Source organism: Ochlerotatus camptorhynchus, unplaced genomic scaffold (genome assembly GCF_037179485.1).
Source record: "Ochlerotatus camptorhynchus isolate MF236.1 unplaced genomic scaffold, CSIRO-AGI_Acam_v1.1 ptg000432l, whole genome shotgun sequence".
Lineage (NCBI taxonomy): Eukaryota > Metazoa > Arthropoda > Insecta > Diptera > Culicidae > Ochlerotatus > Ochlerotatus camptorhynchus.
The window spans coordinates 3809595-3953773 of NW_027040918.1; the positions used below are offsets into that span (position 1 = coordinate 3809595).

Consider the following 144179-nt stretch of genomic DNA (forward strand, 5'->3'; position numbering starts at 1 on the left):
AATTCTCTCCTCCGCTGCTACTGGAAGTCGGCAAAAGGGGTTCCTCCTAGAACGGATCTCCATTAATGCCAATATTCGTCTGATTAAACACGCCAGCGAAGACAAAAACACACCCACTCCGGTATGCACGCCAAAGAAGTCTCACTTTTCTTAACAAATCCCTTCTGCTAAATAAGGAAAACAGGGAGAAAAATGCAGAAATTAGACGACAGAAAAACAATAATTTTACATTAAGGATTTTTTAATTCCACTCACACCTCTCGGAGTCTTGTTTACCGTTCTTTTCCTATTTACGTCAACCGATGGAGGGTGGCAAAGTGATGTCTATTGTGAATCGAAACCGGTTCAATAGGCAACGAGGCAACCCTTCCGAATCAGTCCAGCACCCGCCGGAGATCATCGCCATTTAGTAAAATATAGTTTCTAATGTATGCAAATTTAGTCTGTTTAATTACTGGGGCTGTTTCGACGGTGCTCTCGGTATCTCCGCCAAGCGTGTGCGTGTGTACGGTCGTAAATTACCCGAACCCTTTCGGTGTTACATTTTTCAACAACCGAACTGTGTTCGGTTTTTATCGGAGTTTGTACAGGATACGCGGGAGTGCGGCCCATGGATTTTTATGGCCAGAGCAAATGCTCGTGCTGCTGCGTCCTACTGACTTTTGTCAGTAAGGGGCTGGGTATCGGGCCTATCAGTGGTCCATTGTGGCTTTGACGATCGGTGAGTTTTTCTTACTTGTAAGGAAAATGGCTCTAATGTTGGCCTATGGATCTAAGATTGGGCTCATCGCTAAAAATCTGCTATTTCCGGAGTGATTTGAAATTTGGGCGTAATTGCTTTTGTAAACAAACGCGGCAATCACCGATATCTCACGAATAAAAGCTCAATCTCGTAAACATACTGTACCAAATGACAGAGCAATCAATCCTCTACTTGATAGTGTTATTAGTTTTCAATATTGAGTCATTAGGACAGTACTAATGGATACTTTTGGTCGCTATTGAAAATTTAGTCTATTGTGGGGGAGAGGTAGCTCATCGATTCTTCCGGTTCGCCTCCTAGCATCGTGCTATAAGGTACCAGGCGATAACCAGGGTAGTTGATCGATAGCTCGATGACGTCATTTCTTTGACGTATGCAATGGGAAATTCTCATAGCAGGCGTTGACGATGGGACGTTGTCGAGTTGTTGAATAGCAACTATCGTGGTAACTCACCGATTACCTGTCGATCTGCCAAATTTGGAAAGACGTCTGCATTGAATTGAATAATAATATTCCGCCCACTATATCACAAGAAATCGCGAGTAGCTGAGTGGAATGGAGATAAGTTAAGCATTGGGTACAGGACCAAGTCTCCCCTGGGTGGTGCCAAAAGATGAGCGCAATAGAATCATCAAGTTGCCATAAGGCACGGAATGAGACTATTGCATGGCTGGGTAGTCAAAGTCTTCCATTCGTTAGTCATTTCAGGTGGATTAGAACAGGTTTAGGTGGGCGTTGGCCAGATTTGGATTTTTCAGATGTAATCCTGGATAGGACCCTGTCATTGAACGTCGCGTGAAAGTGGAATTTAATGAAGGCCTAAGTACTTTTTCGTAGTTTTTAGTTTTCGGATTTGAAAGATCGTCGGTTACAGTGGCCTGCTTACTGAGCAAAAAAACGCGGTCCCAGGTCCTTACATATCAAAGAGATTTATGGTAAAATCGCTTGTGTATCGTGTGTTTCGCAAACTCGTTGTTGTCGTTGGTTCCGGGTTTGAATGGATACACCAATTTGAGCAACGGTATTATATGATATGAGCAACCGTTTTTGCTTACTGAGCAGAACATCATGAGTCTAATCTCAAGCCCATCCACATTCAAGATCCGTCAATCGTTTTATTTGTTAACATGACTACATGGTAATAACAGTAACTCGATGATTAAAAAGGAGCTCGGCTGCCTAGTGGCAAACGTTTTTGCTAACTGAGCAGCAGACCGTGGGTTCAATCCCAAACTCCTTCGCGTTATATGATTGTTAGGACATCAATTCAGCTTATCGTTTACCAAATCGAACCCTGCTGCAAACCCAACCCTCTTATCCAACATCCCAGCGATTCCTCGTGGAAATGCAGAGGTGTTCTCGGCTTCCATCAAAGTGAGTGTCACGTCAACATATTCCTACCCATTCCTTTCTCGACCTGTGTTCGGGCGCGGCCGGCGCTGGTATTGCCTAATTTAAGATCACCAGTTTTTACACATTGAGGATGATTGCTAGTCCCAAGCATCGTCTATTGGTTCTCTGTGTAATTACAGCTGATCTGGCAGTAACAGAGTAGCAACCGTGGGCGGTCAATCAAGCTCAAGCTATTGCAAATTTATTCTATTGCTCAATTTATGTATGGGCCCAAATTAGGGGCATTTAGGCCGACATTACATCCATTTCCCCTAACTAATTTCGTTGAAGTGTAATCAAAAAGTGATATCCAGAGATGCCAGATTAAAGACATGTCTGTGAATTTGCAGACTTTTATTTTTTTTCACAGACCTTTTTTTCGTTACAGATATTTACAGACTTTATACTTTTTTCACAGATATTTACAGACTTTTGTAATAAAGGAGATTTTAAAATTTATTTGGTTACACTGTTTAACATCTTTAATCAAATTACACGTGTGATGCATTTTGAAACACGCATTAGAAATTCACGCGTTTTAAAATCCACCACACGAACGACCTGTCACTGTTATAGACGGTCATAGTTATAGAGTTATGTACGAGATCCTGAACCATGAAGTATTCCCACCCATAGAACATTTGTCAAGCAAATTTTGTTTATACTTCAAAGCACGGCCATCTGACCAGCTCATCGATTCTTCATAGTAGTTCCCATCACCGGCAAACGACATTGCAGCGACGATTGTAACCCGGCACCTGGAACGGGACGATGAGACCGGACACATTGCGACGCTAACGATGGTTCCCAGCTGACCTCAGCAATCTAGATTAGGAAGCTAGGTTTAGAGACGGTCTTAGCTAGGAGCTTCAGTCAGTTAGTTAGTGAGTCTCCAAGAGTAAATACTCGGATGACCTCCGTTTCATAAGCTTAGACCTGTCAATGTGCTTCCATGTTGTATCCAAAACGAACATTTTCCATACGATTTGACGGTTTGTTTGGATACGTCAACTCACGTTGGCCGGTCTATAACTTAACTATAACTGTCTATAGTCACTGTCTCTGAAAAACTCAAATCTTACGTCACTTTTTAAAAGGTCCTAAGTAACAAATGTAAACAAATCGAGTTAAGCGATACAAACTTTTTGCTTTTTGCTGATAGAATTGTATGTGATACAAAAACATCCATCCAAATTTACTTTCATTCAGTTAAGATAATCATAGGTCAAAAATTGTCCAACGTACAGTTTGAAATGATGAAATGATAGGTACATGATTGTTACTTCGGTCATTTGGACTGCCTAACATGATTGGTGCTCATTTTCTAAAGGCAGGGCCAATCGAAAGTTAGGTACTCTACTCTGAAATCTGTGAAAGGGAATCTAGTATCATGTAGAACAAAACGTCCAACTAATTGATTACTTCAGTTCGATTCTCTGCTTGAACGTCAAGCAGTACAGTTCGGTCTTTGCTCGCTCTGTCGAGTTGTTCGATTAACCTATAGTTTGTTACAAACGTTCGCAGAACTACTGCACGTCGCGTCGTCAGTAGTGTCGGTCGCATAGCGTGATGGGAAGACAGCACTCTCGGAGCAGACTTCGTGACCAAGCGGAGAAGAAGAACAGTGGTGAGGGTAGCTCGGTACCTACCTCAAATAGGTACGCTACTCTGCCCACCGATGTTGGAAATACCAACCCAGTCCCGGTGAAGCGGACGAAAAAGAGGAAGAAGAATCAAGGACAGTCCGATGGTACGAGCGGACGCGACGATGTTACCGCGACGAACGCCAGCGACATCGGTGATTTCGGCGACGCCGTCGAAACCAAGAATTCTGCCGGCCCGAGTGCGGTGAAAATCAAGCTTCCTCCACTGGTGGTGAAGCAAATACCACTCAACACGCTGATTGGCGATCTCTCATCGCTGGGCGTTGCAGCTGAGTTTAAGCTCGGCAGGATCGGCACCAAGGTGATGCTGCGAACAAAAGCGGAATACGAAGTGGCCGTGAAATATCTGAAGGATTCCAAGGCGGAATTCTTCACGCACGACATCCCCGGTGAGAAGCCCTTCAAGGTAGTTATCAGGGGTCTACCAAATTTCGACCCCAAGATGGTCAAAGCTGAAATCAACCGGTACAAGCTAGCCCCAATCGCTGTATTCCGAATGACAAGGAGAGACGAAAACGTGAAGACGTACCCGGATTGCCTCTTCCTGGTGCACTTCCAGAAAGGGACGGTGACTCTCAATGCGCTGCAAGCCATCCGATCGATCTACTCCATCATCGTACGATGGGAGCCATACCGTGGCGGCCATCGTGACGTAACGCAGTGCCAGCGGTGCCTTAATTTTGGTCACGGTACCCACAACTGCAACATCAAGCCACGCTGCAGCAACTGCGCTCAAGAACACGCCACTTCCAACTGCCCTGCGGATGGAGCCGTGGCGTTAAAATGCGCCAACTGTGGTGGTGCACATCAAGGTTCCGACAGACAGTGCTCCAAACGCGAGGACTTCAAACGCATCCGAAAACAGGTGGCAACTAACAACCAACCAGGACGCAAGAAGGACAAAGTCCCGGCATTTCGGACGGAGGATTTCCCGCCTCTTCGTGCTCCTCAGCAAAGGCAAGCGAATTCGCGGGTGCATCCCGCTCAAGCAACTTCCGGTGATTCTGCTGGCCAAAGCTCTCCATCCCCCCTGGATTCTGGAGACAACCAACAGCGCAAAACAACAACCCCGATCTGTTCTCAGCGGATGAACTGATGGAAATTTTCGTCAACATGTCCGGTGCTCTTCGTAAGTGCCGCAATAAGCCCGAACAGATCCAAGTGCTCGGTAATTTCATCATCCAGTATGGCGTCTAAACCGTTAACTATCTGCACCTGGCATGCTTGCTCTGTAAGAGCAAAAGAGATTGAGCTTGCCGACTTCATCCGCAAGCACAGCATCGACGTGGGCCTTCTAACAGAGACCCATCTAAAGTCCGGCGACAGCTTCTGGTTGCCTGACCCCAACATTATTCGGCTTGATTGGTGCGGGGTGGTGTTGCGGTCGTCGTCAAGAAAGGAATAAAATACCACACTCTGTCCCATATCCGCACCTCTATCATCGAGGCCCTTGGTGTGGAGGTGGAGTCGTCGACTGGATACGTCCAGTTCATCGCCGTCTACTGCCCTAGACAGTGTGCCGCCAGCAGTGGACTAGCGCCTAAATTCAAGAAGGACCTGTCCACCATCACCCGTACCGGTTCCCGCATCGTAGTTGGAGGAGATCTAAATGCTCGCCATGAAGCCTGGTGGAACTACAGGCAGAACCAGAACGGTCGTCTGCTGTTCAACCACTCGCAGCATGGATGTACTCCGTTTGGTTTTCAAATGAGTTAACATTCATCTCACCGGCGGGCAACCCATCGACGCTCGACCTGTTCCTGACAAATACCGGCTTGTTCAAGCCGGTAGCCTTGAACGAACTCAGCTCCGACCACCAATCGGTGGTGGTTGAACTGCGCTACAACGAGGCCCCTGCTCCAAGTCTGCACAAGGACTACCACTGCGTAAACTGGGCCCAGTTTGGACACGTGGTAGACAGGCACATCATCGACAACCCGCCGCTTGACACCGTGTAGGACATCGACCGAGCGTTGGAGGGACTCCACCAAGCCATAACTATGGCTGGCGAGACGTACGTCCGACGAGTTCCTGTGAGCGGTAAGTTTATTGCCATCGATTCCCACACCCAACTATTGATTCGCCTTGAGAAATGTTCGTAGACGTCAGTTTCAGAGGACTGGAGTTCTGGGCAAAAAACGTGAAATGGCGTGAACAGGCAGATTGCTTCCAGAATGGACTCACTCCGAAATGAAAGTTTCGGGCGTGTTGTCCAGAATCTGGAAGACCACTCCAGACCATTCTGGAAGGTAGCCAAGATCCTGAAAACTCATTCCAAACCCGTTCCACCTCTCAGAGTCGGAGGAGAAAGCAAATGCGATCGGCGAGCATGTCGCTTCATCGCATTTGCTTGGCTCGAATATCCAAAGTCCGCTCGAAGATCAGGTTGCACAATGCGTTCAAAACCTAGATGTCTCCTCTTGTGTCGTGCCTCCGGTGGATATGATTACAGTACGACAGATTTGCTCAGCGCTGAAATGCACCAAGAACATGAAGGCTCCCGGGTTTGACGGTATATTCAACTTGATCTTGAGAAGACTCAGCATGAAAGTGCAGTCTCTTTTAACCGCTGAAAGGGGCCAGTGTGATCATTGGGTCTGAATATGTCCACTATTGATCTTAAAGTAAAATTCTAATGTGATTTGAGGTGTCGCATGATGAGTTATTGATATGTCAATTTTTTGAGAATTCCCCAGTGGAATCTGGAACTCACATTTTTGGTCATATCTTCGGAACCATTATTCCGATCGAGAAAAAATCAATAACAATCTATGGGGATCTGAAACACATTTTCTGTAACTTGTTCCACTCAAATTGGTCCAGCCATCTCTGCTCAAAGTGAGTTAGTTACACACATACAGAAATATTTTCCTATCCCGTTGAGATGAGTCTATTGGTCGTCTCTCCGGATCTTGGAACAAAATAGTGTTTTTCAAGTGATATCATAGCCTTTTGGTACACCTTGGTGTACGAGAAAGGCAAAAAGGTTGGTATCAGCAAATTATGTTATATTTAGCCAAGTTTTTCTTCCCCAAGTGTGGAATTATTTTGCAAAAAGTAATGACTATGTCGCTTGATATATTTTATTTTAAAACTGTATTTGTAAAATCGTTACAACAGTGTTAGTGTTTAGCGTAAATTCATCGTATAGTACAGTACTGTACATTTCTCGATGATCTTTATTTCGATATTCCTTTCTATCTGAATCGTTGCAGCAACCCTGATCCTGATTCATCGACACTTTTTTAGAACGAAGTGTTTAGAATCGTATAAATAAGCTTATAAATTGCCCTTTTGATTGTCGATTTCTCGACATTTGGGTGGTGAAAAGATTAATCTCTCACTAAGAACTGCTCGTTCCCCCGCTGTTGGCGTGCAAAAGGACCACTACTAAGTAACTAACGGATTCCCACACTACATGGCATATAAGATCGACTCAAATTTAAGTTTAAATTACTCAAACTCTAGAAAACGTAGTTTACTTTTAGACTGAGTAAAATTTTCCAAGCCTCATAAATCTTTTCGAATAAGAGAAAAATCGACGAAAAATGTATTCATTCTAGAAGTATACACTCAAGGAATAAATCGCATATCCAATGGAAAATATTCATTAGCATTTCACATAACTTTCATGTGATATCATGATTGGTAATTGCACCACAAAATCACATGAACCTTATGTATCAAATGAAATTTAAATGATTTATCATATAGAACTCATGTGATCACATAATTGTTATGCGCAATTCAGATAGGTGTCATTGGTTCTGTTAATGGAAAAATATTATGTGCATTCCCAATGGAAACTACATGAAAACGTGTTTCCGTGTACTAATTTCATACAGTCACCCCAGTATTATGGGTCACCCACAATTATGGGCCACTTCCATTTGATTAACACGCAAAACTGACTGACCCATAATATTGACTAGCCCATGGCTACATGGCCCATAATACTGGAGTGACTGTATGTACTGCAAGATGTTGCTCATATTAGAAGATAAATTCCTGTAAAAGTACGGAAAGTTTTACTCAGTCTATGAGTTAACTACGTTTTCAAGAATATGAGTGAACTAATCGCAGCTTTGAGTCGATCTCATTTGTCGTGTAATCGTAATTTATCTTTTTAGTAATTGCTTTTAACGTATACGGATGCTTTCCCAACTCCACTTGGGTTCTATTCGCAAAAAGCTGGTCTTTTTTGCTCGAACATAACTTTTACTTACATTTCAAATTTCACATCTATTTCATGACAACCAATACCCCCCCCCCCCCCCCTCCGTAACACGCAGAACTTCTGCTAATTGTATGCAGCTCAACTACAGACACTTTTCCCAGACTTCAGAAAGAACCCAAGTATCATTGCAAGCTTTATGGAGGTTGTATAGCATTCTACAAGCCTAAATCTTGACGTACAGAGCCCTCATAAAACCAAAATTGTTAGTAGGGAAGAATATGGCATCTCTGGTGATATCTAGAAAAGTTGTAGCTGATCAAATTTTACATATGAGCTGAGCGCAAACTTTGCCGGTAGACACCGAATCGGTGAATCGTGAGAGCCAAAGGGAGAGAAGTAGGTAGTCATAATGAGTCGATATCCCTTTTATTTCATTGCACTCGGTCTCAGGTCAGCTGCGTGCTATTTAGATGGAGAAGTGCGCAACTCAGCTACTTATGCATGCTGCTGAAAAGAGAATAGCGCGTCTCTCATGTCGTAAGGACCGGTGTTATGAACGGACAAGGAGGAGTACGGCCTAGTGAAAGCCACCCAACGTCTCTTATAACTCAATACACTGGAACCTCCATTTACGAACCAAAACAGGGGTTCGTAAATCGAATTAGTGCGTAAAAAAAACCTCGTTATTTGGGATTTACTTCGTAAAAAGAGGTTTTTGAAAATATTGTCAAATACCCCACAATATGGGTATTTTTGGAATCGGATTGACGTGTAGGGACCAAAAATCGATGTGTGATGTCATTTTGTAATCCAAGATGGCGGCTTCCGGTTACAGGAAAACATGGAAATTCTGTCAAATACCACCCCACAATATGGGTATTTTTTGAATCGGAGTTTCGTGTAGGGACTGGAAATCGATGTGTGACGCCATTTTGAAATCCAAGATGGCGGCTTCCAGTTGCATAAAAACAGAAAAATAATGTTAAATATCCCACAATATGGGTATCTTAAGAATCGGTGTGACGTGTAGGAACCGGAAATCGACGTCTGATGCCATTTTGAAATCCAAGATGGCGGCTTCCGGTTACAGGAAAACAGAAAAATACCGTTAAATACACAACAATATGGATATTTTTGGAATCGGGGCTACCTGTGAGAATCGGGAATCCATGTCTGACGCCATTTCTAAATCCAAGATGGTGAGATCCGGTTACAGAAACACTGGATAATACTGTCAAATACCCCACAATTATGGGTTTTTTGGAATCGAGTGACTTATTAGGACTGAAAACCCATGTCTGACGCCATTTTGAAATTCAATATGGTGACTTTTGGTTACATAAAAACATAAAAATAATGTTAAATAATAAAAAAATTAAATTGGGTTGTTAGCGGAATGCTTAAATAAAACAGCAAAAAAGGTTATTATAACCTTTTTTGCTGTTTTAATGTTAAATAACCTACAATATGGGTATCTTAAGAATCGGGGTGACGTGGTGGTATTTGCAATTTTTTTTCTGTAACCGGAAGCCACCATCTTGGATTTCAAAATGGCGTCAGACATAAAATTTCGGTTCTTACACGTCACTCCAATTCCAAAAATACCCATATTGTGGGGTATACACACTAATCGAGTCAGTACGGTTTTACTGAGTTTTTGAATTGCGGAACTGTTCGGTAAAAGTTTAATAATCTGTGGAAAATTTATTAATTAGAAAATCTGTTCTGAACTTGTTTATACTTATTTATATTAACCCCATTTAATGATAGAAAATAAAATTGGTCGATTTCATTGATTCCTTACGGATAACGGTCATTTGAATTTTTACCGACTTTTTCAGCAATTCAAAAACCCAGTAAAAAAAAACTGACTCCTGTAAAAAAATCTTAGTGTGTATGACAGAATTTCAAAGCTTTTCTGTTACCGGAAACCGCCATCTTGGATTTCAAAATGGTGTCCGACATCGATTTCCGGTTCCTAAACGTCACTCCGATTTTAAAAATACTCATATTGTGGGGTATTTGGCAGAATTCCAAGTTTTTATGTAGCCGCCATCTTGGATTTCAAAATGACGTCAGACATTGATTTCCGGTCCCTACACGTCACTCTGATTCCAAAAATACCCATATTGTGGGGTATTTGACAGACTGTCCAAATTTTTCTGTTACCGGAAGCCGCCATCTTGGATTTCAAAATGGCGAAAGACATCGATTTCCGGTCCCTAAACGTCACTCCGTTTCCAAAAATACCCATATTGTGGGGGTTTTTGGCAGAATTGCCAAGTTTTTCTGTTACCAGAAGCCGCCATTTTAGATTTCAAAATGGCGTCACACATCCATTTCCAGTCCCTACACGTCACTCCGATTCCAACAAGACCCATATTGTGGGGTATTTCACAGTATATCCCAGTTTCCCAAAATCACAAAAAAAAACTCGTTATTTGGAATTTACTTCGTGAAAAGAAAACTCGTTATTTGGGATTTACTTCGTAAAAAGAGGGACATTGAATACTGCGTAAAAAGACTTCATAAACGGAGGTTTCAATGTAATACATTATTTTATCCTTTATGTATACTTAAAAAGACGATCCTAGAAATTTAGGATATAAATACAAACTTTAGCAAAGTCCTGCAAATTTCAAAGAACTTCGTGAGCTTCGAAAAAAATTTAATAACAGAGAAATTTACAATACAACACTAAATTTCTTAAAATTTTTTGGAAGTTCTGCTTATATGCGATTTTTCCTACAATTTGACAAGCTTTTCAAAGGTTTGCATCTCCGAAAATCATTTAGTATTTCTGATGTATGCTGAGTTAAAAAAAAAGTTTCAAAACACATGTGAAATGCACAGAATTTAGGTGAATTGTTTTGAACTTTTCTTAAGCTTACAAGAATGTTTTGAAGTCCACAGATGTAATTATTCCAAAGACCTTCAATTCATCAAATTCATAGCATAATGCTCTCTGGGTATTTTAGCACTATTCTGATTGATAAGTAATTATTCTGTTCAATAGCTCAAATCATGCCCCTGAGATATTTTCATAAAATAGCAGGATGATCAGGCATTATTTCAAAGACCTTAATGTGATTCCTTGTAGAGTCTACAAATGGCCCTCACGTAGGCTATACATGCACTTCCACTTCGAATTTTCAATTACGCAAATCTCGGAAATTAATTGCCAATAAACATATTTATAATGAAGAGCTTTCATAACATCTCTGATCACGCCTTCCTTCGGATGGGAAGTAAAGCCGTTGATCTCCGGTTCATGAGTTGATGGGTCGATAGGTAGGGTCCAGGTGTGGGAGCTGCCTTCCTGGCACGTCGGTAGCATTGGTGCTCAGCACGGAAAACAAGATCGACGGAAAAAACAAACCAAAAGAAAAAAAAAAAAAGTCAACACTCTCAAAAAGCTCTTCATAAAGAGATTCCGTTTAGAGGTTTGACAAAATTAAAAGATTCGTATTTATAATATACTTTAAAAAAAAAACCTATCAATGCTACCCCGTTATACGGTACTTAAAAGCTCAAATATTAAGAGGAATGTTTCAGGAAATTAATTTAATTGAAATGATCGGTCCCCTGTAGGAAATCAGAGACAAACAAAAGATTTGAATAAACCCTGTTTGGTGTATACTATTCATATGAACTAGAAAGCCAAGCTATAATTATGCATTATCCAATTTAACACCATGGCGGTTTTTTGCATACTCCACCTTCGGTCGATTCTTATCGACTACCCGGCAACAACCCCTCCGGATTGCGATAAATCATCCGCTTTCCCTTGACTGGCTTGTAGCTCGTCATTTTCGCACCAACAAACATTATTTCTAATTTACGATCACCTTAACCAGCCCCGCGTGGAAATTAATTACCACCGCAGCAGCAGCAGCAACAACATCAACAACCACACTAAGCATTTCCACGGGACCAACAACGGGATATGCTAACTTTCGGCCGTAAATTCCCAACCGATTGAGTGTGTTGGGGGAGTCCATTGTTGATTTTAGACTCTTGTAAATGGAGTCGATTTTCATCTAGATGGCGAAACCCATCAAAGCATTTCAAATTTATATCGACAGTAAGCACCTGAAAAACGGAAACCCCGTTTGCAGTGGACCCAGCCAGCAGAAACAAGTAATTTGTCAATAATTACTAATTTATATTCGTGCGGCACCCAGGGATGTTATGTTTGCTCTTAAAGAAGAGTCTATCAAAACCATTTCATCGCCGAGTGGCGAAAAAAGAACAGCAAACTAGCGATCGAGAAATGGCGATAAGATTGTATGCTCCGCGCCAATTTTGCACATCGACTTGAAGTTGATGATGTTAAGCGCATGGTTGGTTCCACACTGCCCTGACTGACTAACTAACTGACAATATTGTTAGCAGGTCTCCGCTGGAGCATAATGTTGAAGTGGCTTCCTCCAGCCCGTAACCTCCGAGGGCACGGCAGAAATGGCTGTTATCGTCGCCATTGATTGTCATCGTGTATAGTCGTCTGCCATCGTCCCATCAATCCGTTCATCCATCCATTCAGTCGATGTGCGCGCATTCATCGGTAATTGCTACTGCCAGGTGTCTCGGTGTTTTTTTTTTTTCATTTACGTGGAAGAAGGGGGCGTAGGAAGTCACTCACATAATTTTTCTCTATAGGTACACACGCTCAAAAGATGAGTATGCAATGCATGTGAGTAGCGAATCATAATGAACCAGGAGGAAAAACAACGATGACAGAAGACGACGCTTCCTGAGGACAAAAGTTAATGTTTCTTCTTATTCTTCGTTGCGACACACAAGACTCGCTTATGGGCCCCCTATATAGTCTCGCTGATGGGGAGAAGAAAAATTGATGTTGAATTTTCCACTTCAAAAAGCTGGCTGGCAAAGACAACATTACGTTAACGATGATAGCGACTCATTCTCAGCCCCAATGGATCCGTGTGTAGGCACATGGACGCCACACATGCATGTAAAAAGTTGGATGCGCACTCAATGAGACGCATTTCCCGATGGGCCTTTGTTCGCGGATCATGCTTAAACACGTCGTAATTTATAATTGCAGTCTTTGCTGATAGATCTGAATCCGTTGGTTTAGTGTATTTTCCGTTTACCGGCTTGTGGGGGGAAGGTGGATACGGTAAAGAATGAGCCCGCGTGAAAAAAAATGCATCTGAAGTTCGAACGAGGCTCAAATAAAAATAAAATAAACATTGGAAAACGATGAAATAAACGAACGAACTAAGTACACGGCGAATGACAAAGTTCAGGAGCTCAGCGATGAGTATATATTCCTAATTTTTTCCCAGGTTTTTTTCAGGTTTTCCCAGAATATGAGAAAATTAAAAATTTGATTCACTCAGTCTTTTGGCACTACTCCTAGACTATGCAAAAATTTTCGTCAATTTTCCTAATTTTCCGGAAGATTTTTGAGGTTTTCCACAGGAATCCATGAGGCAAATTTACTCATCGCATAGCTCCTGCACTTTTGGCGATTATGAGTGAACTAAACTCAAATTTGGGTCTATCTCATACACCGTGTAGGCCTCTTTGATCTCTTTTGCTATATACTGAATGAAAACACCCGCAATACTTCGAATGATTATTGCATTGCTCGAGCCCTTCAACAATATGCTTTCGAATTTCGGATGATTGCCTTATGGTTGAATTCTTCATCAACTGATGAGCATCTGAATGACTGTTGTAGAGGATGATATTTATTTGAAAATTGGCTGTAAAATATACAGCGCTCACCGATAACAATTTAGGAATTAGATGCTTTAAATTAGATTTACAGTGTAGCACAAGTTTAAAAGATACGTCTCTGATAATTTACAATTATCAATTATTGGCTCAGTATTGTGCATATTTGGTTGAGTTTACAAAACGTTAGAGCAATTTAAGGAAACGCGTTTTTCTTGAAAAACCTATTTTCTTGAAATGAAATGAACATAACTTCTTGAAATTTTGTTCATATTTAGTCGTAATAAAGATCATTCATCTGTCACTAATTTTACTATAATTGGTACACTAGGTAAAAAGTTGAAAATCGAGCGTTTTACTAAAATAAATCTAACTTCATACAGGCTCCACCAATAAATGCCAAAACTATAGCAATAAATCAATAAACATCTGTTCAATCACCAGCCATGATTTTTAAAAAAAATACGTCTATTCACCACGTTTAAAAAAATCTTCTAGGGTGTACGATCAACTTTGAGATACACTGTATAATTCGATTGTTTACATTTTCACATTGAATACACTAGTGAAAATTAATATGAAGACACTTTAAAAACCATGGCTCACAATATGAGCTTAAAAAAGAACCAAGTGCAGCTACGTAAGAGAAATAAATGGAAAAGTGATTTTCTCCATCGAAAATAAATATAAGAACGCCATACAAAAATGTACGGGAAATTGGTCATTTTCGCAACATTATTAAGCATGTCAACACCTGACGGCTAAAAGTCAACAATTATTGTGGCACAAAAATAACCAAAGAATCAGTTTAAATAATCATTAAACTTCATTTCTGAAAAGTTATCAGCAGATCCAATCGCTAGAAGTTCTCGAACATCTGCTTATTACTTTTCAGAAATGAAGTTAAATAATTATTTGAACTAACTCTTTGATTATTTTGGTGCCACAATAATTGTTGACATGCTAAATAAAGCTTCGAAAATGACCAATTTTCCAATGTTGTTCGAGTATCGGAGACACTCTGGAGTCCCTTTGAATCTCGAAGGGGGTTACGGCAAGGTGATGAACTTTCGTATCTGCTATTCAACATCGCTTTAGAAGGTGTGATCAGAAGAGCAAGGATAGACACGAGTGGCACGATCTTCAGAAAGTCCATCCAGCATCGTGGCTTCGCCGATGATATCGACATCATGGCATGTAACTTTGAGACGATGGCGGAAACGTTCATCAGACTGAAGGCTGAGGCTAGGCGGATTGGAATTGCCATCAACGCAACGAAGACAAAATACATGAAAGGTTCTAGGGAAGACAATGTTAGCCTCCCACCCAGAGTTCAGATTGACGGTTACGAAATCGAGGTGACCGTCGAAAATGATACCAGCAGAGAAATTCAAAAACGCATTATGGCAGGGAATCGTGCCTACTTTGGACTCCAGAGGACACTCATTTCGAATAAAATTCGCCGCCGCACGAAGTTGACTGTCTACAAGACGCTGATTAGACCGGTGGTCCTCTACGACCACGAGACCTAGACTATGCTCGTGCAGGACCAACGTGCCCTTGGTGTTTTCGAACGGAAGGTGTTGCGTACCATCTACGCAAATGGATGACGGAACGTGGAGGAGACGTATGAACCACGAATTGCACCAGCTTCTGGAAGAACCATCCATCGTCCACATTGCGAAATTTGAGCGACTACGGTGGGCTCGGCACGTCGTAAGAATGCCGCACGACTACCCAGTGAAAATGATTCTCGAAAGGGACCCAACAGGAACAAGAAGAAGAGGCGCTCAGCGGGCAAGGTGGATCGACCAAGTAGAAGGCGACCTGCGGACTACGGACAGCAGAGGACAACAAGGCCTTAGCCTGATTGGTAAGGTAAGGTAAGCTAACAACTCATTTTCATTATTTTACTTTTTTTCGGTTTGGCGCTTAGTAGTCGTCGACTACCCGCGACTATCCGCAACCGTAAATTTCAAGCTACTCGAAAATATCGAACCACTAGTTCCCATCGACACTGGTCATCCCGTCCTTTCAGAGTAGGTTGAAGGGCCAAGTCCACCAGTTTCTGAACAGTTTCCAAACGAGTCAGAGCTGAATTACAATATTGAACGAAGTTTTTCATCACACGGATTGGACGTTTTTAGAATTGACAGCGAAAAATGACGAAGCAGTTAGCCATTTCTCACGTATTGCTAACACTGCTTTAGCGGAACATGTTCCTATACGTAATTCTACTCCAAAGCCATCTTGGGAAAATGCTCAAGATGCACGACATTGCCAACACCATCAAGAACAAATCCGACCAGCTTCAAGCTATGATTACCTCCATGCTCAATTATGGATCGGGAGCTCATCAAAATCGCAAACTGGAACGCTTGCTTGCTCAAGAACAACATTATCGAGTTCGTTGACTTCCTCATCGACATTGCCTCACTGAAATCCACCTGAAACCGGATGTAAACGTCTACTTTCTTAACTTCCGGCTTCTAAGACTTCATCGAACCAGCTCCGGGGGCGGAGTGGCCATTGTTGTAAGGAGAAACATCTGCTGTCGGCTTCTGCCGAGCTTCCAGCTGAAAACCATCGAAGCTTTAGGGGTAGAAGTCTCTACTCCTGTTGGCCTTATTACCATCATTGCCACCTACTGCCCCAAGCAAGTCACCATCAGGGACGAGTCAGTGGCACACCTGCGGAGGGACATCATCAGACTAATTCGACGGCGCGAAAAGTACATCATCGCGGACGACCTGAACGCCAAACACCAGGCTTGGGGCAACAGTCGACGCAACCAAAACGGCACAATCCTGAACGACGACTTGCAAGAGGCTCACTACACTATATTAGCACCGGACTCTCCCATTGAGCTGGTGTGGCGTACACTCCACCATCCACATATTAATCAGCAACATGGGAGACAACATCTCGCTACCTGTGGCCCAGCAGGAGCTGAGTTCGGACCACTATCAGGTGGTGGCCGATGTGGGCTCATCCGTCAACCGATTCCAAGCTTTCCGACGCAACTACCATCGCGTCAGCTAAGATCAGTTCCAACACTGTGTCGACTCGACTGTCGGCTTCGGTGTCCTTATGGAGACGCCAGAAGACGTTGATCGGTGTCTGCGTTCCATCGAGGAGCCCGGGCCAGAGAACAACACGTGACAGTATCCAGACAGGTGAGCAATACTCTGAACCTTTGTAGAATTACCAAAAATCTCATCAGACTCCGTAACTATCCGAAGGCAATTCTTCTGGTTTGCGTGTCTTGAAGACCCATTGCAATCGTCTTACAAAAACCATCCAATGGTGGACCTTAGAAATCAGAATTTTGCTAACAAGATCCGCTCTCTTCCAGGTTGTGCAAAGCCCTTCAGGAAACTAACGAAAATCCTTAAAAATAAGTCAAGACCCATTCCACCACTGACCCCACTGGATCGTCCCGAGGACCCAGTGGTTCATCTGATAACTCCTGAAGAGAAGGCTGCCGCGATAGGTCAACACTGAGGTCTTCATCAGATTCCCAACATTTTTCGCGAGGAATCCGAGATTACGGTTGACGAACTGTTGGCCTATATCAAATCATCTAAAAACATGAAGGCCCCAGGTTTCGACAACATTCTGAATTTGGAACTCAAACACGTGAGTTCCACATTCTACAACAATCTGGTAATGATTTTTAATCAGTGCCTCAGACTTGGAAGTCAGCTAAAGTCATACCCATCCAGAAACCGGGGAAGGATCCGTTCTCTCCTTCAAGTTATTGACCAATCAGCCTTCTCTCAGGGTTATCAAAGCTGTTTTATTGGCTCCTAAGATCTGCCGTAGAAAACAACTCGTTACTCGAGGAACAGTTTGGTTTTCGGAGAGGTCGTTCGACCGTCCACCAGCTGACTCGAGTGACAAACATTCTCAGACGGAACAAGTCTGTTTCAAAAACATCTGCCATGGCGTTGTTGGACTTTGAAAAAGCGTTCAAAAATGTCTGGCATTATGTCCTGGTGTTCAAATTGCATCACTACGGTCTTCCAATTTTTCCAGTGAAGATAATAAACATATCTATCGGACAGGACGTTCCAAGTATCTCTGAATAGCATCACATCGGATGCTTTCAACATTGGTGCCGGGGTTCCACAAGGAAGCATCCTTGGCCCCATTCTATTCAATCCTCCGATAAGCCGGCTCTCCCTGATGGTGGATCGTTGTCTCTGTTCGCAGATGACACATCCATCGTCTACAAGGTAAGAGTCATCGGAGCTCTGACTGCCAAACTTCAGAGAGGCCTGGACGTCCTGTCTGAATATTTCAACAGCTGGAAGATCTGTATCAACGCGGCAAAGACCCAGGTCATCATCTTTCCACACTCTAAATCTCCCAGACTTGTTCCGTCGGAGATTAAGAAGATCTGCCTGAACGGCACAGTGGTGGAATGGTCGAAAGAGGTAGCTTACCTAGGCCTAACATTAGACAGCAAGCTGATTATCAGGGAGCACAAAACCACAACGAAGTGCAACATCTTGTTGAGATCATTGTATCCACTCATCAACAGGAGGGCTACCGTGTCCTTGGAAAATAAGCTTGCTGTCTACAAATAAAACAAAAAAAATCATACTTCCCGTAATAGAATACGGGATGCCAATCTGGGAGAGTTGCACAAAAAGCCAGCATCTCAAATTACAAAGGATCCAGAACAAGATCCTGAGAATCCTGAGGTCCACCGCCTGGCTGGTCTTCAGACACTGGAGTTACGGAGAGCTGACTCCATCGCAAGGTTCTGAGATTGCTGTAAGCGGGGATCATCAGGGATCTGGCACGTTAGGTTAGGTTAAGCCAATTTAGGTTAAGTAGGTAGAATAACAAATTAAAACATATCAAACATTCTTCACCGTGGGTTGCTGTGGCAGCCTATTAACATGGAGCATCTCAACGACTTCGATTTGGCTGATGATGTTGCGTTATTAGCACAACGGTGCTCTGACAGGCAGAGTTAGCTCGACGACCTTGTGGAACGCTCCTCTGAAGCAGGTCTAACCATCTACGTCAACATGCCCAAATCGTTGGATGTCAACACGGAAAACCGTTCCAATTTCACGGTAGCTGGGCAGGCAGTGTAGAAAGTCGAAAGCTTCCAATATCTTGACAGCCAGATAGCGTCGGACGGCGGCATCAAGAGCGACATAGGTGCACGGATTAAGAAGGCGAGGGCTGCTTTTGCCAGTTTGCGAAATGTATGTAGAGCGAATCAGATAAGTCGACGCAACCAAAATCCGAATTATTAACTCGAACGTGAAGTCTGTGCTGTTATACGCCAGTGAAACATGGTGTGTATCAGCGGAGAACACTCAGAGGCTGCAGGTGTTTATCAACCGATGCCTGCGGTACATAATTCGTGCCTGATGACCCCACAATTGGATCTCAAATTCCGAGCTTCATCGAAGATAAAGACAGAAGAAGATAAAGACAGAAATTCATGAACGGAAGTGCAGCAGGACATCGCAGCACAGGCAGACCCAGAGACTCGTGGCGGCGGAGCCTATACAGTGAAATTAAGAACGTTGACCGAAATATGACTTGAGCACAGGTCAAGGCCAAAGCTAGTAATCGCCCAGGATGGAAATCTTTCACAAAGGCCCTTAGCACCCCTGGAGGTGCGCAGGATCGTTAAGTAAGTAAGTAACAACAGTTATACACGACATGTACAAACACAAAATCAAAAAATTTCACCTAGATGGCTAACCTCTTGCCCTGTATTAGCAAATGTAAACCACGTAGCAAATCACAAATAAAGAAGAATTTTTCTATGACCCAGCTTTAAATTTGCTAATAATTTCGTGATCCTCACTGTCTTTGCTCACTGTAAATATTAGATATCAGAATCCAATGCAATCGTGTGGTGTCTATATCGGACCTTGTAGATAAGTAGATTTGAATCAATTCAAAAGAAATTTGTGATATAAGCTCTTTGTAGTCTTGCATTAGAAGATCCTGTGAATTTAACGCCGTATAAACATCGATGCAGGCTCCTTGGGCTTGATTCATTAGAACGGAGAAGGTTTATTGCGCAGACTGTGTTTGTTGCGAAAATTCTGTTCGGTGAACCTGATGCAGTAGAATTACTGGCACAACTGAACGTCAACGCACGTTTTACGACAGTGAGATTTCTTGTCACTTGAAGCACGTTATGCAGGGTATGGCCAACACGATCCGATCCTGTTTACGATGGCAAGATTTACACAAGCTCACCCGCTCCAGCATTTCAATGGACAGATGTTACATATGACTGACGACCAGGTGAGTTTCTGTCCAAAATCTAGTTCAACGAAGAATTTTGCTCCATTTCTTATCTTCTTTTTCTGGACTTAGACCTCTTGTGCCACCTTTAAATTTTAACAGAAAAAGCTCACTTTTTATATATTTCCTAGTTAGTCCAATTGATCATTTTCCACCATAGACTTACACTGATGAACACCTAGCTTCATCTCTGTTACGATGTCCTACTGGATTCGAAACCAGTGCTTTCCCCTTGTAGTCACAGAAAAGAATCAATCGATTTTTTTATAATATCTTCGGATATTCCACTGAAATAAGAAGTTATCACTGATTGCATTAGAATCAATAACTTTTTGGCCAATTTCAGATATCGCTCACACCACCACCTAAGAGTAAAAATACCTATATGAAGCAGAAAGAAACAGTGGACTGAAATAAACATACCGTGTGCTCATGATGAGTTGAACAATATGCCAGCAATTAGGAAGGAACAATAATTATTATGTAACTCCTCGCTGCACTAGACTAGGCACTTGAGCAAACTCATGAGGATGTGAAAATATGGAACCATTGACGTCGTTGCACTGATTGTCACCTTGGGACCTCACCGTCGTCGTCGTCGTCGTCGTCGTCGCTTGTGGTAGCTTGATGAGTGATGAGTTCAGGAGGAGATTTTTCAATAGGAAGCTAGAGAAAAATAAAAAAAAAAACTGCCTTTTGAAAATAGTTTCCATTCAATCACGGTCTTTTGCTTCCGTGGATGCAACGGTTGACAGAGTTTTTCGTGCACCCAAGAGCGCTGGATGGCCGGTGCATGTGCAGTGATGGATATGCACATTTGCATGACGAGCCGGTGAGCGAGTTTGGAATTATTGTAATTCCTTTCCTCCTTCGGTGACAGTTGAGGTGTTTCCTCCCGAGCGCACAGGTGTACAGTAAATATACATGAGGAGCAAATTGTGCGATTCTCCCATGATGATTATTAACCGCGCGGTAATCATTGACAAAGCGAATGGGCAGCCAAGCGAGGAAGCGGTAGGTCTTCGACGGTGGCGATTGTTGAAGAAGCGTTCGTGCGATGAATGATTCCCTTCCCGGTGCGTCGTCGTTGTGTGCGACATGGAACATTGACAAAGAACGTTTCCTGACGTGGGTGTGAGTCGCAAGTTCGACAAACTCATGACCAATGAGTCCCCACCGTGTTTAATTTAAACGTTGCCTTCCTACAATGGTGTTGCCAATGACGTGTTGCCTTGAAAACATCATTAATCGATCAATCTCTGCCAAACCAGGTGTCTACAAACAGTGCTAATCCTCTCCAACCACAGCTCCAATCAAGGCTAATTGTCACCCTCATCGTTTCTTCCGGCTAGACAAACCACATCAAAAATTGACTTTAACCAACTTCCAATTTGCACTGTGGAGTACCATCCCAACTATCGCCACCGCCATCGTATCACCATCATCATCGCAGTTCCAGTTTTCTTCGAACCAAGACAACGCGCCAAAACTACTCCACCAGGATAACGATCACCATCTAATCAAATTACGGAAATTTTCCCAATCTATATGCAAAAAGCTTCCATTAAATGACATCGACATCGTGTTCTGGCTGCTTCCAGTCCTGTGGATATCGGTTCCTCCTCCTGCCCATGCTCGTTCCGTCCTTTGTTCGTGCTGGGGGGTGACGAAAAATCCACTATCAACATTCCCAGTCTCAGCAACTACAAGCATCCACTTGTGCACCTCAGGGTCGAACGGTATCAAATTTTGATCTAGTTTACAGAAACTTACCACAACCTTGGTTTTGGTTCGTTTGCTCGGTTCCTGTGTACACCGTCCGCCTTATTCGTCGCTCAGTTCCGGTATGACGATGGAGATGTATTTTCGAGCTCAAACCAAACTCGTCGAACCTTTTTCGTCGTCGTCTTCTCCGTCGTTGATGGCAAAACAATCAAGGTGTTCAATTTGTTTAGAATTACTTCCCCCGTCCCTATCGGCAGTGGCACTGACTCCAACCCAAACCAGCGCCAACAGGTGGTTCATTTATCGGTTTCGTCTTATTAAATTATGAAACATTGATGATAAAAGCTTTTGATAAGTGGTTTTCTTCGTGCACCTTCTTAGTTTCTTGGAAGGTATGAGTGTGTGTGTGCAGGCGTGTGGAAATCCTAGCATCGATTCCACACCCCCAAAGAGAAGTGAAAGTTTCTCCTAGCACGATTTGAGAACGTTGAACAACCGCGTAAAGGAAAACTTTTCCCCGTGAATGGAATGCTTGTATCCATGTGCTTCCGGAAGGAACGCAATTGTGAAAGATTTCTTCGATAGCATCATCGCATTGCGTCGTCGTCGTCGTCGTCGTTGCCGATACTGTTGTTGCTACTTTTCAGAGTAAAATTATTGCACTTTCATTGTTTACTTCCTCAGGCGTTAATTGAATTTTGTCGATGTGCGTTCGGGATTTAACTGATGTGGAAGTATTTCAATTTTATTCAATTTGATACCGGGTGAATGCTGGCTTCATTGTACCATTACCTATTGTCGTCAGGTGGGTAAATTATTCCCTGAAACATGAAGCATCCTCATGAAAGAAATGAGCGCCCATCGACTACAATTACCCACTGCCGATGATAGGTAAAGGTATTTCATACTAAACTAAAATGTTTGTTTATTTAGATATTGTTTTGTGGTTTACAATTATTGTACATTTCAATTGATTTAGCTCTGCATTCTTGGTGATTATGTCTGTAACAAAGTTACTTTACTTTTAATGTTTTACTCTACCTACTTAACTTAGTTGCCTAACCTAACGTGCCAGAACCTTAATGATCTGTTGATCGGATTGCATGCAGCAATCTCTGAACCTTTCGATGGTAGCAGTTCTCCGTAACGCCAAGGTCTGAAGACCAACCAGGCGGTGGACCTAAGAATCATCCTCAACGTCTTGTTCTGGATCCTTTGTAGTTTGAGGTGATGAGAATTTGCGCAACTCTCCCAGATTGGCAACCCGTACTCTATGACGGGAAGGATTATTTGCTTATAGACAGCAAGCTTGTTTTTCAGGGTTGGGGTGGATCTCCTATTAATAAGCGGGTACAGCGACCCTATCAAGATGTTGCATTTTGTTTTTGTTTTGTCAACATGCTCCCTGAAAATCAGCTTACTGTCGGGTGTTAGTCCGAGGTAGACTACCTTTTTGGACCACTCCACTACTGTGTCGTTTAGGCAGATTTTGTTTATTCTCAGATGGAACAAGTCTGGGAGATTTTGAGGGTGGAAAAACTATGACCTGGGTCTTCGCCACATTGATACGGATCTTCCAGCTGGTGAAATACTCAGCCAGGACATCCAAGCTTCTCTGGAATCAGAGCTTCGATGACCCTACCCTTGTAGACGATGGATGTGTCATCTGCGAACAGAGACAACGATCCACCATCAGGGAGAGCCGGAATATCGGAGGTGAATAGATTGAACAGGATGGACCCAAGTATACTTCCTTATGGTACACCTGCACCGATGTTAAAGGCATTCGATGTGATGCTATTCAGAGAGACCTGGAACGCCCTATCCGATAGATAATTTTGTATGATCTTCACGAGGAAGATCGGAAGACCGTATCGATGCAACTTGTACACCAGGCCATCATGCCAGACATTGTGGAACGCTTTTTCAACGTCTAACAATGCGCTAGAAGATGTTTTAGAAACAGCCTTGTTCCGTCTAAGAATGCTTATTACTCTGGTCAGTTGGTGGACGGTCGATCGACCTTTTTGAAAACCAAAACATTTCTTCGGCAGATGTTAGAAGCCGGCTGTAAACTGCCCTTTCGAACAGCTTGGATAACCCTGAGGGAAGACTGATGGGTCGGTAACTTCAAGGAGAGGAAGAATCCTTCCCAGGTTTCCGAATGGGAATGACTTTAGCTAACTTCCAGCACGAGGAGAAGTAGCCAAGTTGGAGGCACTGATTGAAAATTTGAATTTGGAACTCAAGTGCTTGAGCTCCAGATTCAGGATGTTGTCGCAACCTGGAGCCTTTATGTTTTTGGAAGTTTTGATATAAGCCAACTGTTGTGCCCTGAACCTTCTCACCTTCGATATGTAGTGGATAAAATTCGATCAGAGCTCCAACACTGAGAAACGCAGCGGCAGGAACGGTAGCACCATCATCCAACCAGCCTCGAATTGTATTGCCAGGGATATTCATGCAGCAAGTGTATCAGGAGGATATTAATCCGTTTTTGCGTCACAATAAAACTCTTCGTTTGATGGAAACACTTAGTCAAAACACTACATTTATTTGCCTTATCAATTTAACAACACGATTATACAAAAAGAACACGAATCTTCTGCGGTTACCGCAAACGTATGACAATGACCGGTGGTCTGTCCGATGACCTGATCGTAACTGAAACTTTCCCTTTCTATACAGAGCAGCGCAATAGATCCAGAGAAGCTGATCTATTGCGAGAGAGGTGACGTCACGGATATTGCCGGTCGATGGTCTGGCAAGCCAGGTCGACACACTGATCGGACGTTATCATCCTCTCTTATACTCTCATTAGATCACTTTCGCTGCTACATATGAGGTACCTACTGACCTAAGCTACCAGAGAAGAGATGAATTTTGATATACCTAAACCTCGATTCCTTATCCCCATCATTGGATGGTATATATTGTACGGTCTAGACTGTAGACAATAGCCCAAACGTAAACAAATCCGCCCGGCGGTTGCACGGACAGGCTATTGTACTGCTCAGCTGCAATAGATAGATGCCAGGGTTGTAGTTGACAGGATGGGATCAGGATTGGGGAGTGTTCGTCGGTTGAGCATCATGATTGATCGGCTGATGAGTGCCTTCTGTGTTGTCCAGGCTAGGAAGCAGACAGATCCTTTCTACTGGTCGCTTGAGGAACCCATCCTTCGTTTTTAACGTTACAACTCTTACGACTCCGTCTTCACCCGGATGGGTCTCCGTAATTCGCCCCATTTTCCACCGTGTTGGGGGTAGGTTCTTGTCGCAAACTACCACCAACCTGCCAACCTCGATTGATTTCGCAGGACCTAAGCGTTTAGTGCGTCCTTGGAGTTGGCACAAATACTCCTTGCGCCATCTGTTCCAAAATCCTTGGAACTTCTGCTGCAGTTGTTGATAGTGGTTAAGTCGGTTTGTAGGAAAATTCAACCAATCAGGTTCAGATAGATCGTGGAGTGATGAACTCTCGACCCTCTAGGTCGTTCGGGTCATCGGAGATGGTCGTAATCGGTCGGGAATTAAGGCAAGCTTCGACTTGCACGAGCAGAGTTTGAAAATCTTCTGGCGAAATCGGTTCTTCTCCAACGACTCTAAGCAGATGATGTTTGGCTGATCTAACGGCCGCCTCCCACAGACCGCCGAAATGAGGAGCATTCGGGGGATTGAAGTGCCATTGGATGTCTTCGTTTGTGCAGTATTTGGTTACCGCTTCCTGGTGCTTACTGTCTCGCAACATCGTGAACAGTTCCTGGAGTCGATTTCGTTCTCCGACGAAGTTTGTCCCGTTATCGCTATAAATATCGGTACATCTGCCTCTCCGTCCCACGAAACGGCGAAGTGCTTGTAGGAATCGATCGGTGGATAAATCCGAGACGAGCTCCAGATGGACTGCTTTCGATGCCATGCAGATGAATACAGAAACGTAGGCCTTAACGGCGACACGACGTGGACCGGAACGAACAAAGACAGGTCCGAAGTAGTCCACACCAGTTTTAGCGAACGGTCGAGACACAGTGACTCTGGACGATGGCAGCTCACCCATGAACTGCTGTGTTGGCGGCGGATTTGCTCTGAAGCATTTCAAACAACGATGGACAACATGTCGAGCTACATTCCTTCCTCCTAATGGCCAAAACTTCAATCTGATAGTGCTTAATAGAAGCTGCGGTCCTGCATGTAACAGGAGGTGATGATAATGCTCCATAATCATCCTGGTTAACCGATGATAAGCTGGTAAGACTAGCGGGTGTTTGGTGCTTTCAGATTCGGTAGAATGACGCAGCCTTCCTCCTACACGTATAAGCTAATCTTCTTGAAGGTATGGGTTAAACCACCTAAGTGGTGATTTTCTGGAGACCATCCTTCCTTGAGATAATGCCCTTTGCTCGTCGGAGAAGGTTTCCCGTTGTATCAAACGAACTATGGTGAATTCCGCTTGTCGTAATTCCGAAATGGTGAGAAAACCTATCGGATGATCTTTCGATCGATTTTGCAAGCGTCTTATCAGCCGTTGCCATACCGCTGTACATCTTATAAGGCTGGTGTAGTTTGGGAACTTGTTGATGTACCAATCATTGAAGTCTGCAAATACGGATGACATCCCTGCTACAACGGTTCGTCGTGTCTCGATCTGATGATCGTCTTCTGTTGGAATTTCTGCCGTAACGGGCCATCCACTCTCCTCACCTACCAACCAGATCGGACCGTGCCACCAGGAATCATTCTGGGCTAGGTCCTCTGGCGAAAGTCCCCTAGATATCATGTCAGCAGGGTTGTCAAGACCTGGTACATGTCGCCACTGAAATTCTTCGGTAATGGTTTGTATTTTTGCTACCCTATTGTCCACGAAGGTGTTCCAGTTGGATGGAGACGCTGCCAACCATCGAAGTACGCACGTTGAATCCGTCCAGAAATAGGCTGGAGCATCGATCTTGAGTGATTGTAGTACCCTTTCGAATAGCTGCGCCGATAACAATGCTCCGCAGAGCTCCAATCGAGGAATCGTCTGACATTTTAGCGGCGCTATCTTGGACTTGGAGGTTAGAAGATTAACGACGACCCTTCCTTCCGCATCTTCACTCCGCAAGTAGATGCATCCGCCATATGCACGCTCGGAGGCATCCGAAAAGCAATGTATCTGAACGCTGACTGGCCTGGGAATGATTACACAACGGCTAATACGGATTTGATTGAGTACCGGCAATTGTTCGTGGAATTTCTGCCAACGCTCACCCACCGTTGAAGGTACAGGCTGATCCCAGTCCAGTCCGATACCATCTTCGTTTCGCCATGCCCACAGTTTTTGAAGAAAAATCTTGGCAGTGACGATTGTGGGTCCAAGGAAACCTGTTGGATCGAATAGGCCTGCTATCGTTGACAGGATCTTGCGCTTGGTAAGTGATTCGCTGGGATCGAGTGGTGGAATGTTGAATTGGTACCTAAACTCATCTGTAGAGGGTACCCAAGTAAGTCCCAACGTCTTGACTGAAGGATCTGGATCCATGTTGATCCCCTCCGTAGGTCTAATCGCAAGTTCCTCTTCAGGAAGTCCTTGCAATGTCGCTGCTTGATTGGAGGCCCACTTGCGAAGTCGAAATCCTCCGCCTATCAGCATGTCCACGAGCTGTTTTCGTAGATCAGTTGCCTCCTCGATAGTATCAGCACCTGTGATCACGTCATCCATATACGTGTCTTCTCGGATTGCCTTCGCTGCTAGCGAAAACCGCTCTTCTTCTTCCATCGCAAGCTGATGTAGCGTTCTCGTAGCCAGGAACGGTGCTGATTTGGTTCCGTACGTTACTGTGCCAAGCTCGTACGTCGTGACCTCTTCGGTAGGTCGAGGCCGCCAGAGAACACATGTCAATGGTGCGGTCCTGCGTCAGTCGTGATCTTGGATTCCTCGGGAAAGATGTTAAGAACCTGGTGGAGATTAGTTATATTTTCCTTCGTGAGGGCTGGTGATGTTTTGTCCGAAATTGTGGGAGCTGACGAAATGTTGACCTATAGCGGCAGCCTTCTCTTCAGGTGTTATCATGTGAGGTGAGGACTTTTTTTAGTTTCCAAAACGGTTTTGCACAATCTGGGAGGGAACGGATGTTATTGGCAAAACTATCATTTCTGAGTTCCACCATTTTGGCTTTGATAAGTTTGGTTAGACGGTTGGAATAAGTCTTCAAGTTACGAAGTCCTGTTCTCTGGTACTGCCTACGAATGGCGTTACGGAGTCTGATTAGGCTTTTAGTATTCTGATCAAGGTTCAGAGAAGCTGGCACATGTTGTTCGGAGGCTCGGGATACCGCCTACTCGACGGCGCACAGAGATCTATCAATGTCTTCAGTTGTCTCCAGGAGGGCGCCGAAATCGATGGCTTCGTCGACGACTTGTTGGAACCGATACCAGCTTACCCAATGGTAATTCCGACGAGAAGCATGAATTCGATTAACGGAGGACCCAACCTCGGCCACCACTGGAAAGTGGTCCGAGCTTAACTCTTGGTGGGCTACCGGTTGGGAGATGTTCTCCATGTTGCTGACGAAGATGTCGTTGATGGAGTGCATGCCGAACCGGTTCAACCATGTGGGAGCGTCCGGTGCCAGGATGGTGTACTGGGCCTCTTGCAGGTCGTCGTTTAGGATGTTGCCGTTCTGATTCCGCCTTTGGTTGCCCCAAGCTTGATGTTTGGCGTTCAGATCGCCAGCGATGACGAACTTTCCACGGCGTCATGTTATCTTGATAATATCCCTCCGCAGGTCTGCCGCGGATCTATCCCTGACGTTGGCTTGTTTCGGGCAATAGGCCGCAATTATGGTGACGGGGCCGACGGGTGTGGAGACTTCCACTCCCAATGCTTCCATCATTTTCATCTGAAAACTGGGTAGCAGCCGGCAGCAGATGTTGTTCCTGGTAGCGATGGCCACTCCACCACCCCCAGAGCTTGTCCGATTCAACCTCACGAGCCGGAATCCAAGAAGAAAAACGTTAAATGTTAATCTAAATGCACCATGCATGTTTTGTAGTGTGTCAGCTATTCTATACTGTAATCTGTGAAAGGGAAATCACAAATCGAGTGTCATAAAAATACATGGCATGTTGAGCCCAATCTCTCTCTCGAGAGAGAATTTTCTTTCTCATATGTGATTTTTCTCTGGGGACTGGTTGTAAAGTGGTTAAATGTAAGGAAAAAAAAACCCTTTAATACTAGCTTGTTTAAAAATAATTCACCCGAAAAAATTGAACGGCAAAGTCTATGAATTGTTTGTTTAGGTTGTTGTCAACTTAATTTGACCTGAATTTTTTATATTTATTATTTCCACTTTAAAAAATTTCTATATGGGGATTTTTATTACCTGCTACCAATGGGACAGCGCCCTCTGTGGGAAAAATAGCCTTGACTAAATGGTTCATTTAATATTTACTATACTTTTGCTGTGATATCAAAGCTACCTTTTGAAATCCTACGTCAAATCTACGGTCGTGTCTTGGATACTTACTCTTACTTTTTTATGGTTCTTGTGGTTTTCCTTGAAAATTTAGGCTTTTTAAAACATTATAATACAAAATTCGCGATGTGTTTTTTTTTTCGTGTTTGGGTGATATTTTTTTGAAGCTTGATATTTGGGTTTTCACTCAATACTCCAAATAGACTAGCATGCGTCGTGACCATGTTATAGTCGCCATAAATCGATGGAGGTGCATGGCAGTCTAGTCGCATAGGAGTATTGAGCGAAAACCCAAACCCTGAAAATTAAAAAAAAAAAATAGAACTCCTAAACGGACAAAAAAAAAACACGGCTGATTTTGTGATATAATTTACACAGCCGCAATTTTCAAGGAAAATATAAAAATATATTGGGGTTTCTGTGTCCAAACCATAAAAACCATAAAAATTAAAATAATCAATGCTTTTCAATACGAAATTTAAATTTTGATCCCTGCAATCGGCCCAGTGGTTCAAAAGTTATGAACGTTTGAAAATAGTCAATTTTGAAAAATAGATTTTTTGGACCACCATGGTCCATATTGGTTCTAATATTTTGCGATAAGGAACAAAACCACCATTTTTTACGAAATTCTTGCCACTACATCCAGGCCTATATTGTTTTGCTATCGAATGACTGTATAATAACAATTAAGGCTGGTATGTTACTGTAGTAGCAGGAGTACCTAGGTTAAAGGGTGTCCACGATGAAATTGCCACACTATGAAATTGCTCTAACTTTTTAACCGTTGGGTAGAATTTAATGAAAATTTGGGTGGATTTAGTTCATAGTGCATTATTTACATCCTGCAAGTTTTAAAGTCCTGTGATCAAAACTCGCGGAAATGGAGTCGAAAGAACAGCTCGTGCGTGATAAAATCTTGCGCATTCATCACGAGAACAAGGATCTCTCGCATCGTTCCATCGCTAAAACGTTGGGAATCGCGAATTCCACGGTGTCGCGAGTGATTAAGCGGTTCGAGGAACGGTTGACCACCGATCGGAAGCCCAGAAGTGAAGGAAAAAGTATTCCGTACAACACCAAAAATCACAACCGCGTAGTTGGGGCCTTCAACCGAAATCCGAACGCCTCCGTTAGGGATGTGGCTAAGAAGCTGCACCTAAGTCGAAGTTTTGTCCAGAAGGCCAAAACTAAGGCTGGGCTTCGAACGTTCAAGGTACAAAAGGCCCCTAATCGTGACGAGAAGCAGAACAAGTCCGCCAAAACCCGTGCCAGGAAGTTGTACCTCAACATGCTGACGAAAGTTGAATGCTGCATCATGGACGACGAAACATATGTGAAGGCCGACTTCAAACAGATCCCCGGCAACCTATTTTTCACGGCCAAGGATAAGTTCAGCGTTCCGGAGCATGTCCGCACTCAGAAGATGTCCAAATTTGCGAAGAAATTCCTGGTTTGGCAAGCCATCTGCATGTGCGGGAAGCGGAGTGCACCTTTCGTGACCCAGGACACGATGAACGGACAGGTGTACATGAAAGAGTGCCTCCAGAAGCGGCTGCTTCCTCTCCTGAAGGCCCACAACGTCCCAACAATCTTCTGGCCAGATTTGGCCTCATGCCACTACTCCAAGGACGTGCTGAAGTGGTATGCGGACAATAAGGTCAATTTCGTGCCGAAAATGTTCAACCCTCCCAACACTCCGGAGCTCCGCCCCATCGAGAAGTACTGGGCGATTATGAAGCAGCACCTTCTTAAACGACCTAAGGTAGTGAAGACAGTCGAGGAACTGAAGAAAGTATGGGTTTACATGCAAAAAACGGTTAATTCACAGGTTGTGCAGAATCTTATGGCCGGGGTTAAGGTCAAGGTGCGGGCATTTGCGTATGGACTGTAAATAAAATACGAGTAAAATGGTAAAATGAAGTTTAATAGTTATTTCTCAATCCCTGAAAATTTGATGGCAATCGGATGAAAACTCGAATTTTGCGAATCAATTTTGTGTGTGGCAATTTCATCGTGGACACCCTTTAAAATCGAATAAAATTTAATTTGAATTAAGAATTACGCAATCCACTGTTCATACGTGGTCATGTCTCCGGTTCTTCCAAGGAAGGGGTTGGAATGTGAGTCAAACTTCGTCACGCGATAAAACAAATCAAGTTCGAGTTAAACCCAAGATCACCAATGGGAGACATTGACTACCTTCACAATCTGTGGAATTTACCCAGGAAAGCAAACAATTAAAGCCCCTCGAAGAGTCGTTTCGCGGGGGTAAATTAAATGAAGTTTAGGAACCAGTAACATGAGCTTAAATGCGTTTCCATAAATATCAAAATCCAGTTACCATTTCCCCATCGCTAATGGCCCTACAATCCTATACGCCATTCTGTACCATACCAAGCACCCGAATCAATTTCATTTAAACTGCCTGTCAGTCCATCATGCTGCATCCACTCGCCCGCTACGTTCTTTTCCATTTGTGGCTGCTGCCAGCCCTGTCCAAATTACAAATAGATACGATGACGAACAAGGTGTGCAACTCACCCTTCAGTGATCAAGAATCCTTTCTTAGGAAGCACTATTTCAGCGCTGTGAAGGATTTCCTGCACATGACCCACGCTGCCAAACTGCTCCCAAGGCAGCTGGAAGTTCTCGAACCGCAGTTAATCTCCGAAGACTCCTTCGTAAATGATCTGTTTATCGAAGTTGAAGTGCAAGTTTACCGCATCTGCCAGCAGCGATCGCATCTTCGAGGAGAGTTCTTCATGCTTCCATCCTTGAAAAATCTCCCCAAAAGGATGGATCACGTCTGCGGACGAAGCGTTGAGGAGTATCTGGTGGTTTTGAATAAAGCGATCGGTACGTTGCTGTTGATGCAGGTAGATGGATCAGACCAGCTGGAGAACGTCCAACGGTGCCTGGAGGGATTCGTGATCGGGATGGTGGAATTCGTTCCAGCTAGAATTGATATGCTCAGCGATGTAGCTAATAGTTCGGATATCGTCGGATTGCAATTAAATACGAGAGAGATGGTCTATCCGGTAGGCACGGAAAGTTCAGCTAGCGACTCTGGAGGGTCTAGCTTTGAATTAAGTGTTCCGATTGTTGTTCTTTTGAGTTGTTTTTCAGGTGCTTATGGTAGGTTTGAGAATTATCTGTATTTCGAATAACGGTGTGGAAAACATGAAAGTTTTATTCCAGCCACAATTATAACCGACGTTTTATTAAAGTAATATAAACAATACTAATAAATAACTATAACTTATATAACAATACTAATACATTGGAATGCCTGTAACACTTAGAAAACAGTTTTATAATTAGTTTATCCAGTACGATATTGTACACACAATTAACAAAACATATTTTATTCACATCCACATGCGACAAACCTGTTAATTCGACAATCATCAATTCAAATAAAGTTAGAACCGCTTTCAGCATATTTCAACGAATTCACTGTATCATGCTGATGCGGGCAAGTGCAACTACGATGAGCGTCCGAAATATGAAATCCCTGCTGTGCGCTTTGTTTTTCGCTGGTGCAACGTGTGTGTAATGATTGATAATACTGTTACAATTCAAACAGGTACATAAGGCAAAGCAGGATTTTCCACCTAAGGCAGGTTCAATGCCGAATCCGTTCAGACAACTTTGCTCTCCGTCCATCAAATCCGGTTGAGAATTTCTCAAAGCACCCGAAACTTCCTTTAACACAACGTAGAAACCTTCTATCCGGGAGCGGGATACGTGCCTCAATGTGTTCGTAAAGTTAGCAAACCAGTTGTAGTAAGTATTCGCTGTAGATTTTGGAGTCATATTTACAATTTCGAAACACTTTGACGTCGTCTTGAATAACGAAGGGGCTGTCAAAGATGGCTCCAGGGTCAAGTTGTGGTTTCAAATGGACAATGTCGTAATGGTCCAGTGTCGCTTTGAATATGTTGGTGGGGAGGACAGAATATGGCAAGGATGCTTTTGAATAGATTTCTTCGAAAAAATACGTTTCATGTTCGGTCCTCAAATTTTGGCAAACAACAGATATTAATACAGTTTTATTTTGGCAGGCGATCGACTGCAAAGGTAGCAAGAAGCACTAACAACAGGTCTGTCGATTTAGATGCCATAATTGACTGCACAAACATTTCTGACCATCATGGAAAAAACAAAATGTGAGGTTAATACCTAGAGCAGATTGCATAAGGTGTAGTAACGAGGCAAAAAGGAGTTACGAAACTTAAATGCATTGAAAGGTTGAGTTAATCTCATTCAAGCAAGTGTGTATGGAGTATTAGACTGATGCAAAATTTAAAATTTTTGCTCCAAATTGGGTTCTGCTTAGCCTCCCAAAATTTGATCTACTTTTGTAAGAAACTGACTTGGCACAAACCATTTCGAGTTTATATGAGAATTACTATGGGAAAACTTATGTTTTTGTTGATATCTATCTAACAATTCACCACATCACTATGCTTTTAAAAATGATAGCAGTGATTGTAGCAAATTTTCTCAGCTACAACTTTGTTGAAAACTACTTTTCAATCAAATGTAAAAACAAAAGTTATTAATGATTCAAGTCACTGATGTCTTATGATTATGCTCATTCAACTGTTCAGCAGGCGTTGGTGTTTCTGGTGCGAAGAATAGAGCACAAATATCATGGCTACTATGTCACACTGCAGAATACAGTCTTGCCTACAGAACAGCTGCTTGATCAAGCCATAAGATTATCAATTTCTTAAACAATTAATAACAATTTAATTTGACATTTGGCTGAAAAACGATAATGGGCAAAGTTGTAGCTTAGAAAATTTCCCGTAATAATAGTTATATAAATTTTCGAAAAAGCAATATGGAAAATTGGTAGAAGACAATAAACAAAAAGTTTGGTTTTCCCATTATAATTTCCATATAAACTTTGAATAGTTTGTGCCAAGTCAGTTTCTAAACAAATGAGTTTAAATTTTGTGAGGCTAATCAAGACCTGATTTGAAACCGTTTGAGCACTGTGGAGCGAAAATTTCAAATTTTGCATCAGTCTAATGGAGTATGCAATCAGACAAATAACCACCTAGGCAAAAACCATAAGGGACAGCCCTATGGGGCAATGGTGACGTAGGACTACGTGGTCTTATATAATAAATCTTATTTGTTAACTGCAGCAAGAGCTTGTGTTTTGTGTAGCAATAGGAGTTCTCTCTGTTTGTACTCTTTAGTATGACGCACTTGACATATATGGCCCACAGCGACTCACGAAGAGCTACTGATTCCGATCAATAGCGGTACGGCTTCTTCCTTCTTCTATTGATGCTCATGTGGGCTGCAGCTTGCTGGTTGCAGGCAGCCTTTCGTTGTGTACTGGAGAACACCACCACTTACCACGCGGTTATTGAATAAACACCGTTTGGTGAAAACGGATTGAATTTAACTTTGAAATCTGTGTTAGGGAAATCGCTTTTTGCAGGTGATCGTTGTGTTCCAACGTCGAAGTAGGTACAATAAGTCACGGTTCTTTTAACAGTTTGTAGTATTTTATCGAACAATGCTTTAAAACTACCGAAACAGTAATTATTAGCAAACATATTGTAGAGAGTTAAGGCCGGCGCACAATAGATACGTTTTCATGTTTTTTGACAGTTAGCCCATGCATTATCTGTCAAAAAACCCGAAAACGTATCTATTGTGCGCCGGCCTTTATAATTTCCTTACAATACCGGTGACCTTTATAATTCAAATCTACTTCTAGTCGAATACGCTCGATTCACTTGGTTAAACTGCTATAGCTTTGATGGATGACATCGCATTAGGATTATGATAGTTTATAATTTATTTAGAATGAGTTTACTTACTATTTTAGCTAGTTTAAACTAGTATGATTCTATTTGCTGAATATAATATATACATATAATATGTGTAGTAGATCATAACCTATAAGTTTCATAATAGTTCATAAATTTTAGCATAGGAATTCATAATAGATTAAGCAATAAGGCAACTTACTCCAACTTTATCATCACTACTATTGATTTGTTTATTAGTATACTAGCTTTAATCATATATTACTCAATAATATTTATAATTAGTGAAAATCGGTTGGATTAACACCACGCATCTATAGCATTCGCCGTCTGCTTTGTTTTTTATTTTTCATTTCAATTTGACAACTAATCTCTCTCCATCATCTGTGTGGACGGACTTCTGACAAGTTAACCTAGTTGGTACGGGGTGACTTTATGTCCCTGTGCGATCTTGAGGCGTGCGTAGTGACGCTCGTTAGGTTTCGCTCATCATTCCCCGACCCGTAAAGCTGCTCCAATTCTTCAGCTTTACTCTTACCAAGAATGTCCATCACTGCTAGCTTTGCAACAGGTCTGCGAAGGATTCCTGAAGTCGTCTTGACCTTCGCTTGTCTTATCCGACCATCCTTTCCCGGGATCACTGCAATCATTCGTTCTCGTATCCACCAATTTCTAACTCCCTCATCAACCAAGAACACTACATCACCAACTTCAATGGGTTTCGTGTCTTCGAACCATTTTGTTCTTCGGGTAATCGTCGGTAGATACTCTCGAATCCACCTGCGCCAAAACTGATCGAGCATGTATTGGCATAGCTTTTATCCACTGCGAAGTGTTTCCCCTTCATCCGTAGGAGCTTTCTCTGTTTGCTTTACTCCATCCGAACTAACCAAAATGAAGTGGTTTGGCATAAGCGCTTCCTGGTCTGACGTCTCTAGCGGCATATACGTTAATGGTCTTGAGTTGACTATGGACTCTGCGTCACGCTTTGGAATACTTCCTCTGATGGTGTTCGTGGATGATTGATGGAGTTCATAGCCGTTTTCAGCGCCCTAAACATCCTCTCCCACGCACCACCCATGTGCGGGGAGGCAGGCGGGATGAAGTTACACCTGGTGTTAGCGTTTGTAAAGCTTTCCGACAGCTCCTGGTTTATTTTCTGAATCTGTTTCGCTAGCTCTCGCTCTACTCCAACGAAATTTGTACCATTATCGGTGAATATTGGAACTGGAGCTCCACGACGAGCGATGAAGCGCCTTAATGCTAACTTGCACGATTCCGACGAGAGAGATGCTGCGACCTCCAGATATACAGCTCTAATGGTTAGGCATGTGTAGAGCACGGCCCATCGCTTTACCAGACTTCGACCAATATTGATCAGATAGGGTCCGAAATAATCTATGCCGACCATCGTAAACGGGCGGACAAATGGAGTCACACGTTCCTCCGGGAGTAGAGCCATGCGAGGAACCTCTGGTTGAGCCTTGTATACGCGGCACCATTGACATCACCTTGCAGCTTTCCTAATTTCTGTGCGCAGTTTCGAGATTTGATACTCCTGCCTGATCTCATTGACAACGGTCTCTCCGTTTCGATGACCGTACATCCTGTGGTACCAATCGATCAGTAGCTCGGTGATAGGATGATTCTTTGGCAAGATCGCTGGATACTTCGCGTTGTACGTAGCATATGGTGAGGCACCTATGCGAGTATACTACAATCGTCGATAAACGGAGAAAGCTTTCTTATCGGACTAGTTTTCTCAATACTTGCCCACTCCTGTCCGAATTTCTCCTCAAAGTAGTTATCTCAGCTGCGTATGCTTCCGCTTACGCCATTCGCCATAACGCTTGCTCTGGTTTCCTGGTCCGAATTCGCATCCGATACTCCCACTTTACCTGCGAATCCACGACATCTTCCCAAAAACGGTAGACGTGCGCCGTAGTGCGTAACAGACGTTCCCATATCGAGAATTGACTGCAATCGATGAAGCTTGTGCCAAAGATTTCCCTATGGACGTGAACTGCCCACAGTTCTTTAGCAACTTCGATGAAATTTACCTTTTGCTGCGGCCACTGGTCTTCAGGTTTGTATAGCAAATCTGGACCTGCAAACCACCGATTGGATGGACGCAAATCAGGAACTCCCTTCCACTTCGTGCCGTCACCTTTCTAACTCAACTCTACGTCTAGTCGTTACGCTACGCTTCGCTCAACACGTTGATAATTTTAATCATCAAAGCAACAGTTGCACATTCGTGCAATTTTCAATAGTGACATTTTGAAAAATGATTAAGTCTTAAACTTAACAGAATTGTAGAAATATATCTGATCGATTGGTGATAAAATTAAAAAAATTGGTCCAGGGGCAGCTGAGTTATTGACGTTCAAAATCTTTCATAATTATGCTACATGTTCCATTTCCGGTTTTAACAAAGTGTTCCCCCATATCGAAATCACAGACGTAGTCCTACGTCAAAATAATAACATTATCAATATTTTGACCTACACAGAAAAAAAAAATCTTAAGTTTAACCATCGTATAAAATCTCCCTTCGTTTAATTTTGAGCTATACTTGGCATAAACAGTGAAATTGTTTACAAGCTTGCATGCAATATTGCTAATTTATGCGTATAAATTTACACGAAATATCGCGTTAATTTATGCCAAATCTAGCGCACATGTATGTGCGTTATTTCTCGCAGAAATTTACATGCATTTTTCGAACGGTGAAGCTAGCCTTCGTGACTTCAAACTAGGGTAACAGGATTATTTTTCAGTAATCATAGAACACGTCCTAGGAGTCGCATTCTATCGAGGATGATCTTGAAATATGAATAGTTATCTAGTTCTATATTGGTTAAGGGTATTCCTTGAAGCATCCAACAATGGCCGTCATGATGGCTGATATGCCCTATCACTTCAAGTTTTCCTGGACCTGGACAGGTAATATGTCGAGATCGGAATATGAATCAAAGGCACAGTCAATATCCGGTGTTGGTGAAAGAAAGCAGGCGAAGCTGGAAGGATATACCGTGTCGAGTCTGGGCCTCACAGGTCAGAGTTTGCGTTATGAAGAACTCGTGCAGTTGAGATCGGCAGAGGATAAAAGAGCTCGGTCAATTCTACAGCAAATCGGAGACATATATTAAAGCGGCCTTTTATGGAGGTTCGATGATATCGAATTTCCTAATAGCTATCATATGGCACTGGAAAGGCTCAAGTGCCTCGAGAGAAGGATGGATCGCGATGCAAGTCTAAAGGAGAACATTCACCGGCAGCTGGTTGAGTAAAAAGAGAAAGGCTATGCGAAACCGGCCACTCGGGAAGAGCTCAATAGTGCTGACCCAAAAGGGGTATGGTATTTTCCACTTGGAGTAGTGGTTAATCCCAAAATACCAGGCAAAGTTCGGCATATACGGGATGCGGCTGCTACCAACGATGGAATTTCGCTCAAATCGTTGCTCTTGAAAGGATTTCGCCTGTTTCCAGTGGGAGTTTCAGCAGATGCCAAAGAGATGTTCCATCAGTTTTTGATGCGAAAATTTGACCGAAATTCCATACGATTCTTGTTTTGTTTTGACTGGTCGAAATAGCCTACCGTGTTTCTCATGAACGTAGCTATATTTGGGTCGTCCTGCTCTCCGGCATCGGCACAGTTCGCGAAGAACATGATCGCAGAGGAATACGGCGGTCGCCATCCACAAGCAACTCAAGCAATCATACATAATCATTATGTGGACGATTATCTGGATAGCTTTGAAGACATCGATGAAGCATTGCGGGTGTCACAAGAGGTGAGGATGATCCACAGCAAAGGAGGATTTCACTCGAGAAACTGGCAGTCGGATGAGCAACAACTTCTAGATGGTCTGCGAGAGAACAATACGAATGAACCTAGAAAGTTTCATTCTGAACAAGGCGTCCTACTGTGAGCGGGTGCTAGGTATGCTATGGAGAACAGATAAAGATGATCTCTGCTTCGCAACACAGCTGAAAGAAGATGTTCAGCTATTGTTATACAACCATGTGTGACCTACTAAACAGCAAATGTTGCAGTGCTTGATGAGTTTCTTCGACCCACTACCCAAGAAACACACTTCCTTCATAATAAGTTGCTGCAACTTGATTGTGACTGAAATAATCTACATACAAGTTACCACAACTACTCAGTGATAAGTGTGCTGCTAGGGTAGGTATACTCAGTGTCGTTCTGGTGCACGGAAGAATCCTTCTTCAGAACGTTTGGCGTACTGGTATCCAGTGGGATGAGACTGTGAGCGACAACATATGGGAACGCTGTAGCAAGTGAGTGGGAGCCCTGAAAATGGTGGATCAAGTTCAAATGCCTCGCTGCTACTTCAAGCAAGCGGTATACAGCTCCATATATTCGTGGACGCGAGTGCACATGTCTACTCGGCGGTGGCCTACTTTCGCATCATCAACACTGACGGAAAAGCGGTCTGCGCTCTTGTTGCGGCTAAAGCAAAGGTTGCACCACTGAAACCACTATCAGTACCAAGACTTGCATTAGAGGCAGCAGTGTTAGGAGCGAGGTTAATGCGATTCGTCGTCGACAGCGCCATACCGTAGTCGTTGCCAAGTGGTTCCTGTGGAGCGACTCTTCAACCGTTCTATCGGTACAAGCAATACGTAGCCTGCAGGATCGGCGAGCATAAAACATATTTTAATATAATAATGAATAACTACTGCTCACAACTAGGCTCACTATTCATTACTAAGTAATAATAGGAATATTTAATCAATGTCACCAAGCTCTCAATTTGTGTTCATAATTACACAGTCAAATAAAATTCAACCCGTAGACAACCCTTTCTCTTAACATATAAATTATTGTAAAATAACAGAGCAGTGATTATTCTTGCTTTGGCCACCGAACCTGAGGATGCACTGCTCATGCATTAGTCAGTTTTGTACTCTCTGGAACTCCATATGACAACCGCAAACATGGCAAAATAATTTAAGTTTAATTATCATTAACATTTTATTCTCTCAGTGAGTTCACATTACAACGAGAAATTGCAAGATGAATATGTGTTTATTTTCGGATTACTTTTAAAAATGTTCATAATTTAAGCAGAACAATTTTCACCTGCAAACTCTCGGCTTCTTTTTGAGCATCTTGAGCTCTCGAAATCGAGAGCTTCTTTCATACGACGATCCTTGTCTATATGGAAAGCGAATGCGATTTTTCGAACTCGCTGAATAAGTTCATTAAAAATTTGCAAGTTTTCCAACCCGCCTGCATGAGTAACACCATCATAGATCTGACGTCGCGCTACGACTGAAGGCCCACACGCAATGTGGACCGAAGCGGAACGGAAACAGCAAGTTTGACAATTGTCACAAATGACATCAAGATGCCTAACCACAGTCGATTTGATTCTAACTAGTTTTCAATCCGACAAATAGGCTTACTCAGATATTCTGCTTTTACCGAAAAACCTCTCTCTGCATTGGCGTTGCCATGCGATAAGCAGCAAATAACTTTCACAAGCAACAATAGTTCTGAATACGCCGACCAATAACCTGTGCCAAAAATGTCCAGTCGTTCCTTTTTGCGATCATATTGTGTACTGCGAACACTATCCTTGAATGTATTATGTAAAATAAACAGCCCACAGCTTCCCAGATCTATCAGCTTCTCGCCACCTTTTTGTACCTCTAGCTTCAATTCACATTGGGCCCATCCATGGATACTTGCAGCAACTTGTTTGAAGAGATACCGGCAAGGGCGTCCATAAACGCAGTGAGTAGATCTGATGCCCGGGATCTTCCCAAAAACCTTGACATCATGCACTGATAAAATTTCAAAGATTGTTTTTATGTGTCCCACACATGATTTTAAGCAATGTGATCAACATTTTTTCCCTTGTCCAACACTAAAATTCCCTGACATTTACTGACTTTCCAGATTATAAATAGAATTCCCTGACATTCCCTGACTTTCCAGGTTTTTCCATGTAGTCGACACCTTGAGCAACTTATTTCGATGGAAGTGTGCTGCTTGGGTATCCGAAGAATGGAAAAGGGTGCCTACGAAGCTGAATCCTGCTGAAGCTGCAACGAAGTGGGGAACATGTCCTAGTGTTGAAGCTGATGATGTTTGGTTTAAAGGGCCTCAGTTCCTACGGAAACATGAAGAATAATAGCCGCAGCAGAAAAAAATAAGAGGTTGTATCCAAAACACAACCGTATATTTGACGTAAAATTACGTGCTCGATATCAACATTCGGCGACTGTGTTAGGGAAACCACTTTCTCCCATCATGAAAACGCCTCGTTTTCTGATGATAAAATTGGGCATTTTCGTGCACAAAACGTACGGAATTTTGACGTAGTATTACGTCTTTTGGCAACATATTGGGGGTGCAACTTTAAAAAAATCCAAATTGACCGCGTTACAAAAAGTGGTCAGATTTTGAGCACTTATAACTCTGTCAATATCGTATGAATTTTAACTCTAAACAAGTCAATCGATTGGAAATTTTTGTACGAATCTGCTAAAATGAACGCTTTATCAATTTTCAATAGGTCACTATTGATAATTCCACAAATGTCCAACTGTTGCAATGCTGATCAAAATTATCACCGATTGCCTGCAAAAAGCACTTTCCCTTAAACAGAATTCAACCCGGTCTCGCCGAACGGTGCTTATTCAATCACCGTGTGTGGTGGTGTCCGGTCGGTCAGAAATGCGTAATTTTGTCATCATAAAACGAGGCGTTTCCGTGATGGAAAAAGTGGTGTCCCTAACACAGTCGCCGAATACTGATACCAAGCACGTATTCCTACGTCAAATCTACGGTCGTGTCTTGGATACAACCTCTTACTTTTTAGATTATTCAATAGATAATAAAAATCAAAACATTATTCAAGGAATTTCTTGCTAAAAATTTCCGATCGCGAGCTACTCGCGATCAATCATATAATTTCGAGATTTTTTTGGCGTCATGGAGAAAACCCCACCTCAATTCGAAGTGTTTCAGGTTAATTGACATGGTCATTAGACTGATGCAAAATTCGACTTTTTCGCTCCACAGTTCTTAAATGGTTTCAAATCGGGTCCTGAGTAGCCTCTCAAAGTTAAATCTCATTTGGTTAGAAACAGACTTCGCACAAGCCATTTGAAGTTTACGTGTAAATTACTATGGGAAATCTCAACTTTTTGTTCATTGCCTTTTAGTTTTTTCCCATATTGAGCTGCGAAACAGTTTGACAGCCATTCTTATAGAAAATTTTCTCAGCTACAACTTTGCTCAAGATCGTTTCTATGTAAAACGAGACAGGAAAAAGTTATTAATTATTTAAGAGATTGGTAAACTTATGACATGATCAAGGAGCTGCTCTGTAGGAAACACTGTATTTTGCAGTGTGACATAGTAGCCATGATTTTTGTGTCCTATTCAATGCCCCAGAAACACCAATGTTGCCTGCTGAGCAGTTGATTGAGCATGATCATAAGACATCAGCGCATTGAACCATTGATAACTTTCGATCCTTGCAATTAATCAAAAAATGGTCTTCAGCAATGTTGTAGCTGAGAAAATTTCCTACAAGCTTTTGAAACAGACCGATATGGTGAATTATTAGATAGACATTAACAAAAATCTTGGTTTTACCATAGTAATTTCCATACAAACTTCAAATGGTTTGTGCCATCTCAGTTTCTCAACAAATGGATTCAAATTTTGAGAGGTTAGTCAGGATCCAATTTGGAATCGTTTAAGTATTGTGGAGCGAAAATTTCAAATTTTGCATCACTCTAATGGTCATGTGGTATTCGATCATTGCAAGAATTTGTATGTACCACTTCAATACTGTTACGCATTTGACTACCAACATTTGGATGCTGGGTACATTATCAAAGAGCTTTGGGGTTGATGTGGCTGGCAGCAAGGCAAGCGAACGTTCAATGCAAATTAACTCTCAAACACCAATAATTTATGGTGGTCCTGAAAAGAACCGTTTTGTCGTGATGGTTGAGTAATGCTGAGCTATTAAGGTGTCCAACACGGATGAGGCTGGCGAGCTGTATGTCATTTGCAACGAGGGTGACGCGCTTGGCATTGATGACTGTGGCTCACGATGAGCAAGCATTGTTGGCGAGACCGGATGGAATTCGGCTTTGAAATCCGTGTTCGGGAAAGCACTTTTAGCAGGCAATCGGTGATAATTTTGATCACCATTGCAACAGTTGGACATTTGTGTAATTTTCAATAGTGAACAATTGGAAACTGATACAGGGTTCAGTTAAACAGTTTTGTAGAAAAATTTCCTGTTGAGTTGCTTGTTTAGAATTAAAATCCATACACTATTGACAGAGTTATAAGTGGTCAAAGCCTGACCAGTTTTCGTAACGCGGCCGATTTTTTTTTTATGTTTTTTATTTCAATCCCAGTATGTTGCCGAAAGACGTTATTATTATTATTATTCCTGGATCGCACCGACTTACATTGCTGACGAGTTTCATCGTAGATTCCGTCACGCCAATTTCGAGACGGCTGTTAATAAAATTCGCCAGAGCAACCATGTGTCACGTCTGCGAACAGTTACTAAAAAGGTGGTTAACGACTGTCAACGGTCTAAAATAGACAAACTAGACGTAGTTATGTGAAGGGATGGATTGCCTTGTTCATCTGCCTCTCGATTCGTGCGGTTCATGTGAGCAGTATGACCACTTAATCTTGCATCGAAAGCATCCGTCGTTTTGTCTGTAGACGCGGTATTCCGATTGAAATATACACAGATAACGGAACTACCTTCAGGGATGCCACCCGGCTATTGAAGGAGCAGGTACGTTTACTAGTACTACTACCAAATGGCTATTCATAAATGGCTATTCATTCCACCTGCATGGCACCATGTTCTCTGCGTAAGTTGACTGACGAAAGTCTACAAACCCTGGTGATCGAAGCTGAAGCTATAGTGGGATGGTACTAATAGATATTTTTGGTCGCTATTGAAAATTTAGTCGATTGCTGAATTTATGTATGGGCCCAAATTAGGGGCCGACATTACATCCATTTACCCTATTTTGCTACAGAAAACAACGAATGGATTTGTAAAACGAAATTTCGTTGCATAAATGAAATTTTATTTTCAGTGTGCAAATAAGGCTCCTGCTCAAGTTGGTCGGACAAGTGTATCCGTGGCATTAATATAATATAGGGATGAAGTTCTCTGAACATTTACGAGAAACATCTATACATCCAACGAAATTTGTTTCATTCTCGCTCAGAAATAAAAAAGAATAGTCGAGCAATTGTAAATCTTGTGCTTGAATAATGAAACTGCAACTCTGCATTGCTGGTGGTGCGTTTCTGTTCTAGTTTCAAATTGAAACAGTGCATATTAAATACAACAGCATTAAGAATGGCCTTATAATCGCAAACCACGGTCCACAATTTTTAATGGCCTAATAGCAAATTTTTTATCTATAACTTTGTTTTTGACGTTATTAAAGTTTCATGCAAATCGGTTAAGTTTTTCCGATTCGTCTTTAGGCGGGGATCTGCTAATTCCCCTTCAAGATGGATAGATCACTGTTCTTCTTTCGATTTACTTTGTTTGAACATTTACACACCTCAAATTATAAAAAAATAAGGGGGCTTGTGTACAAGACACGACCGCACGGTTGACGAAGACTACGTTAAGCTGTTAAGTGAACTTCTCGTGCATATTTTATGATATTGGTTTAAAATACAGTAGAAGTAGTTAGAAGTGACTTTTCTCAAAACAATCGTTTGGTTTCCAATAAGTAGGAGCTTACCCAAGTAACAATTTGGGTTTTATGAGGGTACTGTAGACATTGATTTAGACTTGTAGAGTGCTTTAAAACCACAATAAAACATAAAATGTTTCTTGGGTTTTACAACATTAGTTGAAAACCTGGGGAATCACCTGATGAATGTGGGCGTCTTAGTGGAATACCTGTATAAAGAAAGAGAGTAGTAAATTATTTTTAATTCCTCTACCTTATTTGCTTATCCTTGACAGATATGCGTATTTCGTCTACAATGTGTAGATTTCTTCAGTGTCTTGTACTAATGCTTGAGTATAAGTACAAGACACTGAAGAAATCTGCACATTGTAGAAGAAATACGCGTATCTGTCAAGGATAAGCAAATGGGGTACTGAAATTAACTGGAAATTACTAATCCTTCTCTCTTTCTAGTCCTATGCGAAAATGAGCAAAGGCGTGACAGCAGCGCTCTTTATAACTTTACAGATTCAAGGAGAACGATGCGCCACCAAACGGTACTCGATTATGACATCTGGGTTAGGAAAAACATTTACAATAATCAGTTTTGGCAATCCCCCATCAAAACAAATTAATTTGTTATAATTTGTCCCTTGAAACAGTATCTAGACAAAGAATAAAGCCAACAATTGTGAGTACAGAAATTTATTAAATGTGAAACAATTAATTCTTTAAATTAAATTCCCCCCAGTTTCCCTTGAAGAAGGCTCTAATCAGAGTCGAGACGTAAGGACACATTAGGAAAATTTAACTTGTTCTGATGAGTGATTCCCAGACTGCCAAGCCGAAACTGATAATTGCAGAAACTCACAGTCAAACACTCCAACACAATATGGTAAACATTGTTTGCATGCAATCGGTGACAACATTACACTCTTTATTTGTATGTAAATTTTTGCAAATTTTATTAAAAATTGGAAAAGTATTTATTTCAGCAGATTTGTGGAGTTATTTCCTATCGATAGGTGTATTTGAATTTTGATTTCATCCATAAATGACAAAGATATAAGCATTCAAAACCTAACACCTTTTCGCAATCTTAAATTTTTGATTTACCCCCTGTATCTTCCCGTAAGACGTAGTCTACGTCAAAACAAACGTTTTTGGTAGGTTTGAACCACTGTGATTGGTCCAAAAGTCGTTATCCAGAAACGTGAATCTGGTTATTTCCGCTTCAATGCAAGTATCAGCTTCCCTTCCATGAACCGCCAACAGTGTATGCAAATCCAACGGCGTAATTAGACCAATTAGTACAACACTCATACGCCAGCGCACTGTTCCCCAGCTTGGAATTGCACGGATCCGGTGCCCACAATTGCCATACCGTTCCGCAGAATCTAGGTACACCTTCCCAACATCAATCTCGCTCGATGTCGTCGGTGCAGTCGCCAAAGTGCGAGAGAACGAGCGATGAAATATTTGTCGCCGTCATGAGCTGCATGGAGATACACTTCTTCTTCCTCTTCTTGTTCTACTACTTCAACCCTCCCGTTCCCGCTCTCGAACATGGTGTGATTTTTATCATTTCCACCTAATCATCCCATCACTACCCGAATTGAGACTACGAAAAATGGCTGGACGGTGGAGCCTTGGGAGGGAAGCAGGCCAATAAAAAATACGGCGGCGTGCAGAACAACCGTCTTTTGCGTGATTTGTTTGTTCTGTGAGAGTGTCTTGTCATTTGTGTACCTTACGTACTTTTTCTTCCTTCCCTTGGTTTGCACGTATGAAATGAAAGAAGAATGCAATGCGCTACAGCATTTTGATCCGAGCTGGAGCATAACTCATCTCGCTACCACCGCCCCCCTCCCCTCAGACCTTTCATGAAGATAGACCCCCAGTCAGCCGTGGTGGTGGCGTGTGTGAGCTATGCCGTTCACATAATTTCGTTCTCCGATTTCTTCCTCGCATCAAGACAAGAATGCAAACCCCTCAGCCTCACGTGAGTATCATCCTACAGAGAGTGCCTACGTACCTATCTACAAACAACCTCACACACAGCGCAAATCGCAATTCGTGCCAGTAATTTAAAGAAAACAAAAGTTTTACCCGATGTAACAATGAGCAGAATTCTGAGCCTCGGGAAGATATTCGACCGCAGAAGAGGAGAGGTTTCCACTGGTCCAAGCGAAAAGAAAGGAAGGAACCTCCTTCTGAAAGATAAAAGTAAACATGAGCCCAAACGCACACAGAAAAAGGTAAAGGTACAGTCGCCCCCTCACTCCCCCCTGCCTCCCCTTCAGATGGGATGCGAAAGATGATGATGCATTGGTGTTATGGAGTTACATTCGAAGAATTTTAGCGAAGTGAAAACATGATCCGGTGAGGCGCCAGCCCATATCGCGCAGCCTTGTTTATCGTCCCGGCGAGTGTGCGATAGCGGAGCCCTTACGGCGAAAACTTTCGGGCGATGATGGAGAGAAACAGAGATATGCTGTGGGAATTAGTTCTTCACCCGTCAGTGGGGCAGGGTTGCCGGATGGTTTGAGCATAGAACTGATTTACTTGGCTTCGAAATCTTCTAAACCTAATTACAATTGGCCAAACTGACAGCACTGCAACACCGAACCCCTGCAGATCTTCGACACTCCAATCCGAGGGAAAGCAATCCATCAACGGTTTCATGGTCTCATCTTCCAGAGCTCCTCCGTAGCGAGCGCCAGTGGCAGTTGGCAATGCTGATGGTGCAAGCGCAACGGAATATTCTCGAGACTACACCCAAGTGACATGAACGTAAATAATTAAGGCAAAGAAATTAAAAAATGGATCATTTCAAGCGCACACCGTTCGTGACATCCGCTGCGTTGTCGTCGTCCATGTGAGGGGAGCAATCGAGGGAAGAGATTTCGGAAGAACGAATAGGTTCACTAAATGATGATTAAAAAAGCTCATTTCAAACATGGGCAGTAGGCATTATACGCAGAAATGCTTCGCCGAGCAGAGGCCAAATCGGAGAACCGTGTGAGCTTGGGGATAATCGTTATGCTTCCAAGAACTCTTCGAGAAAGGAAATACATTGCCAGTGTCCAAAGGGCAGATGAAAAATGTACCCGCTCGAAAGGAAAACGATCAACACGGGGAGAACAACGCCAAACGAGCTGAAAAATTTCCTCCTTCCAACCAACGACGTCAGTTGAAAGGAAATGGCATCGCAGAAAAAAAAATCTACAACAAGAAGTGAAGAAAATCGCTTTTCTCTTATCTGCCTTTTTCCCCAGCCTTAATTTACTTCCCGCCAAATTCAAACTTTGATTAATATCCACACCGGAAAGCGAACGGAACGACCCCGAGGACGACAACGACGACGACCAAGATGCGAAGGACAAGTCTCCGAGCGCCTCCGGGAGGAAGCTTGGCCAAGGACTTCCGCATACCGGCCGCCTGGGGACCGACCGAACTGAGCCCGAATGGCCTGACCCGGAATGGGGACGCAGATGATGAGGAGAGCAAAAAAATTAATTAAAATTTCATCTACATGCAGATCTCTGCATCAGATTTCGTGATTCGGTCGTTGCGAATAAGAAAAATGAAATTAATTTATTTGTTATCCTGTCGGAGTGAAAGCGAGTTTCCTATTTGCGTGTGATTGCCCCATCCGTTGCAATGCATTCAAGTGCCATTGGTACCGATCTTGAATGGTCATCAGCTAGGAAATTGAACTACCGACAGTGAAATCACTCTATGGCCAAACAGAGGATTTCTTTTTACGATTTCAAGTTCAACGGTCAATCTTACGAGCTTGAGGTTGCTCTGTACCTCGTTACAAGCTGAAAAGTTCTCTTATGGATAATTGAACAACTAATTTTGCTATCTCTAAGAATTTTAACAAGTTTGATAGGGTAGGGGAAAGTAGGTTAAGACGGACATCTTAAGGTTAAGTTACAAAATCTACACAGATATTGATATATTGATCGCAATTATTATACTAAACAAAATTCTATTTTTTTCAATGACAATAAAAAAAATGTCCCAAAATCGTAGTTTCTTCACATGGTTGGGAATGATGGACACTTTTTTGTTTGTGAGTTAACTTCAATTTATATTTCAGTGGCAAAATCAAGCAGCAGGAAGGAGCGAGTTAAAAACAGTTCTAGCCAGGCCTGAACATACCCATTACAGCTAAAATACTACTTTTAGAAATGTTGGGTAACCGAATACCTTCTTCCGCCTTCGACAGCGTCTGGCTCCTCAACACTCGAAGGGTGATGTTTAGGTCGGGTTGAGCGGACAACTAATTCCTATCCATGTCCTGCGGCCAACCTAGTCCTCCCTTCTTATTCACAATAAACAATTACACACGTGAATAGAAAACACTACATTTATTTGAATACACGAAGCATACAAATGACACTACATTTATTGCACTTATTCTAACATTTAATTTTCACTGCCCGCATGCGCATTTTCCGGTCATCATACAACCGTGATTGCTCCCTTGCGATGTTCTTCTTCGGGTCCTGGATGAGAGTATCTCCCACTCTCTTATCACCTTAGCCGTTGTCCGCCAAACTCACCACCGCAGAACCATACGAGTGACGTTAGAGATATCCCACTCTCGATTAATCTGCCCATCTGCTAGCTGCTGATCGTGTGGAACAATGACGATGGAAGAATCAGTTTCTGTAGCCTATTGTAGCGGACCTACAGCTGATACAGGATTTTAGTTCGATAGGACGGGATTGATTCTACTCGTACACATCCTCACCCACCCTGAAATTCTCCTAATTTCTGAAAAGAAACAAACTCCTCTTCGGAAGGAAAGGAAAGGGAAGGATGCTGATATAAACTGACGACTGCTAATTCTTCGGAAACCGGCAAGAAACACAACTTTTCCACCGAGCGTTCCAGTCGCCGTCTTGAGTGTGACTACACGTACCACTCCTTCGTCACCTGGATGAAGCTGTTGATTCCGCTCCATCTTCCATTTCATTGGAGGTTGATTTTCATCGCGTACTACTACCAGTTTTCCTACCTCGACCTTAACCGGTGGCTTCCAGTGCTTGATTCTTCCTTGCAACTGGCACAAATACTCCCTTCGCCATCGTTTCCAGAAGTCTTGCAGCACCCGCTGCATCAACTGTCAGTGTTTGAGACGATTCATAGGTACATCCTCCAGGTTCGGTTCAGGCAGGGCTTGCAATGAGAAACCAATCAAGAAATGCGCTGGTGTAAAGGGTGTCCACGATGAAATTGCCACACACAAAATTGATTCGCAAAATTCGAGTTTTCATCCGATTGCCATCAAATTTTCAGGGATTGAGAAATAACTATTAAACTTCATTTTACCATTTTACTCGTATTTTATTTACAGTCCATACGCAAATGCCCGCACCTTGGCCTTAACCCCAGCCATAAGATTCTGCACAACCTGTGAATCAACCGTTTTTTGCATGTAAACCCATACTTTCTTCAGTTCCTCGACTGTCTTCACTACCTTAGGTCGTTTAAGAAGGTGCTGCTTCATAATCGCCCAGTACTTCTCGATGGGGTGGAGCTCCGGAGTGTTGGGAGGGTTGAACATTTTCGGCACGAAATTGACCTTCCTTGGAGTAGTGGCATGAGGCCAAATCCAGCCAGAAGATTGTTGGGACGTTGTGGGCCTTCAGGAGAGGAAGCAGCCGCTTCTGGAGGCACTCTTTTATGTACACCTGTCCGTTCATCGTGTCCTGGGTCACGAAAGGTGCACTCCGCTTCCCGCACGTGCAGATGGCTTGCCAAACCAGGAATTTCTTCGCAAATTTGGACATCTTCTGAGTGCGGACATGCTCCGGAACGCTGAACTTATCCTTGGCCGTGAAAAACAGGTTGCCGGGGATCTGTTTGAAGTCGGCCTTCACATATGTTTCGTCGTCCATGATGCAGCATTCAACTTTCGTCAGCATGTTGAGGTACAACTTCCTGGCACGGGTTTTGGCGGACTTGTTCTGCTTCTCGTCGCGATAAGGGGCCTTTTGTACCTTGAACGTTCGAAGCCCAGCCTTAGTTTTGGCCTTCTGGACAAAACTTCGGCTCAGGTGCAGCTTCTTAGCCACATCCCTAACGGAGGCGTTCGGATTTCGGTTGAAGGCCCCAACTACGCGGTTGTGATTTTTGGTGTTGTACGGAATACTTTTTCCTTCACTTCTGGGCTTCCGATCGGTGGTCAACCGTTCCTCGAACCGCTTAATCACTCGCGACACCGTGGAATTCGCGATTCCCAACGTTTTAGCGATGGAACGATGCGAGAGATCCTTGTTCTCGTGATGAATGCGCAAGATTTTATCACGCACGAGCTGTTCTTTCGACTCCATTTCCGCGAGTTTTGATCACAGGACTTTAAAACTTGCAGGATGTAAATAATGCACTATGAACTAAATCCACCCAAATTTTCATTAAATTCTACCCAACGGTTAAAAAGTTAGAGCAATTTCATAGTGTGGCAATTTCATCGTGGACACCCTTTAAGAGGTTCCAAATCGTTGGGATCATCGGACACTGCTGTGAGAGGTCTCGAGTTGAGGCATGCTTCAACTTGGACAAGCAGCGTATTGAGATCCTCTGCCGATGCCGTACCCAACTAACATTTTCAGCTTTGTAAGCCAACTTTTTCAGCGTTGTGCTGTAAAGTAGCTGAAAAGAAGCTGCAGATTCAGTTACAAGCAAAAGCTAGCAAAATAGTTTTGCAGAGTGTTTACTCAACTTTCTCACAACCATTATTCAATTTGTCAGTCGCACTGAATAACATCAGCCAATAAACGCTAATGTCACTTCTATACACACACTACCCAACTTTCAACTTGTAGCTGCAAAACAAAGCTAACAAAGTGAATATATTACTCATTTGATGACTTCTACACAACCAACCACTCTTGCTGAATAACATAAACATCAAAAGTGCTTTTTCAAGAACTAAACAACCTGTACTCAGCTTATAAACTGTGTTAGAGCAACTTCGGAAGCATTTTCACAGTCAACTAGGTTTATTTTTAGACGTGTGCAGTTTTACAGCTTTTACTCTGTTCTTTTATAACTAGTCGAGAAAAGTGATTCATGTGTACTATTATAAAGCCTCTAAGTTCGATTCCAGGTTCCGGTGCAGGGTAAATAATTAAGTGATGATTTGTAACTAATTTCGATTAATTTGATTCACAGCAAAATAAACTCAATAAATTCCTTCATAAAAAATCGTAAACAGTATTTAACCCGGCTTCAAGAGAAAGCTGTGTAGTGATAATTGGATAACCGGGAAAAGGTTGAATAAGTGCCTTTCAAGTTCACACACAACTAAACAGCAGAATAACAGCTGTATAGAAGCGTTAATGGATATGCATGTAATAAGAGCTTCTCCCGACCGTTCCAACAGCCATAAATAGCTGACTAAGTTCGCCAGATTTGCTTATATAGAGGTTGAGTAAAGGTTTCCTCATATCGTATAACGTTTGAATACAGCTTGAGACTGTATAAATGAAATGAGTAAAGCGTTTACATTGTGAAAATTGTTAGTTGGGTAGTTTCTTCAACGACCTTGGAAGTTGATTTTTTGCTGATCGAACAGCCGCTTCCCACAGTGCTCCAAAATGTGGAGCACTGGGTGGATTGAAATGCCATTGGATTCCTTCCCCTGCACATTACTTCACAATCTTCTCGTAATGGTCCGAACTCCTAATCAGCTTTAAGAACTCCTGCTTCTCGCTTTTCGCTCCAACGAAGTTGGTCCCATTGTTGGAATAAATATCTTGACATTTTCCTCGTCTGCTGATGAAACGACCAGCAGTCAGCCACCAGCTCTAAATGAACTGCCTTCGTGCAGAGACACACGAAAATGGCAACGTAAGCCTTGACTACCGGCCGTCGGGGTGCAGGTCTTACGTACAATGGTCCAAAGTAATCCACACCGGTCTGCTAGAATGGCCTTGACACGGTGACTCGTGGTGCTGGCAGCTCCCCCATGAACTGTTGAACTGGTGAAGGTTTGGCTCGAAAACACTTCATACATTGGCGGACGTTCCTAGCGACATTTCTTCCACCTAGTGGCCAGAACCATAAGCGAACAGTACCAAGTAGCAATTGCTGACCAGCGTGTAGAAGTTGCAGATGGTAATGCTGGAGGATCATGCGGGTAAGTTTATGCCGTGCAAGAAGAACTATCGGACGCTTCGTATCATCTCGTTCAGCAGGGTGACCAAGCCGTCCACCAATTCTGATGACTTGATCCTCGGAAAGATACGAATTGAACCATCTAAGTGGAGACTTGCTGGGTATAGCTTCTCCCTTGGAAAGTGCCTTCCATTCATCGACGAAAACTTCTTTCTGAACGCGTCGAAGTAGAACGAACTCTGCCTCCTTAAGCTCGTTAGTTGACGAAAAGCCCGTTAAGACTCTGTTTTTCGGTTCTTTCTGCAGTAGCCGCATTAGCCGCATGGAGTATGCAGTTCGGCAAATGAGGTTCGTATAGGATTTATACTTCCCCAAAAACCATTCGTTAAACTCCGCATACCCCGTAACTGCACAAGCGATCGTTGTTCGTCGTCTTTCCTGCTGTACTCCCACCATAGAAAGTTCACTGGGTGGATGAAGCCATTCCTCTGGATTTCCTTTTAACCAACCTGGCCCTCCCTACAGATTATATTTTCAACGATGTCCTTCGGTGAAATTCCTCTGAAGATCAAATCCACCGAATTCTCCTTACCAGGAACGTGTTGCCATTGTGATGGTTCGGTGATAGTCTGGCTTTTTGCTACCCTATTACCGACGTTAGTACTCCAGACGTTTGAAGATGCTTGAATCCATCGCAGAACACAGGTTGAATCGACCCAGAAGAACGTCCGAGCTGGAATCCTCATTTCGTCACGAACCTTTTCATACAACTGCGCTGACAGAAGCGCACCGCACAACTCCAACCTTGGTATGGACTGCGTCTTCAATGGTGCCACCTTGGATTTTGAGGATAACAGCTGAACGTTAATCCTTCCTATCTGTATCTTGACTCCGTGACTGCTTTTGATCGAGTTGATCATGCTATCCTGCTAGCTAAACTGGATAAGCTTGGTGTGTCACAGGGCTTCATTCGTTGGTTCAAGTCTTACTTGACAAATCGAGAGCTCTGCGTGAAAATCGGAGCAGCACAATCAAACTCTTTCACCAATACATCCGGTGTCCCTCAAGGCAGCAACTTAGGACCGTTGCTATTTTCAATCTTCATTAACGAGGTTGGATTTGTTGTCTCTCTTTCTATGCAGATGATGTTAAGATTTATGTTGTAGTTCGAAGCCTTACTGACTGTTTACAGTTACAGCATATGATCGAAGACTTTGACGATTGGTGTTCCAGGAACTTCGTCACGCTGAGTATTCAAAAATGCAGCATCATCTCTTTTCATCGCAAGCAGAAGCCAATCAAGTTCAACTATACAATCAACAATGAACCTTTGCAACGTGTAAGCAGTATCCGCGATCTAGGAATTACGCTTGATCCTGGAATTACATTCAAGCTGCATTATTCTGAGATCATCGCTAAAGCTAATAGACAACTCGGGTTTATCTTCAAGATTGCTGATGAATTCCGTGATTCAACATGCCTGAAAGCACTGTACTGTTCTCTCGTGCGTTCAATATTGGAATTTGGAGATGTCATCTGGTGCCCATACCAAGCGATTTGGATAGCGAGAACCGAACCCATTCAGAAAAAATTCGTACGTTATGCATTACGCCACCTCCCATGGAACGATCCTGTCTCCCACCATACGAACATCGCGCCAACTTTTGGGCCTTGTGTGGTCAGCCTTGATACATTAGAACGTATACGCACTACCGCGCAGGCAGTGTTCGTTGCTAAGGTATTTTTGGGCGGTATCAACTCTCCAAGTAAAGGGTGTCCACGATGAAATTGCCACACACAAAATTGATTCGCAAAATTCGAGTTTTCATCCGATTGCCATCAAATTTTCAGGGATTGAGAAATAACTATTAAACTTCATTTTACCATTTTACTCGTATTTTATTTACAGTCCATACGCAAATGCCCGCACCTTGGCCTGAACCCCGGCCATAAGATTCTGCACAACCTGTGAATCAACCGTTTTTTGCATGTAAACCCATACTTTCTTCAGTTCCTCGACTGTCTTCACTACCTTAGGTCGTTTAAGAAGGTGCTGCTTTATAATCGCCCAGTACTTCTCGATGGGGCGGAGCTCCGGAGTGTTGGGAGGGTTGAACATTTTCGGCACGAAATTGACCTTATTGTCCGCATACCACTTCAGCACGTCCTTGGAGTAGTGGCATGAGGCCAAATCCGGCCAGAAGATTGTTGGGACGTTGTGGGCCTTCAGGAGAGGAAGCAGCCGCTTCTGGAGGCACTCTTTTATGTACACCTGTCCGTTCATCGTGTCCTGGGTCACGAAAGGTGCACTCCGCTTCCCGCACGTGCAGATGGCTTGCCAAACCAGGAATTTCTTCGCAAATTTGGACATCTTCTGAGTGCGGACATGCTCCGGAACGCTGAACTTATCCTTGGCCGTGAAAAACAGGTTGCCGGGGATCTGTTTGAAGTCGGCCTTCACATATGTTTCGTCGTCCATGATGCAGCATTCAACTTTCGTCAGCATGTTGAGGTACAACTTCCTGGCACGGGTTTTGGCGGACTTGTTCTGCTTCTCGTCGCGATTAGGGGCCTTTTGTACCTTGAACGTTCGAAGCCCAGCCTTAGTTTTGGCCTTCTGGACAAAACTTCGGCTTAGGTGCAGCTTCTTAGCCACATCCCTAATGGAGGCGTTCGGATTCCGGTTGAAGGCCCCAACTACGCGGTTGTGATTTTTGGTGTTGTACGGAATACTTTTTCCTTCACTTCTGGGCTTCCGATCGGTGGTCAACCGTTCCTCGAACCGCTTAATCACTCGCAACACCGTGGAATTCGCGATTCCCAACGTTTTAGCGATGGCACGATGCGAGAGATCCTTGTTCTCGTGATGAATGTGCAAGATTTTATCACGCACGAGCTGATCTTTCGACTCCATTTCCGCGAGTTTTGATCACAGAACTTTAAAACTTGCAGGATGTAAATAATGCACTATGAACTAAATCCACCCAAATTTTCATTAAATTCTACCCAACGGTTAAAAAGTTAGAGCAATTTCATAGTGTGGCAATTTCATCGTGGACACCCTTTATGCTAGGAGAATTAGAAATTTATGCTCCTGAACGACCATTGCGGACAAAGAATTTCTTACATCTTGGGGCGCGCGCAACAAATTTTGGCCTGCATGATCCAATAAGATTCATGTCTGCTAGTTTTAACAGCTTCTACGAACACTTCGATTTCAACATTTCTACGGCTGCGTTTCGAAACCGAATTCAACGAAATCTGCACGAGGGATGAAATCTACTAAAAATTGGAATAACTCGACGTACAATGATGGGCAAAATTACATTTTGCAACAGTTTTCTGCATTTTACTTGACGACGAGGTTTGCTTCCAACGATGGACCATGCCAATTACACATTTTATGCTTCTGACTCCTGCTGACATCATGTTTGTTAAATGTTATGTTCCTAATTTTGTATTTTGTATTGTGTATTGTGAAAAGATGTGGGGTTTTTACGCCATTTCGGCTTTTCCCCACCAAATTATCAAATTTCATTAAGACAACACAAAGTCAGATGAGAAATATTAAATAAATAAATAAATAAATCAATAAATTAGAAAAGCAATGAATCTCGACCAATTCTGCATCTGGAATGACCACACAACGATCGATTTGAACCTCGTTCAGTAGAGGAAGTTGGTCGTAGCATTTTCTCCACTTCTCACCCACCGTTGAAGGAAATGGCTGGTCCCAATCCATTGGATTTTGATCTTGGCTGTGGTGATAGCTGCACCGAGCGCAACTGCATTCGACTCCGAAAAGACCAAGACAAGCAGTGCAAACACATTTCCCATCCCGTTCCTGCATCCAAATCCAAAGATTGGCAACCACACAGGCTATCAAATAAAGTGTCGATCTTGCATTGCTTTTGATTGGATTTCTTCGACGATCACTTTTGCTTCTTTTTAATGGATTGGATGTCTTTGGAAGCTTAGCAATTTAAAAAGTAATAGCATATTGATCAGATGTTGTGTCTGCTCCTTTCTCTGCTTGAAATTTTCGTTTGATGACCCTCGGGTCTACCATTTTAAGCAACGGCAGCATCGCTACTAGCAGTGTTGGCAAAATCATCAATCAAATAATATTTTTCCGGTCTCATACGCTCTCAATATCACGCGTGATATTAGAACAAAATAGTGTTAACTACCCCATTTCCGGCCTATTAAGCGCAACCCGCACTAAGTCTTTCTTAATCTTGCGTAGTTTAGCATCAACCGGAGTGTTATTATTACTGATAGCTTCCAAATTTATTTATCTTTCTGTACGTACCGTAAGATTTGATAAAGAGAAACAAATTGTTGAGATATTTTCAAAAGTCTAACACTGCTTCTTGATGCCAAACTCGGCCTACGGATTATAAACTCGGCCTAACGCATTGAAACGCCATTGAAGCGACAATGAATTCACTTCGGCCTATCGAATGAAGATAAAAAATTGGATCAGTCGGAGCGCTTCTTTTCCTTTTGTGAATTATGGGTGCAAACCTTCATATCACGCGTTCTCATTGACTTCGTTCGGTAGCTTATTGACTAAAGTATCGTACCAAACCCATAATTAACTTGTTAACTCTGAAATCATGGATTTATTTATAGGCCCAAAATGGTCGTTTAGGCCGAAGTAGTTCTCTACCCTATCATGCTTGATATTGATTTCACAAGCTCCTTTGATATTGCGAGACTATTCACAACGCACAAAAATCAAGTTGAGAGCTGACTCGACACAAACATGATTCCGTTCCACATCGTTTTCTTAGAAAGAGAAAGTATAGTTTGCTATTTTTTTTTTTAATCTTCACCGATGGCAGACACGAAGGGATTGAGTTTCGGTTCAATTCGGCTGTAAAGCAAAAATCACGAAACTCAATCTCACCACAGTTTGTTGAGATTTGCAGTTGGTGAGTTTTGTTAGCTTGATATTCTGAGCTGCGATATCACAGCTTGCAAAATCAATCGTAGATGTTTGCTTGTTGATTTTTGTCTACGAAAATCAAGCTTGATCTTGGGCATTGGTGAGATTTGATTTTTTGATATTTTTCCAACACTGGCTACTAGTGATACTTTGAACGTCGGTTTAGCTGATGTCTTCAGGAGCCACTTGAACTTCTTTATCTTCACTCTGGATAAGCGACATCCTCTGGATCCTGATATGGCAGTGCTTCTACGTGACCACCAGCAGGTTGCTCGGTTACCTCGGATGGAGCAAATGCATGTTCGGCAATGATATGACGATTGCAAGGCCAGATTACTTTTTTGCTGAAACCGTTAATTTAACTTTGACTCTAACTTTTAACTTTAATTAAGCTTTAACATAACTTTAACAAAACTTTAACTTACCTTTAGCTTAACTTTAAATTTAACATAACTTTATCGAAACTTTAACTTAAATTCAACTTAACTTTAACTTAACTTTTACTTAAATTTGACTTAACTTTAATTATACCACAGACAAACAGACACAACACTCGCAAGTTGTTCATCTAACAAGCATTTAACAGTCAATTTAAAAGTATCGTAGTTGGTAGTACCACACCCTATGGCGCGCATAGTCAATTCCCTTGCGTTTGACGTTTACACACTACCGCCATCTATTCAGCGTACTACCCACCGCAGTGTATTCAACAGATGGCGGTTATGTTTTAGCGACGATGTTTTACAGCGAGAAACATTCAATGTTTTATGTCTGTTTGTCTGTGATTTAACTTTAACTTAACTTTAACTTAACTTTAACTTAACTTTAACTTAACTTTAACTTAACTTTAACTTAACTTTAACTTAACTTTAACTTAACTTTAACTTAACTTTAACTTAACTTTAACTTAACTTTAACTTAACTTTAACTTAACTTTAACTTAACTTTAACTTAACTTTAACTTAACTTTAACTTAACTTTAACTAAACTTTAACTTAACTTTAACTTAACTTTAACTTAACTTTAACTTAACTTTAACTTAACTTTAACTTAACTTTAACTTAACTTTAACTTAACTTTAACTTAACTTTAACTTAACTTTAACTTAACTTTAACTTAACTTTAACTTAACTTTAACTTAACTTTAACTTAACTTTAACTAAACTTTAACTTAACTTTAACTTAACTTTAACTTAACTTTAACTTAACTTTAACTTAACTTTAACTTAACTTTAACTTAACTTTAACTTAACTTTAACTTAACTTTAACTTAACTTTAACTTAACTTTAACTTAACTTTAACTTAACTTTAACTTAACTTTAACTTAACTTTAACTTAACTTTAACTTAACTTTAACTAAACTTTAACTTAACTTTAACTTAACTTTAACTTAACTTTAACTTAACTTTAACTTAACATTAACTAAACTTTAACTTAACTTTAACTTAACTTTAACTTAACTTTAACTTAACTTTAACTTAATTTTAACTTAACTTTAACTTAACTTTAACTTAACTTTAACTTAACTTTAACTTAACTTTAACTTAACTTTAACTTAACTTTAACTTAACTTTAACTTAACTTTAACTTAACTTTAACTTAACTTTAACTTAACTTTAACTTAACTTTAACTTAACTTTAACTTAACTTTAACTTAACTTTAACTTAACTTTAACTTAACTTTAACTTAACTTTAACTTAACTTTAACTTAACTTTAACTTAACTTTAACTTAACTTTAACTTAACTTTAACTTAACTTTGTTATGCATTTACTTAACTTTTACATAATTTTAACTTTACTTTAACTTTAAATGTTACTTAACTTTAACTATATCAACTTAACTTTAAATTAACATTTACCTAACTTTAAATTTAACATAACTTTAACTAAACTTTAACACACCAATCATGGGTCAACATTTTTCTCAGTGTGCTATAAGTGGAGTGCCGATTGTGCCGGCAGTGCCGGGCATAGAGTAAGCTGGGACTTTTTTTTATATACGAATAGTATGCTATATTTGGCAACCCGTTATTTCTGACAGCTTGAATGTTTAGGTTTGCAATCGCAACGGCCTCGAAAATGTCAATAAGAATTCCTTCTACCGACGAATAAAATGCTTCTACTCCAACTGATTCGCTGCAGAAGGTGGATTGTGTTCTGACGGCGGTCGGCGTAGACGAGGAAACCATCTACAGCAAATCAACATCACTGCAGACCTGGCTGCTGGGATACGAGCTGATCGATACGATTACGGTGCTGTGTGAAAAGTCAAAGTCGATTTCCTGAAGCAGATCGAGAAGGACGGTGAGAAGGGCTTTTCGTCGGTGAAGCTCTTGGTTCGGGATAAGAACGACAAAGACAAGGCCAAGTTTGAAAAGCGGCCAACAAACAATTTTAGCTGTAGATTAGCTTATTCAACCAAAAATTGGCTTATACAGCTAATTTTTGCCTGTTTAAGCTATTCTGAAGCTAAAATTGTTTGTTGGGAAGTGCTTCGACACGGTGGACATCAGCGTCCCAATCGTGTACATCATGTGCTCCAAGGAGGACTCCGAGGTAATCACCATCAGACGGTAAACGTATTCAACAAGTACCTTAAAGATCACATCATGGAGACTATGGATGCTGATAAAAAAAGTAAAACATGCCATACTGTCCGAGGGTGTCGAGCAGGCTCTAACGGACAAAAGGTACGTCTCCGGTGTGGATATCAACTAGTTGGACATGTGCTACCCGACGATTATCCAGTCGAGTGGCAATTACAGATTGAAGTTCAGTGCATTCAGCGACAAGAACTATCTGCACTTTGGATCGATCTTCTGTGCTCTGGGTGCGCGTTCCAAGTCCTACTATTCCAATGTCGTCCGAACGTTGCTGATCAATCCAACGGAAACAATTCAGAAGCACTACACCGTACTGCTCAATCTGGAAGAGGAACTGCTGAAGGTGATGATCCTGATCAAGAAGCTCTCGGAGGTTTTTGACGTCGGAATGGTTTAAAAATTGTAAGTTGATTAGATTGAGTTGAAGCAATGAAAGTTCCGTGTGGTTACTTAATTCAAAGTTACACACGTCACATCGGTTGTAAGGCCACAGTTGTTACCCTTTACCGTCATCAGCATATCCATCGTTGCCACAGTAGTTGGACCAGGAATTCTTGATTAGTCAGTAATCTTTTCCTTTTAGTTTTCCGAATTAAAACCGTCACGACTGTATGATCCAATCCATCCAAATTGTTCTTGTATTCCGATTCGTAGTACACAGCATTTGTGTAGTAGCAGAAAGACATGTGACCGGCATCGATAGCAATCAACAGCCCTCGGAAGCCTACATTTCGAAGTTAACTGTGAACCGAGAAGTGAATTGCTGGTCTGAGTTCCTCTAGTATATTCAATTAGAGTATGTTTCTGAAATACACAGTCAAACAGCACGTTATGATGTGAACAACTTCAATGGCAGCTGTCCAGCAGTGCTCCCATTTTATTTAATGAACAACCCAATGCCTACGAGATTGTGCCGAAGGTGTACCGATGTATGTGCCCCAGCTGTGCTGAATCTACTTTCGGCACACTGTGCTGAGTGACTTACCCCTTGAACACAGCATCTTTCTGATCTTCTGATGATCTTTCCGAAAAAAATATTGTCGGAACTGGAGAGCCGCGAAATACCCAAACGAAATGGCCAAACACTACCAACATTTTAATAATATCTCCTTTCATACCGCTACATCTCGAAAACGGTGTGACTTTGAAAAAAATTACCTGAGTGCTTTTTTGTTGTTAATTTGGTGTACTTTCATTACATAGTCGAAAAAGTAATTGGTCCATGTTTTGGATATTTTTCCAAAAACTTGAGTTAAAAAAAATCATAACTTTTTTGTCTTCTTTTTCTCCATCTTGACCTATTGATGGCATTTTTTGTCCCCTAAAACATATCAACAAATAAAAAAATACCAAAAATATGTTATGAGACAATTTTTTTTTTAAGATTTTATTTGAAAAAAAAAAAGAAAGTTGGGTAAATTCTTGTAGAGTTTATTTTTTTTCAAATAGCTTCATCTATTATCTGAAATATTGCCCAAGACACCAAACCGATCGGGCAAATGGTTTTCGAGTAAAAGTTTTCTGAAGATAAGCTTTATATTTTTCTTTATGCCCTTTTCAAAAATAAGGCAGTCCTTTAATAAGGCCCTTTTCAAAAATAGGGAAGTAGGGAATTGCTCAGTGGGGTTGAGTATTTGGCACTGATGAAGTCTGCAAGCAGTAGAAGAAATACGCGTATCTATAAAAAAGCAATTATAACGGAATTAAAAGGAAATAATCCAACACACTCAAAGCTCTTCATAAAGGGATTCCGTTAACGGGTTCGACAAATTTAAAGATTGAGTGTTCATTGTTGTTGCATGTTCTGCTAAGGCAATAAAAACAAAACTGCAGCAAAATGAAAACAAGATTTTTAATCAAATTTGTCAATCGTCTAAACTGGAATCAAATAATGATTTCAGTATAATTTATATGTTTAAAAATGAATTTCTGTCTATCGGTCTGACCCTTATAGTCTCTGAAAATACTGAACCGATCGGCGTGAACATTTGTAAGCAGAAGTTTTTGGGACCAGGAAAGGTTCTCATTATTGTTCGAGACCTTTGTAAGAGGGCTCCCATACAAATGAAACAGAAATTTCTGCATAACTCGAGAATTATGCAAGCAACTGGAGCGTGTGGAGGTATATGGAGATGGTCATAGAGGGTAGCCCCTTAGATAATTGCATGCTTTTATTTTTAATCGGTGCATACACTCAAGCTAATATTGAAACTCGAGCAAGGTTGGGCACACTCAGCTAGTGTTGACATAAAAATTTGGTTTTGATTTTATGTCATTTTGATACTGGACTTATCTCGGGTACGCAGGGTTCGATCTTTCAGAAACTGTCTACCTACTTTATGGGCTTAAGATCGCAACAAATTATCTTAGTCTTGACAGTTTTGATGTAGGACTACGTCTGTGATTTTTATATGGGGGTACACTTTGTGAAAACCGAAAATGACACATGTAACGAAATTATGCAAGATTTTGAACGTTAATAACTCAGCTGTTCCTGGACCAATTTCAATAATTTTATCACCAATCGATCACAAATATTTTTACGCATCGATAGCAATGCATCCGACTGAAACTATTGAAAAAGTGGTACATGTCAAGCATTGTCTAAAAGCGTCGCAATAACTAACAAATCCACCAATAACGTACATGCTGCTTCCCCAACACAGTCATCACAAAATCGTTTCTAGACGAAACAAGTCCAAGTGGCATCTGCCTCCGATCTTCGGGCGTGTGCAAATAGGGAGAAAGCAATTCCGTAACATTTGCACACTCATCGCCAGAGCCACACGCCCCCAACGACCACACAACATGCTCTCCAGAATTGTAATCTTGTAACCAAACTTGGAAGCAGGGGTGCAAGTGATTTTGATCGATTCTCTTAATCGACTTTCTGGTTCGTTAATAACTCGACGGCAAACACATTCATTGATACGTTTGTTGTTCTGGATGATAGAAGAGCATAGTAGAAATAGTGCGAAATAGGTTAGTGAAGCCATGGTCATCAAAAGAGGAAATCGATGAGGCAATGAAAACTAGCATAGCACCGCTTTTGGTTCTTGGTTTACACTTGCTGGTTGCAATTCTGCTGTTTGACATTTTCTAATGACCATCAAAAACATTTAATTACACTATTTTCTAGGGATGTCTCAAAGCGCAATTATTTGATTAACAATCAATCATTTTGTTCGACCATTTTGCACAGAGATGGCACTGTTCTGCTGATAGGAAGTGATAAAAATGCTCATATAGAAATTGAGAGAAGTGGGAATAATTTGCTCTCGGTGCATATTCAGGTCATAAAAAGTGAACGACAACCTAAGGAAATTATTCAGGGACTTTGTCGTTCAGTTTTTTTTTCCGGAAACTATTGTTAAACAGGCTACAATTAAAGAACAATGATTTTCCCCCATACAGTTTTATCTGCTTTACTACCAGCTCCCAGAGAGCCAAAAAATTCAAATTTTCTCTCACGACTTCAATCTCTCAACATGCCATGTATTTTGTTGACACTCGATTTGTGATTTCCCTTTCACAGATTACAAGATAGAGTACATGACGCTACAAAACATGTCTGGTACCTCTATATATGCATTTACATTTGAAATCCCTCCTTTTTTTAAATATTCTGCGCAAAAGATACTTCATGCCCCGCCCCATCCCTAAAATTCGGCGGGAAATTCTGTGAGGGGTGAGCTTTTTTGTGTGCAGAATGTGTAAAAAAGGAGGGATTTCGAATGTTGATTTAAATGCATATATAGAGGTACCAGACATGTTTTGCACTGCAGTGTCCTCTTTGAACAATTAACGGAAAACAGATTATGAGTAGTTTCCGATAGATGTCACCGCAAAAAAACAGCAGTGACATCTGATGGAACACGAATGCAGAAGCTTGACAAAATGATTAATTAATCGTAAAGATTTTTACAGCTATGTTTTTAAATATTTATCGAATTTTTATTTATTTGAACGCGTATCCGACATCCCTTCTTATTTCTACTTGTTTGATTTAACAGGCATTGAGAAGAACCATGACGTGAAACAAGATCATAAATGGGCCGAAAAAGTGTTAAGCGTCTTTCTGCTAATGGCTTAGATCTACCAACTTGTTGAGAGAAGGAGTTAAACGAGAAAAACTAAAAAGGGAAGGAGTCTTTGCTGGGTGGACACTGATATTCTGCGGCCGTACAACTTGTCGCAGACACCAGTTCAACCCCTGTCCAGGGCCACCAAGATTTTCCAAAAGCTTCTTTTCAGGGCAATCATTGTCATACTAAAGAGTATAAATAGAGAGAACTCCGTTCAAATTCTTATTCCTACACCAAACACAATCCCTGCTGCATAACATTTGTTTTATAAGAACACGTAGTGCTAAGTCACCATTGCGTACAATCCCATAGGGCTGTCTCTTGTAGTTTTTTATGTCTTAAATCTCGAATGCTTTTCTAAGTCTTTAAATATTTTTACTTTGTAGAAGCACATTTTTTATGCAAATTAGCCAAATCTATTTTAGAAAATTTGATCATAATTCAGATCATGAAGAGATTTCGAATTAAGGTGAATTTTTAAGAAATATGGATCTAAAAATAATAAAAATCTTACGTTTAATTAAGCCACCCTTAAAGTGATCCAGGATAATAAAAATGAATCCAAGCTTGTGATTCTGAATCGAAGATTCAGAAGTCAAATTTTAAAATAAAAATCTACTATCATAGATTTTAAACAAACATTAAAAAGATTGGAAAAAGTTCACAATGAACTTATAGAAAGAAATTAATAAAGTCATTAAAATTGATGATGAGAATTTCTATAAAATTTGCAGCTACATATAAAAGATATTGAAGGAATAAATCTAAAGGAATTCTGAGAAGTACTCAAATATAATTATGAGAAGAGGTTCAAGAAAATAATTAGGACTGCTCCGAAGAGAACCATGTGATTCGTGGTGTGACCTTAGAAAAAATTCTTAGATAATTACGATGAGAGCAGCAAATACATTTCTAACAGAATCCCAAAAGAATAAAAAAATAATAATCCAAGCGTAGGGTAGAGCGCTACTTCGTCGTAATCGCCCATTTCCGTTCTATCGATCAGAAGAGATCAATAATATCAATGATCTCACCGTGAACAAATCAATAATAGGTTTGTGCCGATGCGTTAGTCCATTAGCTACAACATAAATCCTATTAGAGCGCATTGTATGAATATTTACGCACATTGTTCTCAAAACAAAAGAAGCGCTCCTAGCGAATCACCTTTTTCTACGTTTATCCGTAGGACGAAGAAAATCTAATGGCGTTTCAATGCGTTTGGACGGAATTGAAACTTGTAGGACGAATTTAGAATCAAGAAGCATTAATAGATTTTAAACAATATCTCAACAATTAGCGTCTCTGTATCAAATCCAATGGTACGTATGGAAAGGTGAATAAATTTAGAAGTCATGTTTGACAGAATTATTCCCCTTTTTGTTTAAACTCGTTCAAAAAAGAGAGATAAAGCGTGGGTTATGCTTAGTACGACGGAAATTAGATAAAAAACCCTATTCAAAAAATAAATTTGCCATGAGTTCAAAGCATTATTTTATGGGTATTTTAGAAAGAGAAAAATCGCTTCTGAAATGCTTATTATATGAAAATTATTTTTGGTGAACTTTAAGCAGAATTTCAAAAGTATTCTGAAGAAAACTGTTGAGGGAACTAATTCAAATGAATTGAAATAATTTCAAGTATACTCTAAGGAGAATTTCAAGAAGTTCAAGGCTAGTTCAGAGCAGAACTCTATTGAAATATTAAGGATAATTCCAAACGAAACCTTAGGAATAGTTAATAAAGTGTTATATTGGTAGTCCTGAAGGTTTTTGTTTATGAATTTAGCTACCCTAGTAGCACGGTTGTCACAAATCAATTGTAGAAACTTACATACGACTTATTTCAGTCATAAAAAAGTTGCTGTAATTTATTGTGATGGAAGTGTGCTACTCGGGTAACGTAGCTTAAGTACTACTTGTTATTTGCTGTGAGGAAGCAAGCAATGTATGAAAATTACTGATATATAATCCTCGCAAACCTTGAAATTGCGAAGTGCGATGAGAAAAAAATACTCTACAAGGAAGCACTAGCATTGGCGCAATGCTTTAGAATTTCAATGAAACTCAAAGGAGGGTTTTATGAGTATTCTGAGGAGTATTTCATAAAATTACCAAACAGAAATCCAAAATAATACAAAATAGTATTCTATTTATTAATTTTGAAAAAAAAAATCAATGGAGAATTCTAAGAGTTTGTAGATTTTAGAGTATTATGAAGAAAACAAAAGAGAATACCAGAGATAGTAGCTAGATGGATTTTGAGCAAATACAAAAATTATTCTAAGGAAATTCTTGAAAAAAATTTTGTGTAGAACTATCCAGATAATAAACACATTTTTAAGATGCTATGTACAGAAAAAAAAAACAAGTTCTAGATTTAAGAAACATTCTTCTTCTTCTTCGCTTTTTCAAGCTTATTGCATATCGTATATATACTTATTGCGTGCTCTCAACTTAGTGTTCTAGATGCACTTCCACAGTTATTAATTGTGAGCTTTCGATGCCTGTACCATTTTTGCATTAGTATAATTGTGTGGCAAGTCCAATCATACTTCTATGCCCAGGGAAGTCGAGAAATTTTCCAACCCGAAAAATTCCTAGACCGGACTGGGAATTGAACCCAGCCACCTCCTGCATGGTCTTGCTTTGTAGCTGCGCCTTTACCGACTGAGCTAAGGGAGGCCCCGATTGGGAAACATTACGGAACTTAAATAAATGTGTGAACTCTCATGCGAAGAGATTTCAATACCTCAGTTCACATAGAATCTGGGACTCTGATATTTGAAATGCTGGACTTTTTAATTGATAGCTTTAAATAAATCATATGCCTAAGAAAAAATATTGACTCTTCACATATTTTCAAAATCTTGGACTTAAATACAGTTTCGAAACGTAGGGACATTTATATTTTTCAAGGTATCCCAAGTAACAATTTAGCAGAATTTTGGCTTTTACACTGATTTATTGTGATTTTATAACGGTAATAAACAATCTTTTTAGTTTAAATACAGAATTTAACAGTGAAACAGCAATTGCTGTTTTAAAAACCTTTTAAAGTCTGAGATTAAAGTTTAACCGGGTATGTTTTAAACATGAATTTAATTCAGAACTCTATCCCTGTACAAAACTGTCCAGTTATTCAATCATAAACCTGCTGGGTATTTTTTTAATGATCGCAAGTAAATGCCAAAATAAAGTCGAGTAATAATACAAGTGATAGTAGGAGGAATAATTCTAGCCATGCTGTCGACGGAATGGAAAACGAATCCATTTCCAGAACTTCTTGGGAGGCCCAGTAGCTCCAACTGAATCGGTCAATAATGACAGCACAACCGACTGAGAAGATTTAAGTGAATGCGGTTTAAGTAGACCCTTAAAATTTATGGGAATACCCAAAATATTGTCAATGACGTTTGCGTCACGTTCCTAATAAAAACAGGCCAGCCTTCTCCAGAAATTGCGTTTCAATGATGATCCAAATAACATGCATCAGTGCCAAGCTGGGACTGCGGAAAACTGCTGACAGGAAGCTTCAGAAACTGCCAGTCAGCTGGCAATTGGCTAGCTTCCTAACCATAGTAGCGGTTTGATTCGGTGAAAGGGTCAACTATTCCTAAAAGTCCAAGCAAGCGCACATTAACTTCCTCACGTCATCCCGGAGAAAGGTAACATTTTGGAAACGATTGAGCTTCCACCTGTTCCAAGTTATGTAGATACACTTCCTGATAAACTGCTTCTAATGGATGATAATCGCCCTTATCGAGGATGGCACGCAATTTGTTGATCCAACGCTGGAGTAGAAGCTCGAAGCAATGATCGAACAACAAAACTATCGAAAGATAAACAAATTTTGACGTTTAAATTAACATAAAAAAATAGCATAAATTAACTTTTGCTGATTTAAAAAAAAAAACAATCCATAATTAAAATCCAGATCGTAACAAATTTCGTTCAAATTTGGCATAGGAAAAATCAATTTCTGCACAACTAATTCTCTATCCTTGAATATTTATCAATATATGATTACTTTGAAAAAAAAAAATATTCTTCTGATTCATCCCAACCAACCACTCAAAACCCGGCCAAAGGCAGCTTGGTCGACACCAGCGAAAGCAACCCAAGTGAGCAACCAGGAGCGTGTCAAAACCCACAAAGCCTCACACGCCTTCACCTCGGCTGCTGCTGCTGCTGGTGGTGGGCGACGATATTTGGCTTCTCTCCTTCCCTGTTGCCTTTGCCCTAAAGGAGCAACTCCTCGCGCGCGCTGGTGGAAGGTGAGTTATAACCGCGAGTGATTTATCGCTGTTATTAAATATTGTTTTAACGCAACTTACTCCTTGTGTGTCCCTGTGGGTCGCTCGTGTTTCCGGATGATTTGCTCGAATGAGTGAGTGGGCGGGAGAAAGGTGCCCGATAGTTTCGGCTCGCAACGCCGCGCCTCCGAGCCTCCACCGGCAATTGCATGTCGATCGGGCGTAGAAAGCAAATAAAAGATAAAATGAGAAACAACCAGAGTGTTAAAAAAAAGTATGAAATGGTGTACATATAGATTAAAACGGATAATTGAATAGATGCCGTAAAATGGGCGAGTTTCCGCGACAGAAAAACTACCAAGCAGGAGGGAGTAGGTACTTAAGCTGGCAGAACTGGTAAAATTTGTACATGCTAGTTGTTTGGAGGAATGGGGAGCTGCGTAAAATTTTAGTGCTTTTCAAAAAAGCATCGTTAAAATGTGCCTTGCTGATGGACGGGCCAGATGGGTGGCGTTCTCACTTGTAGGAAGCATAAAACTTATCGCAAATAGAATTTTTGTCAAACAAACGAAAAACGAGTGCTGAAAGGAACGTTCACATATGGTACAGTTTGGGGGAAAATCGGAGGCCTATTTGGTCCTAACGAATGGCCGTTTTGCATGCGACGTACTCGTTTGCGATTGGCAGAAGTAGGCCTTCCGGATGGTACCCAAACGCAGGACATGTTTGTTTTTCCAATCAAATTTTTGTTGCTTAAATGCGTAAAGTAATCTGCAAAGATAGTTGTGTTAAAATTGTTACTTATTTGAATTAAAGTTTCTTGAAAATTTGACATCCTTCAGGGAAGGTTCTGTTGCGGCTAGAAGGACTACTCAACCGTTTGCGCTCAAATATTGCTGACAAGTTTCACTTCTATGTAAAGATATCATCATCATAGATTTAAAGTCCGTTCCCACAACTCACAACACCAATCAGTTAGGAGCTTTTGCAAATCGCATTCCACACCGCACCAACCGACCGACCTACCGACTGCAAGGCAACTGTGAGCTACAAGAGCCAGCAGAGTCACCTTGAATGCGCAAACGGAAGAAATTCAATACCGCAATAACTTTAATGCTTACAATCAATTCCAGTATTTGTATCTGGTTGGGGATTATTCTCCTTTTCCCAACAAACAAACAGGGCCCAACACAAAGAGTAGATCATTTGGCTCTGATTGGCCCCGGCGGGAGGAATTTATTTCTGCTCCCGGAATTTATAACCAGCTCACACATAATGCAGCCTGCGACTTATGAAGCGATCCCGTTGTCCCCGTCATCGTCGTCGTCGTCATCATCTTTGCGCCGCTAGAAGAAGCGAGAAACTCGATACCGATTCGAGGAACATCTTCCCAATAATCGATAACCGGGTCCAAATTTACGATATTATTTACCGAAATCGAAATATTATTATGTTAAAATATTTTACGACCTCGATTGGGCGAGAGGCATAATTTAGAGGAAACAAAGCAGTAGATAATCTTCGATGTTTTCGTGTTTTGACTGGTTTCGTTTGTGTCCTACGAAATGAAGAAATAAATAATGAGCCGAGTCCCTGAAGGCAACAAGAGTAAAAAAAGCGACAAAATCGAATGCTCACATAAATTAGCCACAGATTCACAACAGAACAAGGGGAAACGGGAGAGCACATCCCAGCGGGAATGCGTTTCGAATCAAAAAACAAAACCTAAAGTTTTTTTTTTGTCTGAATGTGAAAGGGAAAAAAAGGTGCAATAAAAATAGAAAACATATAAATTATCGACCGGTTTAAGGAGCTGCGTGTTTCTTTTCTTCACGGATCATGTGGTGCGATTTATTAGGCATTCTGGGCAGCAGGGACTCGAAGAAAGTGTTCCTTTTTTTTCAGACGTCCTTTTCGGTTTACCGGTTGAGAGACAATGGCATTTAACGGTATGCTCATTTGAGTGTAATAAATGTCAAAACATGGGCGGCTTTATTTATGTGGGCGAATGGAAATAGAATACAAAGAGGTAGAATGAACTTCAATCGTCGCGTAAAATATCCCTATTGAAATTTTTGTTATCATACTTGCTTGTGATTAGTAATTATTAATTGCGAGTTACCATCAAGCATGTTTATTGGCCGTTATGCTATGCGCCCCTTGAAGAACCAGCCTGATTTTAAATTTTCTGAATACATTTCTCCAGTATGAACATAACGGCTGTAGCCCACCCATTCTTCTTATTCTTCTTATTCTTCTTTTCCTTCTTCTAGGATGATTACGCTTGTGTATACCCGTGGAAGTCAAGAAATTTTCCTACCTGGAAGAATCAAACCCGTCGCTTCTGGCTTGGTAACACCGTGCCTTTACTGACTAAGCTACCTAAGGAGTACCAAAAGTGCATGAAGTTTTCAGGAGTCTAAGCTAACTGTAGGTTCGAAAAGTTCCTAGAGATACTGAAGTTTGTCTTTTGAAATTTTCACAGTACCAACTTTTCTGGAAGAGTTAAGAGTTTTGAAAGTCACAGAAGCTCCTACATTTTCTTTTGAGATATCTTGTGCTTTAGTAAAAATTGTTCGAGATCTAAAAGGTGTTGGAAAAATATCAGAGAACCAAATTTTATTATTCTAAGGGTTGCTGAAATTCCAGAAGCTCCCACAGTTCAGAGAGTTCTTACAGCTCTCACTTTTCTTATAGCAATGGAAATATTGGAATCTTTCATAGCATCGACATCTCTGGAACTTTCAGAAGCCTGAGTAGATCTGAAAAGAACTAATTTTACAGGAGTTTAATAGTTCCTTTGCTTGAGATTCGGAAAATTTGAAGTAGGGGAAATGGCTCTAATGTTGGCCTATGGATCTAAGATTGGGCCCATCGCTAAAAATCTGCTCTTTATCAATTTTATTATCTAGATGGACGCGTCATTGGGACGATACTTATTGATATGTTTGGTCGCTATTGAAAATTTAGTCGATTGCTGAATTTATGTGTGGGCCCAAAATAGGAGCATTAAGGCCGACATTACGTCCATTTCCCCTATTATGAATTTTATGAATTTCTCATGTTTTTAACCGGGGTCTGGCCATTAGGCCAACCGCCATGTGACGTTTGGCCGAATACTGGATTCCTCATTTGAAATATTAAATTGATAAATTATATGGTTCCAGATCCCGGGCATAGCGGGATTTCACGATCCAGGACTTATATAGACCTATATTTCAAAATAATTTCTTCTCTTTGCCTTAAACTCAAGGCAGTGAAAATCAATCAAAAGACGTTGTTCTCAGGCAAATATTTCTTAAAGCACTATTTCAAGATCCTTAACTTTTAACTGGTCTTCAAAGTTGGTTTGAAATGCTATACTAATAGCAACATGAAGCACACTCCTTTACCTAGCTCATACATTAATGGATGAGGGCACACAGCAACAGACAAGGTATCAACAAACGTCAGGTTTGTTGCTTTCAAAATAAGATCTAGAAAAGCCCCACAGTATGAGAAGATTGTTTATATTTATTATTTTGACGTTTCGTTAGTTCGGGCACTACGAGGTATTTCAGAATGATAGAAACTTGTTGTTAATATTTATTTAATGTAGGGGAAGACGATGTAAGTTTAAAACGGACCACAGCCAGTTCTATATGAAATCCTCTACATTCTTGCCAATATTCAACACAGTCATTACATCGTCTTCCCCTACGTTACAAAAGTTGGTGTATCCAATTATACCTAGAAATCGTGTTAACAACTTAATTGCGTGAAAGAAATAACTAATGGACATTTTTACGATCGAGTTTTCTGGGCTAACTTTGCACTATTCCAGGTTAAAATTTGACTTCACTTCTTGAAATCCAAATTTGATAGCGCTTGTACAATTAATATAAGAGATAAATTCTCGTAATCTTAATTCGATTGCGCTTTTTCGAAAAAAAAAAATGTTAGTTCACTTCTTCTTCTTCTTCTTCTTCTTCGCATTTCAAGCTTATTGCTTATCGCATATTAGCGTCTTGCGTGCTCTCAACTTAGAGTTCTAATTACACTTCCACAGTTATTGATTGAGAGCTTTCGAACTAATACCAATGCATGAATTTGTGAATATATTTTATAGAGGTTAGTGAAGTTTAACGCACGCACACTAGCGGGTTCACTGTCGTGTAAAGTTGTTTATTATTTTCCTTTGGCTAACCTAAAAAAAAAAGTATGAAATTAGATCTGCTAAAATGAGTTTGACAGAAATTTGTTATGTATTTACCTCGGATTTTCACTAACACGTTCTCACATATCGCACCAATACAACCGGACGTGAAAATCTCCATGGCAAGCAGAATGATAATCTATGCCCAGGGAAGTCGAGAAAATTTCCAACTCGAAAGATTCCCTCGACCGAACCGGGAATCGAACCCACCGCCTCGTGCCTTTACTAACTAGGCTATGAGCAGTGCTGTGGAGGATGGCAGCGATTTTTGCCTTCAGTCCGCATCGTGCTCTCTTGCCGTGCGGATCTATTTACTTTATGCTGAAGGAAGTATACTACTACCTAAAGCTACAACAAATTTAAACAGCACTTTTCAGTGCTGAACCTGTAAAATTTCTACCTTGTTCAACTCTTATAAGTAATCCTTCTTGGATATTGATTTGGAAAATTCCTCTTCGATCCTTCAGATTCTTATAGTAATCTGCTTGAAAGTCGATTTGGATAAAAATTTTACTGCCGCCATGACGCCTAAACGCATAAAAGGGCAATCTCTTGATCCCCCTTCTGATGAAATTAATTTGAGTAATCAGTTTGATTTGCTCACGGATGATGAGAATGATCCATCCAAGAAAAATTCTAGAAAACTTTCCCGGCTTAATGCCAAGAAGGAAAAGATTCCCCATATTATGATAACCACTTCCGATTTCCATGCTCTTTGCATGGAACTTTTGTACTTGGTGAAAGTTAAATTTTCACTACAAATTGGACGGTATTAGCTGAAACCTTGGATGGATTTAAATGTCTTCTCAAGTATCTTACTGAGAAGCAGCACAATTTTTTTACTTACGACATCAAAACTGAACGTGTGTTCAAGGTTGTCATGAAAGGACTGCCCAGTGGTGAATCCCTGGATCAGATCAAAGATGAACTGGCAAAATTACTTGGAGTTGTGCTACTCCAAGTAATCAAAATGAAAATGAAATCCCGTCCTGGCGATTTGCGCAACGCGATTTAGTTCACTTCAAGTCTAGTGAACTAAACAACCTTAAGGCGTTGGAAAAAGCTAGTCTTATGCTCCATGTCCGACTGAAGTGGGAACACTTCAGGAAGACTGGAGGAAATTTCCAAAACCTCACTCAGTGCCGTAAGTGCCAGGGATGGGGTCACGGAAGTAAAAATTGCTACATGCCAGCTAAATGCATGAATTGTGGAGATTCCTCTCACGCAAATGACGACTGTCCTGTGAAGAAAGATCCTAAGAAATTTAAATATTCAAATTGTGGTGAAAACCACAAATCCAATTTTTGGGAATGTAAGACTGGCCGAGCGCCGTTTCCTGAACCTCGAAAAACGACTTGAGCGAGATCCAACCACCAAAGAGGCCTACTGTCGCTTCATGGGAGAATACGAACGCCTGAATCACATGGTGAAACTCCTGGGTCCAGTAGACGAAAGCCAACCGCACTGCCACCTCCCACACCATCCGGTGTTCAAAGAATCCAGCATCACCACGAAAGTTCGAGTTGTGTTCGATGCGTCGTGCAAGACGTCATCTGGATTCTCCGTGAACGACCTGCAACTAGTTGGACTCGTCGTTCAGGAAGACCTACTGTCGATCCACATCAGATTCCGCATCCACCAAATCGCATTCGTGTCCGATGTGGAGAAAATGTATCGGCAAATCCTGCTGCATCATCTGTTCCGCCGATACCAACTCATCCTCTGGCGTCCCAGTCCAGACCTACCAATCGCTACGTACGAACTGCAAACCGTAACGTATGGGTTTGCATCCTCTCCGTTTCTGGCAACTCGCACGATCCTGCAGATCGCGCATGACGCAGCCGAGATGTATCCAGCCGCAGCCGCGGTAGCCCAGAAGGATTTCTATGTGGATGATTTCCTGTCTGGTGCCGACGATGTTGAATCCGCTATCCACCTACGCCAAGAAATGTCCGCCATGCTTTCAGCGGCAGGCTTTCCGCTGAAGAAGTGGGCTTCAAACTTGCCTGAAGTTCTAGCCGATGTTCCCGAAAATGATCTAGCCTTCGCGCCGTACCATGACCTTCAAGACGACCAATCCGTTTCCACTCTCGGACTCATCTGGGAACCGAGATCCGACATGATGAGCTTCAAGGTTTAACTGCCACTACCAGCACCCGTTTTGACTAAACGGAAAGTTATGTCCTACGTTGCGCAGATTTTCGACCCACTTGGCCTGGTGGGACCAATAATAGTCATCGCTAAGATGTTCATGCAGCGCTTATGGGCGCTGAAAACCGAAACAGGAGATTCTTATGAGTGGGATCGTCCTCTTCCTCCACATCTCCAGTCCGAGTGGAAAGAATTCCATGGAACGCTCGATACAATCGCCACACTCCGGATTCCTCGCTGTGTATCGTTGGCCAACACAACATCATTCCAGCTCCACTTCTTCTCCGATGCATCGTTGAAGGCGTATGGACCGTGCTGCTACGTCCGGTCAGAGACTGCCGGAGCCGTTAGAGTCCAGCTATTGACGTTCAAGTCCAAGGTGGCTCCGTTGGCCAAATCGCACACTATCGCACGTCTGGAGTTGTGCGCAGCAGTATTGTCATCGAAGCTATACGAGAAGGTGGTACATTCCATACAGAAGCCCGCTGAAGTTTTCTTCTGGACAGATTCGTCCACTGTCCTGCATTGGTTGGAGTCATCGCCATCCAGATGGAAAACGTTCGTCGGAAATCGGGTAGCCATGATCCAGGAAACCACCGAATCCTGTCACTGGAAACACGTTTCCGGAGTATCCAACCCAGCTGATCCTCTCTCCCGTGGCGTTAGTCCAGTCGACATCAAAGACCACTTGCTCTGGTGGAGTGGTCCGGAGTGGTTATCCTTGTCACCATCCAACTGGCCCGTAAGCAATCTACCCATCCTTGATCCGCTTTGGATGTCCGAAGCAAGAACCCGAGTAGCCATGGTAGCTACTGTTGATGCAAGATTTTCCGATCAACTGTTCAACCGAAATTCCAGCTTCAGCAAGCTTCGACGGTCCCTCGCATACTGGATGCGGTACTTCCGTGCCTTGAAGGCAACCATCAAGAAAACCACCATCGAATTATTCGTAACGATAACCACTGCCGACCTACGTGATCCAGAGAATTTGGTCCAGATGGTACCCAGAGTACCTGCAACAGCTCCAGTCGCAATCCACGAAGTGCAGGTCACCAGTTACCATTGAACCTGGACGAGTCGTGGTGATCAAGGACGATAACCTACCACCGATCCAATGGCCGCTCGGGAAGATCACCAAGGTACACCCAGGCAAGGACGGAGTAGTTCGTGTCGTCACTCTGAAAACTGGATCATCCGATAGCGCTGTTGCCGATTCCGGAGAACTAAGTTCCAGAATCCTTTGAGTGAGACCTGGTAGAGCACGCCGAAATTTGCTCGAGCCTTTCGAGGGAATCTAGCAGGTAATTGCGGTTCCAATACTCTCTATGTATCTTGTCAAGTCTACCTGGTCTTTTCTATCCCCAGTCGATGACACCAACGATGAGCAATGGACATTGCTTATCGCCAACTCTCTCTGCATCGAGTTCATAACCCCGGTATCCACAACAAGCCGAACGTTACCGACCACTCACGTCGTCCACATTTCGCTGTCCAAGCCGAAGCAAAACGATTCGATGAGCTGAAGTTCCGAGAGCAATATAGAGTTTGTTGTATATAGTGTTGAACAATCAAGTTAGTTCAAGGTGGCCGGAATGAACATGGAAAGGGGCAAACGCTTGATCCCCCTTCTGATGAAATTAATTTGAGTAATCAGTTTGATTTGCTCACGGATGATGAGAATGATCCATCATCCAAGAACAATTTTAGTAAACTTTCCAGGCTTAATGCCAAGAAGGAAAGGATTCCCCATATTGTGATAACCACTTCCGATTTCCATGCTCTTCGCATGGAACTTTTGAACTTGGTGAAAGTTAAGTTTTCACTGATTGATGTTGAATTAAATTTAAACTAAATTAATCCTAAATGAACTTAAACCTACTTAACCTAAATGAACTAACTAAATCCTAAACCTAAACTTAAAGTTAAATCATAATTCTATAAATTGAAACGAATCTAAAACTAAAACGGTATCACCCTAATCCTAAACCAGAGATGATAAGAGAAGAGAGATGGAAACTGCGCGCATGCGCTACACACTGATGCCCACATGTAGTGGTCACTAAGTACATTGTAAATAGGTATGATAGAAAACAATTGTAAATATAGGAGAGTACAAAATATACCATCGGAAGCGATACATCCCTTTTTCTGTCCTGTTGTCCGGTCGTGGAAGAAAAGAAAACAAGTGCAGTCAATTACGAATTTCGCTGTTCATCCGAAAGTGTGTTTTAAGCACAGCTTGCAGTAAATATATCTCCGATATCCCCCGAAAGTGATAAGTGCAATACAAGTGCATAAGGCACGACTTGTGGAAACACTGATTCGACATACATCGACCCATCTACGTTGGTGTTTTCATCACAAAAATGTTCTGGGCCGTCGATATTTCACGACGGTGGAAAATCCTTCGAAAAGGAACGGGTAAGCCCCATCAATGACGATCTTCAGCTATTGATCCGTCTTAAAATTGTCCGTAGGAGTCAATTTCAAAGAACATGCGATCCTGCCATAAAAGTTATCTGGCGGGATTTGAAATTAAAAAGCGATTCTCTGCCCTGAGGAACAAAATTTTTGAAAATAATGTTTCTAAATTAGACCCGAGTTCCAAACCCTTTTGGAAACTCACAAAATTTTTGAAAAAACCTCAAAAGCCTATTCCAGCGCTTAAAGATGGTGGTAAAATTTTGATCAAAAATTTGGAAAAAGGTCAGAAACTTTCTAAGCACTTCGAGAGTTCCCATAATTTCAGTTTGGGTCTTACTATTCCTATTGAGAATCAGGTTGCTCGGGATTATCTGAATATTTTCTCTCGGGAAAATATTTATGATGATTCCTGGGGGACTGATTTGGACGAAGTAAGGTCTATAACTAAAAATTTTCAAAATATGAAAGCTCCAGGTGATGATGGAATTTTCTATATCCTCATCAAAAAACTCACAGAGAGTACCTTGTCATTCTTGGTGAAATTATTTAACAGATGTTTCCATTTGGCATACTTTTCCGATAAATGGAAAAATACAAAGTTGTCCCAATTTTGAAGCATCTGCTGAAGCATCTAGCTACCGTCCAATAAGTTTGCTTTCTTCAATAAGTAAACTTTTTGAAAAGATAATTTTAAATAGAAGGATGTTTCACATCAAAACGAACTCAATTTTTGCAGATGAGCAGTTTGGATTTCAACTACTCATTAACTCTTAAGAGGCACCAATTTAATTCGTTCAAACAAATCTGAAGGCCACTCAACTGGAGTTGCTCTTGAAGACATAGAAAAAGCATTCGACAGTATTTGGCATGAAGGTTTGATTGCTAAATTGAAAAAGTTTAATTTTCCACTTTAAATTATGAAATTAGTTCAAAATTATTTAACTGACAGAACTCTACAGGTATATTATCAAAATTCCAAATCTGATCGACTACCTGTTAGAGTAGGAGTTCCTCAGGGTAGCATTCTTGGGCCTATATTGTAGAACATTTCAACTTCGGACCTCCCTGATTTGCCTCGGGGCTGCCGCAAATCTTTGTTCGTTGACGCTAAAGGAAGAAGTCTTCGTGTTATTTGCAGCAGACTGCAGAAAAGTTTAGATATTTTCTCTTCTTATTTACAAAAATGGAAGATTTCTCCCAACGCTTCCAAAACTCAACTTATAATATTTCCACATAAGCCTAGAGCTTCGTTTTTGAAACCTAGTAGTAGTCACATAGTCACTATGAACGGAGTTCCAATTTCCTGGTCAAACCAAGTGAAATATCTTGGATTAATACTTGACCAAAAGTTAACCTTTAAAGATCACATTGAAGGCATTCAAGTACATTTGGCTATATATAATATATATAAAATGTTTGTATCCTCTTATAAACAGGAAATCCAAACATTGCCTGACGAATAAACTTCTAATATTTAAACAAGTTTTTAGACCGGCCATGCTTTACGCTGTGCCAATATGGTCTAGTTGTTGCACTACCAGGAAAATTCTGAAGATGATTTTGAAGTTGCTTCCCTGGTACAGTATTACCGAGGTACATAGAATTTCGAATGTTGAGACTTTGAAACAAATGTTCAAGAAAATAATTAATAATTTCAGGCAAAAATCGTTGCAATGATCAATTGCAATGATTAATTCCTTAAGATTTAGTTTATAGTTTTAAGCTTTCAATTGTTATACTGATTTTCAGGTTTAAAAAACCTGTTTAAAATACTGAATTGCCAACGCAGGAACAATGTAAAAACACTTAGATATATATCATAACAATTAAGGCTGGTAAGTTACTGTAGTAACTGGAGCACCTAGTTTAAAATAAAGTGTAATTTATTTTGAATGGACAGATAAAGAGTTAAATAAAAAACAATACTGAACAATTAATGAATCGTCTGGATACATTAAGCGAAGTGTATTTTGGTGAAATAATGCAGTGAGATTAACGTTTAAATTTTGGAATGTTGGAAAAATTCAGCTCACCCATCCATAGAGACGATCTAGCTTTGTGTCAACATAAACACGTCCACTTCCGGATGAAAAGTTCAAAGAAATCTTCAATCTGCTCGAAAAGGATTACATCAAACATACACCCTGTCTGCAGTCATCTCATGCAGGAATTGACCGATGATTACCTTCAGGTATTCATGTGCATACTTTCCATGCAACTGTGAGACATGAATCTAAAAAGTGAACCAAGAAAATCCAACCAAATGGGAAATCCATTTCAAAGATAAACCATTTCATGCGGGTTTACTGTTTGATATTTTTTTTTAAATTTTACTCTTAGTTCACTTCCCAACTGGCAATCCTTTCCTTCGACGAGACAATACCTTAACGGCCTCCACCCACAAATCGTAAAGATGCAAAACGTTCGATAATCGGGTGTATTTACTCGGAAACCGAGAACCATCCTCCTCAGCCGTCGAATGCGGGCAGCCATAAACGTAAATCACCCCCGAAGAAAGGATCCTGTCAGCAGCTATGCATGTGCCAAGACCGACTTAATGAACTTTTTTTTTTTGTTTTCATTTTCATGGCTAAAGATGTCTCCATTTCTCCTACACAATGTCCCAATCTCAGAATGTTGCTCCGCTTTCATAGTTTCAATTTCGTCAAAAGTCGTAAAATTACGGTAGCTTCTGGGACTTTCCAACCCAGAGGAAGAGCTGCGAGCTGCGGAGGAAAACTGATCATATAGTTTTTATAGCTATATTTTTATTTCGTCAAATAAGCAGAGCAGCTACTGGCGAAAAACCGGCAGCCTAAGAATATGATAATCATAAATAAATGGGACGCTCGTTTGCGCGCTCCTTGGCAGCCGCTTGGCTTGGATGAAGGATTTCTTGGGAAATCCTAGAAAATCTCCTCCGTCCTCGGTCCTCTAAAGGATGATGCCGTGGCGAGTGGCGAGTGGCTCGCTCGGATCTAATGAGCATTGTTTGTTTTTATTTCATCTTTCGGAAGACTGCCTTGCCTTCGAGAAGATGTCAATTTTGGAAAACGAGGAGAAAAGCCGTAAATTTTTTATATTCTTCGGTGTAATTTCTTGATAAAAACCGCCCGTTGCCTCCCAGGAATTGAGAACGGGCTTGCATGGTCAGGAGGTCCGGGCTTCTGTACTAGATACATATCTGAACTAAATCATCGAAATGCATCACGGAAGGCACGAGTGACATGCGGCAGTGTTGCAAGTTCGATGGATTGAATTAAGTTCGCAACGCAACGTGAACTGGCAACACTGATTAAAGACCGTATGTATTTATAGTCCGTGGTTTTATGACCATGAGATAACCCCTTCCAGATCTTTCTCCCAAGCGGCTTCTGGACACCCATGTGCTCTACCACCCACCGCAGCGTTTGGCTCTTGTGTTAATTGGATTGTGTTAATCCTACCAGTTTGGTTGATTTGATTTCAGAAATATTACAGCCGGTGCTTTCCGAACTGATAAGATTTTATGAGATTTTTCAATTAAATCTCTGCGGCCATGATAGAAGCGTCACGCGCTGTATGTATGAAGAAGGCCTTTACGAGCTGTCGGAAATTGATTTTCGGAAGGATGACCGACCACCCAGATAATTCGGACCGCACAGATAATATATTTGGAGCATTTGATTGTGTTGTTTATTAGTTACTGGCTACTGGCTGCATTCTGCTGGCCATAGAACCGTAGTAAAATTCAACAGAATCAATTTGGTTAGCAATGCATCAAGCTCCAAATATTAATCTCAGATTGTCTGATTGCCGTGCTACTAGCTTGTCACAAATCAATTGTAGAAACTTATAAACGACTTATTTCAGTCATAAACAAGTTGCTGTACTTATTGTGATGAAAGTGTGCTACGTGGGTGTATTGTGAGTTTTAGCAGGATTAAATAAAAATTCTTCTTCTTCTAAGCTTTTTCGTTTCTTTTGCGAGTGTTTTGCCGGCTTATTGTTCATGATCCACTACCATAGTTATGAATTGAGAGCTTTTTTAGTTCTTTATTAAGCCTATGGCTAGTTCATCTCCGGAGAAAGGAGAGGGCTCAGAGTGAGTAACCTCTGGATACATGGTATATTAATATTTAGCTAATAACTTTGGTTGCTGGCTCTTTAACTTATATAAAAAATAACAATATATAAAATAGTGAAACACAGGAACAACAACGATTAATCCAAACAAAACAGAGCTCAGCTGGCATGGGTCCAATAGGGGAAATCCATCCAGCTGAGATGTCCCGACGGCCGAAAGAAATTCCTGCTCTACCAAGTGGTAGATTTTGGCTTCTTTTAAGAAGGTTACTAGTGCTGCCGAGGCCGAAGTGTCATTCCCGAGCAGATCGCTGATGCTGGAAGTTAGGCAGAGTGACTCCCGAAGATTTTAGAACTCCGGTCAGTTGCACAGGATGTGTTCGGCGGTGTAGGGTACCCCACATGTGATGCAGCTTCTGCGGAACGGCAGGCCACCATAGTTATAGTAGAGTTTGGTGTGCCCGGTTCGAAGCCGCGAAATCACGCGTTGATCCCTCAGGTTGTCCAGTTCTCTCCATGGTTCAGTTGACCCTTTGACTTTGCGGATGAAGGCAGTTCTGTTGCGGAACCACTCGGCTTCTCATGCCGCTCGAATGGTCCACATGATCCACGGTGATCAGCAAGGCGTACATGATAATCGCCTGGATCCATGGGTGTTTTAGTGCTTCCGAGGTGATCGCTTGAACGACGCTGTGTGAGTCGGTTAATATAAGTATCGGTTTGTTGGCAGCCTCAGCCGAGAAAACGGAGCATTATGGAAGAAGACTGCTGCTTTCAGCAATACCGTCTCAAAAAATCCCGATACCTACTCCGTTTATCGATCGGGAGCCGTCGGTGTACCGATGTACGTGGTTGGCATAGTTGGACCCATGTAACTCGGCTACCGATCTGCCCAAAATGATGGATGCATCCCCTGCTTTGAAGCGGTTCTTGATCCGATTGTCCAATTGGATTCGTGAAGAGTGACAACTTTTCTCTCCATGCCAATGGACTTTGGCCACTGGGGGGAGGTCGATGTCGGCGGCCGTGCGGAGGACTCTGTACCCCTCGTCGAGGAGAACTATTGTTTCCGGAGGTCTTGGCGGAAAAGGCGGCGGCTTTTGTGGCAATACTTGCGTTTAAGCAGAACCGGAAAGGAAGAAGACCCGCTTCGATGCATACGGCGTCTGCTGAAGTGGATGGCAGGAGACCAGATATGATGCGGATGTAGCTGTTGTAGACTGGTGCTAGGGTTCTAACCAGCTTCTCGGAAGCGATGCAAGTAATTTCCGTCCCGTAAAGCAACCTACTGTCGATGATGGCTCGCGCCACCCGGAACCGAACATCGCGGTTGTTGGATCGGTGAGGCCGAGAGATCGTTTTAACGAGGTTTAGTCTACTGCGACAGTCCTTTTTGACCTGTTGGAAATGCTGGTCGAAGGAGAGCGTTCGGTCGATCAGTACGCCGAGGACGCGAACTTTTTTCCTGTTTGGAATGGCTTCGTCGTGGATCGAATTGGGGTGCTATTGACTCGGTGCCGAGACGGACATACGTGGCATCGGATGCTCTTCCTGGTGGATAGCTGGAAACCCATCGAGTCGGTCCATTTGACGACGGCAGAGACTGCCGCTTGCACTTGCCGTAGGGTTCGCATCTATGTAGGACCAGTGGCCACAATCAGCACATCGTCAGCGTAAACATATATATAAATACGCCCAGGTAGCCGGTCAAATACCCCGTTCATTTAAACCAGAAACAACGTGACTGCGATAACGGAGCCTTGAGGGACTCCGGTTTCCTCGCTGAAACTTTTCGACCGCGTGTTCCCCACCAGTACACGAAATGACCGGTCGGTCAAGATGTTTCGTATAAAATACATCATATGCCCCTTCAAGCCCCAGTTTGTTAGTTTTTTCAGGACGGCTGGCGTCCACGTCCGGTTGAAAGCCTTGGAGATGTCCAAAGAGATGATTTCAACGTGGTGTTCCTGGTCGTAAGCTTCCTTGAGCACGTCCCCCAGAGTGGCAAAGTACGTGGGCGTACCGAAACCTTGTCGAAAGGCATATTGTCGGTGGTCGAGTAAGCTGTTGGTCTCGAGGAACATCTTGAGTCGACGGTTCATCATCCGTTCGAATACCTTAGCCATGCAGGATGTGAGAGCGATCGGGCGGAACTTAGAGCGTCGGGTAGGTATCGGAGACCCAGAGTTGGTTGAGCATCTCAAGCATGCAACACTTGCCCTCAAGGGGCAGCTTTTTTAAAAGTGGATACCCGAGATCGTCAGGTCCCGCAGATTTGCCGTTGCTGCGGCTTAGTGCGTGCTGGAGTTCCTCCCAGGAGAAAGGCTCGTTGATCTCGAGGTTGTCCGTGTCAGGCGGGATGCTGAACTCAGCGACTGATGTACGGGTAGGCTTTGCCAACCGCTGAAAGTGGCTATCGTAACCGGAGATGGCCGAAATTTCTGCGAAATACCCTCCGAGTTCTTCGGCAACGGCTGCCGGTTCGGAGATGGTAACTCCGTTAGCTTGTACATGTAATGGCGTCGAGTGCCGTTTACCGCTGAGAGCATTAACCCTGCTCCAGAGATCGGCAGAGGACTGGGAGCAGGGTTAATTGATGCTTTCAAGGAAACCAGACCAACTGTTTAGCTTCGCACTGCTCACTTCTTTTCTGCATTGAATATGCAGTGCACGGTACCGGGTTAGTAGCTCTTCCCTGTTTGGGTCATTTCTCGGGATTCACCTGAGTTTCCGTAGAGCTTTCCGGCGGGCTTTAACGGGTTTTTTGGTGTCTTCGCTCCACCAACGGAGTGCTTTTCGTCCAGGTAGGCTACTGGTCTTTGGTATGGTAGCGGATGCAGCATCTAACACCAACTTAGAAAAATCCGGGATGGTTAGCGGATTGCGTTCGAGAATCAGCGACAGAATTGTCCCCTGATACCCATCCCAGTCAGTCTCGTCGTACCGCCAGCGAGGCCTTTTCGTGACTTCTGGGGCCGTGGCTGACGAATGCTGCATTTGGATGGGGTAATGATCACTTCCGTACAAATCCGCATTGGTGCACCACGTGACTTTTCCTGCTATGGAACGGCTGATCGAAGAGACGGCGATAGCCGTGGCGTGACGTCCGTTGAAGAATGTTGGGTTTCCATGGTTCCTCTAGGATCCGGACGAGGACAGCCCCAAGTTGGATGATGCCCATTGAGGTTTCCGACAAACATCCTTGGTTCGGGTAGCTTGCTGAAAACGCCGGTGATTTTATTTCACAGATTTTGTAGCAACGTTCTCCCACATGGCAGGTATGCACAGGCAATCGCAATGTTTGCTGGCTTCTCCAATTGAACAGCAACTATGGGAAGATCAGTTCCCAGGTCAATCTCGTTAAAAAGTATGCTCCTTAGAACACCAATGGCTACGGAGTGGCGAAAATTGCTGCCTCTTTTGAGGGTCCAGGCGTATTTTCCGGTAAGGGAACGATCCATCTGGTCTACCGTCACCTTGTTAACTTCTTGGAGAGCTATCACCCAGGGTGGATTGCTGTGGCAAAGCATCTCCAAGTCGCCGAAGTGGTTCAGGAAACCGTTCACGTTCCACTGGAGGATAAAGTTGATGGGTACTGGTAGAGCAGGAACGGGGTGTCTGCTGGTGGTAACGTCCTCGGAGGGACAGCTCAAGTCTTCCAACTCGCTGATATCAAACAAGTGGGCGGCTTGCGTCCGACTAGAGTTGCTGCTTGACAGTTCGCTGTGTCCAGAATAAGACAGAGGGGATCCGCCCACCCAGGGCAGGGATGTCCCAACGGCGGTGTGATCAAAGATGGTGTTTTGCGTGTGGACGATGCTGGTTGGCCTAGGTAAGTTGTCCGAATTCGGTGTTGGATGACACGTTGCCCCACCAGGGACAGGTGGAGGTGTTCCACCCATCCAAGGCAGGGATGACCCAGCAACGAAGGAAGAAATGCAAACAGGTTGCGCAAGTGCAATGCTATTTGTGTTCGACATGTTGTTTGGCAGCTTGAATCCCTCGAAGTCCTTCGGGGAATGGGTATGGCATCCCTTGTCCGTCCCGATATTTAGGTGAATCTTCATTAGCTCGTTTTCCATATCCATAGGGGAATAGGTGTTTCCACCCTTGTCCGTCCCTCTTCCAGGTAAATCCTGGCGCCGGGGGGTTACCGTCAGTTCCGGTGTGGGAAGGGCGTCCGCACCGACGGGGCCCCAGCTGCCGGGGCTATCACTAGGGTTCTCTTTTGGTTTTTCGTCGACGAGCCACGGGGGTTGTCCAGCAGTTCCGGTGTAGGAGTAACGTCCACACTGCAGGTGCCCCGTGTACTCGAGGCACAGTGATCTTCGTTCGATCTGTCCGGGTGCGGAGGAGTGTCCGAGGATTCTGGTGGAGTTTTTGCTTCCAGTTCGACGGTGCCTCGGCTGCCCGGGACAGAAGTCGAACATGTTTGTATGTTTTGTGGTGGTTAGTATCTTGCAGTGGTGTAGGTGTTGGAAGAATTGAGAGCTGTCAATGCCAACCAATGCATGGATTTGTAAATTGTGAGGTTAGCACAGTGATACTGTAGCCTCGGAAAGTTGAGAAAATTTTCAACTTGCAAGATTGCTTCAACTGAACCGGGAATCAAGCCTCCAGCTTGATAATAACTGATTGAACTACTGTGCATTTAGATCAAAATTATCTGATCGTCGCTGATGAAATGGCAGTCACGTCTGGCAGCAATGCACAAGACCTGCAATAAGTACCAACAAGAACAACAACAATTATGCGAAAGTCGTGATTTCCGTGAAGGTGGACCTAGTGAAATATTTATCGATTTTACTGACATTAGAGCCATTTTTTGCAAAATCGAGAAAAACTGTGTTCATCATCGAGAAATTCTATTTTTTAAATTCTGAATCGAATATGACTATGGATTTCGTTTTTCCAATAATTCTGCATCCGTTAGTCTTAAAGGATTCCAAATAAATGATCTGACGTTTCGTACATATTTAAGTTTTGACAAATGGCGCATACAGGCAAAAGATACCGTTAATTATAACAACCACAGAACTTGATCTTGAATTAACATTCGATACGCTTCGGCTTAAGTTATAATTTGGGGTACTCAGGGGTACACCGGGATGTGGCCAATGCGACGTTCGGTGCATGAATCAACCGCAAATGGCCGTTTGAATTTTCATGCGATTTGATGCAATTTCAGTTAACGTTTCGGTTCACAGTGGGACGAAATAAAAACAAGTGGGTCATGGCAATTTGCATCGAAGCTATTGAGTGTATCATTTTTTTTTTCAAGCGCACGGTAAGTGTTTTACTAATCTTATCCCCCTATCTGCAGCTAGATTCTTCGAAGTTAATTACGCATAGGACAAATCGTTAGTTAATTCAAGAGCAATCATGGTTGATAATCGGTATACACTCTGAAACGCAGCTCTCGACAGTATTTTTGAAAAAAGTTAATGTAATCCATGGAAAGCAATCATCCTTAATAACCATCAATATTGTTCCATCAAACTCCAATAAAAAATTCATCCATCCATCAATGGTGACGGGAATCTTAATCTAGATCGTCAGTGGTTTTAGGGCCACCCCCCACCGAATCCTGGGAAGCCATCAGGCCCAGCCCCTGGGAATCCACCGGCACCCGGAGATCCACCAGGGAATCCTCCGGCTCCGGCGCCACCCCCGAAACCCGGGATACCACCTGACTGGGAAGCTTGACCTGCGCTCTTCGTAACGACATTCATTACTTTGGGATTGTTCTGATACTTGCCAATGTTGACCGGGTTGGCCATTATGTCCTGCAGGGCTGCTGCCACTTCTGGATCCTTAAAGGCATTTAGAATATCATCCGCACCGGCAGCTCCTCCACCACCACCAACGCCTCTAAAAAAGTCACCAAAGTCTCTTGTCTATCTAGCAGTTCCTTCTCCTGACGACGACGTTCCAGCTTCAGCTTGTGCTGTTCAATCTTCTTTGCGTTCGGCGTGACTTCCTTCAGCCATTCATCGACTTCCTCCTCATAAACCAGTTTGCAGGCCTGGCGAAGATCCTTTGCAGCCTCTTCCCACTTTCCCAGCAGGCGATTGGAATTTATAAGCTGTAGCAGAAGCAGGATTTATCTCTAAAGCACGGTTACAGTCACGAATGCAAGCATTCGGTTTGGACAGTTTCAGATAGGCTTGTCCACGTTTTCCATGATACAAAGCGCTCCGCGGATTCAATTCAATGGCTTCCGTGAACAATTTAACCGATTGCTCATAGTTTTGTTCGGAGTAAGCCTCGGCAGCCTCGGAAAATAACTCATTTGCTTTATGGATATCGTCCTCACTGGGTTCCTTGGAAGCATCTCCCATCGATTGTTCTGGTTCATTATCCGGCTCGACGCAAAGCTCCGTATCTAGTTCGATATCCGATTCCGGCTCGGAGTCATCCTTCTTCTCCGGTTCCTCCTCCACTTTCGGATCTTCTGGCTTGGCTTTAGCGCCGCCAAAGTCAGGAGTACCTTCCGGTACCTTACCGCCGAGTTTTTCTACAAAGCTTCTGAAAAACTCCATCTGAGGTAGGTTCAATAGCTGCGGTTGAGCCGAACATAAGTCGACAAAAATCTTCAACTTCTGCAGCTCGGCTGGGTCGATAGGGCACGCCATTATATTGTCAAATCTGTTTTATCCAGTAGAAGTATGGGAAAGAGGAAAAATTTCCAAAAATTACAGAAAACACGCAGTGTTGTGATGTCTTGACAACGATACAACCTATCAACTTGATTCCAATCACATTATCCGTTTCAAGCTATAAGTAATCAAATGGCATACTTTAACGCTTCGGAAGAAATCAACGAAGAGGTATGCAGAAGTGGCATCGGTGGAGGAGCTTCGTTTTCAGTAGGTGACATTTGCCAGATCTTATTTTCCGTGCTGTGCACCAATGCTACCCGACGTGCCACAGGAAGGCAGCTCCCACACCTGGACCCGACATATCGACTCATCAATTAATGAACCGGGGACCAACGGCTTTACTTCCCTTCCGAAAGAAGGGGTGATCAGAGATGTTATGCCTCAGAACATCCCGGTGGCGCTGACTGGGATTGAACCCAGGCCTGCTGGGGTGAGAGGTTATCACGCTTACCACTACACCACCGGCACCGCTATTCTTACTAGTTAACATTAGAGAGTATTGTGATGGAATAGAAATCTAATCATCTCTATTTTTCATGTGCTTTAACAATAATACTCAAACTCGATTGATTAATTGATCTTCGCTGGTTGATTAACAGCCCCAAGAAATGACTGAAATATACATCGAATCGAAATGAAGAGTCATGTGAAACGCTACCGCCTGGAAAGGGTTGCAACATATTTGACGTACAAAACCCTGCTGCCGAATTGTATTTTTTTTTTCTCCGCTCAGGATTTCTAGATATGACTATCGATTACTGCCCAATTTTTGTTCTAATTAGCTACATCAACTTATCAATAATTATGGCAACCAAATCCTCTTTCCTTCATAACCTATCCTGTCAGCATTCGCTCCCCAGCACGAGGCAGGTGCCTAACCTACCACTGAATGTCACGTATTTGCTTAGAGCCACCAAAGCATCCCGGATCCCACCGAAAGACCCCGAACAACGCAACGAAAGAAGTTGTGTGTGTGGCCAGGGCTCGGCTACCGTACGCACCGGATCGGCACTTCTCTGGTGGCTTCTTCAAAGAGCGCAGTGGATTGTAAAGAATGCGTTAAATGAAATTGTACGTTTTATAAACTTTCGCTGCTACCCGTCGTCGGTCGGTCCGGGTAAGGTTTCCGGAGTTTAGAAGGATCAGGACACGCATGGGCAATTCTTTGGTGCTGCTTGCTCGATGCCCGCTTGGTGTGGGTAGTAAACAAGCAGCATTCCAGCTCCCGGGAGCCAACATTCATCGGACGGACGAATCAGGGAGAGTCGGGTCCATTATGGAGCATCTCCTGTTTGGCGAGATAGGAGAATATTTGGGCTGCAGTCAACTGCAGCAACGGGAACCTCTTTTCTATTTGATGAACCGGTACGAAAAACCATTGTGCCTCTGCCTCTGAACGGACATGCCGGATGAAGGAAGAGGCCTCTCGTGTTCTCTGTTCGGTTGGATGGGGGCCTGGACTGTGAAAAAGAGGGCACAAGATTAGAAAGATAGTTTCTACTTGCAGCAGAGTAAATTGAGGCCCAAGGTTGTAGCTGGGGAGGTTTACGAATGTCAATAAAAGTGTCCTCATCCTTGCCACGCCACTGAATCGGTAGCACATCGTTGGAAAGTTTTTCCCTTACGTGGCCGTCCTCAGTCGATTTGCCTTGGCTGGAGTGGGTGGATCCAAATGTGTTCGAGTCCTGTGCCGATGGGGTTCAAAGCGCTCAAGCTGCGGGTCGAAAATTTTCCGGAGCATTTGAATATTTGTACATACTCACCGATTCCGAGCAAACAGACCGAACACACAGCTTACATGCTACTGTACCCTTTCCGTCGTCGGTCGGCAGCGAAAGCAGCGCACACACTTCTTTGAAGGTAGCACACGGGAGCAAGATTTTCGAAGAACGCCTCCGCCTCCACCACGCACTGGACCACAGAGTGGAAATTTTGGAAATTCTCTCTAATAGCATTCTCGTGGCCAGGGGCCTTCCGTTGAGCAGTAGCAACGGCAGTAGCGCATACGGGGATGATGAATTGCTGATAAGGCAGATCCTTGCTATGGCGAGGGGGAGAGGGTGGGGAGTCGGTTCATTTAGCGCACCTTCTCATTTCGGGAAGCCTTCCAGCGGTTCGGAGAAAGGAATTCGCTGCTTTGTGGGCGCTTGGCCGCAGAAAGGAAAACAAATCTTGGCCACTTTGCCACTACACTTTACTACGGGACGGGGAGCTTTCGGTACTAAGATTTAGATGAGAAATTGGTCCCGCATACGAGTGGAAGTCTGCGGAGAAATTTTGGGATTTAATTACATCAATTTGTAAGTTTGATTTGTGTTACCATGTTTGCTAAAGCGACCATGCGTGAATAATTCGGAAGATGAAATGTTAGGCGATCCAAGTTAGAGAGATAAGTTTTGTTTTTGACTTCGGTTAGCTCTCATCATTGTTCTAATTAAGTGTGTTTCGTTGAGGTTTTCTTTGCAACATGAAATGACTTGTCATTTTTTTATTTGATTTTGCACACCAGCAGCGAAACATCCATATTTTACACCACAAACTTCGTCATCTTTCTTACCATCTTTACGAACCAATTACGATCTCAGCCATCGATAGCCAAGTTCCCAGAAGCAATCCCAACCAATTTCCAATCTTCCTGATCAAACGAAACGATTAACCATTCATGTCCCGAGCAGGCACACAGTTGACCGAGCAAAGCACTCTTCGAAATAAAAATTAATTTCCAATAAATTCTTCCAACAAATTGCTAAATGGAAGCTCTCATATTTTCGTTGACGTAAATTAAGGTCCCCCAAAGCCGAAGAAGAAGAAAACGAGGCGACGACACTGTGAGTGTCACACCTGCGAGTGTGTCGGTTTTCTCGGGAACTGCGACTTCAGAAAGCGAAGAAGTCGAAAGCTATAAAATTTATAAATTATAATAACTATTATAATATGTTTTGGCTACTTCAGAGACGACGAACGAATGGACGACAGAGAGGACCACTTCTCGATGGGATGGGACATTTAATTCAATAATAAAAATGAATAAAATCTCAATAGATGTTCTTCTGTTCTCCGTTTCCCATTCCATGAACGGAAGAGGTGGGGAAGGTGAAACAAGGGTCCTAAACGGCTAACACGTATCAGTTGGACGATCTTTTTCCTCCGAACGGGTGCTGGCTTTATGCTTTCTTCACCACAAAATCAATTCTGGAGTCTGCCGGGGAGATCTAGTCTTTTGGAAAGAATGAAGCGAATGGGCATATCGATACATTCAGCTTTCGAGCCGTGTCGCAAGAAGGTGGGTACAAATTTTACTGTTCCGATCCGGGGAACAGACAGAAGTCTCTGTGCCCACTTGGCACTCTATTGCCGGGACTGCTGCTGCCAACTACTTCGAGAACGCATAACCTTTATCGGGCACATTCATCTTTGGAAAGCTCGTAAAGATTGACTAACTGATAATGGGACTCATTGACAAATGTTTACATTGGCCATTATAACGGGAGGCTGGCAGGCTGGAGGATGGGATGGTCGAGCGACTTTTATGGTTTATTGGGAATATAGCTCTCGACGCGAATGGACCGAATAGGAAGAGCGTAAAATAACGCGTAAGCTACCAGCACAAAAGGAACTGGTTTAGAAGTCACTGATTGGTGTGGAATAAATGGCGAAATCTTGTCGGTCATTAGTTATTGTCGCACCCTTCGGTCGTGGCGATGCGCGGAATGGATTTTGCATTTTGATTTTATGCAATATTAATCACTGTAGTGTGCTTCGAAGGTTTAAAATTGAATCGATGCTTCAAAGTTTTGATAACGTAAATTATGACCGCTAAAATTAAATTGTTCTTCGCAATTGTTACTATTGACGATATTTGTATTACCTCTAAACATTTTTTACAAATTAGGTGTGAAAAAACGGACAGCTTAAATATAGCACCAACATGAAAATTCACCCCACAAAATCAATAATTGACCCATAGATAACAGGTAGATGTAGCAATATTTTTGTTGAAATGCTCTGTTAAAATATGGAAGCACCATGAATAAGTAATATTGCATCAGTAAAATACAAAATATTCTCGATTAACCAAGGGAAATGATCAATAAAAACATTAATTGTTCCCCAACAAATACTGAAGAGTTCCATAAAAAATATTAAAGGCGCCAGTAAAAAAGATTATATGTTCCATTAACTTCGGCGATTTTTATTAATCAGTTCATCTGCTTTATTGACACATTCCAAATTTTGTAGAGAATCATTTCATATTATTGAGGGTAAATTTCATCTTTTAAGGAACATTTAATCTTTTAGAAACTTCGATTGAACGCTTGTCGGTCTCTCCGCTCCTCTAACTTAAAAAAAACACAGGTAGGGACAAGGGGCAATCAACTGTGCCGAAACACAGCATGTCACACTGTTCGGCACATTAAGGCACACTTTGACTAGTAGGACACAAACAATATAATATAAAACGGCATCACTGTTGAGTGCTGACATTTTGCCAATGGTTTCTAAGGTTTACTACTCGGGTCAATACTTTGTTTACTCGAAAGTGAAACTAGTGAGACAATGTCATACATAAAATTGGTCATACAAGGATTCAAACAAGAAATTGTTAACGACAAACGTATACCCACCGGTGTTGGGGATCATTCGATAAATTTTGTAAGTATTGTCTGAATCGTGAATCTCTTCAAACCTAGCAAAACAAAGTCCGTTTCTTCCGAATCACAGCATTAATCACAGCAGATAGTGTTTTCATCTAGAACAGCTTCTATCAGGGTCTCACTTTAACGGCGCCGGTGGTGTAGTGGTAAGCGTGATTACCTCTCACCACAGCAGGCCTGGGTTCAATTCCAGTCGGCGCCGCCGGGATGTTCTGAGGCATAACATCTCTGATCACGCCTTCCTTCGGATGGGAAGTAAAGCCGTTGGTCCCTGGTTCATGAGTTGATGGGTCGATAGGTAGGGTCCAGGTGTGGGAGCTGCCTTCTTGGCACGTCGGTAGCATTGGTGCTCAGCACGGAAAACAAGATCGACGGAAAAAACAAACCAAAGGAAAAAAAAAAAAGGTCTCACTTCAGTCGAGTTCATCTATGTACACCATGGCCGGTCCAGAGCGTCTTGTCGATACGGCAGTCAAAACGACTGACACGGGTTTCCTCTAGAGACGATTCGTTTTCGATTGAGGATGTGAATCATTGTGAAAAATACCCGACGGTTGCCTTTGATAATAAATTCAAACGGCCACACCAACACTTTTATCAATATCAAGCAAATGGATCCCAACAATACAACGGGGATGGTATAACACCTACACTATGGTTATTCGTACGAAAAGAAGAGTAAGTTAATCATCGATCGAGTTTCCACTTGCTGCAATTACGGCTTCCACACGCTTCCGGAATGCACGGCAGGTTCTAATAATGTAGTCTGGATCCATATCTCTCCAGGTACGGGTCAATTTTTGTCTGAGGCTTGCTGTACTCGAATGGCGTTTAGAACAGGCTTTGGTCTTCATGACGCGCCATATTGAGTAATCCAGTGGATTAAGATCGGGGCTGGATGGCGGCCACATATCCTTCGCCCAGAACGGAAGATGTTCCTGCAACCACTTCTGAGTGCGGTTCGAGGTGTGGCATGGAGCCCCATCTGGTTGAAATACAACATTTGGCTTCGGACCGTACTGTTCTTTGATCCACGGAAGAACATACTTACTTAAAACCGCGATGTAGACCTCCGTGTTGACCTTGTCGCCTTCTGGAATGAACACCGGGTCCATTTTTTGCCATCGGAAGCCACCAATCCAAACACCATAACGCTAGCAGGATGCTTGGTAAGATACACGTTCTTGTGCTCGTCGGCCACGTCTTTTACCGGAAGAGAACTAATATACCGGTCGGTTCTAGAATTTGATAAGGGATCGATGGTAAACATGCTCTCGTCCGTGAACAGGATTACCGGATTTTTTCGCTTGAGGAAGTTCAAGATTTTCTTGCATCATTTGACTCGTAGCTCCCGGATGCGGTTGGTAATCATATGAGTTTTTTTCCGTGCCCTCGACTTCGCCCCGCAATCTTCCTTTACGATCTTCCGAGCCGTAAAGTCACTGATCCCGTGTTCCTTTGCCATTTTGCACTGGATTCACCCGAACCTTCCTTTTGATAGCAGCGATAACCCTCGGAACCCGAGCTGACCTCGGACGACCTGTGGCCACCTTCACGGATAGTTGTCCTTTCTTTTCGCGGTCTAAAACCCTTTTGACGGGCCACCGGGACACTCCCACGGCGATTGAAATGTATTTTTGAGCGTGGGACAAATCACGAATACGCTGCCACTTCGTCTTGGTGCAACTGTCAAACTAAGTAAATCATTTTTTTATAAACAGCCTACTACGGTATGAGCTATAGGTTACGTGCATGCAAAAAAAAAACCAAGGCATTGCATGCACAGGTGGAACGGGAGCCTTATTTGTACGATGGTGCAAACATTATCACGCATACGGTACAGCTTGATGAATCTTCACATTCAGTATTGGAAAAGTTCACCAAAACGCACTAGGACTCGCGAACTTTTTCCTTGATGAGCTTCGTGAAATATCGTAAACTTTTCCCAACACTGCTCACATTCTAGCTCACATGCTGTCCCACTGGAGGCTATATTCCAGAACACATTTTATTTTTGAACATAACATTTGATACTGTCGTGTGTATCCAATCTCGAAGCGTTCAACGATGGATCAGAGCAGGATCTTCTGCGAGAGTTGAGGTACATCAACAATTTTGTTATGCATAAAGAAGAAAACAAGCTTATCATACGGGGCGGCAAGATTTGACTCCCGGTCTTGGCGAGTTTCTTCGGGACGGATATTCTTGACAGTCACTAGTCTTAATTGGTGTGGACTTTGATAGGATAACCACAGGACTTTAAAGCGATGTCCATAGAATGTTGAAAGGTGTATCTGTAATGCTATATGCTCTTGAATCACGAATCGCCCACGTTTGTCATCTGTGTGGAGCTGACTGAATTTGGCGGAATCTTCTCGAGTTCTATACAAATCTACAGGCACCGGATAGAGCGCTTCCGCTGAAATCTGCGGTGGCTGAGAATCCTATTTTCAAAGCATGACAGTTTTTCATGGGAAGACATCATAATCAGCGATATGATAGGCTTGGGTTATATCTTTGAGGACACGCACTTCTGAGTCGATCAGATGATTTAAAACTGGTTCGACGATGTTGCTCCTAGCGTGGGATTGAACTGTGCTTGAACACCCTGTATTGGTTTGATGGATTGCAGTTCCTCTTCCACCTCCCGACCCGCTAACGCTCTAATGAGAATGAAGGTGAATGTCTGCCATGATCCATCAGGAAGATTGAGAATGTAAACAACATTACAAAAGTCATCACTTTCAGGGTTGCCAAACATCTTGATAAGCATACTTTGATTGTCCTTGATAGGAACGTTCGGCAGAGCGCTTGGCTCAGCTTTTGGCACAACTAAAAACTTGGCACGAATTCAGGTGTGCAGAGTTGAACACCCCTTGGGTAGGGACGTAAATTTACGCTTCAAGTAAAAGATTACATGTTCCTTAAAAATATGTATGTAATGTATGTATGAATGTAAAGAATACCACTCATTGTTGAAAAGTACAGCCATCAGACAGTGGATCGTCGTCCGAGTATGACTTTATCAAGTTATACACCTGCCAGTATTCAAAATAACATTGTATGAAGGGCCAAAAACGGAGGGAGGGACCTGTAAGCAGATACACATAAGCGCAATCCATGGGATCAGGAGAATCTATTTCCAACGATAAAATCCTACAACCCGATGTAGAGAAGACCATCATATGACGGAACGTCCCAATGCTTGGGGAGAAAAGCCCGCAGTCAATTCACGAAATTTTAAGTTAACAATTCCAAACAAATCCAAATCGCTTCAATCTGGTGCCGTGGTGGTCCCATCCTTACCCTTTACATTTAATATATGTATTTGTATTTCGGCAATATCTTAATACAGTAGTGTTCTATATAGTTGAAGATGCTAATTTCAAATAACAGACTAGAGTGGTAATGTTTATACGATCGATGAGGAGATAAAAGTATAGAGTCGATAGTTCCGTTAGAGTACGGCAGTGTGAAAATTGTATATAGAGAGTAGGAAGCGAGAAAGGACAACTTTCAGGAAGGTACGAATCGGGTTGATCATCTCTCTTTACCAAACTCCCCAGTTGGAGAGGGATGGTGAAGGGTATCTTACATCTCACTTTACAGTATAACCCATAAAAATTGCGATGGAGGAATTTACTCCAGACTCCAAAGCCGCTGCATAAATATTTTCGCTGTCGTAATTGCTGCTCCCAGTAGTCCTAATGGGTCGAATAAACGCGTAACAATGCTCAGCACACCCCGTTTGGTGAAATGTTGACCATCAACGAGTGGTGGAATGGTAAACTGGAATTTGAAACAGTCTATATTGGGAAGCCAGGTTAGTCCTAAAGTTTTGACCTCTGCATCTCGGTCCCAATCAATCCCATTTGCATTGGGTAGTGCTAAATCTTCCTTTGGAATGTCCTTCAACACTTCCGCTGCATTTGACGCCCATTTCCTCAACCTGAATCCTCCACTTATCAACATGTCATCGATCTGGTGTCGCAGCTCGATAGCTGACTCAACATCATCCGCGCCGGTGATCACATCGTCCATATAGACGTCCTCGTAAACGGTTTGAGCAGCAAGTGGAAACTTCTCTTGTTCATCATCTGCCAATTTTTTTAGCGTACGAGTAGCTAGGAATGGTGCCGATTTCGTACCATACGTCACCGTGAGCAGCTCGTACGAAGCAACCTCATTATCCGGTCCAAACCAAAGGATGCATTGGAGTGGTGTATCCAACAGAGTGACCCACATCTGCCGAAACATTTTCTCCACATCTGCGACGACCATAACCTGGCGGAACCTGCTTCGAAGGATGATGGACCTCAGCTCTTGCTGCACAATCGGTCCTGTAAACAGCGCATCGTTTAGGGAGACGCCCGTTGATGTTTTGCAGGATGCGTCAAACACCACCCTGACCTTGGTTGTTGTGCTCGACTCCTTGATCACTGGATGATGGGGTAGGAAGACTCGTTTCACCACCTCTTCGTTCGTATCCACGACTTCCTTCATATGACCAAGTTTGACATATTCCTCCATGAAGTCATAATACTGTTTTTTCAGATTTGGATCCCTCGATAATCTTCTTTCTACACTTCGTAGACGTTTCAGCGCTATGTCCTTTGATTCCCCCAGCTGTTCCAAGATTCGCTCGTTTTTAGGAAGAGTTACCGTATATCGACCATCTGCTTCCCTTCGCACGGTACGCCCAAACTGCTCCTCGCAGCGCGTTTCCTCTGGAGAATAGTTATTGACGGGTCCCACCTCCTCGCAGGACCAAAAACGAGACAATAGTTCCTCCAAATTGTCAAATATTGCGAGATTACACGAGAATCTTGAACCTTCCGCTGATCTACTGATTTCTCCGGACATCACCCATCCGAAAACCGATTCAGTGAGTGTAGGCAGTCCGTTGCGCAATGGAATCTCCCGTCCAGATTGGAAGAAGCTGAAGAATGCTTGGATTCCTAAAACCAAATCCACCTTTCTTGACCGAAAGAATTCTGGATCCGCAAGTTCGATTCCTTTCGGTACCTCCCATCTGTTAGTCTGTACCGTGGCAGTAGGCAAACATGCTGTGACCTTTGGCAATACTAGGAAATCCATAGAACGAGAATACGACGAAATCCGAGACTTGACCGTAGCTTGAATCCGTCGGGTGACTCTCGTGTTCGTCTGTCCAACACCTTGAATAGCGATATCGACCTTGATGCTAGCGACCTTCATCAACTTATTCAGATCTTCCGAAATAAAATTACATTCCGAACCAGAGTCTAATAGGGCACGAGCTGGATAACGGGATCCTTGATTATCCTCAATGATGACTATTGCTGTAGCCAAGAGCACCTGGGATGTTGTAATCTTTGCCACATTAGATGACACCGATTTTGTTGAAGCAGCATTCAACACCTGAGAATCTGCAGCAGCTACGTTTTGCTTAGCGCCTTCACCCGAAACTTCACTTCCGGACGCCCTCTGGTTCGAGCTGACTCCGTCTGGCTTGAAACACATAATCGTATGGTGTCTGGCCTTACACTTTCGGCAAGAATATCTCGATGAGCAATCTCTTGCGATATGACCTCGTTTTAGGCAGTTTCGGCAAAGAGAATGACTACGCAGAAAAGAGTCCCTACTGGATAACGACATCTTTACAAAGTCTGGACAGATGTGTAATCCATGAGTTTCTGAGCAAGACGGACATTGTGCACTATTGGACTGAGTAGCATTGTGGCTAACCTTCTGGTAGACAGGTTTCCGCCTTTCCTGTGATGTAGAATCACGCATGGCTTCCGATTTCACTGGTAGCGATTCAAGGATCTGGATTCGCCGTTGGAGGAAATCCATTAAGTCCTTGAATGTATCCTTTTCCTTGGTAGACGTAAATTCCTCCCACCCTCGTCGCGTAGCTGGATCGAGACGAGAACTGAGGAGCTCCACTAATAGCAAGTCCTTGTAATCAGCAGGTTCGAGTACCTGATCTAAGTTCCGAGTAGCTCTATCGAATCCTTCCACCAATTTGTGTAGTTCATTTACGGATTCCTTGACGAGAGACGGCAGTTTTAGCAACGCCTGGATTTGTCTTTTCCTCAAGAGCTTGCTATTATTGTAACGCTTTAGCAGCGTTTCCCATGCTAGCTGATAATTGTTCGAAGTGATCTGTAGCGGATCAACCAGAGCCTTTGCCTCTCCTACCAGACATCCTTTGAGATAGTGGAATTTCTCAACTGGCGGCAAATCGGTTTTGTGATGAATCAGAGAAGTGTAGATGTCTCTGAAGCTCAACCACTCATCTATGTTCCCATCGAAACTCTGAAGCTTTATTTGCGGAAGACGGACATGATCAACCGCACCATGCAAAGTAGCATCGCCTCCCCGAATAGATTGATTTTGGGAGGGAATCTCTTGCAATTCGTTCGCCTTATCCATCAGGAAAGATTTGACATCGTAGAAACGGGTTTCAAACTCTTCCTGTTCCTTATGAAATGCTTCGTTGTCTTCAAAATCTTCATGAGATTCTATCTCCCAAGAAGTCTGATTAATGGATTCCCACAACTCATCGAGACGACCAATACGAACATTGATCTGACTTGCTGTTGTCCCTTCCTTAAACTCACTAACAAACCGTCTAATGTTGCTGAACGAAGTGCGAAGACCTCTGAGCTTCGTCGTGAGAGACTTCAGTTGTCTTGATCCCTTGGTTGCCATTGTTGAATCTTGCCGACGCAGTATGTTTTCCAAAAAGCGAGAGAAAACGTGGATGTAGTTTCAAGAATTGGCCCGCTTCGGTGAACATATACTGTTCAGCTCACCTGTGAGACTAAACAGCGGTGCCCCTCAACCGATCAGAACCAAATCGAAAATTGTTGTGCCTTTTAGCGAATGTCAGCAGCGTCAGACTCCAAAACGATCCAGTGAATGACAAAAGGGTAGAAAAGAGCGGATGTAGTATTCAAAAACCCAATCTTCGGCTGTACATATACCGTAAAGCTCACCTAGAGAATTACAAAGAACGCCAACAGCCAAGTTCGAAAAACACCTTCGATGTACAGCAACAGAGTAGCAAGTTGTCTCAAAGAGGAATATCCAGTGCAACAGAGGGAAAAACAGCAATGTAGTATCGACAAAATGCCTGCGACGGCAGGACATATACTTTAGCCTCACCTGGAGAGTCTAAAGATGGCGCTGTACGACTCAACAACGACTCAAAGCTTCGTCCAATGAAGCTCTTGAGCATAGGGATTGCCTCCGTAAGGAAATTTAGCCAAATTTCATCAAAAAAGGTAAAATTTATTCTGTGGTGCAGCATCAACGATAAAACCAGCTACGGCTGGGCATATATCTAAATATAAGTTTACCTGGCCGAAAGGTTCGATGGGTGTTGCCCAAGCCCGTATGGTTTCGTCAATGTCGTGGTGTAGCTTCCTTGTTCCTCTTCGTTAGCTCCTTAGCCAATCCCTGACTACCGATTCGCCACTAGTAGTATTCGAATGGTCTGCAGATATGTCGCGATGGCTCCCTGTTAGCTGGCTCACCAGTTAGCACACCGGTCGATTATCCGTTGGAAAGTGAAGAAATGGTCGAATTGTTGATGTTAGATAAATGAAGATTGGCTTCGGCCGGACATACACCTGTTCAACCTACCTGAACGATGGTAGATCAACACTAAGGTTGAACTACGTAGCCCTGAAGATCTTTCTTGCGTCCAAAAATATCAGCAAAATGCGAAAGCACCTCGTTGCAAACAGCTACTTCAATCGGCCATGGCCATGCCAATAAGTGCCTATTGATTACGATGTCCAAGTGCAATGGCGCACTGAGACTGGATGTGCCAAACTAGTCACGATCGTGATGGCGATCAGCGTATTCACGTCGTCTGATGATGGCGAAGGTCCTTTATGTGGACCACCTGCGATGGCGTAGATCTCTTTCAGGTAGGGTGATAATGGCCTACCTCGATGGCGCAAATCCTTTCAGGAGGACACAATGGCACTTTTTGGATGACTCTTCCGATGCAATGGCGATGTCCTCTAATATCCCAACCGTTGACTCACCGGTAGTTGAAATCCGGCTCGAAGGACCAATTTATGTTGGGATACCTTCAATAATTCCGTGCAGTTCGTCCTTGAGCGACCTTGCCAAAGTCACTGCATCGCTTGACCAGTCGTTGATGAACCGTTTTACTCCGCAGAAAAAGGCAGAACTATCCTGGACCTCTTATAGTCACTTCGTGGACACTCTTATTTCACAAGGTAACACACATTTTACATTAAAAGGCTACACTTTATTTAAATGAACAACAATTTCTATATTAGACTAATCAAAACATTCAACATTTATTTTTAACTTCAACGTGCGGAGGTTTGCCCTCCGATGACCAATCGCGAGCTGTGGTAGATGCAGACTGGTGCTCTCCGTATTGATCTTTGTTGATCTGATGGTCTTCTCTTCTTCGTCAGTGGTATGTGTTGATTGCAGCGAAATCCTTCCAACGAATGAGTTACCGGTATGGTTCTCGCCCGACTCCGACACTGCTCCTCAATCAAACAGTTCGATTGCGTGGTGTGGCTGCATCCGTATGGACCAATCTCGTCATTCGCAGACAAATACTATTAGCTCATTTTGAATAGGTTTAAACATAATGTTGGATATTTTTTTATGTGTGAGTAATCTTTAAACTTTGTACTGTCAAGTGATGTAAACAAAACAGTAGCACGCATACAAAAACAAACAGCAAAATGTACTCGAAAGAGATTGTGACCAGTTTGCTACTCGCGGGAAAGCCCATTACCGCATTAAACGATCTCTTCTTGATGGTCCACGTCCACGGAAGCCAGGAAGTGGACGTCCACGGTCCGCTCGCATTGCGAAGGTGGTTAAATCGGTTAGAAAGAAAGTGATGCGAAATCCAGTTAGATCAATTTGGAAGCTGGCTAAATAAGCGAAGATCATTAATTCCCCCATGCAACGTTTGGTCAAAGATGACTTAGATGCATCAACAAGGGAACTTTAGTGAAACGAATCAAAGCACTACCGCTGGAGCGTAATGAAAAAGAAGCATCCGATCGTCGTGTTCTCTGATGAGAAGCTGTTCACCATCGATCGAGTATCTAATACGTGCACGGATAGGTTCATTTCGCCCCTGAAGATTGAGGATGTTCCAGAAAACGTAAAACTCAAGTTTACTATCAAGTATCCCGCCGGAGTTATGGTATGTGGAGCAATTGCATCGAACGTATTGAAAATATCTCTAGTTTCCATTAAAGCTGATGCTAAAGTCAACACAGAAGTTATTTTGAAGAACCCATGGATCAAATCCAACTTCCAAAAAATCCAACTTCGATGAGCACCAGGATGTTGTTTTTCAACAAGATGGAGCTCCGTGTCAAACATCTAACAAGACCCAAACATGGCTGAGGGAGAACATGACTTTTTGGCAGAAAGATTTTTGGCCTCCCAGCAGCCCATACTTGAATCCTCTTTCTTGACTACACTATATGGGTGTAAGTTCAAGCAAAGGTCTGCGGATCATCACACCCCAGTGTAGAAGCATTGAAATCATGAATTTCCAAGGCATGGGCTTCGATGGCAGAGTCTTATGTTACGAAGGTATCCCGAATAAAAATAACCATAAAAGAGAGCTTAATGACGTGTTCGGGGTATCATCCAAAACATTTGTGGGATACTTTACTCATTCGTGATACAGTTCATTTATGGTATTTTTTTATCAGGGATGCTATCGATTTCTCTCCCGTCTGGAGAAGGTCATTGAGAATGAGGGTGCACATATCGAATGAATCTATCTATTTTGTCTTAACGAAGTTCAAAAGTTCCTTGCGAAGAGCATGGAAATCGGAAGTGGTTACAACAATAGGGAGAACCTTTTCCCTTTTGGCATTAAGCCGGGAAAGTTTATTAGAATTTTCCCTGGATGATGGATCATTCTCATCAAATTGATTGCTCAAATTAATTTCATCAGAAGGGGGATCAAGAGATTGCCCTTTCCTTTTACGCTTAGGCGCCATGCAGAACCGAGTTTCTCCAGATCGAGTTCCAAGCAGATTACTATAAGAATCCGAAGGACCAAGAGGAATTTTCTAAATTGATATCCAAGCAGGGAAGGGTCTAAACAAGGATCTAAAAAGAATATAAAAATAGAAACTGTCCAACAAAGGTAGACATTTTTACAGGTTGAACCTTTTTAATGCTGTTGAAATTTGTTGTAGCTTTAGGTAGCACTAACACATCCTTCAGCAAAAAGCAAATAGATCCGCATGGCAAGAGAGCACGGTCCACACCAGGAAGGGGCTAGTTTTATGCTGTGGACGTTTTAGGCGAACTGAATACCGTTCCCGCTCATTACTACAACTTTCACACCGTGCCAGGCTAAAGGGTGTCCATGATGAAATTGCCACACACAAAATTGATTCGCAAAATTCGAGTTTTCATCCGATTGCCATCAAATTTTCAGGGATTGAGAAATAACTATTAAACTTCATTTTACCATTTTACTCGTATTTTATTTACAGTCCATACGCAAATGCCCGCACCTTGGCCTTAACCCCGGCCATAAGATTCTGCACAACCTGTGAATCAACCGTTTTTTGCATGTAAACCCATACTTTCTTCAGTTCCTCGACTGTCTTAACTACCTTAGGTCGTTTAAGAAGGTGCTGCTTCATAATCGCCCAGTACTTCTCGATGGGGCGGAGCTCCGGAGTGTTGGGAGGGTTGAACATTTTCGGCACGAAATTGACCTTATTGTCCGCATACCACTTCAGCACGTCCTTGGAGTAGTGGCATGAGGCCAAATCCGGCCAGAAGATTGTTGGGACGTTGTGGGCCTTCAGGAGAGGAAGCAGCCGCTTCTGGAGGCACTCTTTTATGTACACCTGTCCGTTCATCGTGTCCTGGGTCACGAAAGGTGCACTCACGGGCCATCAAAAATGCACAGGTGTCCAGGCATGGAAAATCATTTGCATTCATTTCGTGCATTCATTTACATTCATTTGTCCCTAACTTTTTTCATCAACAGAATTTCGCAAATTGATGTATGAAGCTTTTGTAGGTTTTGTTATTAGCTACAACTTTTGTTAACAACTCAAATCCTAATCTCTTATGTATGACGAACCAGAGCGAACAGAAGTCACTATTGTTTTCAGTGAATGTATTTTACATTCACTGAAAAACAGTAACAAGTTCTACCCGCTCTAATTCGTGATGCATAAGAGTTACAGATTTGAGTTATGTGCAAAACTTGTAGCTAATAACAAAACCTACTAAAGCGCTATATATCATTTGCGGATTGCTGTTGATGAAAAAAAGTTAGGGGCAAATGAATGTAAATGAAAGCACGAAATGAATGCAAATGATTTTCCATGCCTGCAGGTGTCACACTTTTAAACGTAGCTTTCCATGTCCGATGCCATTCCTGGCCACCAGAAAAATTCCCGCATATTCCTCTTCATGGCAACTTCTCCAACGTGCCTTCATACGCTGAATGCAGAGCTTTTTTTCGTAATGATTTTGGGAGTACGATTGCATCGCTTTTGAAGATTAGGGAGCCTAGGTTGTGTAGATCCTTTTTCTTACACTCGTATCGCCGCAAACTCTTTGGCCACTAGTCAAACCTCAAAGCCAAGCATGGGTTTTGCATTTGCGCGTCTGTCTCTGAATATTTTTCAATTTTGTCCAGCGTGATATTCATGCCCCAATCCAGAGCGCACAAAAGATGATTCTCATTTTCGGTCTCAAACAGCTCTGCTTCCTAAGAACACTGAATCAAGCGCGACAAGGCATCCGCGACGTTATCCGCACTGGCAACTCTTTCAACTGTAAAATAATACGGTTCCAGTCTCAGTAACCATGCCTCGGCTCGCGAGACAGCTCTGTTCCCTATTCTATGTTGGCAGTTATAGGGGAAATGGATGTAATGTCGGCCTAAATGCCCCTAATTTTGGCCCATGCATAAATTCAGCAATCAACTAAATTTTCAATAGTGACCACAAATATCCATTAGTATCGTCCCAATGACGCGTTCATCTAGATAAAATTAATAAATAGCAGATTTTCAGCGATGGGCCCAATCTTAGATCTATAGACCAATATTAGAGCCATTTCCCCCAAATGAATTTGTTCGCAGTTGCATCCGTCCTTACTGTAATTGCGCTACCATGCTGACGCGTAAAGCGAAGCGTTGCGTCACGCGTCCATAGGAATTTTTATTATTGATATTATTCCTTACATTCGATTTGACACTTCGCTTCGCGGCCTAAATGTTTGGCCCGTTAGGTAAAATGAAAATCACTCTACCCCTCCAAACTACCGCCAAGGCCTCCTTGTGCGTTTGAGGATATCTTTGCTCCGTTGCTGTGAGACTTTTGGAAGCACACGTGTTAATTCTTGGGACATTTGCACTGTTAAACTGAGCTAGAACAGCTCCCAAACCAACAGGTGACGCATCTACAAACAATTCCGTTCTATCCGTGGAACTGAAAAATCCTAAAGTCTTGATGCGGTTCAACGTTTCCTTTTGTAGAGTTGAAAACTCAGTTTCCTCTTTGTCTGTGCAATAGACCTTTTCGGCACTAGGCAACATTCGCAAGTGCTCTGTCTCCATAGCACGGTGTAGCAGAAAGCGGTCAACAAAGGTGATTAGCCCCAGGAAGATCTTCACCTCTGAACAGTTTACTGGCTTACAGAAATCCCTGATGGCACTCGATTTCTCCTCCTCGATTTGCCAACCGTCAGGGGGTCAACATTAAACCTAAAAACCGAAGTCTTTGGCTATGAAACACGTACTTCTAAGACTATCCAGTACTGTCGCCAAGTTTAACTCGTGTTCCTCTTTGGCCTCGCCGAATATCAAAATATCGTCGAGATAGTTTTTAACGCCATTAGTCTCCCAAAATCTTCCACTGAAGCACTTCTTGGAAGATATCTGGGAAGTTACATAGTCCGAACGGCAGTCTGATGCAGCGGAACATCCCAAACTCTGTCATAAAATACGTCAAATGGCGATTGTCTTCGTGTAGCTCAATATGGCAAAATGCATTGCTTAAATCAATGGTTGAAAACCATTTAGCTCCTTTCAAATCTGCATAATTTGTGCCAAAAAGGTACTGGTATCATCTGAAAACCTCGAATTAAGTTTATTGCATAGCAATTCGTTCTATGCACCCTATTTTTGATTGTGATTTGGATGTTTATCATTTTCAAGCACTAGCGTGCACAGGAATCTAGTTAAGGAGGGTCATTTTTATTTTCTATGGTGCATTTAATCTGGGGATGGGGAGTACTCCAAAGTGCGTGGAAGAAGGTGCTGTCCACCCACCACTGTTTCCCGACTGTTCAATTTAAATAATTTTATTTATTTTTGCTCCGGTGGTGGTTCATCTTCTTCGATGCAAAATGCTTTTTTTCCCTTGATTTGTTTTCCGTCGATCTTGTTTTCCGTGCTGAGCACCAATGCTACCGACGCCAGGGACTCTACCTATCGACCCATCAACTAATGAACCGGGGACCAACGGCTGATTGCCACTGTTTGTGATAATGTTTTGCGTCATGCCCTTCTTTACAGGTTAAAAATATAAACCAAAAAATATATGTTCTTCAAGGTACTGGTATCATCTTTTATTCAGTTACCTCTCTGAAATTTTGTGCAGTACGTTTGTGTATATTTTGAATGCATCGTTACAGTTTATGTTTGACTGTTTCAAGGTTTTGTAAGCCCTTAAATGCTGTTGTAGTTACACTTTGCTATTACCGTTGCGAGAACGTTGAACTTGGTCATTTTCAGCGAAAATTGTAGATCTTGACGACTTGTGCAAAGGATTCAGCATGTCAACCCTGTCCCAAAGTACCGCCAGTCGGGGTGACAGAAAATAATGCCGAACATTCAACATGTTTTAAAGATGATATAAAGGACAAACCCGAATTTACTGCAACGCACATAAACAGCTGTAACTTTTCAACCACGGTAACAAATGACTTGAAATTTTCAAAGAAGATTCTTAGACCCATTTTTAGTAAGACAACAATAAACTAAGATTCAATGGCAAACTTATACCCACTTTTCTATTAGGGAATCCAAAATCTGTCTTTAAACTATCTACAGTTGCGAAAAAGTCCATCCTCAAAATTCCTTGAGGTTTGTTTTGAAATTTTTAGAACTCTATGAGCTGTTTTGAAGTCAGAAGTCCTCTGAAATTATTTTTGGAACTCCTTTTAACTTTTACTCAGAACACCTTGGAACTGAAATTTCTTAAGAGTTTCAAAAGAATTTCCTCAGTATTATCCAGAAATTATTCCCGGAATGTGCTGGAAATTATCGGTACTCCCTTGAAATTTTCCCCAAAATCCCTTTGAAATTTCACTCGAAATTTATTTTTATCTGTACACTGGAACCTCCATTTACGAACCAAAACGGGGGTTCGTAAATCGAATTAGTGCGTAAAAAAAAAACCTCGTTATTTGGGATTTACTTCGTAAAAAGAAAACTCGTTATTTGGGATTTACTTCGTAAAAAGAGGTTTTTGAAAATATTGTCAAATACCCCACAATATGGGTATTTTTGGAATCAGGGTGACGTGTATGGACCGGAAATCGATGTCTGACGCCATTTTTAAATCCAAGATGGTGGCTTCCGGTTACAGAAAAACTTCAAAATTCTGTCATATACCACACAATATGGATATTTTTGGAATCGGAGTGACGTGTGGGGACCGGAAATCGATGTCTGACGCCATTTTTAAATCCAAGATGGCGGCTTCCGGTTACAGGAAAACATGGAAATTCTGTCAAATACCCCACAATATGGGTATTTTCGGAATCGGAGTGACGTGTAGGGACCGGAAATCGATGTCTGACGCCATTTTTAAATCCAAGATGGCGGCTTCCGGTTACAGGAAAACATGGAAGTTCTGTCAAATACCCCACAATATGGGTATTTTAGGAATCGTAGTGACGTGTAGGGACCGGAAATCAATGTCTGATGCCATTTTTAAAACCAAGATGGCGGCTTCCGGAAACAGAAAAAATTGTAAATTCTGTCAAATACTCCACAATATGCGTATTTTTGGAATCGGAGTGACGTGTAAAGACCGGAAATCGATGTGTGGCACCATTTTTATATCCAAGATGGTGACTTCCGGTAACAGAAAAACTTCAAAATTCTGTCAAATACCCCACAATATGGGTATTTTTGGAATCGGGGTGACGTGTAGGGATCTTAAATTGATGTCTTACGCCATTTTGAAACCCAACATGGCGGCTTCCGGTTACAGGAAAACAGAAAAATACCGTAAAATACACAACAATATGGATATATTTGGAATCGGGGTGACCTGTGAGAACCGAGAATCCATGTCTGACGCCATTTCGAAATCCAAGATGGTGACATCCGGTTACAGAAACACTGGGAAATACTGTCAAATACTCAACAATATGTGTTGTTTGGAATCGGGGTGACCTATTAGGACTGAAAACCCATGTCTGACGCCATTTTGAAATTCAATATCGCAACTTCCGGTTACATAAAAACATAAAAGTAATATTACATAGCCTAAAATATGGGTACCGTGCCGATTCAAATTTCGGACACTTAAACTCGAATTTCGGACACTTTTAAAAGTTGACTAGTGCCCTCCACGATCATCTAACATTATTACTTTGTTTCTAACTGGATGTAATATTTAATTAAAAATGAAAGTGTCCGAAATTTGAATCGTCCGAAATTTGAATCGGAACGGTATCTTAAGAATCGGGGTGACGTGGTGGTATTTGCCAATTTTTCTGTAACCGGAAGCCACCATCTTGGATTTCGAAATGACTTCAGACATCGATTTCCGGTTCTTAGACGTCACTCCATTTCCAAAAATACCCATATTGTGGGGTGTATGACAGAATTTCCAAGCTTTTCTGTTACCGGAAGCCGCCATATTGAATTTCAAAATGGCGTCAGACATCGATTTCCGGTCCCTACAAATCACTCCTATTCCAAAAATACCCATATTGTGGGGTTGAATTTCCTAGTTTTTCTGTAACCGGAAGTCGCCATCTTGGCTTTAAAAATAGCATCAGACATCGATTTTCGGTCCCTAAACGTCACTCCGATTTCAAAAATACCCATATTGTGTGGTATTTGGCAGAATTTCCATGTTTTTATGTAACCGGAAGTCGCCATCTTGGATTCCAAAATGGTGTCAGAAGTTGATTTCCGGTCCCTACACGTCACTCCTATTCCAAAAATACCCATATTGTGGGGGTATTTGGCAGAATTACCAAGTTTTTCTGTAACCGGAAGTCACCATCTTGGATTTCAAAATGGCGTCAGACATTGATTTCCGGTCGCTACACGTCACTCCGATTCCAAAAATACCCATATTGTGGGGTATTTGGCAGAATGTCCAAGTTTTCCTGTAACCGGAAGCCGCCATCTTGGATTTTAAAATGGCGTCAGACATCGATTTCCGGTCCCTACACGTCACTCCGATTCCAACAATACCCATTTTGTGAGGTATTTCACAGTATATCCCAGTTTCCCAAAATCACAAAAAAAAAACTCGTTATTTGGAATTTACTTCGTAAAAAAAACCTCGTTATTTGGGATTTACTTCGTAAAAAGAGGGACGTAAATTGAATACTGCGTAAAAAAAGACTTCGTAAACGGAGGTTTCAGTGTATTCTTATCGGAATTATCTTGGAACTATCTGCAGGATTCATTAGAAATTATTCGCAAAATTTTCTTGGATTACTTCCTAGAAATCCTTTGGAACTGTCCTTAAAATTCAATATCCTTGTGGTTCTTCTCGGATTTTTTTAGAATTCTCCTAAGAGCTCTTTTGAAATTCTTCTCAGCAGTCCACTGAAATTATATTTAGAACTCTTCATAATTTTTATTCAGAACACCTGCGAACTGAATGAGCTAAAAATTATCCTCGGAATTCGCTTGAAATTTTGCTTAAAATCCCTTTGGAATTTCACTAAAATTTGATTTTCTCGGTATTATTTTCAAAATTATCTTGGAACTATCTACAAGATGCACTAAGAATTAGCCGCAGAATATTCTTGGTATTCTCCCCAGAAATATTTTGAAACTGTCCTAAGAATTCAATATCCTTGAGGTTGTTCTCGGAATATTTTTAACTGTTTTTTCTCAGTACACTTTGGAACTGAAATTCTTTTAAAGTTTCAGAAGAATTTCCACTGTATTCTTCAGAAAATCTTCCCAGAATGAGATTGAAATTATCTTCGGGATTCTCACGAAATTTTCCTCAACATCCCCTTGGAATTTCATTCAAAATTTGATTATCTTGGTATTCTTTTCGAAATTATCTGCAGAATTTTCATGGAATCATCCCCAGAAATGATTTCTTTTGGAACAGTCCTCAGAATTCAATATTCTTTAGGTTTTTCTTGGAAGTCAAGTTTAAGTTGTCCGTCCATTCACCAAAACGTTGAGGTTTTTCTACCAGAAATGTTAAATAAAGCTTGCCCCTTCATTCGCCAGAACTGAGCAATTTTTACATCAGGAATTTTTAATTCAGCTTGCCCCTCCATGCAGCAGATTGTTCCAAATCTTGCACCAGAAATTTTCAATACAAACTTGCCTCCAGAAAATTTTACACCAGAAAATTTCAATTGACCAGAACGATGTAAATTTTCCACCGGTGCCGATTTTCTTTTTCTATTTTCCACCAGCAAACTAGCTTCTCATATCACCAGAATGATGCAGGTTTTCCACCAAATAAAGGTTGTCCCTATTTTCAGATTTTTCATCATAAATTTTCAATAAATCAACTTCCCTCCAATGCCGGCGCCGGTGGTGTAGTGGTAAGCGTGACTGCTTTCTAACACCCCAATGGGTCTGGGTTCAATCCCAGCCGAGGTCGGTGGGATTTTTCTGAGGCATAAAAATCTCTGGTCACGTCTTCCTTCGGAAAGGAAGTAAAGTCGTTGATCCCGGCCCATGTGTATGTGTGTTGAATGGGTGCGATATCCTACGCAGGTGTGGAAGCAGCCTTCCTGCACATTCGATTGCCGTCAATGAATGGCAATCGATGTCCGTCGGTGATTGGCACTAGATTGCGAAACAGAGACCGACGTTAAATAAAGGAATGAAGAAGCTTCCCTCCAATCATCAGAATGGCGCAAAATTTTACACCAGAAATTATTATTAAAGTTTGTTTCTCTATTCAGCAAAAGGATGCAAATATAAAACCTAAATTTTTCCAAAAAGCTTGCCCATCCATTCACCAAAACGGTACAGATTTTCCACCAGAAATTTAAATATAGCTTAATTTTATGTAAAGCGTGTGCCTTTATTTACCAGACCAGTGCAAGTTTTCCACCAGAAATGTTTTGTTAATTTCAGTTATCAGAGCGATGCAAATTTTGCACCAGAAATTTTCAATAAAGCATGCTCCTCCATTCACCAGAACGGTGCACCAAATATTTTCAGTGAAGTTTGTTTCACCATGCACCTTTACGGTACAATTTTCAGGCTTTGCCACATGCTCTTCATGCACCAGAATGGTGAACATTTTCCGCCATAAATTTAAATGAAGCTTGAATTCATCAGAACGATGCAAATAATGCACCAGATCAACCTTGCGAATTTTCCACCAGAAATTTTCAGTTAAATGTGCATCTCCAAATTTCTAGCGTGATTAACATGTTTCCACCAGAGTTATTCATTTTGATTAGTCTCTCCATGTTATTCAGTTTGATTAGTCCTTCCATGCATTCCTTGATGATATTTTTACACTAGAAATATTCAATAAATAGGTTTTTCTACGACTTACCACCACGAAGGTGAATTTTATCAACCTTAAATTTGCCCTCTTATTTCAAACCTCCATGAACGATACTCCCTTAGCTAAGTCGGTAAAGGCGCTGCTACGAAGCAAGCCTATGCTGGAGGAAGCTGGATTCGATTTCCATCTGGTCTATAAATTTTTTGGGATGTAAAATTTCTCGACTTCCTTGGGTATAGGATGGTACAGGCATAGAATGCTCTCAATTAAAATGTGAAAGCGCTTCAAAAACAAAAAGTTGAGAGCAAGCAAACAACTAATGTGCTATAAGCAATAAGCTTGAAATGCCATGTGGAATACAAATGGTATTAAATAAAACAGCAAAAAAAAGGTTATCTTCCATTTAATTCCACTTAATTAATTTTGGTATCCATGACAGATACGTATTTCGACTACAATGTGCAGTCTTCATCAGTGCCATTCCCACTAAAGAACTTATCAAAATCTAACCCCCTAGTACTGTTTTATTAAAGCATTCCGCTAACAACCCAATTTCATTACTTCATTATGATGGCTACCAAGCCTTTGGGATTTTCCTTATTAGAGAGTTGAATAGATTTTTCTCCTTTAGCTTACTTAAATCTTTGGTTTTAATAAGTTAGGTAGGTTCCGATTCAACACATTGTAGTTTCATTTATATACCTGTGATCTTGACTTTTATACCTAGGGGATGAGTACTTAAGGGGTTTAGATTTTGATAAGTTCTTTAGTGGGAATGACACTGATGAAGACTGCACATTGTAGTCGAAATATGTATCTGTCATGGATACCAAAATTAATTAAGTGGAATTAAATGGAAGATAACCTTTTTTTGCTGTTTTATTAAAGCATTCCGCTAACAACCCAATTTCATTACTTCATACAAATGGTATTTTTAGGCAACGAAAACAGTTTTTATCTGTCGCGTATTTGAAGTCGCGGATTTCTTTTGAGAAATCGTTGATTTCATGGATCAAATTTTGAAGATCTTGTAACAGCCCTGACGTGCTTATCAAACTCACTATAAATAAATTAACTGAACTTAAGAATGGATGGTAAACCGCTACTTCCACCTAACAAAACCCTCAAAACAAATCAACTCCCCCTTTTTTTTTATACTCTCCCTTCATTTTCCTAAACCAGTTGAACTCCGATCATGCCCACGTTACTTGAGCATCTCTTCCACCGCCAAATCTCCGATGTCATTATTAATAAATGATTGTTTTAACACATTCTGCGCTGCACACCAAAAGACAGCGGCGGCAACTTAACGATTTCTATACCCACCCGTGAGCGAGCACAGCATATGTCGAAATGCTCTGCTTTTGAAGTTAAAAAAAAAGGCTCTTCACCAAGGAACATAAATTAGTATTTGTTCTGCATAAATCATCAAATCACTCCAATAAATTATTTAATCTGTTGTTATGTTGGCACCACACAGCAACATCATCGGTAGGTAGGTTGGTTGGTAGGTACCTACTCGAAATGACTCGCGACGACGTCGACTGCAGCGTAGGGTGGCCTTCTTTGGAGGCTGGTTGACCGGCAATTGACAAAGGCGACGGGACGGTATCACACTTTGGAGCCTTTTTCTGCTGCTTTTCGCACTTTCAAATGGCATAAGCGCAAATGCGCGGTGTTTGATTCTTGCGGGGCTTTAAAGTGTCTCATATTTTATAATGGTAATGCGCTCCGGGGGAGAAGCACAACAAGAAGGCGATCAAAAGGGATCACTACACTGTGAATTTCGTATGAGGGAGATTTGACTGAAATTTCAATTCCAAGAACTACTAAAACGATGATGATGTTTGCCCATACGCGGTCACAAACGGAGAATTTGATCATATCGCCAAATTCCTCACCATCACCAAACTGGTAGCCCCCATAAAATACAACGGTCTCCATCGGCAAGCCCATAAAATATCCCAAACGAAGCAATAATGTTCATGTCACCGCCCTGACAAATGACTATTGGGCAAATATTATAATTTCGATATTTCCAATATCCGCCTCTGCCTCGCTGTGGGAATGGAACTTGATTTGCCAACAAGAACGCTTCGATGTTTGCCCGTCGAACGGCAGCCAGCGATCATCGCACTAACGATCACGTTCTTCGCTTATCTACCCATTGGAATCTTCTGACTGGCTTTCTGGCATTGGGAACACAACAAGCAATCGAACCCCCTCTGCCCTTCCTCCTCCCCAGCCGTGCATCGTTTGATATTAATCGAATTAGTGAATCGGAAAGATCGATAACGAATTTGTTTGGATTCGTTCGGCTGAATAAATGGGTGGATAATTAATGATCTTGATGCTGGCGTAGGCTCGATTTGAAAGTGATCGAACTGCTGGAGTCTGCAAGCTGTGCGAGATGCTGTTCAGCCTTTGGTGGTCGATAAATCACTACCGGGTATTGGGGCGAGGGATTGATTAATTGGATTTGACTACCGAACGAAACAGCGGAGCACGGTTGGCAATCGTCAACTAGGGTTAATGGAATTTACAGATGATCGGTTGATTGATTGATGATCGATCGATTCGAACATCGTTCAAATTTTGAAATTATGGAAAATCCACTCTCCGAGTCCGAAAAATCTCAATCAGACGACCGTGACCAGATAAATTACTCGTACGAAAAGGCCGAAATTCTCAGTTCCCCAAATAAACGATCTCTCAATTACTGGAACAAAACAATCAAATTTTTCACCTAAATGAACGATAAAACCGAACCCGAGCGCTTTGCGACGTTCGTCTTTACTCGTTCGGTCGCTGGACCATCACTCTCGGGGCAGCACAATAGGAAATCAAATAATGATTCCTAATGTGAGCCGTAAAATCATTCACGTTTCAATTCAGGTCTCAATCGGCCTTTGAGATCCTTTCATCGAGGTCCGCCGGACGCGACGGACTGAGGCTGAAAGCAGCACCAATCTCATCACAATCAGTCAGCATCATCGGCTTCACATCACAAAAAGCGAGCCTGAGCCGAGGAAAGAGAGAGAGAGAGAGAGGGAATTCATTCATCGATGGTATTGATTAATGATCCTCGGAGAATGTTTATTTATGGGCTTCACTACTTCGACCTGGACTTGCGCGGGCTTTGACGGATGAGGCAATTGGATATCTTTCTGAGACCGTTCGGTCGGATCAACACGTACACGTAGGCACCTTTGAACGTACACTTGTTCGACTAAATCTCGGAAAAGCCGACCGACTGGGGTTCAATTAAGCATCTCATTACTCATTAATGAGCGTTTTTTGATGTTTGCCTCGAATCTGTCGGCAGCAGTTTAGTGCAGGTGATTGGAAGGGAATTGTTGCAGCGTAGAATGAGGGCTTAGATTCAGACCTTTGAAGGCTTTATTACGTTTGATAAATAAGAATGCTGCTATCTCCCCCTTAGCGTTGTTCATTACTTATTATAATTGGCCAAGAGATCGAACAACGCCATAATTCGGAAGTCGGTAATTCCTTCAAACAACTCCCAAACGCCCCCGGAACGACCGTTTGCCGTCGAATCAACAACCTTCGATGATTAAAGCAAACAGACCAACCAACCTTTCATCGACTCATCATCAACCGCCCCGACGACGACGACGACGACGACGACACGGGAAATGGAACGAGGCCAAGGCAATCCATCATAATTCAAACCGCAAATATTTGCAAATGATTACGAATTCAATATGTCAGGACTCGGCCCGACTCGTCCTGAAAGTTGTGCTCATCCAACTGCTGCGCTGTACCGTTTCCAATCAGTGTCTCGGTTCTCACGCTTTTGCGGTAGTCGTCGTCGATGGATTTTGCTTTGGGTGGTGGGTTGGAATGTTTGTTCTGGCACTGAATTCAATTAACATCATCAAGCGGTCCTACCAACCTACCAGAGCTACGCAGTATGTAGCTGTAGATGGATGATGGAAAACACCGAGGTTGAACCGGAAGCCCCAAGTCGAAGTTTATCGGAGCGTGTACTTCTACCTACCAATCTGCCTACCTACCTGCATGTCGTTCGCGCTATTATTTTGAATATATTTTCGGTTGGTTCTACACGGCAACGGGAGGGGATTGCGGAAATTCGATTGACTTTTGCGTAGGTGGATATACCCTAGTGGTGGGGGGAAGAAGGCATTCGGAGTAACTTTCCCACTGTTGTTTCTGGGAGCCAACATTGCTGTGTGATTGTTTTCCAAATCGCGGTGGCAGGAGTGTGGTTGGAGTCGTTTGCATTGTTCGAAAAATCGGAGAGCAAATATTTACCTAGAGCTTGTTATGCTACGGGAATAAATTATTACTACTTCGATGTCGTCGTACACAATAGCGGGAAGCTACTGGAGGATGATGCGAATCAGACGATTTTCTTGAGGAATACGAAGAAGTTGATAGGGATGTGAACCAATAGCGGAGTTTTCTCATCTTGTAATTGCGGGTGGAGTTTTTCCAGATCTGCCAATGAAGTTTTCTCGAATTGATCTTGGGAAGATCAAATATAATGATTCTTCTAAGTTAAGGAATACCAGAGTAATGAGAGCCCACAACGTGGATCTGCTCCATTTTCTGAGCATGAGCATGATTGATCGGCCGAGGATCCATCTCCGTTATTCCCAGATCAGCTGTAATTACACAGATACTCAATAGACGTTGCATAGGACTAGCAATCATCCTCAATGTGTAAATATTGGTTATCTAAAGCTAGGCAATACCAGCGCCGGCCACGTCCAAATGCTGATGAAAAAGGAATGGGTAGGAATATGTAGACGTATGTTTGAACCCACGGTCTTCTGCTCAGTGAGCAAAATCGGTCGCCACTATGCCACCGAGCTCCTTATTTCACAAAACAATTACGATCAAAGTTACCGTTCAACTAGTTGTTACTAGGTTTTGATCCCGGCGGCCAGCACAAAGACGACGACCAAATATGCTCTTGAGAAGGATTTGACATGCATTTCCGATCAACACGTCTTTTCTAAAACTCAAATATTACTTCTCTTACGTACCCGTCCATTGAACCGAAATTAATCACACTTTATATCATATTATTAAAGAAAGACGATTTAAAGTCTAACTCTACCGTATGCTTGATAATGTTTGCACCATCGTACAAATAAGGTTCCCGTTTCACCTGTGCATACAATGCCTTGGTTTTCTTTGCATGCACGTAACCTATAGCTCATACCGTAGTAGGCTGTGTATAAAATAAAATAATTTACTTAGTTTGACAGTTGCACCATGACGAAGTGGCAGCGTATTCGTGATTTGTTCCACGCGCAAAAATACATTTCAATCGCCGTGGGAGTGTCCCGGTGGACCGTCAAAAGGGTTTTAGACCGATAAAAGAAAGGACAACTATCTGCGAAGGTGGCCACAGGTCGTCCGAGGTCAGCTCGGATTCCGAGGGTTATCGCTGCTATCAAAAGGAAGATTCGGGTGAATCCAGTGCCTTCAATAAGAAAATGGCAAAGGAACACGAGATCAGTGACTTTACGGCACGGAAGATCGTAAAGGAAGATTGCGGGGCGAAGTCGAGGGCACGGAAAAAAACTCACATGATTACCAACCGCATCCGAAAAAATCCGGTAATCCTGTTCACCGACGAGAGCATGTTTACCGTCGTTCCCGTATCAAATTCCAGAACCGACCGGTATATTAGTTCTCTTCCGGTAAAAGACGTTGCCGGATCCGGTGTTCATTCCAGAAGGCGACAAGGTCAACACGGAGGTCTACATCGGGATTTTAAGTAAGTATGTTCTTCCGTGGATCAAAGAACAGTACGATCCGAAGCCAAACTGTGTATTTCAACAAGATGGGGCTTCGTGCCACACCTCGAACCGCGCTCAGAAGTGGTTGTAGGAACATCTTCCGTTCTGGGCGAAGGATATGTGGCCGCCATCCAGCCCCGATCTTAATCCGCTGGATTACTCAATATGGTGCGTCATGAAGACCAAGACCTGTTCTAAACGCCACCCGAGTACAGCAAGCCTCAAACAAACATTGACCCGTACCTGGAGATAAATGGATCCAGACTACATTATTAGAACCTGCCGTGCATTCCGGAAGCGTGTGGAGGTCTGTAATTGCAGTAAGTGGAAACTCGATCGATGATTAACATAGTTTAATACTTTGAAAAACATCCCCCGTTTGAAGAAATAAAAAACTCGAAAACGAAATTTTTGAGAATTTATTTAATTTTGACATTGCTCAATAGTGCAAACATTATCACGCATACGGTATAATGTGAAGAAGCATGGGATTGAACCCCTGATTTTCTGCTCAGTAAGCAAAATTGGTCACCACAAAGCCAGCAAGCTCCTCATTTCACAAAACAGCTACGACCAAGTTCCTGTTCAACTTGCTGTTACTAGATTTCTATTCCGGCGGTGACCTCACCGACGACAATAACAACTACTCTTAAGAAGGATTTGTTATAGACTTCAGCTTTATCTCATAGTAAGAAACAAATCCGATTTATCGTTACCGTTAGCGGCAGTGCTGTAAGATTGGATACTAGTAACGCTCGCGTCTCTTTTGAAATTTTCGGTCAGAATGATTTCAGGAATAATGCTAGAATTCCAATTTAAAAATGGATAGCAAAAGCACGACTGTCACAATTCCCAGCCACGCCCATATATACCGTAACTAGGGATAGGGAAGGAAATGTTGATTTGTTACTTAATTAACGAGAGACCACCGACTTAACGACACCCTCATAAGTACCACGGAGTTGGAGAATTGGGTACGAAATTAGGTCAGGATTCGCCTCAAGCTAGCGATACGACCCAAAGCATATGTTATTTACGTGTTGCTCATTTAATCTCTCGACAGTCGACTCTCCAAAGAGTTTATTCATTTTATTTAGTGTTAGTGTATTTTAAGATTCATGGTAACGGAGAGGTAAGGAATAGTTCCAATGCAATAATAATTTAAACATTTCAACTTATGATTATTACGACGCTTTATACTCTAGAAACCTGGCGATGCCGATTTGTTCTGCTCTGGAAGAACTTAGGATTACACCTCTGCTAATCTGCTTAGGGACAGCCCTATGGGGTTGTACGCAATGGTGACGTAGGGCTGCGTGGTCTTATGTAATAAATGTTATTTGTTAACTACGGCAGGAGCTTGTGTTTTTTGTAGGAATAGTAATTTGAGCGGGGTTATTAATTATACTCTTTAGTATGACTATGATTGCCCTGTAAATATCCTTTTAATGTGAATTTTATTTGGAACATGTTCAGAAATTTAACTCTTTTGGATAATCTTGGTGGCCCCGGAAAGCTCCAATGGTAGTATAGGCTTAAATCCTTTGGAAGATGATCCGGACAATCGGACAATCCCATATTCTTCGGTTCAATGATTGGGCACTTGCAAGAGTCTTGGCCTGTCTGCTGCTGGACAGAGGTTGAACAAGTGTCTGCGACAGGTGCTCACCCAGCTAAAGCTCCTCCCCTTTTTAATTTTTCTCGTTTAACTCCTTCTCTCAACAAGTTGGCCGATCTTAGCCTTTAGCAGAAAGACGCTTAACACTTTTTTCGGTGCAATTATGATCCTATTTCACGCCATGGTTCATCTCTATGCCTGTTAAATCAAACGAGTAGAAATAAGAAGGGTTGTCGGTTACGCGTTCAAATAATTAAAAATTCGATAAATATTTAATCAAATAGCTGGAAAAATCTTTACGATTAATCGTTAATCGAATAATTGTAACCCAAGAACCAAAAGCGGTGCGATGCTAGTTTTCATTGATATGACGACGACTGAGTTAAGGCGTTTAGAAGCAGAGGGGGGAAAGTCAATTCTCCTCGTCGATTTCCTCTTTTGATGACCATGGCTTCGCTAACCTATTTTGCACTATTTCTGCTATCATCCAGAACAACGTCGAGTAATTAACGAAACAGAAAGTCGATCAAGAGAATCGATCAAAATCACTTGCACCCCTGCTTCCAAGTTTGGTTACAAGATTACAACTCTGAAGAGCATTTTGTGTGGTCGTAGGGGCCATGTGGTTTTGAATATGGCGATGAGTGTGCAAAATGTTACGCAATTGCATCCTACCTATTCGCACACGCCCGAAGATCGGAAGCGAATGCCACTTCGACTTGTTTCGTCTACTAATGACTCTCTGATGGTAGTGTTGGGGAAGCAGCATATGCTTGTCCGTTATTGGTGGATTTGTTAGTTATTACGACGCTTTTGGACAATGCTTGACATTTACCACTTTTCAATAGTTTCAGAAGTTGCTATCGATGCGTCACGCTATGTCTGAAGGTACTTTTTTTGCAACTTTCATGTACCTCAGTTTTATCTTCACAGGAAGTTAGTATTGATCCGAACAATCAAATCTGTGAAGGTTTTAAAATAGTTCATCTTGAGTTTTTTGAGAAAAAGTATTACTTAACCGTTTATGAAGGCGTATATGGACTATTGACGATACAAAACTGTTACGAATCGAAATAAGTTCAGCTGAAAATGATTCAAAAGGGGATTGAAGAAGTCAAAATATTAAGTTTCAATTATACAGTAAGATTTCTTCTTCGGTACCGTCAGATATCGTTGCTTTGTCATGATCTCATAATGTTTAAATTTAATAATAAAATCATTAAAGAAATATCCCTAAATTTACTATTATCCCGCCGTTCCATAGCAAAACGATATTGTGGTTCTCAGATTTTGGACAAAATTGTAGTTTTGTTTCTTATCACAATTTTTTATTTATTTTTTTCATTAGGGTGACCATTTCAACGTTAGGGTGGCAAAAAAAACGATTTTTTTTAATTTTTTTCAAAAATGCCTTTTTCAAAAAATCATAACTATTGAAACACTAGGCCGATTTCAAAGTTCAAAATATTAAATGAAATGAAAAAAGAAACAACTATAATAAAACATTTGAATGATAGTAAAAAAATTGAAAAACATTGATTGTTTTGCTCATGCCTTCGATCACATTTCACAAGGAAAGCGTAAAAGAGAAATAGCTATCGCAAGACATTTTCTCTATTATACCTGATTTCTAAGACATGGAGTGAGATTTGTTCCACCAACGACCCGATGAGACAGCTATTAGAAGTTACATTCAAATTCAAATACTTGTTCATACGTTTTTCCTTCATTTCGTTGAACTTCGATGAAATTCTTCAATCGTTCCGGATGTTATATGAACGTCTCTGAGTTTGGCTTTTTTTCCTGATATTCTCAGATATTTCATAAAGTTTACAGTACTTTCCAAATGTTATTAAATGATCCTTGTTGTTCACAGACCATCCTAAAGTTTGCAAAAATTTTCTCACGTGTAAAGAACTTTTTGCAGAGCATTTCATATAATATTGCTATAGTTCACAGAAGTCTCTTGAAGTTCGTTGAACTTACCAGGAGGACATTGAACTCCTCTGAAGCTCACAAAACATCCCTGAAGTTCGCAGAATTTTCCTGAAGTTTATAGAACTTCTCCTCTAAAGACCAAAGCACATCTTTCAAATTTGAAGAATTTCCTGAAGATTGTAGAGCTTCCCTGAATTCCAATGAACTTCTCTGAAATTCAAATGCTGAATTTCACTGCTTCTTTGGAAGAACTTCTTTAAAGTTTGCAGAACTTTCCTTATATTCATTACAGATCCCTACAGTTCGCAGAATTTACTAGAAAGTCACTGAACCTTCCTGAAAGTTTCCTTAGACAAAATATGGGAAGCGCAATGAAGCTCTAGCAATTCTGTAGTAATTCAAGGTGAGGGCTACCTAAAGTCACTGAGCAAGAGGAGCTAATCTCATGTGAGTTTCATTCCTGTATTGTCGACATTATAGGATGAACGATTTTCAAACAAATTCGTCATGGTTTTCAGAATTTATTTTCGATCTCACCGTTGAGTCAAACATCTCTATTTATTTTTAAAAATCCTAGAAAATTTTCCAACCCTCAGGATGTGTTGGTGACAAATGCCACCTTCGCCACCTACTGAGTACGGGACACAAAACATCCGGATACCTGCCATATCCTTTATTGAACTCCAGTAAAAATCTTTCAACGATCGTCGCTTCTAAAGTGTCATGATTTTTTTTACGCAGTCGCTTTTTCCAAGCACATTAAGCGAACTATTTTATTTCTTCATGATTCCAGATTTTCCACACGATACATCTATTTAAAAAAAACACTCGAAACAGGACGAAAACCAATGCCTACTATGATTACGTAGCTGTCACGGACTGTCCTGCTCATTTCTTTTTCTTTTACTTTTATGAGGAAAGAGAAATTAAATAAGATGTTGTGCTACCAACAAATTTAAAATGATTTTGCGCAAAGTCGTCATAATCAATATGGATCTTACTTACAAAGAGAACTTCTTTAATGCCATTTGGATTAATTAAATCAACTTTTGAACAGTATTTAACTGCATTTTTTCAATTCATAATAGATTTGAATGGTCCATAGTCCATATAAGTCTTCATAATCTGCTATGTAAACTTCAAAACACGTTTTCTCAAAAAATCCTAGATGAAATATTTTAAAACCATCACAGATTTGATTGTTATGATCAACACTAACATCCTGTGAAAAAAAATCAGAGGTACATGAATGTTGCAAAAAAAAAAGCCTTCAGACATAGCGTGTGCGTAGACATATGTCTGATCGATTGGTGATAAAACTATTGAAATTGGTCCAGGGGCAGCTGAGTTATTATCGTTCAAAATCTTGCATAATTTCGTTACATGTTCCATTTTCGGTTTTCACAAAGTATACCCCCATATAGAAATCATAGATGTAGTCTTATTTCAAAAGTGTGAAGTTGTGTTTTGATGTTTTGTGCTGAAAAGCCACCATCTTTGCAAGACTCGCCGTGACACGCGGAGCCTCCTAATAGATCAATCTGTGATTTCGTCAATTGACGGGGCCAAACACGGATGAGTGCAGACTCTTATGCGAAGCTTTTGATAATAGAGAATCTCTTTCTTATAGAAACATTTTCAAACATCACACAACAGATCGCATTATTAGGACTTCCGACGATTACTATAAGAATAATCATATAAGGAAAACAATTAAAACAAACCGGAGACGAACCTGCCCAGGGCTAAAAGTCTCCTTAATAAAGATAAAAAAAAAAAATAATAAAACAAAAATTGGAACGGTTTCACCGAATCGATCCATGAATGATTTCTTGTTATTTTGGTTGCTAGAGCACGCCATTAGGTTTGCCTATTCTTATTGTCGGTGATTATGTCTAGTGACCAAACATATGTGCTGCCAATCAGTTGATCGACCCGACGATACCAGCAGAAATGGTCAGCGAAGATGACATGTGGTTGGATGAGTTCAGTATACTTATCAGAAGATCTGACGAGTGGGAACAACCAATAATGATCGATGATGATGATCGGCGGTAGAAGTTGTCCTGAGCGGCCATTAGAGCAAACGAAGCCTGGTTAAAAGAACACTAATTAAAACTTCACAAAACACGAAAAACGGGGCAACAACATTACGGCTGAAACTTTTCCATGTCTCTGAACCCTACTACATATGCTTCATTTTCTGTCTTTAAACTAGTTTAAACAACTTTCTGAATAGTTTCAGCAACACAAACATTTTTCAATATTTTTTTCCTTGATTTGTTTTCCGTCAATCCGTTTTACGTGCTGAGCACCAATGCTACCGACTCCAGGGAGGCAGCTCCCACACCTGGACTCTACCTATCGACCCATCAACTCATGAACCGGGGACCAATGGCTTCACTTCCCTTCCGAAAGAAGGCGTGATCAGAGATGTTATTGACAGTCTTAATGAAGTTTGATGGGAAAAGGCCTGAATGACACGGCTACACAAATTTGCCGATATCATGCAGGCGCTTAAAACCCTATACCTTTTCATCTCGCGTTCAAATAATACATAGAAAAGAACAAAAATGAGCATAAAAGTACAATAAATAGTCAGTAGTATAAAAAGTAATCATCCTTGTTCATGGAGTTGTCGGATGCTCGGTGAAGGGCTCGTCGAGAAGATGATACAAACCGGGAACAAAACAAAAAAAATATAGTATCATAACTCTATAAGTTTAATGAAATTGGGCAGTTACTCACCAATTCCCCAAATCGAACGATCATTGGATAATGAAATTGTTGAGTGTACTTATTATTCTACCGTCTATCCGAGAGTCGGCGCTTAAATGTAGCGGCAGAAGCGTTGAAGTCGGACGGTAAAGACATGTGATGTGATGTGATCATGCTGACCATATAAAGCATTGCGGGACTCGAGCCTCAAAAAATCACGTGGGCGAAGGATTCGTTCTGGAGCGTAAATATTGAACTGGGCCAGGATATCAGGTGAATCCTTGTCTCCTAAAAGGATTTTAGCCACAAATACCGCTTGCGCAGGGGATCTCTTTTTTCCAAAGTTTCAATACCCAGCAGTCTACAGCGGTCCTCGTACTGTGGCAGATTGAGCGGATCTCGCCATGGAAGACCTCGAAGGGCGTACCTTAAAAATTTCCTTTGGATCGCTTCGATCCTAGCAATCCACGTTGATTGATACGGGCACCAAACTACAGCATTTTATTCCAGTATCGACCGTACCAGAGCACAATATAACGAACGAAGGCAGAGAGGGTCACGGAATTTGTTAGCTATCTTGAAGATGAATCCAAGCTGTCGGTTAGCTCTGGAGATAATATCGTTGTAATGTAAACGGGAGGTTAACGCAGAATCAAGGATAACTCCTAAATCCCGTACTTGATAAACACGCTCAAGAGGCTGCTGGGTGATGTTGTAGTCATGTAGTCATGTATGAGGCTTCGGTTTTCTGTGGAACGAGATAACATATAACATATAACATAGAGATCAGCATATAATAAGCGGCAGCCAGGGGGCAATGCTTTTCACAACCCATTAATGAAAATTGAGAACAGCAGGGGACCCAGGTTGCTCCCCTGTGGCACACCTAATATGTTGGTGAACGGTGCAGAACATTCACGTCCAATCTTCACAATGAGTCTCCGGTCCGTAAGAAATGATCTAAGCCAGCAGGTGTCAAGTTTGAAGAAACACCAAGTCTTTTAAGTTGTTCAAGCAAAATCTCATGATCAACTCGGTCAAAAGCAGATTTTAGGTCGGTGTACACTGCATCAACTTGTGTGTCAAGATCCATTTTACGTAAGCAAAATGAAGTGAACTTGACGAGTCGTAGATGCCGATCACTTGGGATAGAATCCGTGTTGATCTGAAGAAATATAATTCCTGCAGCATGTCGTTGATTATGATCTCAAAAATCTACGAGCAGGCGCACAGTGAAGTTATTCCACGATAGTTCTCAATGTTACGCTTATCGCCCTTTCCAGCTGGAGGGAAATTTACGCTCACGCAAGGAAGTGTTGAACAGTTGAGCCAGAGGGTTAATCATAGCATCACAACATCTCTTCAAGATACATGACGGAATACCATCATGGCTAGGTGATGTGGAGTATTTCAATTTATCGATAACAGATTGAACCTGTTGGAGAGAAATCTGAAAATTTCCCAATGAACAGCCGTTGCGTGGCGTGTCTCTGCAAGCATTTTAGACTTGAGCTGGAGATGACGTAGAACCACTGAAGGCGCCCTTGAAGTGATTAGCGAATTGCTCGCACTTATCAGATGAGGTACTGGTGAAATGATTGCCCAAAAACATTTCGACAGGTAATTCATTATCCTTCCGCTTGAAGTTGACGAATTTCCAAAAAATCCATGGGTTTCTCCTAAGATTGTCTTGCATACGTAGAGTGTAGCGTTTGTACAATAAGCAATTGTATGTCCGATATCTGTTACTAGCTCGATTGAAAACCTGCTTAGCGAATGGACAACGAGATCTGCAGTATTTCCGAAGTGCTCTCGATCTCAGCTGCTTCAAATGTCGCAGATGTGCATTTCCCCAAGCTTGCGTAGGGCAAAGGAACATGAACAGCAATGATGTTATGCATAATCCGAGTGAAGCGATCAACAGTATCGTCCACATCTCCGGAAGTGTCAAAATGAGCCCAGTCTGTATAGTAAAGTGCATCCACCATTCCTTCGAAATCTGCCCTGCAAAAATCATAACCTGGATCTCAAAATCGAAACCTCTAGAAACGTTGAGTTCGACTGTTAACGGAGGGTGATCAGCATCGAGAATAGATTAAGGTTCCGTAGCCGCTGATATCGAGCATCTTTCAAGTGTCGTATCATTCACCAGAGCTAGATCCAAGAGGCGATTGTATTGATTTGTGCTAGGCCATGCAGACTAAATCTGTCGAGTAATGCAGGACAAGCGACAGAGATGTTGGATTGCAAAACATCTACTGTTGGTTGACCGTTTCTTGAGGAGTCCCAAACTAAACCAGATTGATTGTAATCTCCTAGTAGAAGTGCGTGGTCGTTTGCACCAACACGTGTAAGTACAGCTCCAATGGATTCGACATGATTCGTTATGCTGCTCAAATCAGCCTTATGATCCGGTGGTAGGTAAATGACTCCAATGCTAACGGTACAGTTAGGTAATTTAAGCTTTACCCTGTAGGGTCAAAACAACAATTCAGATCAGATGAAAAGCCACCGCCACGAGATTTTCGGCTATTCATTTGACTGCTGTCGTTTCTGAAAACGGCGTATGAGTTTCCAAATAGTTGTGACGAGAAGCTTTGCTCATTTAGCCACGTTTCGGTAAACACGATGATATCACTACGCGATTCCGTAGCAGCGAGAAAGACGTCGTCGATTTTCGTCCGTAAACCTCGTACGTTCTGGTAATATATCTGCGCATTGTCACTAGCCGTAGCTGACCGGATTGTTTCAACAGTACAATTTAAATCCATGGATGAATCATTGCTCTTATTTTAAGGTAGCCTGTAGGGGGTCGTGGGGTTATTCGTTGAGTTTCGGTGTGAAGCAGAACCATCTTCTCTCTTTACGGTTAGACCATCGTACGTCGGATCCGCGCGCAGGTCAGACGTGGTAGCATCAGTAACGTGAAAAAAGAAATCACTTTGACTATGTGTAGTATCTACGGTCGCTTCGGGTAGACATATATAACTTCAAAACGGCCTCCTTGTGGCAGATCGATCCTTCGTGTGGTTTTAATTTTTCAAATGTTTCAATGAACACCATATCTATCGATCGTAACAAATCGCATGTAGCTAAATATGCAGGTATTATGTGTCAAACACACTTCACATTTTTCTTCTTCTTGTTTACACAAACAAAATATCATCCTAATATCTTATTATTCCATAATTCACATTTTTTACATTACACATTTTTTCCAAACTGAATGGAAGGCATCCTGCTTTGAGTGAGTATATAATCAGAAACATCATTAGCAATAAGAAGCCAACATTGAATTTGTGACGTCTGTATCGAAAAATTTGAGTGATTTTTTTCAATTAAATTTCCAGATATTTAGAAAATATATTAAACTTACGATAAAATTTTTTTGTTCAATATCAAAGGTAAAATCCTAAGCTACAAAATGGAATCAATGTTTTCAATTCGGAAATATTGCAGAAAGAAAATTTAATTATTATATTATACTATCAAAGTTACCGTCCCGTCCCGTGCCGTCCTACCTGAGCGTTCATGTCGCCGAAGACGATTTTAACGTCCCATTGCGAACAATCGTCGTACACCTGCTCCAGCTCCGCATAAAACGCTTTTTTTTTCGTCGTCGGGTCTCCCTCCGTGTGGGCAGTGCACGTTGATGATGCTGTAGTTGAAGAAACGGCCCTTGATCCTCAACTTGCACATCCTCGCGTTGATCAGCTGCCAGCCAATCACGCGTTGGCGCATCTTACCGAGCACTACAAAGGTTTCCTGCTAGTTGGTGTTGCCACAGCTCTGGTAGAAAGTAGCCGCTCGATGCCGGCTTTTCCAAACCTTTTGTCCCGTCCAAAAAAGTTCCTGCAGTGCTACGACTTCGAAGTTGCGTGGTTGAAGTGCGTCATAGATTAACCTATCGCAGCTCGAGAAGCCGAGCGATTTGCAGTTCCATGTTCCGAGTTTCCAATCGTAGTCCGTTTTTCGTCACGTAGGTCTTTGCAGATTATTCCAATCCGTATATTTTTCTTCGGTACTTGCAACTTTATATTTTTTCCATGGTGGCCAGCCCCAACCCGCTGTCTCGTCGGGGACCATCAAGCACAGCTCTGTTTAGAGTCCCACGCTGGCAATAGGACGGTGATCAGCCGCTCCCGCCGCTCCTAACATGGTGAACAGACGCTCGGGTTTGGTGAAGCATTTCCTCTATCACCTTACTATGGTTACCGCACCATTGTTCGCATCGCACCTCTTCACTTTGCTATTGTCAGACTGGCTATATTGTCCAGGCTATGCCACTAAGCTGTGAAGGTAGTCTTTTGTTATCATATGACTCGGGTGGCATGAGGTAGGATCTTGTGAGATACAGAGCTAGATATTCCGCTCCTTGAAGGTTGTCAACTGCGCAAGATGCATTAAAATGCTAACCGATATGGGATAACTTTAACCTCTAGAAGAAGGATACCTCTCACGCCAAAACCACCAGTTCAAATCATACCTCTAAGCAAGCAAATCTAGGAATTTAGTCAGCTATGATGATGATGATGATGATGATGATGATGATGATGATGATGATGATGATGATGATGATGATGATGATGATGATGATGATGATGATGATGATGATGATGATGATGATGATGATGATGATGATGATGATGATGATGATGATGATGATGATGATGATGATGATGATGATGATGATGATGATGATGATGATGATGATGATGATGATGATGATGATGATGATGATGATGATGATGATGATGATGATGATGAGGAAATTACTGAACATTAAAAGAATAATGCGTGAAGGGACTGATAAAATCAGGTCATTACTGTAGAAAAATCCCAATTTATTCTCCTATGGTCTGACCCTATTTACACTCAATATGACTACCAATGATCTTATTTAAAAATTCTCACGTCATTTGATGTGGCACATGATTGATTTAAAAAAAGTCAAATCCGGCCACTTCTTCGGTGCAACCCGGAACATACCCGGATTCAGCCAATCTGGTTCAGGGTACTAGATATCATTGTTATTGAATTTGTTTTCGAATTCTGATGTAATTTATTGTGTCGCATGATGGGTTTTGAACTTACTCATAAGCTGGTTATTTTCCCTGAAACACTAAGAACTTGTTCCGGCCGTATCTCCGGAATTGTATGACCAATTTTGAAACTATTCCGTAGCGATCTATGTAATCATAATCCCGAGCAAAGTAAAATATCAAATTGATAACAAGTTCTATGACCCGGTCATCACTTTTTTGAAAAGTCCTGCAAAATACCTCAGCGGCGAAACCTGCCCAAACATTGTAACGTTTTACGATTATTTGTAAATAGTTTTTCGTTGAAATCTAATTTAATTAACAATTAAATCCTTTTTATGTCAAGTTTGCTAAGAAATGAAATATTTAAACCGTGTAAATAAAATCAGACCATTACTGTGTCAATTTAACAACTTTGCCATATTTACTGTGTCTAGGCTACAACTTCGCCATAAAAGCTCAACTTATAGTGAGCTGTATTATATTGTACATGCTTTCTGGAGGCGCCATGAAGTCCGTCACCATTCAAAAGGTTTGGCGCAACTCTCGAATAAAGAGGGAGTTTTTAAAAGATGACCTATTTGAATAGGAAAAGGTCGTTAGGAATTTTCCTGCTTGCCAAATTATTCTGACTCATCCATTTCGCTTTCGAATCGGCTGGATAACAGAAGTGCGCGAATTACTTTACGTTCTCGAGTTATATTAAATCAAATTGATTTTGTGCGATAAGTTTCTCTAAAGGTACTAAATAGTAGTGAGTGAGTTTTTATCAACCAGTGGTTTTTTAAACGTTTTCTTTCTTTTTGTACAGTGGACATAAGTCCGTATTAAGTTCCGCGTAGTCTGTTCAGTGCGTTTATTTGTGATATTGTACAAAAAAGGTAATTTTATTGAATTTTGTTAAAATTTAGAATTGTATGAGTAATGTGAGTTCGCGTTGGATTTCCAGCGCGTTGCGCTTTTTTTGTACGGGCTGGATATACGTTCCGTTCGGCTATCATCAACGCCGGATCGGGGGTTCCATCTGTGGCATCGCCATCATCGTTCGTGGGAGACGGACATTTCCCGTGACTCGTGCGCCCTGCTAAGGCCCGCCTTTTCGAAGGTAGCTAAACGGAGGTGGGTGAAGTTCGCTAATCTTCGAAGCGAAATATCTTCCGACGGTCGCCAATCATCCGTCGACGAGGTCCCTTCCACTACAACCCCGTGGACCATTATTTCCGAGAGCTCGGACCTTGTGAGTGCGTCGCCAAAAGCGTGCCGCGGTCTGGATTCAATCCAACGGGAGAGGGGGTTCATTTCATCGCGGATGGTCATAGCGGAAACAAAGTACGCGAAGCCGTCCGAAGGTAAGTTGGCCTCTTCTCTTTGCGGAGCGAATCTCCCGGGACAGCACGACTTCTCGTCGTAGCTCAGCTCTCGATTGCCAAATCGGAAGTCTTCCGTCCAGCCGCCACTCCCTCCGCAACTCTAATTCGGCCATACCGCGTACGAGTCACCTTCCGTTGCTGCGCGCCATACTGCAGCATGTGAGCGGCACCATCACGTTTACGCCGCCACCGCTACACCGCCATCATCGAGTCGTCGAGCCCTCATCGGACAGCAGTCAGCGATTCATCACTTCGTTAAGTAAAACCTGCGCAGGTATGTGAGAGCATGTTTAATTCATGGCCATGATTTGCTCTTTCCCGTAAACCCCTCTCAGAAATCCAATGCGAATGAATGCTAGAGTATAGTTTAAAGAAAAAGTTGAAGATTAGTTTTTCGAACGTTTTGAATGCTACTCCCTGAATAAAACACACTTACTACGTTACGTTCTGTTTTCTTTCGTTTCCGCTCAGTTGAGTCAGCATTCCTTCGTTCTCTTTCCGTTTCGTTTCGGGGGTGAGTCAGAGTAATACCTTGGTTTATTTATTTGGTCCAAGCGCTCCATTCCTGTATTACTGAAGGACTTGGCATTTCCAGAAAGTTAATAGTTTTTTTCATTGCCGTTAGTAACCAAAGACCGTTCAAGAGGTCCTCTGAGAGAAAAGTCTCATTTGTCGGGCAAAGCTTTAACACGACCAGTGGTCTCTCTTAATAGAGAGTGGCGCTTAAGCCACTGAGTTAAATCAAAACCTCAGCGAAATTTCACGAACGGTTACAACATGTTCAAGGAGTTACTGCGCATCGTTCTTGATGTATCTGGATGCATATAAGAAGCTCAAGTGACGTTCTAGGTCATCCAAAGCATTCTGTAGTTTAGAACATTTGACCAAGGCCTGCACAATGTCCTCAGCGTCGAAACTTGCTCAAACATGTTCAAAGAGGTTCTGTACATCGCTCATGATCAGTTTGATGTATATATGATGCTCAAGGTTCACCAAATTGTCCTTGATCTCAGATCAAATAATATACCAGGTCAGTCATAACCGGTACAGGCTCTTACTGCCGTGAGATCACAAAGTGGCGTAAATGCCACCATGGTCATTTTTCACTTTTCTTCATATTCATAATCTATACCCTAAGATACACCAGAAAACACTCTCTTCGTGATAAAAATGTGTTTTTGAAGCCTGGAGACAAAGTGACGTAACCATACATTTTCGGAGAAAGAGTAATATGTTCTCACTGTTTCTACGGATAAGTGACGTTCACCATAAAAGAATGTTGAAAATTCAAAAGAAGTTTTAAACAGTGAGTCCATGACTATAATGCACATCATTTTCGTTGTAATTGATGGTGTATGAGATGTACTAGGTTCTCCAAGTTGCTTTGGAGTTCAGATTATTTGATCTACTGGCTCAACCATGAACTGCACGATGTCAGCGACAAAACCTACAAAGACATGTTCATAAAGTTTCTGCGGATCGTTTTTTGATTATTTTGATTTATAATCAAGGTTCTCCAAATTGTCTTGAGCTCAGATCAAATGATTTACCTGATCAACCATAATTGATACAAGGTCCTTAGCAACTTAACATCTCCAAACAACATCAATTTAAGGTGTATTAGAAGTTCTAGGTTCTTCAAATTGTTCTAGAGGTCAGATTATTTGATCTACTGGATCAACTAAAATCTGCACTATGATCTCACCGACAAAACTTTCCGAAACACGTTTATACAGTTTCTGCTGTTCGTTTATAGTTGATTTTGAGGTGTATAAGATACTCACGGTTCTCCAAATTGTCCTTGAGTTCAGATTAAATTCTCATCCAGGTTCACTGATTCAAAGCCCTTTGTATTAAAACATCTCCAAACAGGGTTAAACATATCATGCACACTATTTACGTTTGAATTCGATATGTTTAAGACGTTCTAGGTTCACCAAATTGTCCTCAAAACTTGTTAATTAGGCTACCATCTCGCATTTTATTTTGATTACATTCATAGATCAGGGGGCCTCCATAAGCTCGGTCAGTAGAGCCTGAGACTATAAAGCAAACCATGCTGGAGGTGGCTGGGTTTGAATCCCGGTTGGTCTAGGATTTGAGATTGGAAAATTTCTCGACTTCCCTGGGCATAGTATATTATTGTACTTGCCACACAATATACACATGTAAAAATCGAACAGGCTTGGAAAGCTTTCAATTAACAACTGTGGAAGTGCATCTAGAGCACTAAGTTCAGAGCAGGCGTTAAGTTGCAGTTGGGACGTAATAGCCAGAGAAGATCATAGATAGCACTAACTAGCGGAAGAATTCCGAATTGTTCTGTCCAGCATACAACAGTCCTTGACCCTCTGATCAACTTTGCCGAAGAAATCATCCGTCTAAATAGTCAGGATCTTGAGATACAGCATTCAAATCATGCAAAATAGGAGATTTTAGGGCAAAACTGTGAAAAACCCCAACTTACTCTATCGTGCCCAAGATGAAACCCACTCCAATCGATTCCTGAGACTTTTTTCTATAAGAATGACTATTTATTAGTCTCTTATTCCAGCGAGCACCGAAGTTATTGAATTATAACACATTGTTTCGATTTTGTCCCCAGTTGCGTTGGAGCTCATCGAAGAGGATTTCCAGTGCACTCTAAAAGAATCATATTCTCCTGACAAAAAATAATGTTTCCCTACAACTTTGTCAAAGACGTCAATTTGATTATAAGTGACGTTTTTGAGGTTTGATGTGTTGAAAAAAATCAAATACGCCATTTGGAACATTTTTGCGGAATTCAAAATGGTCGAGTTTCAGCTAAAATATAAATGTTTGACCAAATCAAACGATTATGTAAAGTTGCGTGCAAATCGGGGAAGATTGTCTCTGATCGATTTGTCATTTGCTGTGGAACTGCTTAGCACTGAAACAAACGAGAAACTGAAATAATTTGAAAAAATTTCTCTTTCGAGTGCGTGCGGATTGAAAGCATTCAGGTTTAGATTTAGATTTAGAATCAATGAGAAAATTTCGGCTCAGAACATCAGCGTTTTCAGACTAAACTCAAGTTTTCTTTGGAAACTGAACACTAAACCACCAAACACCCACACACACAAAGAAGAACAAATCCAGCACAGACAATGTGGAAAACTATACATCCCATTCCAAAATCGCACCCACCCTCCACCCGTTGATGTTGAACAGACACAAACACCGAACGGATTCTGCGATTCTGATTTTCAAATTGCTTTCCTATGCTCGCGCTCTGATTGCGATCAAACCTCCTCCTTCTTCCGGTTCTTTCTTCGGCTCAAGACAAACTTTCTGTCTCTCTCTCTGAGTGTGTGTGCAGTGATCAACTGAAAATTCTGCAAGTTAATTTAAATTAGCCCCAACCCGTAGTGCAGCTGAATCGAAATTGCACTGGATGTAAGTTTTCTCGCCTCTGAATCCATTCCCTCCCATATAGGAGAGCTATTCTGCATAAATAAATCATATAGATATTTTTGTCAATTAGTTTAGTCTTCGCTGCGGCCGGCGACGTCACTTAACATAGCGGCGGTGGAGGCGGTCTTCGAACAGCCGACTTTGGAAACGTAAAACACTGCATAACACATTGATTTACGCCCGGCACTCCAAAGGAAAGGACCACCGCAACGAACTGCAACTATCACACACATAGTACGTACAGTAGCTTTTCTATTTATGCGATTTTTATCAGGAGTCCTTTAACCGAATTCAAACAATTAGCGTTATTGGTTGAAGGACAGATACCACCCACCGCATATATGAAGGGGCTACTGTACCCACATACGCTTGCACTGCAAACGGGTGGGTTCGATTTTGCTTCCCGAACCACTCAGTGACGACTTCGGTGACAGTGACAAATTCGCGACATCAAACGCGACGGGTATCGAGAGAGAGTGAGATAGCGAAAAAAGAACTAGTTGTACAAGTTTAAGCGCAGTTTAATTAACATATAATTATTTTAATTATGTTTTGGGCGGGAAATTGACCGTAAGTTGGAGCGGGATGGACTGTTTGATCTGCTACGGGAGCTGGAACGCGAGGCGTATCGGAAAAATGGGTTTCGATTCGTCGTCATCGTCGTCGTCGTCGTCGTCTTCGTTTCTCACCGCTCAGAGAAAGAGTGCGAAATGGACGACTTCAAAGGCGCCTCCGGAGAGTGTGATTCTTGTCACCCATCGCTGAACGACTTCGATGTAGGTAAATTGGTGAACAAGTGAAACAGATAAATCTCTTGATCTATGGTGGATGCTGCGGTGATGGTGAGGAGGATTTCTGTGGTAGGAGTTGATCAGCTGCCAAACTGCTGTACGATTTAAGTCTGGAAGAAACGTTTTTGAATCAGAGGTACAGAGTTCCATCTCGATTGAAGTTTTGAAATTCTTTGCTAATATTTCATTCGATGTTTCAAGACTTCTTCTGGTATTCAGTTTCGACTTACAAGCCAAGATTTAGACTACGCTCACCTCCTGCATTTCAACATCACAAAGTTTTACGACACAGCTCCGTGAAATCATCGATCAACAATAGGCCCTGCTGTCTGATGACCATGCATGAATGACCAGCGACAAATTGATTCAACATCTTTCCTCATCTGTTGGCTCCGATCTCGGACCGCAAACAAAACCTCCATAAAATGTATTCAAATTTCAATTTTACTGTCCCCTATCAACAAGTCGCTCCGTTGTTCTCCATCGTCTATCAATCCCAAACGGCAGCTCGGGTCGGAGGACCGCAATAAAATCATCCATTCCATGTTTTTTAGGAAGTCTTACACCTTTCTCCTAATCGTCAATAGCCCATAGAAAAGACCCAGAAGAAAGAGAGAAAAAATCCTCACACATTCGAATGGGGAGTTCGGAAAGGCGTTAAACTATAAAATTTCAATATCCGCCATAAATCAAGCAACTGTTAATGCTCGTCGGTCGTCGTGTTCATGTAGGAGACCCAAAAAGTGGTGGAGAGATTGCGTTACTTTTTCGGAAACAAAACCCATTCATCTCTCACTCTCGTCTCTTGGCTGCGGAGTCCGGAGATTCAGGCCCGAGTGGATGGTTCCACAGGGGGAGGGAAATCACTTTCTCAATCGGTTGCCTTCTTTTCTGGCAGCAGCTACATTGTAGGTAAGGGCGGCGGTTACGGGGATGATTCACAGAAGGCGCACTTCGACTTCGATGAGACTGTATTTTGGGTGCTTTATTGAGCGTGACTAATCTCCTATCGGTGAGCTTCCATCTCTTTGTCGATGGATTCGATGGTAATCCGATGATGGCTTATGGACCGGACTGCGTCTGCGACTGCGGGGACGTTTTGGGTAATTCCGGGAACTCGTGTCGCGTCAAGAGATTGAGGCTGGAGATTTCGCCGGATAGTTTTATTGTAGTCGAAGTGTGGACCGGAATCGGTAATTAGGACTATGCCTTCGACTCATTGATGGGATGAGAATGTATGTAAGCATTTCGTTCGTATATTTCAACAAAATAGAAATAGATTATCCTAAAAAATAAAACTTCATATTCGATTCGATTTCTTAGGTGAGAAACCCACTCTCTGAATGTTTCAGCTGTTTTGGTTTATTGTTTCTATATGGTGTCTGGTTTGGCTTCGCCCTGAGAAATTCTTTCTTTCTGCACTGTTCTGCCTATAATCCTAAACCAATCCCATATGGAAAAAGTAGACATTGAGAAAATTGCAGTTGAAGTTATGAAAAGCTGTTACGCCCATGTTAATATTTGAAAAATTATAGTAAATGAATGAATATTTTTGACGTAGGACTACGTCTGTGATTTCTACACTTTGTGAAAGCCGAAAGTGGAACATGAAACAAAATTATGAAAGATTTTGAACGTTAATAACGCAGCTGCCCCTGGTCCAATTTCAAAAATGTTATCACCCATCGATCAGCAATGCTTTCGACTGTTGATTTTCAACAAGAAACTATTGAAAAAGTGGTAAATGTCCAGCATTGTCCAAAAGCATCGAATTAACTAATAAATCAACCAATTGCGTACATGCTTATGCTGCTTTCCCAACACAGTCATCAAAGAATCATTCCTAGACGAAACATGTCAATGTAGCATTACGACGAGCCTCGGTAGCTCAGTCGTTACCGTTTCTGCTTACTGAGCAGAAGGTCGGGATTCAATCCCAGGTGCGTCCCCATCCTTGCAATTTTTCACTTTGCCTTATCCTATCCTTACTAGATTTAAATAAAAACTACAAGGGACAGTCCAATTGGGTTGTATGAACAGTTGACGTAGGACTACGCTACCATATATTAACAATTTTGAACGAACGTTATTTAAAAATCCCGATATTATTATGACATACGTGAATTTCTTCCGGAGTGTAATAATTGGTCAGTGTCCATTTTCCGTTTAATACTAATAAAATTCTTTTTCAGTTCATGTGTAATTATTCTTGTGTTAGAAAATATTCCAAACTAACTCTTTCTTTGAAAATTATGGTGGCTCTGAAAAGGGCCGTTTTGATGGTTTGTGGCTCTGAAAAGAGCCGTTTTGATGTTGCATGGCCCTCAAAAGGACCGTTTTGGTGATGTGGTTTTAAAATGAACGGTATGTAAGGTAACATTATTGTAAAAGGATACTGTGAACACCCAGTTCAAAAGGGAAGCATCCTAATGCCACTACTGTGTCGTCGGTGGCTATAAAATAAAGTAAATGATCAACCATATTCAAGAATTATTCAGAAACTTACAACAGACAACAAGGTAAACAAGGGGCGATGGTACGAAAAGTACGTAATAAACCTTTTGGTTTGCAATTCCGGTATTTTCCTTGCAAACACCAAATCGATGCATGTGCCATGTAGTCAGCAGCTAAGGGTATGATATGAGATCAAGTTGCAGAAAATTCTTCATAAATTGGACGAATCCGATATTCTCAGCTTTCGAGACGTCTACGTTGAAATCCCCCGCAACGATGGTTGGATTATCTTTCGTTCTATAGTGGAACAGATTCCTGGTCATGAAGGTTTTGGCTTGCTTCATTGTAGTATTCGGTGACAGGTATACGCAGAATAGTATAATGTTGCAAGCTCCGACTTGGATATTTGCTGCGCAAATATCGCCATGCTTTTAAGCTTCTATGAGGATGGGATCGTACTGTTCACTCATTTTAACAATTGTTGAAATCCCACGATCAAAAAACTCAGCGAGAGCTATGACGCAGAGCTTGGTCGCTCGGATGCATATGGTGACATCTGCGCAGTGGAAATGTCCGTTGCCAGCGTTCGAGCGTTGTTAATTGGTATCTTTATTGAGCCAGGTATGAATCTGAACCATATTTTAACTATCTTCTTTACCTCTTTTTTAGATTTTGATTTTCTGTTCTATTTACTGTCGTACAGATTTGACGTACAAGCAGAAGCAATACTTTTGTGCGAAATATTGCCTGGAGCCAATGTCCATGATTGTGCTGGGTAATTTTAACATGGACCTCATGAGCGAAGGGAACTTGAAGTTCGTCGAGTTCATGAAGAAATATTTGCACCTGGACATGGCTTCAAATTCTTCGGAGGACTGGGGAAGCAGATGTACCAGCACAAGAGGGTATAGCCTGCTGGAAGCTCTGGCAAAGTTGGACTTCAGTCTGGCCAACGAAGGAACCATCAGCACGTTCCGCAAAGATGGTAGGGAATCCATTATCGACGTCACTTTCTGCAGTCCGTCGTTAGTGGCAAGTATGAACTGGAGAGTGTGTGAAGAGTACACTCAAAGTGAACATCAGGCGATTAGGTACAGCTTTGGCCAACGGATACCTACGGCAATGTGGAAAACGAGAGTAAGCAGCGGAGGTGGAAGACGAAGTCATTCGACAAGGATCTCTTTGTAGAAGCTCTCCGGGTAGACAGCAGCGTCCCAGACCAAAGCGCGGACGAGTTGACCGAATCTTTAGCGAGGGCATGCGACACAACCATGCCGAGGAAATCGGAGGCAAGGAACAGACGGCGCCCAGCTTACTGGTGGAACTAGGCACTTAGCACGCTCCGCGCTAGTTGTCTCCGAACCAGAAGGCGCGTTCAGCGGGCAAGAACTGATGCAAACAGAGCAGAGCAAAGGGTGGTGTTTCGAGCAGCCAAGGCCGCTCTAAAACGGGAGATAAAGCTGAGCAAGTCAAACTGCTTCAAGGAGCTGTGCCGAGACGCTGATGCCAACCCCTGGGGTGACGCATACCGAGTCGCGATGGCGAAGATTAGAGGTCCAACGATGCCCGTTGAAAGGTGCCCAGACAAGCTGAAAGTCATCGTGGAGGGACTTTTCCCGAAGCACGACCAAATGACCTGACCACCTACACCATACGGCGAGGCAGAGGCAGACAACACCGAAGGTAGACAAGTCTCCAACGAGGAACTCGCAGCAGTGGCGAAAGGGCTAAAGACGAAGAAAGCTCCCGGTCCGGATGGAATCCCCAACGTGGCGTTGAAGGCGGCGATCCAGGCGTTCCCGGACATGTTCAGGATAGTGCTGCAGAAGTGTCTGGATGAAGGTCACTTCCCGGACCGATGGAAGATACAGAAGCTAGTGCTGCTGCCGAAACCCGGAAAACCGCCGGGGGATCCAGCATCGTATAGGCCTATATGCTTGCTGGATACAGTCGGAAAGCTATTGGAGAAGATCTTCCTAAACAGGCTAACGAAATGCACGGAGAGTGAGCATGGATTGTCGGTGAGGCAGTTCGGATTCCGGAAAGGGAGATCAACGGTTGATGCAATTCGAACAGTGGTCGAGAGTGCCGAGAAAGCGTCTAAACAGAAGCGGAGAGGAGATCAATATTGCGCCGTGATAACGATCGACGTGAAGAACGCATTCAACAGCGCCAGCTGGGAGGCCATCGCCGAAGCACTGCATGGAATGACGGTTCCTGATTACCTGTGTAGCATTATAAGGAGTTACTTCCAGAACCGGGTTCTAGTCTACGAGACGGACATGGGAGAGAAATCAATCCGGATCACGGTGGGTGTGCCACAAGGCTCCATCCTTGGCCCAACGCTCTGGAACGCGATGTACAACGGCGTGCTAACGCTGAAGCTGCCCAAAGGAGTCGAGATCGTAAGATGTGGAAATGCTGGCAACCGAGCCGATTGACACGGTTTCCAACTGGATGCAAGGAGCGAAGCTGCAGATAGCCCACCACAAAACGGAAGTGCTATTGGTCAATAACTGTAAAGCTGTAACTGCGAGCAGAAATTACCGTCGTTGAGAACGCCATAGCATCAAAGCGCGTGCTGAAGTATCTTGGAGTGATACTCGATGACAAGCTAAGCGTCAATAAGGACGAAGTCAACTTCCACTTGACGCAGTTCCTGTCTGGTCATGGTTGCTTCTGGAAGTACCTGCATCGCTTGGGACGCACAACGTCGCTCCTCTATCCGGAGTGTGGTAACGTGGAAGAAACGCCGGAGCACGTGGTTTTCGACTGCCCAAGATTTGAGGCAGTGCGAGTGGAGATGCCGGCCCTTAGCGCGAGCAATGTCGTCAGTGAAGCAACGCCGGCTAGCTGAGCTAAAGAGAGGTGCCTAAGCACAGCCCCCCCACCCGACGAAATACTCTAGGGGAGTTCCGGGGGGATAGTGGCTAGAGGCGAGTAAGGTTTTAGTGGTTAAGAGTCCCACACTGTGCCAGAAGGAGAACAAACACGCAACACAGTGACGGGCCGGGCTGTTGAAGCTTTCCTTACTTTAAAAAACACACAAACACACACACACACATACTCACACACACACACACACACACACACACACACACACACACACACACACACACACACACACACACACACACACACACACACACACACACACACACACACACACACACACACACACACACACACACACACACACACACACACACACACACACACACACAGACACAGACACACACACACACACACACACACACACACACACACACACACACACACACACACACACACACACACACACACACACACACGGTATCAAATCCGGCATAACAGTGGCAGATCGGGAATGTCAAGAGTGGAGAAAAAGGGCCGAAAATGCCGAAAAGGCTCTGCTGGAGGCCAAGGAGAGCATAAGACTGGCTCAAGCACATGAGACTCCGAAGGGACCCACAAATCCACGTCCTGAAAAGAGAGATAGGGACACGCCAGGAGATGAGGAGGAGCCCAAAAAACGCAGGGACGACGAGGAAGGCATCAAGGAGATGGGAGAAAATGGTGCGTGGCGTAAAGTCGAGAACCAGAAGGAGAGGAAGAAAAAACAGAAGGAAGATGAAGTGAGGAAGAAGGAAGAGGAAGCGAGGAGGAAGGAAGAAGAAGCGAGGAAGAAGGAAGAGAAGAAGAAGGAAGACAGGAAGAATAAGGAGAATCCTAGGCCTCGTAGGGAGAGAAGCAAGGGTGACGCTCTGGTTGTTGAGGCGAAGGACAAAACGTCCTACGCAGCACTCCTCCGGAAAGTGAGAGATGATCCGGAGTTGAAACACTTAGGCGAGAATGTGGTGAAAACCAGGCGAACCCAGAAAGGCGAGATGCTATTCGAGCTGAAAAGGGACCCTACGGTTAAGAGCTCAGCTTTTAAGGAGCTCGTCGAAAAATCTCTTGGCGAGACGGCGAACGTAAGAGCCTTATCCCAGGAGTCAGTGGTCGAGTGCAGGGATCTGGACGAGATCACAACAGAAGACGAGTTGAAAAGTGCACTAAAGGTGCAATGCAACCTGGGAGACGTACCGATGGCAATTCGGTTGAGAAAGGCGTATGGTGGCACGCAGACGGCGTCGATACGACTTTCTTCGGACGCAGCTAACGAGCTGCTGAAGACTGGCCGAATCAAGGTTGGGTGGTCAGTGTGCCCGTTGAAAGCTATTCATCGGGTATCTAAGAAAATGGAGAGATGCTACAAATGCATGGGCTTCGGTCACCAGGCGAGACACTGCAAAGGCCCTGACAGATCTGATCTGTGCAGGAAATGCGGAGAGAAGGGGCACGTTGCAAAAGACTGTACAAAGCAACCGAGGTGCATGCTCTGCAAAAAGGAGGACGGAAATGGCCATGTGACGGGAAGTTTCAGGTGCCCTGAGTTCAAGAAGGCGATGGTGGGCCAGCAATAATGAAGGTAACCCAAATAAATCTCAATCATTGTAACACAGCACAGCAACTGTTGTGGCAGTCAACAACGGAAACAAAGTGCGACGTTGCAATCATTGCAGAGCCATACCGAGTCCCTCTCGATAATGGTAACTGGGTGGCGGATAGAGCAGGAATGGCGGCCATACAAGTCATGGGCAGGTATCCCATACAACAAGTGGTGGCAAGCTCATATGAAGGTTTCGTGAGGAGAGGAAATCGATACTGCGCCGTGATTACGATCGATGTCAAGAATGCATTCAATAGCGCCAGCTGGGAGGCCATCGCCAAGGCGCTCCATAGAATGAGGGTTCCAGGCTACCTCTGCAGGATTCTAAGTAGTTATTTCCAGAACCGGGTCCTTGTCTACGTGACAGACACGGGGCAGAAATCGCTTAGAATCACGGCGGGGGTTCCCCAAGGCTCCATTCTAGGTCCCACGCTGTGGAACGGAATGTACAATGGCGTGCTGACGCTCAAGCTGCCCAAAGGAGTTGAGATCGTTGGCTTTGCGGACGATGTCGTCTTGACGGTAACCGGTGAGACGCTGGAAGAAGTGGAAATGTTGGCGGCTGAGGCGATAGATACGATTGGTAACTGGATGCAAGGAGCGAAGCTGCAGATAGCCCACCACAAAACAGAAGTGATGTTGGTCAGTAACTGCAAAGCAGTGCAGCGGGTAGAAATTACCGTTGGAGAGCACACCATTGCTTCGAAGCGCATGCTTAAGTATCTGGGAGTGATGATCGACGACCGGCTAAACTTTAATAGCCACATCGAATATGCTTGCGAGAAGGCGACGAAGGTCATCAACGCAATAGCCAGAATCATGCCGAACAATTCTGGTCCAAGCAGCAGCAAGAGACGTCTTCTGGCTAGTGTTTCCTCATCAATACTAAGGTACGGAGGTCCAGCCTGGATTGAAGCGCTGAAAACGAAGCAGAACCAAAGGAAATTGAGCAGTACGTTCCGGCTCATGGCCATGCGAGTCGTGAGTGCGTACAGAACCATTTCGATGGAGGCAGTATGCGTTATCGCCGGTATGATCCCAATCGGCATCACCTTGGCGGAGGACTACGAGTGCTATATGACGAGAGAAACCAGAGGAGTACGAAAAATGGTGAGAACGGAGTCGATGGCTAAGTGGCAGCAGGAGTGGGATGCAGCAGAGAACGGTAGATGGACACACAGGCTAATACCGACTCTTTCGACCTGGGTGAACAGGAAGCATGGAGAAGCCAACTTCCACTTGACGCAGTTCCTGTCTGGTCATGGCTGCTTCAGGAAGTACCTGCATCGGTTCGGACACACAACGTCACCCTTCTGTCCGGAGTGTGGGAATGTGGAAGAATCACCAGAGCACGTGGTTTTCGAATGTCCTAGATTTGATGATGTGCGAGAGGATATGCTCGCCCTTAGCACGGAGAATGTCGTCGAAGAAATGTGTCGAGAGGAGGGCACCTTTAACGCCGTTAGCAGAGCAGTAACGCAGATCATGTCAGCGCTGCAGCAAAAATGGCGGGAAGACCAACTAGAAAGTAGTAATGTGCTCACACAAGTGCGAACTGAAAGCCGAAGCCGGGAGAACTCTCCGTCAGAGTAGGCTGTATCCACCACCAGGGATAACCGAGTAGAACGTGACGCTGGGAGATAAATGGCTCACAAATTGGAGAGACGATCAGCGAACTGGAAGCGCCAATTAGCTGAGGTAAAGTGAGGTGCGTAATGCACGGCCCCCTCCGAAGTAATACGACAAGTGGTTCCGGGGGAAAAGGGCAAGGCGTCTAAGGAGGTTTTAGTGCGGTAAGAATCCCACACACCGTGTCACCGCGACTGTGCGCCCAGTCGTCAAGCGGTGGCACGATGGCCTTTTTGAAGGTTTCCTCCTTGCCAAAAAAAAAAAAAAAAAAAAAACACACACACACACACACACACACACACACACACTCACACACACACACACGCACACTCTCACACACACACACGCACACACACACACACATATACACACGCACACACACACACACACACACACACACACACACACACACACACACACACACACACACACACACACACACACACACACACACACACACACACACACACACACACACACACACACACGCACACACACACACACACACACACACACACACACACACACACACACATACATAACGTACATTATTTTCAACTAGCCCCTCAACCCCCCCCCCCCCCTGCTTTGATCTTGCCACCACCGCACATTTCATTCTCGAAAAATGTCATTATTGAACTCGACAATCGATAAAATACGAATACGATTGTACAAAACAGTTCACCTCAACCAAAACTAATTGAATCATATACACACTTAGATTTTTTTGCCGAGATGGGCACCACCGAGCAGCTCGGCATTTTATTTTGCTGGAAATTCAGCAAAAAATATGTTTGTTAGCTGAGATCTCGGCAAAATTCCCGTTTGTTAGCTGAATCTCGGCAAGTTTTTCACTGAGAACCAGCAAAATAAAATGCCGAACTGCTCGGTGGTGCCCATCTCGGCGAAAAAATCTAAGTGTGTGGGCTGACAAAATCGGGTCAAAAAGCTGACAAAATCAGGGGTAGACAAAATCGGGTCACCACTGTATATAGAACGTTGCTGTCTTCAGTAAAGTTGTTCAGGAAGTCCTTTCGGATGGTGTTCATATTAGTACAGAACTCTCTCACTACGTGGCGCTAGTATGCACATGAACTTCCTTAATATGTTATGTCTTTTATGAGATAATCCACCACAGCCCCTATTAGTGAAAATCCCATAAGCTGTGGCTATCCTTATTCGCAGATAGCCCGGCTATAAGGATCCGGCAATAAGGATTCCTGACTGTATAGTAGAGTGATGCAAATTTTGAAATTTTCGCTCCACAATACTTAAACGATTCCAAATCTGATCCTGACTA

General features: G+C 42.3%; 1 pseudogene; it reads right to left on the minus strand.

Moving 5' to 3' along the window:
- Positions 1 to 87002: 87002 nt before the first annotated feature.
- LOC135711321 (uncharacterized) lies at positions 87003 to 88268 on the minus strand (annotated as a pseudogene).
- Between the last annotated feature and the right edge of the window lie 55911 nt (positions 88269 to 144179).